The sequence below is a fragment of the Opisthocomus hoazin genome, chromosome 2, assembly GCF_030867145.1.
Source record: "Opisthocomus hoazin isolate bOpiHoa1 chromosome 2, bOpiHoa1.hap1, whole genome shotgun sequence".
NCBI lineage: Eukaryota > Metazoa > Chordata > Aves > Opisthocomiformes > Opisthocomidae > Opisthocomus > Opisthocomus hoazin.
Genome location: NC_134415.1, coordinates 94,642,043 through 94,786,221, shown reverse-complemented (window position 1 = coordinate 94,786,221; position 144,179 = coordinate 94,642,043). Strand labels below are relative to the sequence as shown.

General features: G+C 39.7%; 1 protein-coding gene across 1 annotated transcript; it reads left to right on the top strand.

Moving 5' to 3' along the window:
* Positions 1–28,020: 28,020 nt before the first annotated feature.
* On the top strand, positions 28,021–121,024 carry MEI4 (meiotic double-stranded break formation protein 4). The gene is made up of 5 exons (XM_075444997.1): positions 28,021–28,375; positions 40,605–40,853; positions 53,670–54,229; positions 74,077–74,208; positions 120,307–121,024. Exons 1-5 carry the CDS (start codon positions 28,021–28,023, stop codon positions 120,556–120,558), a joined length of 1,548 nt encoding a protein of 515 aa, XP_075301112.1. The 3' UTR covers positions 120,559–121,024.
* Positions 121,025–144,179: the final 23,155 nt, after the last annotated feature.

Here is a 144,179-nt window from a genome sequence, read left to right as displayed (position 1 = left end):
GTCCCTGCCCAAGGCAGGGGGGTTGGAACTAGGTGATCTTTAAGGTCCCTTCCAACCCAAACCGTTCTGTGATTCTGTCTTCTGAGAGGAACTTGGCTTCCACAGCCTAACAAAATGTTGTGTGTCTATAATATTGCGTGTTAATACACCAGAGAAAAGTTATTTGAACTAATAGCCACTGCTGGCACAAGAACAAATGGGTATAAACTGGTCATTAATAAACTGAACCTGAAAAGACAGGTTCTAAACATCAAAGCAACAACGTTTTGGAACAGCTTTTCTAATTGGAGCACAAAATTTAATGTGGTCAAACAGCATGATCACAACCTGGATTAAATGATGTGATTGACCAAAATAGCAGAAATCTGATGCTTTCCTATGGCCTGTATTACTAGCGGGAAACATTATACAAGGTTTTGGGCAATAGAGGTATAGATCCTAGACCTCTAAATAAGTTTCTGAATTCAGTGCATGCTGAAAAACACATCTGATGTTGCTGATTTTTTCTTGCCTCGCTTAATGCTTAGTTTCTCTGTCTGTGTTTGTTAACAAGAGTATGTGAACATGATTATATATGGTTTTGCTACTGTTTAGGCACTTAACTGCACCTCAGTCTTTAAATACACATTAATTCTTTTAATAATATAAATAAAACATTTTATTATTTCAGTAGATTAGATCTTTGCAGTATATTGATAATCTTTTAGTTATATTGTTGCATTTCACTTGGCATGCTGATGTGTAATGTCCATTCCTCTCTCCTTTTAGGGTTCTAGTGGTTGCTATAGTTACCAGCCATTGCTCCTCTCACGTCATTTATGCAGACTAAATTGTTAGTAACCCTAAATCTGTTATCATACACATCTTGTTGTTCCTATTTTGTGGGATGGCAAGGTACCCAACTTGTTACAAGGAAGACTTACAAAGGAGTGAGTATGACTTGTCTGCATGACAGTCTGGACACACAGGGCTGAATCCTTCCCTGCACTGGCATATTTTTCAAATCCACATTAACAATAACCCAGCAAGGTCTTGTACATGCTGTAACACAGTCTCTCTTGATATTTGTTATTTAACATATTAAAACATTTGGCTCTGTTCACACACAGTTGTGGGACCAATTAAAAGTCCAGAAAAACTATACGAAGTTTCTCATGTAATTAGATGTTTCAGGGCATGCTATTAAGGGCCATCTGTTCTCCTGGTTGAGTGAGTACGACTGAGAAATGAGATGTTTCCTTTTGTACTTGGGGTTCCGTCTGTCTTGATTCTATATTTGATTAACACTGTACGGGAGGGGGGTTGAATTTATTTAGAATGGTCTTAATCTGTATAGTCAGTTAAGTATGGTTTATCGGGTAGAATGTTGAACTGTTTAGCATTTGAGATGCCCTTTATTGTTTTGGTGCAAATAACTCTCTTGAACATCTTTCTAGGAGAATCTCCATTATTTTTTTTCCTGTTTACATTCCCTTATCACCTGTTTTTTTTCCCCTTTCTACTAGAGATCCAATTTGGCTATGGAGTAAATGGTTACAACTAGAGATAAATCACTGACATTTCATGTATTTTGAATTTGGCTAGTAAAGCCAAGCAGATCTGAGCAGTACAGCAAAACATATGCTGTAAAGTTGCGAGAACTTGTTTACTGATTCCTGTGTAACATCAGTGCAGTCCCACTGAAGGCAACTTAGAATATGTCAGACTGCCACACAACGTGGAGATACCCAAATTAACTTTTAATTTAGGTATTTCTGCTATTCTGCCAGCTGTGATATGTCGGTACTGCTAAGAGGAGAGTTCAGTCGCTTTGTATCAGTGCAGCTGGTTGTCTACACTTTTCCCAAGTGCCTCTAAATCCTAACAGAGCAATGACACGCAGCAATATTTTCATTTAACATTTCAAAAAACAACTGATTGCTTCAGCTAGATTTTTGCACTAGCATACACATGTTTAAAACCTAAACCTGTCTTTAAATAATACTTTCACTTCTTGCATAAATTTCTGCAAGTAAGATCAAAGGTCTCGTATACTCTCCATATAGCAAAGTATTCACAAATCTGTGCCATGCCAAAACATCTGGTCATTCTGCTTTGGTTACAGCACTGCGTTTCATCATGTCTACTGTGCTTTGATCATAGAATCATAGAATCATAGAATGGTTTGGGTTGGAAGGGACCTTAAAGATCACCTAGTTCCAGCTCCTCTGCCATCGGCAGGGACACCTTACACTAGACCAGGTTCCCCCAAGCCTCGTCCAACCTGGCCTTGAACACTGCCAGGGAGGCGGCAGCCATAGCTTCTCTGGGCAACCTACGCCAGTGTTTCACCACCCTCAGACTAAAGAATTTCTTCCTTCTATCTGATCTAAATCTACCCTTTTTTCAGTTTTAAACTGTTACCCCTTGTCCTATCACTACATGCCCTTTTAAAAAGTCCCTATCTTTCTTACAAGCCCCCTGTAAGTACTGGAAGGCTGCTACAAGGTCTCCCTGCAGCCTTCTCTTCTCCAGACTGAACAGCCCCTACTCTCTCAACCTTTCCTCACAGGAGATGTGTTCTAGCCCTCTGATCATCTGTTGATGTTTCATCCACTTTATGTACAACAGCACGTACAGTTATAGCAATATTCAAACAACACATTCATTCATTCTCTCAAATGCAATATTGTATGAACAATTAAACCTGAAACATGAGTTTATAATACCCTGTCGCTGCACACTCAGCACTGCTAATATCACTGCTATAGCATCACCCTTAGGCCTGTAATCCCTGGCACTTGCCCAGGCTGGATGGCTTCCTGTCGATTTTAGGAATGGTTATCAAAATCCATAAGCAGTTTAAAAATAGTATTTGAAGATAATTGTAGGTACTTAGGGTAGGATCATCTCACCAAAATTTAGATAAAGTTGGTTATCAAGGAGTGAGCTAGTTACCTTTTGCTCCCTTTAGTGTCAGCAGAGAATAACAGGCATTTCCATCTTGCAATTATTTTCCCTGACTTCAGGAAGATGTGTAATTAGGTACTTCATCTGGAGTGAGATGAATCACCCAGGAGCCCACATCCCTCATCACTATGAAGAGTTCAACCTTGACTTCTCTAACTTTTAGTCCCCTGAAGTTAACTTCATCTTCTCCTTAATGTGTGTTTCCCTGGCCCACAATGTGATGAACTCAGCATTTTTCAGCTATTAGTAGCTGACTGTAGAGATGTTCTTCCTCTCTCTTGAGGAGAAAGGGCATGCATTTTTCTACAAAGAAAATACGAATGCAGCCACTGTGACCATGAGGCTACAGCTGTTCATGATGCACACTATAGTGAACATGATTAATACAGTCATCTGGAATTTATTATCTACTGTGAAGGAGATGTGGATACTTTGGGTGTTACTAGAAAGAGAATTTAACTTTGTTTTTAAAGAATTCTCCCTGAAATTTAATTTCTTTAATTTAAAGTGAGTGAAGTCGCTTAAAGAGCACAACAAAAGCTATTAAAAGTCTGACAGATGTTCTGCTCTGGTGAAATGTGAAACTGTGTTAATTTAAACCCAAATAACATAGACATAGATTGAGCACGTCTGAACTTTTTTTACAATACTTTTGCAGACTGAAATATTTCTTTGTATTTTTTCCCTTCATGAATTACTTTATTTCAAAATGGTAATTACTATATAATCAGAAAACTGGAAAAATGAACTTTGATGGATTTTTTTTTCTAGAATGGTTCTTTCATAAAGTATCTGAAAGCATCACGATTTGGGGAGAAATGAAATCATCCAAGAATTGGAATTGTCATCCTCATAGAAGCTCTGCTTATAGGGTCATCTTGCAAAGGTGTTTTCATCTTGGGAACGGTCATGTCAGCTGTCTGCTCCACGGACAATAATAATGTATGTCGGTTCTCACAGTTTTCATAAAATGGAGGATGCTATAAGTCACTGCAGATTATATAATTGTAAGCTAGTAAAAATTACTGTGCTAACAGATGTTTTTATATCATTTTCTGTGTGTTTTAAGATGTATATCTTACAGGTGCTACAGCAGTGGCTGTGCTTTTTCAAAATGTAATAATCACCAGCAATCCTTAGCATGTTCCTTACCATTTTGCTGCATTTTCTTGTTTCATAAGAATACACATTGTGTTACAGAGGAACTGAAAAAAAGATATGCACGTGAAAGCCAATGTCTGAAAAATGGCTTTACTATGAGCAGGATGGAGAAAGATGAATTCTTCATCCCTCTTGGCTTTTTTAGGCCTTCGCAAAAATATCTGGGCTTCTCAGGCTCCTCCCCAGTCTCAGCATACTTGTTTATAAATACCTACAAGGGACATGTTTTCTTATAATTGAGACTGAGTGGCCAGAGATTCAGTAAAGTCTCTGCTATTCAGCGGTGAATGTAATTTTCCATTCCAATACTTTTCCTAGAGACACAATGGATCCTTTATCTCTCAGCATCTGAATTAAGATCAGGTTTTTATCTTCCACAAAAAATTCCTTAGTGGTATCTGCTGTTTTCCATGCTGACAGAAGAGGTTACGGGAAATCCCTAAAGCCTGATCTGCCTGCAAGAACACATGAAAAGTTTAGACCTGTTTTCAGTGACTGTCCTGCCCATGGGATTGCTCCTCCTGCCCCTTCCCAAGAAGAAGGAATCGCACATGAAGTCACTTGTCCCCCTGCAGCAGACTCCCGAAGCCCCGCGTCCCGCACGCCTCATTCTGCAAAGCCCTGAACAGCCTGGGTGACTGGTGCCTGCTGCGTTCCCCCACGGGGATGGGTCTGGGCTAGAGCAGCAGTAGGAGGCACAAATGGGGTCCTCCTGCTTTGGGGAGCAGCTGCCCAAAAACTTCTGCATCAGTGAGGTTAGTAGCTTTTTTTGTTTAAATCTTGTTTTAGTAGAGGAACAAATGAGAATGGATATGTGAAAGGTCCTCTGTTAGGCAGAATATTTTAGACACTGTTCGGAGCTGTATTTTAATCAAGGGTACAAAAAACACAGAAAGAGTTTGTCATACAGACTGAACGTTCAGGATATCTTAACAGGCAGAAAGAAGGATGAGTAAGCACTGAGCAAACTAATATAGGCCTGGAAAATAAAATTTGACGACCTTTTAATCACTGGCTTTCGCAGCACGTAGAGGAAGATCATTTATTTTCTCAGTGCTTCAGTTTCTTTCTGTACAGTGGGGATAACAACACTGCTTGAAATAAGCCTTGTAGGGAGAAAAGTTAAATACTGGCAGCTGCTTACAGGTTTTGGTCAAAGAATCACACTAGCTGTTTACTTTGGGCAACTAAATGCTAAGCGTAGATACAGAATTTCAGAGTAAAATAGGTCATGAAATCACGACATGGTAAAGCACTCCTCTCAGACTCTGAGCAGACCTGTGGTACTTTATGAGACATGCGTACCATGAGCTAAAAAAACAACTGGACATTAAAGAGCCTGTGACAATCCTTCGAGGAAAAGACGAGTTACCGCTTTTAAATCTGAAATTACAGATAATTACATTTTCCTCCCTTAATCCCCGAGTAGTCCCAGTTAGGGATGCTACTTCTCATTTGCTCTCCCAAAGTGTGGCGCAATGCCCCCATGCATTATTGAACAGCTGCCTTGACCCCAGAGGTGACTGCTTCTCGGCAGTGGGTGAAATGAGCCACGTAGACTCCTTGACTACATCACAAAGATATTGTGACTCGCTTAATTAGATAATGCTCAAGAAGTGTTGTGAGATACTTGGATTAAAAGCAGTATGTAAGGTCAAATTAATTATGAGTATTAATACAATCTTGATCTAAAGTGTAATTTGAATAAGGGAAAAAATAACAACGAGATCTTTGTGAGTCATGTACAGAGTGCTTTGCTTCTCCATATAAAATATCTCCCAAATCATTTAAAGTGTCTGTGTGGAGCAGCGCAGGGCAGAGCAGCTCAGAAGTGACAGGAATATGAGCTGCCAGCTGTGAGTCATCGCTGAACTCCAGCACTCTTCTCTTTGTTCACATTTCAAGCACAAGACACCCTGTTCCCTACGACAGAGTTGATGGAACGTGAAATGAGGAACCCGCCAGACAAAGTGGGGTTGTTTGGTTTTGTTTTGAAGTCTGGGGGATAATCTGCACTCCCTGTGCAGATCTGCGGTGACATGGCACAACTGCCCTTGTCCCTGGGTGAAATCCTGGCATTTCTGAAATCAAGGAAACATTCCCTTTGACTTCAGTGGAACCAGGATTTTCACCACATACATGTTTCAGTGCCGTGTTCTTTCAGGTAAGGAAACGTGGAAATACTGGAAGTGATGTGAATTTGTGTAGCCATGTAGTCCATTTCCCTACAAAAATAGAAAAATCAGACTGAAATGAACTGACTGATCTCCAAATCTGCCTTGACAGCTGGGTGGCCGGCATGGGTTTCCACTGCAGGTTTTTTGCTTGTTAAGTTTTCTACAGTTTGTGGATAGCTAGAAAGTTTGGTATGAGATGTATTTTAATGAAATCTGAACACATGGAGACTGGATTTCTAAGTCTAAACTTTTTCTATTGCTAGGGTAGATTCTTTTGATTAAATACACATATCTACAGCACATTTAAGACATCTGCTCTAGGATGAACTGAGTTGCTCTCTGGATCTGCACTGACTCTTAAGAGGAGTCTACAGTAACTAACTACACTTAGCCACATGAATTTTATAATTTTATACTTACTTTTTTGTAAGTACTTTAGGATTTTAATGAGATAGGACTGGGATATTAAATGATTTAATGTTACTGAGCTAGTTACCACAGAAATGTGAAAACAGAATTGTGTTTTAACTTCAGAAGCAGTGTATCTCTACAAACTTCTCACTTTGATTACTACCTAATGAAATATTTGAACTGAATAACCATTTTCAGATATTGGACAACTATCTCTAATGACTACTCTTCACACAAACTCCTCTTATAAGGCCAGATTTCCACATGCAGACTTCCTCGTTATGTAAAACTTCAGCTGACTGACTAAAGCCAAGTGTATAAATGACATTCTGAACATACAGTTCTAGTCCTTTTGTTTACTTCTGTGCTTCATTATAATGAGAGATACACGGTTTTGTGTTGGGGATTATAATTACTTGTGTCCACAGAGCAGCTCACCAGAGAGTAGAAGTATTGCTCACATGTTGGCTCAAGGCAAGAATTAGACTATAAAGTCTGGCACGGTGATGACTCTTACATTTTAATTTGTTCACCTCCTGGTAGCACCTAACAGATCACCTATGCCTGTCCTAAGAGATAAAAATCCTGCCTCCATATCCTTCTTTGTGAGGAAGATATTCATACCTGAGAATGAAGTTCACCTTACTCACAACACAGAGCTGTCTGAATTGTCACCTGGTGCAGGGATGGGGATGGCAGACAGGGCAGATGGCCATGTGTGTGGCACAGCCAACGTCACAGAAATGTCTGAGGCCACAGAGACACAACAAACAGTGCTGGCTGCACAGGGATGGAGGGCATTCTCTGCTTTGGGAGAATTCAAGCAAGATCTTGGGGCAAGCTACATATCTACCATATCTGGTAAGGTGGTGACATATCCATTGCTCATCAGTCGTGTGTAGATCAAGAATTGGTTTGATGTGGCCTCTGATGACTCCCTGAAGACAGGGGCTACAGGGGGGATGGCCAGAAAGCCTGCACCATGTGCTCTCTGTAGGTGCTGCGGATGCCCATCTGTTTCCAGGTGGAAAATGCTTTTAGCACAGGACGATGCTGGACTGACCCTTACTCGCCTGGAGAGTTGGCATGGAGGCAGGGAGGGTGCTGCCCATAAGCAGTACTTGCTCTTTTGCTATTACACTGGCCTGTGCACTGCTAACCTTCTGGTGTCTTCTGTTTTCTGTCTGGTGCACAGTTTAATTTCCTGAGAACTCTCATGCTTCCGCACAACAAAAGTTTCCAGGCTTTAACACATCATATCTGGTCAGACATTACGGTTTGTGCTATACGTTGGGCTAAGCCAAACAAGTTAAGCTTACCAGTGAAACCTGGGCCTCTAAATCACTGAAAAATGTCTGGTACTCGGACTTTGCCTGGGATGAATTACTGTGAGTTTGTGTGAAGATCTTCCTCCTCAGCAAGGAGTCCTGACCACCTCTGAGCTATATTGAACTTCACGTATGCACGAGCTTATTTTGGGAACTACATCCCTAGTCATAATGCTGGCCAAGATTTCTTCATGAGGCCTTGGTAAGGTATGTAAGCCCATGCAGAGATGGCCATTCTGCTCTCCACGCTACAACCAAGTAAACAGAGCAGCCACTTTTCCCTCTATACACTTGGTTGAGATCTTCTGTTTCACGGCTCCCTGCACTGACTCCAGGAAAACTGTCCATCTTGAAGACGGGGTAAGGAACAGCAGGATTTCTTACATGCCATTCTTTTTCCTGAACATGGTTTATGTTTTATCACAGCTGTTTTAGCGTTACAAGCCAGGTGCCACACATGACCATTAGGAGCTTTGCCAAATGTGATACCTCACATATTTGTTGAAGTGAAACAGGGATTATATTTTTTTAATTCAATCCAGGACCGGAACCCTCAGTAGAGTTATACACACTTGCAATTTTAACAAGTACCACTTTTCTCATGCCTGTATTTAGCCCAAAATGACTCATTACAAAAAAAGAATAATTTTTCAGAAATTTGTCTCCACTACAGAAATGCTGGAAGTGGTAAGAGCAGAGCAAGTGAGCTGTTTGTAAATATTACTCATTCTGTTTTAATGTCTCATAGTAGTAAATGTTCACAAACAAGCATAAATTAAGAAGTTCGTTCTGCATATTTTAAATTTGTTTTACCTGTTTTTTTATAAGACTTACATCTCACTCTGTGGTTTTAAGTGGTTTTTCAAAATTGCTTCAAAAGAGATGATTCTGTAGACTCTGCATACACTTAATATATATCTTTGGAATTATTTGTTGTTACGCATCCTTTTATTTACAGCATAAAGACTGCTTAAACTGTTATTGAGACAACTCAAGTAACTTCCTTATAACAAACTGAATGAAAACCACAGCATTTAAAGAAGATTTAAACAGAAGGAAAAAACCTTTTTATGAGAGCACAGCTCTTGAATAATAACTTCAGCTCTGACAGTGAGTTCTTAGTTATTTAATGAAATCCTAGTGAGCAGTACTTTATAGCATATGTGTCAGGATTTTTCAATGTGAGAAAATGAACTTTGGTCCTAATGTGCGCTCTGGAAGTGAGACGCACTGGGAAAATATTACAGAAGGGCATTTCAAACTTAATTTGCTGAGTTGTCTTTGCAGGTAGCTTGGGTGCTGATAACAGCAATTCCTGGTTCTCTGTCAGGCTGTGCATGTGTGCAGGAAAAAATGTGTCCTTTCCTTCCCCACCCACCGGCTATGTTCATTCATATCGATACATAATCCATCTCCCCAGCATCACTAACTGTGACCCAGCTGCAGCTCTTCACTCACTCGTCGTGTTCACCCCAAGCCCTTCATTGCCATCGCAGGAGCTCCATGCTCAGCCAACAAGCCAGTGTCGGGACACACACTGCCAGCGGTGCGCTCTGAAGGGCACATCCTCCCATGCTCTGACACCTTGGCACAGGGACTGCTGTCGGGACAGTTTGGGGCTCTCAGGGCTGCGGCGGTGCATGGCAGTGAGCCACCCACCGCCTGCCCCCTCCATCCAAATGCTCAGGTCAGCACCTCCGAAGCTGCTGCCCTGAGGTACCACCGCACTGTCGGCCACACCTATACCCCAGTGCAGCAAGGTCTGCAGTAACACGCTTGGCCACTGAGGCTGCAGTCCTCTCACTTCACCCCAGCTTTCTAAAGGTTAGAGATCTAGGTACTGGTCTGTTCCCTTTCCAGCTAATGGAAGGAGACAGGAACAGCTGTGCTCAGAGCCAAAGCTCTGGGCAGACCTCACCGCTCTCCAAAGGCGTCCATCCTTCACCTACAGGGACATCAGCTGGTGAACACTAACTGCATGTGGCATTGCCAGGTCCCAAGAGTTCGCAGACACAAGGCTTGACCTTAATGTGCACCAAAATGATTTTAGCATTAACAGAACTTTTCTCAGCAAGCAAGTTGCTCTACATAAGAAAAGATCTGCACATGGTCCTCCCAGCATCCAGCCCTAATATTTCAAATTTCTTTTGCAGATTATAAAATGCAAGAGCAATACAAGAAAAAGGTGCTCTCAATGATGAAGAAATATTATTGTTAAAAGTTAATGAAATATTTTTCTAAACCATTTTACACCAGTTTGCCCAAGCCCAGACTAAGCTAACTCAAAAGAACTATTAATACTGATTTTTTAAAATAAATAAAACTACAAAAACATTATCTAGCAGAAGTAAAGGTGGAACTAAGAAATGTAGAAGCAGATTATTTGCATTTCTCAAAGATTATTTCTGGAAGTGTATTTATGTCTATAAGTACAAAGGGAAAATCGAAACATGTTATTCATAAATCAGCACATTTAAAGTAATACTACATGAGCAATTTCAGTGAGTATTGATCCACTTAAAAACCATACAGCATAGAAGAACACTGCACTTATCACATGAAGTGCTTCATAATGAATAAGTGAATCACCAAATAAATCCGTCTCATTCATAACCTGCAGAGAAGAAGATAAAAGTAATCAGTGGGACAAAAACATCAGCTACATCTGTCAGTGTTCAATATGAAGCTCTCGTTCAGTGCCAAATTAAACTTTCTCAAGCTTTTTTTTTACATATCAGTACTCTTTTATTCTTTATGTTAAAGATCTATCTGAATAGAAAGCCTAAGTAATTTCTTTCATTTGCAAATAAGAAATTATTTGAAATTTGATTAAATATATTTCATCACATGGCACGTCTGCTACCAGGATGTGATTGTGTAGCTCTTCCAGTATAGTGAATGACTTTTAAGCTCTTTTTTTTTTTTTTTGAGAAAAAAGTTACTTGCTTGCTTCCTAGCACCATCATTTACTTTTTACAAACACACTTTCTGTACCTTATGTTTCTGTGATGGATCTGTTTTGACTGATCTCACAGCTTTAAAAGTCAGTGAAAAACCTCTGTTTCACTGAAGTGGAAGACTTGATCAGGCATTGATTTTTTTTCCTTCAAGCTGAAATACATATAGAAGCATGTCTCTTAGCGTGTTTAGATCGACCTTTGCTTCTGCTCATGAACAAACAACTCAGGAGTGGAAGGAGAAGATGAGGGCTTCCTCTGGGACAGAAGAGAAAGGCAGGGGAAAAAAAAGAGTAAGAAACCCTACAGTTTCTCCTTAAAATCCTTAGAAGACCAATTCTGCCTCCTTCTTTGTGTTTTGTGGATGGAGAATTTTGAGCTGATTGGAGACATAAGTGGGTTAGCATCAGGACCATTTAGTGATATGAGGAAAAATAGCTCTCCAGGTCAACTATTTCTTTATCCTGTGCCTTTTCTAGTGGTTAATCAATACTGTCTTCTGAGACAGCATGACTATGTTGATTCCTGTTGCAAGAAGATATTGCTGTAAAAATGTTCAACTGACAAAGCTTTCAGTGTATATATTATCAATTTGTACAGGAGTCAAATCTTTGTTGGCAAAATCTCACTGGGATTTGCTTGATCCTGCAAAATGCAGTTTCCAGCTCTAGCTCAGCAAACTCATACCAGACACACACAACTCTTAAGCAGATCATCAGTCCCATGTATCAAAGTAAAGGTTTTCAGCATGTTGCAAAACTCATCCCTAGTTGTTTCTGTTCCAGTAATGTTTCTGTATTTTTACTGCAGAAAGTTCTTGCTAGCTGATACAAAATTCCTTTCTCACACTGCATCCATCCCAGAAGATGCAAAACGAATTGTCTGAGTGTTAAAGTGTACGGACACACACATGTACATATCCACACATGTGTTCTAACACATACACAACATCAGTCAGGCTCCTAATATCTACACCTAAAATTAAAAAGAGTGACCGTTTGACACAAGAACATGTAAATGCCTATACTGAACTAAAAAGGTGAGGATATCTTTTTTTAAAACATTACTTTTACTGTGACCATGGACATAACTGATATAGCTCATAGTTATGTAGCACTTTAGTAAACAGCCAGCTTCATCAGTTCAGATTCATCTACTCATGAGGAAAATATTAAAGAATCTGAAGATTTTCTTTGATCTGCTTAAAAACATTTTGAGATCAGTGGCAAGAATCAAGGTACAGTAATATTACTACATGATACAAACAAATTAAGCATCAGTGAAGCAAGTCATTGAAATGTCCCAAACTCACAATATTCTTAGAAGACTGGATTTCTTCTAAAAGACTTATTTCTCAACTAATTTGGCAGTGCTCAACAAAACTGAAAAGCTACTAAGCTAAGTTAATAATAAACTAAAAAAACAATGCTAAGCTAAGTGAATAACATTAATGACTATCAGAAACTATTTGCTTTTTTGTTTGTCAGCTTCTTAACAACCAGTTGTAACCAACAGCTCTGGCATCTGATTCAGAAAACTCTTGGCTCTACAAAGATTTTTAGAGAAGAAATTTCAACATCAAAATAACAAACAGTTTCCATATAGCTTTAAATTTTCATTTTGTTTCCTTAAATTATATAAGGAGAATTTCATTCTCTCATATACCAATTAGGAGCTAGGAAAATTTAGCAACAGCAGCCTGCATAGTTGGTTACACATAACATATTGAGTATTGTAATAGGATGTGACATGCTGCATATTGCAAATGGCATCAATCATTTACCACTTTAATGTTAAAGGCCCTTAAGTAATTTATGCAGTTTACTGGCTAGTCCACAAGTCAGTGTTTCAAGATTAATGTTATACTGTTACAGGTTGTTGAACAATGTCAGTGGTCAGTTCCCTTCTTTTTCCACCACCTTGTTTTGTGGTTGTCATTAACGATATCACTTAACGCATTATTGAATCACCATTTGCCTTTTTTCTCACTGTGCAGATGTATTTCTGTTCCCTGTAGCCAAGTACCCGCAGAATAATATGAATACTATTCTCTTTAAAACGTAGAGTCATTATGAATACTTGCTTAAGCACACAAAAATTACTTGGATTCAGAAGCCAGTAAATATGGAGTCTAGCCAATCTCACATGTTATTGTCAAAGTCTTCTCATTTTTCTTCTTAGGTTTGACCACTCATTGGGTTATATGCTTGCATCACTCATAAAGAATACTGGGATCACATACTGACTTTGTCATTTCTGCTGGTTTTGTAACAGTATAGGCTCCACTTCATCATCTTTTAGAAAAATAGGAAGGGAAAAGAATTATTTTTTTCTATTCATCATTGTTCAGCATACAAAATGCTACTCTGAGCTATTTGAAGGTCTACCTGAAAATTTAGAACTAAATGGTTATTGAAATACACACAGAACACAAAGGAGAATTCTATTATCTCAATCAAAATGGAAAGACAGATGTCAAGCACAAAAAATCCCACAAATTATTAAATATTCCTTTAACATCACCTTGTTCTGTAAGGTAGCTGTGAAAGTAGATTACCTCTTTGTTGGAGGAAATACCAAGCCAAATGCTATTACTGCACCCTTTCATTTTAAAAGAAGTTGCACAATGTCAAAATGTTTTATTCCTATAATTTATCTGACATTTTATTTTTCAGTATGCCTCTTTCTATGTGTTTAGAGATTTGTTTTCATGGAACGAATGGAAAGAAAGAGGACAGTAGGAATAATAAATGGAAGTCAAGGCAAAAATAAGCTATCTACAGTCATGTATCTCCCTGTAAAAATGTCAGATATCCTTGACACTGGGATAATTGGCTGCTTTGTGTGACAAAGGGTATCGAGGAGGCATTAGCTTGCTCAGAAACTACCAGCTTTTACTGGTGATACCCAGGCTTATAGGGTCCTTGCAGCAGGAAGCCCACCTGGAGATGAGCTGCAATTCCATCCACATCTCTGTGTCCTCTAACCTGGTCACTCTTGTCACATGAAATCTCTGAGGACACGACCAGCATGGCGTGACCTTTTACGGAGGTAGGACTGGAACAGCATGTCCTACCTGGGGCTGATGCAAGCACTCTTTGTCTCTTATATCATGGTTCCCCTGCATCACCCATTGGTTCAAAGAATGTAATAAGACTCACCCTAAATGAGAAAACACTTTATATAACATCTGTGAGAAATATTACTGTAGTGTAAATTACAGTACTGAACAGAGGATGGATAAACGGCGACATTTTTCTGGTGTGCATTCCTCTTCTATTAATAGTAATAAGCATTTGTCTTAGGTAGGCTGCAGAATACAAGCAACAGCAACTGTTCATTAGCTCATTTACACAAGTACCTTTTGCTAAGTAGGCACATATTCTTGTATCCTCGCTGCACGAACAAGACAAGATTGCTGGAGCTCAAAACAAACAAAGACAAGCCCGGGGGGACTGCAGGTATTTATTTAATCCAGAATCATTTACCTGATATTCTTAAGCTATTTTCTCACTTGAACTCAAACCCATCCCTAACAAGGAATAAGCAATTCACCAAACTTTGAGATTTAGAAATCAAAACAAGCCTGTTTTATGTGATTAAGTAAATTGACAGGAAAATTTTGCAGTCTCCGGCACATTAAAAGATAAAAATCCTCCCCTCCCTTGCCCTCCCCCACACGCTTACACCTTGTCTCCACGAACAAGTCACGTGAGAAAGAAACTTGTCAATTATCAAAACTTTTATCGCTAAGATGGGGATTAGACAGAACAAAGAAACGTGTTTCAAAATTAATGCAGTAAAGAAATATGGCAGTAATAAAGGCAGCCTTTTGCTTCGTTTTAGTGTTTCCTCATTTTGGTTATTGGTTTGCAATATCGGCATCTCATTAGAGCCTAAGCTACAAAGAAGGCTTCAGGATAATAGATCTTGCTTTAGGCATCAGCATTTGAAGGGAAAGGGACAATTTAGTATTTTAAAGTCAGTGGAACTGTGTGTGGGCAGTAAGGATGAGGGGCTTATCTGCAGATTTACTGTAAAACAATTACACTCCTGCAAGCTCTAAATCCCTCTCCTCCTCACAATTAAAGGCATAGATAACTTCTTAATGTACAGCAGCTGACAGTTCAGATGATAGAAAGCCAATATCCATCAGTTTATGTTTACTTCTTATTCTGTATGGGGAAAATCAGCCATATGCAGAATCCATTTGGGACAAAAAGAGCTTGACTAGCAGCGTAGAGATCATTTCCAGCATGAAACAGTTTCATCATCCATCAACTCTGTCCAGCAAGACACGACTGGAGGTTTCATTTGCAGGGCAGAGGAGATACTAAAAAAGGAAGCAATCAGTTCAATGAAAAAGGGAAAACTCCTTTCAGGCGGAATTTCAGGCTCCTTAAATGACTTCCCGGAAGCCTCTGCACAGCTTGCTGATGGTTCTTCTGTTTGCTCGTTTGTCCTCAGAAAGGTAATTGCCAGGAAACTTGACTTGAACTTGCAAGTTTTCATTCACAGTGAGAGTAGAGCAAAAGGAAAGGGAGTGGGATATTCACAGGTACAATGAATCAAATCTTGAAGTCTTTCCTCAGTTTGTGTTTTAAAGTTTATACAGAACTCTAACTACACCTGGCAGAAGGTTTAGCACTTCAGGAACCCCAGAATTTGTCCTGCTGTGTTTAGCTGTGAAGCTCTTACATCCACCAGTTAAACAGAGGTGCAGTATCTGTACGTCTAAATCCAGTTTATTTCACTAGTAAAATTTATCCAATCCACCAACAAAGGTTGCTTTTAATGCATGTTACTGCTCTCTTCCAGCAGAGAAAGCTATGAAACAGATCGTCCTGGACCCAAAGCACCCTGCAGCTCTCCTGGAGCTCTTTGGAGGCAGAGAGGCTTGCCCACGTGTTGGAGGATAGCAGGAGCAGGGAATTACTGCCTGGGGACTCAACCTGCATGGCACTTGGATTGGCAGCCTAACCACTCTTGGAACTCTGTTCTGTGTCCTTGTGCTTCCCATTAATCCCTTATTTTACAGGATGTAAAGGGAATACTGAAAAAACTAAACTGTGTAAATAGGAATCCAAAGGAGAAGTTTGGATTGCCTCCAAAATGTCAGTAAAGACATCCCAATTTTTGTATTACTTTTCAGACTACTGTATCTTCCCTCCTGCCCTTAATTTCACAGGCTATTCCTGGCTGATCCTTGTCTTGAAGATTTTGCAAGGAATTTGTTTAAGGGGAGTTTAATGAAGATGGCCAGCAATATATTGCTCATGGTAACTATAGAGTCCCTGAGGAGACCTAAGACTTGTCCTCCATCTGCCAACTCTTATGGGTCCCAACCCAGACAGCAATGAAGTCAAAAGCAATCTCTGTGTCACTTGTGCTGCTTCAGGATTATGTTTCAGCCTCAGTGAGACTGGCAGCAGACTAGGGCAAACAAGTAAAGATGGCAGGTACTGATCAACAGTGAAATTACTTCCTTTTCATTCACTGACCCATGATTGAAGTGATTGAAGATCACCCCTCTAGAAAATGGCATTAAAAAATGCAGGTTCAGTTCACCTCACTGGTTATTTAGGTGTATATCTTTGCAGCAACATTTTTATTTTTGGAAAAAAAGGACCTTGCTTTGATCTTAAATGTACATCCATTTTTTTTTTTATCAGATCAATCATACCTAAGTAGCATATTTTTGTACTTAAACCTACTGTGTAGAGACTTGCATCAAGAATACTAATAAAAGGAATTGTAATAGTTCTTGGTTCTGGTTTCCAGTTCCTATGCAGAAAGTTCCTACAGTTCCTTACAGTTCCATCCAGTTTCAGAGTCTTGGTGTTAGTTTCAGTTGTTATTGTTATTAGTGACTATTTAAACAAGAAGACACTTCACTATGAGGCTTTGGGGTTTTTTTCGTGTTAGGCATCAGAAGAAGACGACCTGTTTGAAAAGATTTTAAACCACACTTTAAAATGAGATGCTACCACATATTTTTCAGAATCAAAGCTGTATTTACTTCTACAACTTTTATAACAATGTAGCTTTTGTAGTATTTACAACTAGGGTATTGGAGAGTTGGCTACCAGGCAGAATACAGCTTTCTTTTTTTTTTTCTCTCTTTGAAAATTTTAGGGGCTATTTCAATGTGCTTTCACCAAAAAGCAGGACCTAATCACCATAAAAGACAATTTAGCTTCTAAGAAGTGATCCTAGAAATTAAAAATCTACACTATATGTTAGCCTGTATCATAAGGGGAAACATAATGAAGAAGATGGAAAAAATCCAACACACAGTTTTTCCCCATCAGTTTTGTGGAGGCTCAAAATTATTTTAAGATTTTTTAATTTAATTGTTTTAAATTTAAAATACAAATCCACATTTTCATTATTTTTTCTTTTCAGCTTGAATTGTTCTAGTCACCTAACAATTTTTCACGATCTTCTGGCATTAATAACTCAGCATTTCCTTTCAAGGATCTGCTTTGAAAACCCACCATCTAAGCCACTGTAAAAGTCTGATGTGAGTTGCATTTATGATTTTGTAGTGAAGGACCTGTCAGTTTTTCAATTATAAAGTTTTATTTTCAAGGACATTTACACCATCTTTTAACTCCTTCAGGGACATCTGAATGATCCTTCTAGGGTTTCCTGTATTTGAGAGGATTTTACAAGGTTTCTGTGAACTACTTAGATATTGCACAGGGGCTTTCTTAGCTTCATGGTTGAAGCTTACTGCATGTAACTCATGAAACTGTAATTTAAGTGTAAAAAATCAGTATGAGATTACATTTGACGCTGTACTCAGTAGCAATTTTTTCAGTTACAAATGGTGTAGTATCTGCATTTTGGAGTTACCTTAAAAAAATGTCTTTGAGTTCTCTTACAAAAATACTCTGTCCTGCAAACGTGCAGCGAATCTGGGATTGTGGAACAGTGATTTGGACACATGTTAAAACCTACTCAATTTATAATCAATTTATCTAAGCACCCAGTTTTTGAAAACTGAATTAACATCTTCGTTGCATCAGTGTCTTTGGAAAATACGAATAGTGACGTTGTACATGGCCACAGCCTGACTTACAGCTGTCATTTCACCAAAGCGGAAAAAACACTGTGTAATTTCAACCCATTGAAATAAGTCTCCCCGGAAAACAGTGAAGTAAGGCCCTGTAAAATTTAGACTACAGCTAAGAAGCTTTGGGGTCAATATAAATGGAAAGCAGCCACTTTTGAGAGAGAAAGGCAAATCAGTGGCAACCAGCTTCCCCTTGATACCTTCACATTCTTTGTTGCTTCAAGTTCTCTGTCAGCTTTGCTAACCTCCTCCCTTACCACAGAATCACAGAATGGTTTCAGTTGAAGGGACATTTAAAGGTCATCTAGTCCAACCCCCCTGCAGTGAGCAGGGACATCTTCAATCAAATCAGGTTGCTCAGAGCCCTGAACAACCCAACCTTGAATGTTTCCAGGGACAGTGCATCTACCACCTCTCTGGGCAGCCTGTGCCAGTGTTTCACCACCTTCATTCTAAAGAATTTCTTCCTTATATACAGTCTAAATCTACCCTGTTTTATTTTAAAACCATTACCCCTTGTCCTATTGCAACAGGTCCTGCTAAAAATTTGTCTCCATCTTTCTTATAAGCCCCCTTTAAGTACTGAAAGGCCATAATAGGATGTCCCTGGACCCTTTCCTTCTCCAGGCTGAACAACCCCAATTCTCTCAGCCTTTCCTCACAGGAGAGGTGCTCCAGCCCTCTGATCATTTTTGTGGCCCTCCTCTGGACCCGCTCCAACAGGTCCACGTCCTTCTTGTGCTGAGGGCTCCAGAGCTGGATGCAGCACTCCAGGTGGGGTCTTATGCTTTACTGAAGACAGTTTCTTCACCTTACTGTCTAAATTTAAAGGGGTTTGCTATCCTCTCCTATTGACCTATTTCAGCTGCTGATGGAGTATATAATGGCTAACAGGTGACCTATTTCCTATGCAAGATTAGCTGAAGTCATCTTGAATATGATCACTAACTCTTGAAATGAGCTCTGGTTAAACACCATTACCTAGAAGAGTAAACACTATCTGTATAATTTGCATCATTTTTGCTTTGAAAATAACATAGGAAAACGGATGATCTTGGAAACAGACAAATATGCACTGAAGAAGGCTAAACAAATGAACATCTATGAAAGCAGCTAGTTTAAACAGAGTTGGCAAGACTTGTGTCCAAGTTAGTTGCTAATTAGTATCTATGTTAATCACATGGGTCACATGGGATAACTGACTTTATTAGATAAGGTGCTAGTAAAGAAGCTGGAGACAAAAGTTTAATTTCTCACTCTGTGGCTGATTCCTGGTGTTACTCTGTTCAATAAAGCTTAAGCAATGGCACTTTCTTGCAATGAAGACGTCAAGGAAAATAGAAGGATGTTCAGCTACAGCAGTCATGAAGGACTCAGCAGTGTCTAAGCACCAAAACAACACACAATGGAGAAAACAGATGTCAGCGAGCAACCTCTAAACAGCCTTTCCCACTGCTGCTGTAGAAGAGAGAAAACTGGGCTAGATGATCCCTTGGTCTTATCCACTGCGGCATTTCTTACGTTTTCATCTAATGCATGCTTCCATCCTCAGTGTTACTTGTTACTGGACTTACCAGATACGGAGACGCAGGTGAAATCGTATTGACTGACAGTCTAAGGAATGATCTGTGGGACACTGGGATGGTCCCTTTGGCTTGTTATTGACTTTTAGCTGAACTAAACTCCCTGAGCACTGAGATGCTCTATCTGATCTATTTTCCACAAATAAAATAAAAATAGTGAGGACAGGTTGCTCTTCATGAATATTGGCAGAACAATTTCTAGCCCTGAAAACAAGTGCAGAAGTAATTACTTCCAGGGAAGAGAGATTCTTAGCATATGAGGAAACACCAGTGGCAACATAGGAGTCTTCAAACTTTGACAGTACTGCAAAACTCTGAGCAGTCTGGAGCATTTAAAGCATTATTTCTTGAACACATTTAAAAGCAAGGAATAGTGTTCTGAGGGCTACCTAAACAAACATTTCAAATGAGGAGACAAAGAAGAAACTATATTTAAAAAAAAATTCTTATAGCATCTCTCCTGCAATGGCCATAATTATGATTGAGAAGGTATTTCTATTATGACATTTAGAGGTTTAAGAACATGATCTGTTTTTCTAATATTGTTCATATTTGTTTATTATCCAAATATGAATTATTATGAAAGTGTGGCAAAAATCCAGTCTGCCTACTTCTGAGTTATGGAATATGAGCAAACACACTTCTGCATAATTTGAAAAATGTTTATATTGCTCCTTTACACTCCAATTCATGTAACTTATAGTTTGACATATACCTGCCTTTGGCATGTTTGAAGAAATCTGGTTTTGAAATAATCAAGTTATGCATCTTAAACCTGCCTACCTCAATCGCAACTGTGCCACATTGCATATTTATTAAAGGCCACTTTTTCCCTTGAGAGAAATATGTGCATATGTGCATGACTCTCAATGAAGTCATGCACATATCTGTGTGTAGAATATGGCAATAAAGCACAAATAAAATAGTAGAGTTGAAGAAGAAATGAAACTTATAAAAGCTATTGGAAAATAACTCCGCTCCAAACACAAGGTGCATGGGAATAAAAGACGATTATGTCCATAAATACATTTCTTGGTCCCATTTCACCTTAGGATCTCACAAATCAGTGCAGAGCGAAACTTCTGATTAAACTTCAGTTTAACTTTCTTATAGATCTTATGGAAATTATATATATAGCACGTATATCAAGCACCATATGTACTCCACAGAATTCAGATTTCTTTATGCTCAGATATGAATTATCCAAGTAACCTACACAAGAATTTCACTCTGCTGACTTGCTGCTTTTTCTTTCGTTGCTCCTCAAATCCTTGAGACCTTGAGTTATACAATCAAGGTTATAGTAAAGAGCAACCAAATGTTACAGCTGAAATGAAAAACTGTGCATTGATTTTACACATCATAGCTCAAAAAATCAAATAGTGAATTATTTCAACAAAAGTCTAGAATTTAGTGAGAATTAAACTAAATAAAATGTAGAACTGAATTTAGTTAATTTTATGAACTACACTTATAGTTTCATGGACTTAAATGAAGTGCCCTCCCCTCTGATGGGAGTTTTAGTGATGTCATAAGTCATGACAACTCAGTCTAGCTCCAAAATCACACATATCATTAAATTTAGGTTCACCTTCATTGCAGCCAATCCCTCCTAATCATTTGTTTTCGTTATAATTACTTGAGAAACACAGTTGGCAATCTTGTTAAATTTTTTTTGTATTTCCTTCTGATGTTTTTTCCTCATTCAGCAGAAACATGATTAAAGACAGCATACACATTTTAGCAGCTGGGTGATTGCCTCTTAAATCCTTTTATGGAATGGATATTTGTGGAGACTTACAGGCACACGCAATTTCCTCCCCTTAATATATGCACAGTCCAGCCTTTGCGGTTCTAACCCGTCCACACGCAGACCTTCAGATTTCTGGAGAGGTGGTGCATCAGGACATAACTTGTATGGCTTTTATTTGAATTTGAAATTGTGTCACTTGAGTCATGCCATGCAAGTTTTAAACAGCATCTTCATCTGTATCTACTGATGCTCACATTCGTATACCACTGCCATTTTATTTCAGGCATGGGAACCATGCTAATGTGACCCTCTCACACTGGAAGCAGATGCTTTTCTTCTCTGCAGCAACAGCCCAGCTGCAAGAAGCAAGGATTTATGTCAGGTCCACTGCCCTTCCCTGCTGGGCTCCAGGAGCCCCAGGAAGCATAGAGTAAGAGTTTCAAAGCAGATACAGTATTGATTGCAGCTCCCTTGATCTGTTAAAATTATGTTCAACCCTGTAAAGCTCAGGAACCACTGAACTAGGACATGTGATGGGATTCTTCTGAGGGAAAGAAAGTTCCATGTGGAGGGGACAAAGTGTTTTATCTCTGGAAGCCGGTTGCTACAGTTGAAACATATTAGTCAGATAACAAAAATTATTTCTGTACCTCTTTACCACAACCTGTGTGACTTTGTCACTTGTACCTATCTATGTGTCTATCTATCTACATGTGTATATATATATATTTATGTGTGTATACCTCTAGATATGACCTATTCTATTTATATTACAAATTGCATTAGAAATTAGTTTTACTAGTCTAAAATGTTTAAGTTTTTCTGAGGACTGTTTCTTCTTTTTCCAATCTCCTATCCATATTTGCTAGATACAAGGAATTCTGGGCTCCAAGAATCTACATTTTTAATAATTTAACCTGAAGCTTTCATTTCACACCAGGAAAAACAAATTAATTACCGGTTTAAGCTTGTTAAACTCAGTGGGACACATTTACAATTAGAGCAAACTGACAAAACTCCTTCTAAGTGAACAAAACAGTGACAAGTTACATAGCTGGGCAGATGGCCCTCCCTCTCCTCACCTGCGGGAGCAGTACAGCACAGTCCTCCTGAGAGAAGTTACCCTGATTTTGAAGACTAAACCAGACTGCCGACTCTAGAAGAATAGGTCTGTTAATCAACAGTTATGTGGGTGCCTGTGTGTGAGTGAGTGTGCGTCAACAATACAACTGACGCAAAACGAGAAAACTTCTACATCGTCCTCTGTGGACTGAAGGAGGAAGACTGCTCTGGTGCCTGGTCAGTCGGTGAGGATTTCCTAAGGCGCAGCTCTGCCTCGGGCTTGACACCAGCTGTGTGGTAGAGTCAGACTGATATCGCACAGTGCATGACCTAGAGCTCCTCTAGGTCTCATGAAGTGCCACAGTATAGCACAGATATCCTGTTAGGTCCAGAAAACAACTTCCGTGTTGCTATGCAGTGCAAAGACTGCGGATATTTTTTAGTGGGAGACTTCTCAGTACTACTACCAAGGATCCTGACACAATTCATGGGAAGAATGAGGCTGACAAATGCAGGTGCTGAGTGAGGAGCTTCTTGAGGGAGACAAACTTCTTACCCATATGTAAGACCGCCAGACCGTATGCAATTTCCTCCAGCATAGATCAGAGTATGTATGTCCACATACAAGTCACAACCTTCAGAATCTTTCCTGATTTTAGGTATGGAATAGTCATATTTTTAAAAAATACAGATAGTAGCTACTTTAACCAGTTTCTGCCCAGTAACTCAGTGGCCAGAGGGCTCACCTGCAATGTGTCGCACACATATTCCACTCACTTCTGAGCCAGTGTTTAAGTCCACCTCTTTCACCTTGCTGCCCTATTCACCAGATTATAGGCTATTTTCAGGTGGTCAGGGAGGAGGTAGGGGCAGAGCACTCTGCTTGGTGTTTGGCTTGGTTTGGTTTGGTTTGAAGGGACTTCTGGAGGTTGCCTAGTCAGTCCTACGTCCCACTTCAAGTAGGACTATCACCAAGACCAACATTGCTATTATAGCTTTTCCATCAAAGGAATGAATCCTTGGCCGAGACAGCATATTACAGGATATCATATATGACCCCTCACACGTACGTAATCTGATTTCTTACCTGAAAGTAGGGCAAATTCCAGTTCTCACTGCAGAAAAATACATATTACCTGGAGTGGGGATCAAAACTGGAGCCATATTAAAGCTCCCTGTAGCCTAAAGAGTATTTAATTCTATTCAAAGCGGACCATTTTTGGCAAAAGAAATTAAGACAAACCTCTTCCAGAGCACCACTGTGATTACTAGGCATAATGTTTTGTGGGAAACAAATTGCAAATTCCCCCCCAGAAAAAGGAATTGACTCTGTATCCTTCAAGCTCTGAACAATAAGCTGCTGGTTAGACAGGTGAGATGCTAGCAGCACTAGCACAACTGCTGCGTTTTAAGCGGGCTAGCATCTGGCATTTTTGGTGTGTGAAGTGTGACTGAGTATGTTCCAAGAGGTGAAACTCATGTCATCAAAACATATGCCAGACCCATTTGAGCCAACAGAAAGAAAAGTGTATTGTAAGCCATGACTCAGCTGACACCCAACGTTTGCATAGAGGAATGCCAACCAAAATGCCTCAGGATTAAATCAGAATAGTGTGGTTATTCTAATGCAGTAAGTTTTCTATACTATGAGGCAGCTGGGGAGGGCTGCTCATATGCTTTTTGATTCCAACCTCATGTGTAGAAGTCTAATCTGAATTTTGTATACACTTCAATTTTTCTTCCCAGATGTCTGTTGTTCTATACAGGGCAAATGGGAAAAAAGCTCTCACAAAAGTGTTTCGTGAGTCTTAGATCAACAATGAAATGCAAATACAGAAAATTGTCTGCTACATTGTCACACATTCTTCTCGTTTTCATTTCATCTCTACACTAAAGTATGACCATCATTCTGATTACTTTCTAACATCCCTCTACTGTTTTTCTTACCTGGTGCATGGGAATATTTTAGTATTGATTTCCAGATGGTGAAATTCTTTGAGGGAAAGCTTTTCTCTTTCTGTAGTATATACTGTATAGAAGAGAATGGAATCCATTGTCATTATCTTGTATGTACATCTAATTTTACAGTGTTACATAAGTGATAGCACTTAAATAAAGCACTTCAAAGTATCTACTCATAACAGAGCACACCATCATAACTGATGGTATGTTGCCTCTTAATGGCAGCAACTTCTGTTTGATTCCCTGTTCTCCTCATACTATGTCTAACTTTTTATATTGCTTTGGTAGAACAAGATTTTCATTGCATCAGATGCTTCTTTATCCTTCTTTGCTGATGGTAATGCTTTATTTCTGAACAGTAACAAAGAAGTCATTGCATAACTCCCTGAACATCCTAAATCAGATGATTTGTTTAGAATTGCAGATTATGATCAAAGGGACTGCTTGAATCATATTTCTGTCATCAGAATTACAAACAAAATAGAGTCATCATAAACACATTATAATCTATTTTGAAAAGAGCATGATGCTGTGTAATGAAGAATCACGGTGCCAAAATTTTTATTTTTAATTAAATATAGCACTGTAACACAGAAGAATGACAGCTCAAATGAGAAGACGCTGATGTTCCTGTTCGTGATTTTCATGCACTCTTCTCAAGCTGCTCTATCTCTTCCACCACATCAGCTAAACAAAATTGTAAACGACAACAGCTGAGACAGCAGATTTCATACGTGTTTTCAGAGACTTCCAGCTCTCGGGTAAAATGAGATGCATTAAAACATAAAGCTGTCTGATGAATTCTGACAGATTGTAGTTCTCCACTACAAAAAAAAAGTTATTCTTTCCTGCTTGCTCAAATTACTGTTGATGCCGTAGGCATCCAGCAGGAGCAGGGCCTTCATGTTTGACAGCAATGTAATCCATTTACTTTTAACAACTGATTGAAGCTTATGTTTTTGGAATTTGTTCTGAGCTGACCACTGACTTCTCCATGCTTACTGGATTGCTGTGTGGATTGGCTAAATACTGAGAATTCATGACCTCTAATGTGATTAAACACCTGTACTGCTTTTATGTTTAATTATTAATAAAAGCAGCTAATTATTTTGTATGACCTTTTGCCATGAATATATCCTTTGACTGCTCTCAAGATCAAAAGGCATCTTCAGAGACAGAAATGAAACAAATTTATCTGCAACTAGTAGAATCAGCTTCCATCATGATCTACAAACCACTTATTTCAAATCAAAGCTTGATTTTACTGTTGGTTCACTTGAGATTACATACAGTGCTAATCATCCCATGTTTGGCTATAAAAATGGGAATTGTATCTTATTTTTTATTTATTAGCTATAACATTAATTTGCACACGTGCACGAATGCATGTGCACACACACACGATGTTAATTTACGAAAAAGAAAAGTTATATGAAATCACTGGGAATACTCAGTGCATAAAGTTAATACAAGTTCTATAAATTATTTTTGAAAAGTGTTCTTCAATAGAACAGGATCACACATCTCAATGAATCTGCAGCCGATTGTGCCCAAATTTTGCTGCTTTTGGATGACTAAAAAAGTCCTTAGAGATGCTCTGTTAATGGGGGGAGGGGGGAGAAGGAGGAAATCAGCTTTATTTCACCTTGAAAACATTGGGATGCTTCAATTTATTTTAAAGGAAAATCTAAAAACTGTAAAAAGGTGTACCTTGATTGGTATTCTGAAAGTTGCATACAGTAAGTTTATGACACATTTGTTTTAACTACTACTAGGTCCGAATCCCCCCAAAAAAGGTAGGGGGGTGGGGGTGGGCTCTGCACCTCAAACTAAATTTATGCACTTCTTGGATGTTTAACTACAAAACAATCAAGCAACAAACATCCCTCCAGGCAGCTGTTCAATGGTGGAAGGTCTCAGGATTGTCAGGTGCCTCTCAGTAAGCCCACAATTGCAGGTAGGACTGGTACTTCCACAAAAAGCAGTCAGAGCCACTTTCTTTTTCACAGCAGTAATAATGTTGCCTCTGCCTCATTCTGCTTTTTACGTTCAGCTCTCTGTACAGAAACCTCAGGTTTGCAGGTAACAGCACTGATGTCTCTGAATCTTTTATTTCAGTCATAGTTGAAAAGATTATGGGAAAACGTGGATGTTCCAATCTACATAATGACTGTCCACTTTGCAAAGCAGCTGCATCACTTACATGCACAAAAGATGCGCAGAAAATGATAAACGAAGTGTAGCTGCTGATATGTCACCGTAATAAAAGGCTGGAGATTGTTTTGTTACTTTTTCCTCTGGGTTTCACTGAGAAATAAGTAGAGCTGTCAGCATGAAAATAGTCTAAATTATTCAGTCTAATTTATGTTTATCATTTGAAGTCTAAAATGAAAGTTCCAATGTGTTAACAGTTTTCTGTAGTTGGGCTGGTAAATTTATTTTTCAAATTAAAAAACATAAGCACATGAGCTCAGAAGTCTACCGCTATGTATCTTGATTGAAAAAATTTTTTGAACAAATTAATGCTTTAAAAATAAAGCTGTTTAGATTGTCCTAGAAATAAAATAGGGAGGAGGAATTTAAAAGTAGATATTATTTGCCACATCTGAATACTTCTGCATTTGGAAAGGTCAATCTCCCTTGCTCATGCACTGTGATAAGCCTCACTGCACCTCATGCACCTGACTTCATCAGTAATCTCTTATTTCTCCTCACGTCCTCCCTTCTCACCTGCCTCCACTGAAGAGGCTCCATCACGGGCCAAGAAGGTCTTAACGCAGCCTTTTCGGCACAGTTTGTGTAAAGAATATAGACAAAACTAATTAATTAACTGGTGAGCTTTCATCACAGTGTTTTGGTTAGCAGGCAGCTCCCATTTCCAATCTACTGTTTGTTATAAATGACAATATGCCATTTGCGTTATCTTTGTCTTTATTAATATTTAAGGCAATAAAAAGCCAGCAAACAGCGCAGGGTGTGCGGGGAGTCACTGCTCCACCAACACGCACACCTTCTAATGGCACCAGCGGTCTTTATATTCTCTCCGGGCTGTTCGTTTCCGCGAAGTCTCCTCCTTCTTTTGATTCTCTGTGCTTATGTGGCATCATTTATTGACGCATGCGTCTTATGATGTTGGTGGTCTTTATAGTTCCTCTGGTGGTCTTCGGGATGAAGAGTCTCTTCTTCCTCAGTGTCCTCTAAATGTCCTTTTTTGGTGTGCTGCCACAGCCTCCCCGCCGCTGCCCGCTCATCTTGCACAAGCGATATAGTTAGCCCAGTCTCAAACCGCACTGGACTTCTATCTTAGCCTAATCTCAAACCCACAGATATCCTGTGTCTTGTTCCATGCCTTATGTAGTTTTGTTATTTCACATTATGCTAGTTTCCTCACTTACACAATACGTGCACTCAACACGAATCATCTTCTAGTCTATTACATGTTCAAGAAATACCGTTTTGAAGCGTTAGGATCTGATTTGCGCTTAGGATATCCGAATGTAAGAAATGTTCAAGCAGACCAAAATTAATCAACAAAAGGTCTCCAGAGACCTTCACGCAATTTAAATTCACAGCAGTAAAAACGACGCGGGCTCGAGAGCATGAGTACAGCGGCGTACGAAGGTGGGGGTCCCTCAGGCGCCGAGTGGATGGTGAGCTCTGAAGGGAAGCGACACCTTAGCCCACCGCCGCCTGAGCGCGGCCATACCGCAGGCCGCAGGCCCGGGCCCGCCGCAGGGCCCCGCTCGCCCGACGCCTGCCCGCGGCTGCGCTACGTTCCCGTTCAGCCTCAACGGTCCAGACATCTCCCCTGCTTCCCTTCCCCTTCCAGACCAAGGCGGTGTTCGCCTTGGGGGCAAGGTGGCCTTTGCCGTTCTCCCTCACCCCTCAGCTCACCCCAGCCCCGCCAGCAAGAGGAAGGCCCGCGGCATGGGCCAGCCGGCTCTGGCAACACCCGTAGGAGACACCCGCGTTGGGCCGAGATGAGCACAAGCGGGGCGAGGAGGGCGGGCACCAAAGGGCTCCCACCAAGCTCCCTCCGGGGGGCTGGCAGGACTCAGCAGCGGCGCTGAGCCCGCGTCCCGTCCCGCCCTCCCTCAGCCCCGGGCCGCGCCGCCTGTGAGGGCGGCTGCCGAGCTCGGCCCCTCGCCATGGAGCCGGGGAGCGGCCTCCGCGGCGGGGCCGCCACTGCAGGTGCGTCGGGGCCCGAGGCCGCCGGGGCTTACCGGGGACTCGGCCTGCCCGGCCGCTGCCCGCGGCCGGGGAAGGCGGTGAAGGGAGGCCAGGCGAGGGCTCCGGACGGGCGGCAGCGTTTGTGAGCGCTGGGGCCTGCCCGGGGCAGCGGAGGTGGAGCCGGCTGGGTCAGGCCGCCGCGGCTGGCTCGGCTGGCGGGGGCAGGCTCGGGTGGTCGGGAAGGGGCTCCCTAGAGAGAGGTTCGGCTGATTTGGGAGGAAATGGCAGCCCTCCCGTGAAGGTTGCACCGCTTTTTGTTATTATTAGTGAAGAAGATAAGCTATGAATGACCTCTGCCTTATATTTATTCGGATTCTTAGTCGTCTTGTCTGGTGTGTTACAAATCTGAAGTTGTTTTCCTGCTCGTTTCACCCAAGTCAGGAGTGAGAACGCGGTGTTGTAGCTAAGTTGTGTCGGATAGGCGCTGGAATTCAGTTAATGTTCCCAGCGCTCCAGTTGTTAAAATAAGGTCGCATCAAACACGCAGACACAAGGGAAAAGAGTTACCAATATTTTTACCTGAAACTGATTAATGTCAGTGAATTTAAATGATTGTTTCTGATCACCCTTTCCTTAGGAATTTAGATATCTTAGTGCTGTCTCCTACGTTTTTCTCAATGACTGATGGCAGAAAGTAATGATTAGTTCTCTCTGATTTCCCGTTTGTTTTCTTAGTTTGAATAAACTAGTAATTGAGCTGAATTGAAGTGTACAAAGTCCTTGTCTCTGGACTTGGCTGTGAATGCTTGGCAAGTCGCTTCCATGGTTTGCTGTCTTGTGCAACTTTCAGTGCTTCATAAACTAATATTCAGGCACCACTTATTCGTATGTGGTTATAGTTTTGGTTGTATCTATAGTATATGTAAGATTTTATTCTTTATTGCATACTGTATGCTTTTTAGAGTACGAGATTCCTAGTATTCCTACTATTCTCTTTTTCCTTGTCTTGTCTTACAAACATTTGTTTTCTTTTGAACAATCTCACCTTTTGTTCTGTCAATATAAAATTGAATATGCTGTCAATATAAAATAAGAAAGCAAAGCAAAAGGTTTCTAAAATGCTTTCTAGTAACTTACCTGAAGGAAGCTTCTTCACTGAAAGGTACTGATCTTGCAGATTTAAAAGCTTGTGGAAATGGAACTATTCAGGTAAAGGCTGAATGTGTGAAATTGAAAAGTATGGTGATATTTTAGTCAATACATTTTAATAAGGGAAGAGGAGACATGCAAAATAATCCCCGCATAATCCCTCAAACTGTTCATGATTGCCTTTTTTTTGAATTCTGCTTTGAAATTCTGCATTCAGGAACTAAAGTAGTTGTTGCAGTGGGTAAAACTTGGAAGATATGGCTGCTTTCGTATTGTGACTTGGCAGTATATAAAGACTGGGATTATTTTCCACAGTCCAAAATGTCAACTGTAAATTTATATATCGTGTAATTAAATATTATTAGCACATGTGAAATTTTGTGAATGACTAAGGGTCTGACTTTCATGGTCTGTCTCATAAAGCTGTAATGAAAAGTATATCCTCAATTTCCAAACCAAATGGATTTACACCCAGCTGATTAAGGGATTACAGTTTTGTTTTGGCAGGGGAACAAATCTGTGCCAACATAGGAATAGATAAACTAACAGCATAGAATTATAATTTAATTTCTGAACAGCAGGCTTTATAGAATAAATTCACATTTGTGCAAATGTATGCGTGTTTTAACAGTGAGAATAGTAAAGAAAAACATGGTAGCGGTAACAGTACTGTGTGCCAGATTAATTAGATATCATTGTAGGTGACAGCAAAAAAAAGCCTGCTGGAAGAGAAAAAAAGAGTGCAAAAGGAAGAACTCTCAGCTTGTAGGGAAAACATATACGTAATTTAAAACTATCAGAAATCTCAGATTTACGTTAGGGTTTTTTGCTTGGCCTGTTCTAATGGGAGAAGAGCAGAATTAGAATCCTTTTATCTCTTTAAGGCTCCTATGGTGCATAAGCTGTCCTTGCTGTCAATACTTTGTAATGTTTCTTTGAGAAGATTGACAGAGTTGAACTCTTGAGTGACTTGGGGTTCTTGTGTGTTATCTGATTTGATATTTCTCTTCTAGATGTGCCACTACAACAGCGTGTTAGAAAAAAGTTTAAAAAAAAACCCCAAACTGTCAAATTATTCTGTTCAGAAAGAAAAATGCCAGAACAGTCCAAACCTGGAAAGAGTTAATTTAAGCATATAGTTATAAGAGTATCAACATACTTGTGGTATCTTGAATTGGGAGTTTACACATTTTCAAATAGGAGGAAATAATTTCCTCACCTGTGATCTCACTGAAGAGTGATGCACAGTAACTTTATGAGGGGCGAAACTGGTTTATGCTGATTTAATTCTGGGCATACTTGATGCTTCCCATGTGATTTACTTTGCACCTGTGTGCTATTTGGTTTGTGCATGGACAATTAAATGTTCACAAGGTTATTCTCACAAAAAACTTCCATAATTTTGGGGTTTTCTTTTAGAAAGCTTAATTTTTTTTTCAGAGATATTCAAAATATCTAGGATTACAAACTACTTTTAAAGACAGATGCTGATTTTGGCCTGCAAAATTTCATGTGTTAGGTACTTGAATACTTTTTGAAGGTCTCAGCTTTAGCTGCCTGTGGTGCACCAATTCGTCTCACTGAAGTTAGCTGTCCATAATATATGTATGTACATCTGATCTAGTCATCTGAACTCTCTTTGTAGTCTGGGAAGGGAAACAAGCATTTCTGGGTCATGACTTCATCACAAGGTAGATGTACAAATCACTTGGCTTATTTTTAACATTAGAAATCTCTGTTTCTGCCCATTGATGAAAAAGGAAGCCTAGGCAACTCGCTCAGCTGTAGCCTTCGGAACTGTAGATTTCTGTAGTTAAGAAGAGATAAATCCTACCTGTAAAGTGTTACTGAAATTGCAAGGAATTATGCTTGCTTATGTTCTTAAGTGCTATGAAAAGGTTATAATTGGGAAATGTTAAAAAGCTCTAAAATATTTTTCAAATCGTTTGTGTTATTTGGTTTTGGAGACTTGATTTTAGAAGCTAAAACAATTTAAAACTTAAATTGTTTGAAGATATAAATCATGTTACATTTTAAGCAAGTTTCCTTGTGGTTTTGACATATTTTGAATATATATTATTTTCAGTACCATTTTAGCATCTTCAATCCATTAAAAAAAAAAAAAGGAAAAAAGAATATGCTGGAGGTATTTTTTAGGCTTGTGGTAGTAAACAGAGTTTTTCCCTCAGTATGTATGTCCACATTACGTGTCTTTGTGTATTAAGAGTATAGGTTGTTTTAAAATGACACTGTGGAGTAGCCTTTGTTTAATATACATTTTTACAATAGAAGCTGCTTAATTGGAACACAGGGCATACCTTATCTTGATTATGCAGCTCTCCCATTATCATTATTTATTGTACGCACAAAAGTGTATTATATGAGGCATACCAGTTAAATCAAGTTTATTTTATTGTTGCTTCATATTATGGCCGTATATGTCTGCAGCTTAGCCCAGTTCTGCTAGAGCACTTGGATCATTTTGTGATCCATTTTGTATTCTGTTATAATAGGCCAATATCTTGGTTGCTATTGTATAATGCAGGATGAGGTTACAAAGATGTGGGTAATTTTTTCACGTTTATCTGCAGTGCGTAATTGACAGACTAGTTAAAGTCATGGTAACAAAACAGGTTTTCCTATTATGTTTGCACCATTAAAGACAGACCATACACTTAAATTTAGAAGGGAGACCACTTTTTGAATATTTGTTGCATACGGTTATTTAGGACTGTCTGAAGATTTTTAGATGTGTAATAATGGTGGGTGGCAATTTGTTTCTGTCCTGCCTTTATATGTCTCATCTTGTTTCAAATGTGAAAAAAAACGAGCCCTTGAATGGGCTGGAAGTTATATGAGTTACAGTCTGTTTGGTGTATTACTCTATTAATGTTTAAAATGTTCAGTCTGAGATGATAATGATCTGAATAACAAATAAATGTCCTGTTGTAAGCAGTAAAGTTTTGTCTGTGATCTTTGAAGAAGTTTCTTCAATTATTAGCCATGAGTTTCATGGGCAAACTTAGAGATCATGCCTAAGGTGTGCAAACCTGGGATGTAGAGTAGTATTACTCAAATGCTGAATTATTTCAGACAGGGGTAGGTTTTGGGTTTTTTTTTAAATGCCTCGTAATGTTAAATCACAGTATAACTGTGTTGGTATAAAAACACTGATTTAATCCTCTCCCCCCACAGTCCCACCCTGTGACTTCCCTGTTTCCAAGGTCAGTCAGAAAAGTGTATGTAGCATTCAGGAAGGTGAACTACCTAAAATCATAGAATCATAGAAAGTTTTGGGTCGGAAGGGAGCCCTAGAGGTTATCTAGTCCAACCCCCCCCCAGCGAGCAGGGACACCACTAACTAGATCAGGTTGCTCAGAGCCCTGTCCAACCTGGTCTTGAATGTTTCCAGGGATGGGGCCTCCACTACCTCTCTGGGCAACCCGTTCCAGTGTTTCACCACCCTCATTGTAAAGAATTTCTTCCTTATGTCCAGCCTAAACCTACCCTGTTTTAGTTTAAAACCATTACCCCTCGTCCTGTCACTGTTGTCTCTACTAAAAAGATTGTTCCCATCTTTCCTATAGGCTCCCTTTAAGTACTGAAAGGCTGCAATCAGGTCTCCCTGCAGCCTTCTCTTCTCCAGGCTGAACAAGCCCAGCTCTCTCAGCCTGTCCTCATAGGAGAGGTGCTCCAGCCCTCGGATCGTTTTTGTAGCCCTCCTTTGGACCCGCTCCAACAGTTCCATGTCCTTCTTGTGCTGAGGGCTCCAGAGCTGAACGCAGTACTCCAGGTGAGGTCTCACCAGAGCCGAGTAGAGGGGCAGAATCATCTCTCTCGACCTGCTCCCTTGCCTGGAAACACCCCTGAAGTTCTTTTTAAAATCTCGAGAGCTGAGGATTCATGTGGATGAACCGAGTAGCTAATCTCTTGATGGCTGGGTGCTGCTGTTCCTCTGGGTGGAGGAACTCAGAGCTCGCTGAGAGAGAAGGGTGGATGTGAGCCCAGGAGCTTGAGAGGCTCATCCCAGGATCACTGGGTTTTTCCTCAGGGAGCAGTCCATTTTGAGCTTTCTGCAGCCTTAAGCTTAACCCTTGCTAGGTTGATCCTGCTTGGGAAGCAGATTCCTCTATTTCACGTGTACTAATGCAAAGAGTAATGAAGAGATCATCCCTGCGCTTCTGTTAAAGACAAAAAACTATTGTTATCCCTGTCAGCCTGTTGTTGACCCGAGTGCAATTCTGGCATGAGGTAGAGAAACCCAGGTGTTTTTGTCCTCTTGAGACTTAATTTGGTGGTGTGTGCAGCAGTGACTCCTACTCATTCAGGGGCTGCACTGTTCAGTTTTGTGTCGTTAATAGTGGAAAATGAAACAGGAAGAAGAAAGAGGCAGAAAAGCGTCTTCTGACAGCGAAGAGAGCATGGGGCGGAGGGGGGAAGGGATGCTTTTGTGCCAGCAGTAGACTTGGGGAATTGTCTTTGCTTCTTGAAGATACTGCATTTGTCCTCAACTTTCAGGTTTTGACAACATGTTATCAGTATGAAAATGGGGACTAATAACTAGCAAGGTGCATAAACCGCCCTTTTATGGGGTTGCAGGTTTTTTGGTGTTGCAGCCAGCTGATACGAGCTGGGATACTTGAATTTCTATCAAACTTTTACTCAGCTTCGAAGCTTCTGCCTCAGTTTTCAGTTCATGCAAATGTGTATTTCTTCCAAATATTAGTGTTCATGGTCAGATTTGATATTTTTAAATTAGCCTGTTTTATTTTTTTTTCACATGCAAAAGAAATCTAAAGTGAAAGAAATTGGAAAATTTCTAGCTTGTTAAAATTGCTTTAATGAATGGTTTAAGCTTAGATGCAAGTTTCATGGCTTTAATGGATGCTTTAGTTTTTTTAGTAACAATTAATTATTTGAATTGTTTGGGGGTTTTTACCAATAATGTGAAACCTTTGACCTTTGGAATGCTGTTAAATATTTGGTTTTTCTGACTGAGAAGAAAATGAACTAAAAAGGTGATGATCTGAATATAGTGGAGTTTCTTCCTAATTAGCAGGAATTATGTCCTCATCACATGTTGCAGACAGTGTTAAAACAAAGGTGAGACTTATCAGAAAGGTATCTTGCAATCGTTAATGGTGTAATATGAGCTGCTGGATCAAATGCAGTTGCAGAACAGCAGGACTGGCAAGTTGGTGGAGTAGGGTAGTGTTTGTGAATCAGATGTACCTTTATTCTTTCAGTTATCCCATTTCTTGCTTATATCTAAGGTCCCCAAAGCATCTTACACCGCCTCTTAGTTCCCCTTGGCTATCTAACAAGGAGCTGTACAGGACAGTTCATGGCTTCTTTTGTAATTATTTCAGCAGCTGAATTATTACTCAACAGTCTTTCACGTCTAGGGCCTCAGCAGGGCTGTGGGTCCTCGGTACCCTCTCCCTGCATGAGAGTTAGAAGGTTGGAGAGAGGGGGAGGTCTTTCGTGTGTCAGAAGTCTGGAGACCCAGTCTGGTTCGACAGCGAATTTAGCCAGTCCTGTCCTCTAAGTGTACTCCTAGTATCAGACTGTGGATTGAGAGGGTTGCACAGGAGACTTGTCACTGGGCGGTACCTGTTGTTAGGGTATTGCGCCCTGCTTCTAGCAGGGCTCACAAGGGGTTACTGGTTCCCTCCTTAACGCTGAGTAAACCCACAAATGGAGCTTTGTTAGTAAGTAGTTCTTCTCGCTGAGTAACTTGGGTACCAGCTGTGTTTTGGTGGATAATTCTTGATCCAGCCAGTTCCTGTCGGACATTATTCTGGCGTTAGCAGCTAGGGTTAGACTGGTGGCTTCTTTCTGCTCTTGGTCTGGTGCTGTTCCCAATCAAGAAAGATTTCTGGTTTGGTTCTAAACCTTTTTCTACCTAACCGTTGGTGTCATTTCTGCACTGATATGAGAAAAAATGTTATTGATAAAACTCTGTAGCTGCCAATATGCTTTTAGTGGAATGCATTCGCATTTGGTGGTCTTTGGTGCAGCACTTCCTGAGAGCAACAGACTGCTGTGCAATTTTTGCTAATGCAGTTGGCCAGCACACCCGTATTTCTAGCAGCATCATAAGGTGTCTTATTTTCTAGGAGATTTTTACAGTGGTTTCTGAGAGAGCAGTTGTACCTTTAGGGAACTTTGGAAAAACTTGAATCAACTCTTACAACTCCTGCTTTTCGTTCCACAAACTTCTCTTTTCATTATCATAAAAGATGAAAAGAAAAGAGAGATGGCGATAGTGACAGTAATAGAAAGGGGTGAAAGAGCTGTATATTCTCTATAAAATCTTTATGAAATCCACTGTTTCTGGAAATACGTGCGGGTGTGTCACGATTTGTCATTAATTACCTGGTTTTAAACAAGAGATTTTGAGATTCCAGCAGAATTACTTCTCCAAAAGCTGCTTTAATTGTGTCTTGTTCCTAAGGAGAACCAACTTTGTGAACTGTGCTGCCTTTTTTGTTTTTTTAACAGCATCTCTGCAAGTAATTATTCCAGAGAAGGCATGACACTGTTTCTCCAGAGTGAAAGTACCTCATTAAACTCATTCAGTGTAAGGCACTACTGCTGTAGAATTGAGACTGTATAAGATGTCAAAGAGAAAAAGGCCTCCTTCAAAACCCAAATTTCATCACTTAGCTGTATGTCCTAGGAGTTAACGTGGAATCCTGTTTCATGTTTTGATGATTATGATTTAAAGCAAAATTAGGTAAAATATCATGCTTTATGTGATTTATTAGGGATACATCTCCTTTAGGAAATAGCATTTTGGCACGATGAGGGTGAAAGAACCGTTTGCTTGTCTGTGTTGTATTATTAGCATGTGCACTAAGGTTTTTGCTCTGTTGAAAATAGAATAGTCCTCTTTAAAATGAATCAGAAAAGTGTCTCTCTCTAGTTTGGTAGTACGTGGTGAAAAATACTACTAAAGTAGCATTTCACACTTCTGAATTTCCTTGAGCTGTAGAAATTCAGTATCAACAATTCCCATTCCAGTTCGTTGTAATACTTGTCTACTTATTAGATGATTTTTATTGAGGATTTTTTTTTTTACTCTAAATCACCGGATTTAGAGTTGTGGGCTGAGATTTGTAAAGTGCGTAGCAGTAAAGTATCAGTGGTCAAACAGCTAACTTTGACTTTTCTGTGTAATAGTATGTCATGTGAATAGAAATAAACAGAGCGTGATAGAAAAGAAAGTATTAATGGTGATCCTCTAATAATAAAAGGTCCCTGAACATTCATAAAATGCTGAAATTAAATACCATCCCTTGACCCATACTGGAATGTTGGTGGTTCTGCAACTTCCCTGAATGTAATTTAAAGGAAAATGCTAGTACTTACAAAGTGTGTTATAAAGCACAAAGCAAATCTTTCTTTGTCCTTTTTTAAAAGGAAAGCGAATCAGAAAGCTCTTGCAAAGTAGTCTGCAGAGATATCAAAGTGATAAACCAGCAGCGAAAGCCATTTGTAAGACATCTTTCTGGCTGCCTTAATTTGTGGCTCTGCTCTGCAAAGGAACTTTGTAGGAAAGGAGCTTTGACAGACACTGAGTAACATCTGGTTGAAACTTCCATTAAGACGATGAGAGAAGCTGGGAAGCACATTTCAGGTTCAAAGCCAAAGATTTTGAGCACTTTAGTGTTACTACTTACTCTTCTTTCAGTGTGGTTCCATGTATTTCATTTTATTCACAGCTCTGAAGGCAATTCAATTACTTACATGGTTCTGTATTTGTAAAACATTTCCTTTGATGTGTAAGGCAAATGAGAGTTTTAGATCAGTTTGTTGTCCCACAGAGGTGCTGATCCTTTAAGGCTGATACAATTAACCTCTGCTTTTCACTGGAATTCCTAGATATGAATGGATAAGTTGTGTGAAATAGATTTTTTTTTTTTAATGAGTAAGAAATTTTGCAAAAAGTACCATTTATTTAATGCATAACTGCTTTAAACAGTAGGTATAGATACTATAGTTCAGTTTCTAAGGGCTTATACTTCCATTAGCTTTAAGAGTGCACAGGTGGCTTAGACTACATGTTTTTGCCCTGACACAAGGCAGGAACGTACTGTTTCAAGTGGAGAACAGTAACTTAAAACACAGCTGTAGGTAGATAGATCCCCAACATCACCCCCATTTTTAAAAAGCGATAAAAGAAGACCCGGGGAACTATAGGCCAGAAAGTCTCACCTCTGTGCCTGGCAAGATGATGGAGCAAATCCTCCTCAAAACCATGCTAAGGCACACGGATAACAAGGAGGTGACTGGGGACAGCCAACATGGCTTCACCAAAGGCAAATCGTGCCTGATCAACTTGGTATCCTTCTATGATGGGGTTACAGCGTTGGTAGACAAAGGGCGGGCAACTGACATCATCTACCTGGACTTGTGCAAGGCATTCGACGCTGTCCCGCATGACGTCCTTGTCTCTAAATTGGAAGGACATGGATTTGACAGATGGACTACTCATTGGATAAAGAAGTGGCTCGATGGATGCACACAAAGAGTTGCAGTCAATGGCTCGATGTCCAGGTGGAGACCAGTGACAAGTGGTGTACCTCAGAGGTCGGTACTGGGGCCAGTGCTGTTTAATGTCTTTCTTGGCAACATGGACAGTGGGACTGAGTGCACCCTCGGCCAGTTTGCCGACAACACCAACTGTGTTGACACGCTGGAGGGAAGGGATGCCATTCAGAGGGACCTTGACAGGCTGGAGAGGTGGGCCTGCGTGAACCGCATGAAGTTCAACAACGCCAAATGCGAGATCCTGCACGTGGGTCGGGGCAATCCCAAACACAAATACAAACTGGGCGGAGAGTGGCTTGAGAGCAGCCCTGAGGAGAAGGACTTGGGGGTACTGGTGGATGAGAAGCTCAACATGAGCCGGCAATGTGCGCTTGCAGCCCAGAAAGCCAACAGTATCCTGGGCTGTATAAAGAGAAGTGTGGCCAGCAGGGCAAGGGAGGGGATTCTGTCCCTTTACTCCGCTCTTGTGAGACCCCACCTGGAGTGCTGCATCCACCTCTGGAGCCCCCAACATAAGAAGGACATGGATGTGTTGGAGCAGGTCCAGAGGAGGGCCACAACGATGATCAGAGGGCTGGAGTACCTCTCCTACGAGGACAGGCTGAGGGAGTTGGGGCTGTTCAGCCTGGAGAAGAGAAGGCTCCGGGGTGACCTTCTAGCAGCCTTCCAGTACCTGAAGGGGCCTACAGGAAGGCTGGAGAGGGACTTTTCACAAGAGTGTGTAGTGATAGAACAAGGGGGAACGGCTCTAAACTAAAAAAGGGCAGATTTAGATTAGATAGGAGAAAGAAATTCTTCGCCATGAGGGTGGTGAAACACTGGCCCAGGTTGCCCAGAGAAGCTGTGGATGCCTCCTCCCTGGCAGTGTTCAAGGTCAGGTTGGATGGAGCTCTGAGCAACCTGGTCTAGTGGAAGATGTCCCTGCTGATGGCATGGGGGTTGGAACCGGATGATCTTTAAGGTCCCTTCCAACCCAAACCCTTCTATGATTCTATCCCTTGTGCTCTGTACATTTCAAAACATAACTGACTGGTGTGTCTGAATGGACAGTGTGCAAGGAATGTACACAAATTGTTTGTGCATTTCAGAAGTATTTGAAAGGTGAAAGAAATATTTAAAGGGCAACTGCTTCTGTAAGTGCCTCTGATGGATAAATAAATATGTAATGATTTATGACTTACGGTCTAAAGTTGAGGAGAACCAAAGGAAGAAATCAGCTTAGTGATAGCAGGTGATCTGGTGAAAGGATGACATAAAATACCTTACTCAAATTGGCTGTGACTATTTCAGAGATACTCAACACAACTTACTATAGTGCTTAGCCTGCACACTTCTTGGATAACAAAAGAATATAGTATCATTAACAATTTTTTACATGTCAAGGCCAGGATGAAAGCATAGGAAGTGATTTTTTTTCAGGTAATATTTTTTCAAGTAAAGAAAAAATACAATGAACTACTGAATGAAAATGGTGTGGAATTAGGAAAAAAATCACTTGCTAATTAGGTAGGCTGGATATTAATAGTTATTTTTAATTTCATGTTTTCCTTTTCTGTTTCTAGGTCCTGTGCTTTTGCCCATAACATAATAATCTAGATAAATATTTTATTTTTCTGACTCCTGTATTGCCTTTTGCCCTGTCCTCGCTGTTTGTAACAGAGCTGATCTTCTTCACTTATCTTACTAGCCACTTGTATCGCTTTGAAGCTGTCTACATAGACTTTTCTTGCAGGTTTGAGGGTTAATGTAAACTTAGAGCTGCAAGTGCAGTAATAGCAGGTGTCCAAAACCAGAAACTAAGAACAACCTCAGAAGTTTTATCTTTTGAGCACCAGGGCTTTTTGGTGCACTTTCAAGAAATTGCGTGTGTTGTTCTTAAGCTAAGTATAAATAACCCCATAGGCATTCTTTGGTCACGGATTTAGGATTTTTTTTGGGGGAGGAGGGGGTCAGGAGGTTTTTCTGAGATTAGTATTCGTGTGGTTTCATCTTTGTTTTTGTGGAGATAACATTTGCATTTAAAATTTCGCTAGGATAAGCCTATTTGAAGTGTTTGCTATTTCCACAATTATTCTCAAACACTGCCTGAATTTTATTGTTATGGGTGAAGTGCAGTTCATGTATGTTTTATTCTCACATTGTGCACAGATGTTTATATTTCTTATCTTTTCCTTGATGATTTAGGAATGCACTAGAAATAAAATTATTGGTCTCACAGTTTTCAAAGCCAAAAAATTACTGTGCATGATTTCCTTAATAGAGTCATAGTGAAGTTACTTTTTTGTTTTCTGTTTCTCTAATGTAATAGAAATTAAAGGCGGAAGAGGAAATCAAGTTTGGTATTTGAAAATATCAAAACTAGCATTGGCTTTTGCAATTATCCACTCAAAACCACCAGGAAGGAGTTGCAAAGAATACACTGAGCACCTTGCCAAAACTGTATCCGAACAAGATATCGGATGGAGGTCGAAAGTTGAAGCACTGGAAGCTGAAGTTCTTCGATTACGTCAGGAACTTCTTTTGAACAAGATCTGTCCGAGATTCTGCTTGGAAAATGGTAAGTTTCTGAAATAATTTCTGACTATGTTACAGTACCAAGGAAACAAACAGCTTCCATGTGGCCTACTATTTCTTGTACCAAGATACAAGGGTCTTCAGTGTACAGCTTTCTATTTTTTCCCAAAGCTCTGAAGTAGAACACTTAATTCATTTGTAATGGGACTGAGCTTGAGAATTTGATGCTTACTCAGAACTTACATTTTTAACCTTCAGAATCAATATGTACCATACAGAATAATTCCAGATGAAATTGTCAGTATAAAATGTTACTCTATAACCTCATAGATACTAGTTTGTAAGAATACTGATGTATCCTATTTACATTTGGAACATGTCTTAAAGACATACTGCATATTTTTTTACCACTTTAAAGATGCTTAAAATCAGAATTTAAGCCTAATGTGTTGAAAGCATGAATCCTTAATTTGTATAATGGGACGCTTGGGCAGGCAAAGGACTGTATGTCTGCTACTTCTGTTAATGTGTTTAGATTGTGGATGCTGTGACTGTTTATTATGACATATGATAAAATAGTGAGTTTGGTATTGTAGGATTCAGGAAAGCTGTTAAAGGATATGAAAAAGACAGAAAAATAGACTCAAACAGCACTGTTTCTCTGACTTGTGCATGTGGAATAAGTCGTTCTCACTCTGAGAGATCAATGGCACAGGATGAGCTTGGAAATCAGGCAGTGGAGGATGTCTACAGGCTCTGGGAAGATATTTCCCCCAGGAGAAGGAGATCAAAATGCTCTGGGCGGAAGGAGAGAGACAGTTCACTGTTGAGGGGATCTCTAAAATCAAAATATATAGCTAGTTGCTTTATGACTTCAGATTTTTAGAAGGTTCACGGGTGGAAAACTTGATGAGGCTTTACTGGAATGCTTTTGTACTGAAACAGTAGCTTTTTTATTGCCTTATGGAAAGGTTTCTGGATTCTAACTTTGACTGAGAAGAGGGATATAATAGACTTTAGCTAGAAGCTCGAATGTTTATTGGGTTTTTTTTATGATAGACCTTTCTCTCTAAAGTGATTTAATGAGTACTCGGTTATTGTTTGTGTCTCTGTTTTCTGCAACCTGTTCCAAACCTGAAGTTTATTTAAAAGTTAAAGTAACTTTCAAGCTGCCGTTTGCAACGTGTGTCTTAATGTTATGAAGAACTGATTGCATATGATGCATACGATCAGGAGAGATTTATTAACATCTAATGGCTGGAGAGGATATTCCAATTGTGGATTAAGCAGAACATATCAAACACTGGAAATGAAATCAATTCACGTGCAACTTCTGTGTTCCAACTCGAACTTTTTAAAGATTCTTTACTTCAAGCTGTTGAACTGAGCAATACTGATATCTCACTTGCCAAAGAAAGCTCTTTTAGTTGCAAGACAGGCAGAGAAAAGCAACCATCCCTGGCGAATAACACCTCTTCCAAAGGATGTTAATTTTCATTGCCCTAGTCACAGTGAAGTTTGTTCACATACCTTAAATGTAATAAATTTTCTCTAATTTTAGAGGTCTACAGCTGCACTAAATTTTCTGTACTTTCTTCATCATCTGTACAGGGAAACAGTGCGCTTACTCTACAGATTATGGTTCACTTGACCTGTTGCGATATTCACTAATATGAATGTGGTGAATTGTCCACAAAAGACGTCCATCTCCATTCTGCTAGCAATAGCTGACTGGCTTAGAAAAAGTCCCATGCTTCCCAGATGAATTCAGTAAGATGCTCTTCATAGATAGCTGCTTTTATTTTTGGTGGTCTGAGCAGCCTGTTCAAACATACGTTGGGTAGCTGACCAAGTCTCATTTTTCAGTGAAGCCAAACTTTAATTTCAGTCTGTGTTTAGCTAATGGAATCAAATAGCAGAAATGAGTATGTGGTGTCTATAATCCTTCTATATTACTTCCTTTTCTCCATGGTACAAAACCAACACCCTACTAATTTGAAGGATTAGTATGTAGCTGCTTTTCCCTTCACATGTTTGTTTATGTTTATGATTACACTGTTGATAAACCTGTTAGACAGAAAACCGTTTGACATTTGAAATATCTGTGAGAGTTGACATCAGTCCCACCTGCATCACAAGTTGTCCAAGAGGAGTAGGGCATAGCCTTCCCCTTCAGTTTCTCTTAACCACTTGAGTGTAACAGAGCAAAAATATGTGGAAAATCTGAACTGTATCATAATTTCTATTTCTTCATACAGGTTTGCCTTAACATTAAAAAGGACATTTTCGAGCTTTCTACCTTTGAAAAGGCCATTTTTGTGATATTTCTTTCTTTTCACTGTTTTTTCCTCTTTAAACCTTGGTATGATGTGAACTCTCCTGATAATGGCTTTGAACCGTATGTTATTTTGGAAAGAAGATGTTCTTCATCAGATGGATGTAACTGCTGAGTGATCATTCATGGTTACAGTTACATTGGAGACAAATGCTCAGTCTCTTGCTTTTGAATAAAGAAAGGTCGTTACTGATACCTGACGGGATATCTGTTGGTGAGATCTGTGCACTTTTCTGGTGATCAGTGACAATATATATTAATAGCAGAATACTTGTGGTTGACATTTAAAGGGAGATGGTCATGGAAGCAAATAGGGGCCACTCCACCACTGATGTATTCTGGCCTGGGAAGAAAAATTTCCTCTTGTTTGTCATGCCAGTTTTGAGATGTTTCAAGCCCATAGAGATTAGAGGCTAAGGGATGGCTACTGCTGAGATAGGCAGGCACCAGGAGCTTGAATCTAAGTTGAGAAGAGTAGTATAAGTGGTGTTCAGTCCTGTTCACCTGAAGGCTGCTATAGATCCATCAAGCCATTGTTATGGTTTGTTGTTGATAGTATATTGCCGAAGTTTACTACCTAATATCACACCAGAGAAGTTCTCTTTAGTGCCAAGGATAACTGAGCTTGCTCTTAGGGCCCGGTAATCTATAGATATCACAGACTCTTTTTCTCTTCCACTCATTTATCCAGCCTTGTTTTTGAAGTTGGTGTTCTGCTTAAAACAATGCAACCTCTTAAAAGAATTCAAACCCTCATCTTTGCTTTGGCTTGCTTGTGTTCTGGTTAACAGCTCTATAGATGCAAGAATACCAGGGTTTCACAAAACCCACCACCAGAAAATCTCATGCAGTAAGGATCAGATACCGCATTTGTGTCTGCTGCTGCCTGTTGAGAGCTGACGAGTTCAAGTCCTTCAGCCAAGGTTCACTTCACAGCTGTATCTTCCCTGCTCTGCATTCTGAGTGAGAGCTTTCCTATCCCATCTGCTGTTTGTAATAATAATAGTAGGTCTTTCAGAGGCTTCAGGAATGATTAGAGACTACCTGTGGAGTTTTATTTCCCTGATGTGAGAGATTTGAGAGCCCACTGAAGCTGTGATGGCTATTTTGCTTCTCCACAAACAGATGTATGCAGTAAGGATGCACAAACACATGAAGGAGAAAGAACAAAGTATCCATTTTTAAAGATACATTGTCTAAACTATTTTGGTCCCGCCTGAGTAGTTCTTTGTCCTGAGAGACCCTAAAAAACTTTGGGGTTCCTTGCTGAGGGGTAGGAGCGTGCTTTGCTACAGGTAAGCTGTTCGGTAGTATGGGTTGTTACAGTTTAATGTGTTGTTCATAAAATTGCTGTGGTATATATTCACTGTCTGTGCTGTGTCTGAAAGTTCCGTATTTGACTTGATGTCCAGCTGTCTTTCTGAATACAAGGACACTGGTATTGCTTTTACATGGTGGTGCTTTTGGCTGTACATCAACCATCCAAGGAGGAGGAGAAGCAAATCTTTTTATAATTATCTAGTCATTATTTTTCACCTTCCCAGTATTGTCCTGAACACTATGCCCATGGGTAGAAAAAAAAGAAATTTCATATTAATAAAAGTTTCTTGCCTTTCTTTGGTTCAGATTGAAATTTCACAGAAAGGAGGAGAGAAACTCATTCATGTTATTCCAAGAATAAGAATATAAAATATTTGAGCATCCTATTGTCACTTTGCTTTGGAGCTACATGAAAAGACAGTCTTACAAGGCATTGATGAATTGATAGATTCATGCATTGAAGCACCTGTCCTCTAAGACAAATTCCTTAGCTGTTATCAGCTCATCAAAGCAACAATCATGTTGTTTCTTGGCAGCCTCTGTTAGAGATCTGAAAAGCCTACAGCTGTTATCCCAACCTAAGAAGGCATAAATGCAATACTCTACCATTTTTTGCCAAGCGTATATTTTTAGGAATGACAATTTAGAGGATAGATGTTTATTGCCTTGGTTGCTTTAGGCTTGAAGGGTTCCAAAACAGTTATCCAGGGTATATTTTTTAGCAAAACTGGTACTGAGTATGTATTCTCTCTTCCTTAGCTTCACCTTCAATCTTGATTTGTAGTATTCTGTTCTTCTGCAGAGGATAGGAATTTACTGAACTGCTTGCTCCTCTAATTAAATAAAATATAAAATTAGTTTGCCCCACCCCCTATTTTTAGGATTAGTTTATTCTTCCTTTTATAGATCATTTACAGTAGAACTTCATCTGCCATGCCCTGCAGTCCCGTCCTGTGCTCTTAGTCTCCACAGCAGCATATGGCTGCCAGCCCACCCTACCGTAGCGTGTCCGTGTATTTAGGGAGATCCTGAACTCTGAGTCAGAATGTGATTAACAGGAATGTCTGATTTTTAGCTGTGTCCTGGGGCTATGTTTGACTTTTCAGGGTACCATCTCCTAAATTCTGCTTCCTGTGTCAAGACATTTGAAGCAACTTGTGTCTCTTTAGGGAGTAAGAGCCAGAGACAAAAAGAATTTTGTACCTCCTGCTTCGCTCGTTAACTTAGCGTGTTTCTAAAGGCATTTAGTTGTACATGTGAGAAAAGGGAGCAATTTCCTTTGTAGATTAGTATGAATGAAAACACTTCAGTCTCCTTTCTTCTTGCTGGAAGCTTAGACTTGCTGCAAAATTGGAAGCATATAGAATTGAGACTAACCAGCTCATAAGCTGAAGTAAAACTGGTTATAAACAATACACAGCTCCACTTTACCTGCAGCCTTGTTTTGGGCCACAGAATTCAGCCACCTCTTCCCTTTCCACTTCCCTGTAAGTTTTGGCTTCGGTGTTTCTTGGTCAGTAGGGAGAGGCCGAAACTCTACATGGTTGGCTTAAAGCCCCAGCATTTCCTCGGTAGGCAAACGAGGGGTCAGGTAAGTCCTGCTTTGATGGGAACAGGAAGAGTGATAGCCAGTCAGAATCTTTTCTGAATAATTTGTTTTCAAAACTCTGAAAGGGCAAAACTATCCAGCATGATTAAATAGCTTAACTTGTGATGTTTTTTCTGCCTGTTTACATTAAAAAGAGCAGTGGGATAACACAATTGATAATTGGTTTCTCTTAGAAAATAAGCTTAAAAAAAGAAATCTATCAGGTGAATTCAGAAAGGTGAGACCAAAACATATGCGTGTTCCTCAGTGAATATGTTATCTGCAGCCTCATGAAGGAATCTTCCTTGTTAATGCAGGGAGCAGCAGTCCAAATCAGACTGAATAAGAATGATAAAAACATATTAGTCTATTAGGAGAAATTACTTCTCTCCCCAGAAAGAAGAAGAAATGGTGTAAAATGTTTACCGCTGCCCTGAATAGCACTTGGCAAAGATTTTAGTTCCTATGGCATGGTGGTAAGGTAGAGTAATATAGACTAGAATTTGCAAGTTATCATGGTATATTTATGTAAAAGCTATTTCTTCAGGTTGGTATGTTTGAGTGAGCTGCTGTTATAGATTGCTGTGTCCTGTCACCACTTTTCCTCACCTGGTACTAGGCAGGAAGCAGGGAATGTGAAATAATGGCAGTTGCAGAGGAATTGTCAGCCTCTGAGGGATATCTTTGGCTTCGTTCTCTTTCTATCTTCCTTTTTCCAAGGTGAGAGGATTCCCCACCGGGCAGCAGTCAACGCTTAGTTTGATGTCACTGTGGAAAACAGATCTGATTATTTTTGTCTGGTGCTTAGGGATGTGATGTTTCTGCATAGATTCTTCTTCCCTCCCTCTGCTCTCCCCTGAAAAGGTGGTCTTCTCTCCATACAGATCCATAAGCGCAGCCCAGTCTAACTAGTGACATCTCAGCATTTTCTCTAAGGCATGGTGTTGTCAGAGAGACAGTACTTCAAAAATGAACTGTCGTTTGACATCTTAATTGTACTGATGTACTTCCATGCTTTTACCAGTGGTACTAATGTAAGTAGGCAGTAATGTCTCACAATATAAAAAGTATTTTGTTTTTTTTAGGAGGGGAGCAGGGAATTGAGAACAGATAGTCAAGATGACAAAAATGGAGTTAAAATGTGTTTAGCACAGATTTATGGGAATATGGCTCTTGGAATATGATGATGAGATAAATCTGTTCCCCATAATTGTAGTGACACAATGGGGAACTTTATGAAAGCTGAGGCCTTTTCAGGATAATTAAATAAGTTAATTTGCAATCTGGAAAAAGCACCAGCTGGAGTGTAATGGTTCATTGAGATCTCAGAGTACTGCTGCTTCCATGGATAACAGGTCTGTTTTGGTTGTGGAAACTTTCTCCCTTTGAAAGCAGATGCTGTCTGTCTTATCAGATGGCATTGCTACAGCTGTTCTAAGCACATACTTGGGGCAGAAGGGACACAAGAAGCATCCTTTTCTTTCTGAGTTTCTGTAGAAGGAACCCACTCAGAGGCAAAACCAATCCAAATGTCCCAACAAGAGAAAGGGTTTGTTATTATTTTATAAATTCCCTGTATAGATCAAGTTCCTGATAAGATGCATAGTGATTTTTAGGAAGAAGGTTCATGAAAGTAAGTGGGATTCATAACTTAATGTAGATTCACTTTCTTCCTTCTGGGTAACAAAATGATTCTTTTCGGGAAAACTGAGTGTATATGGTAAAAACTAGTTGACTGTGGCCATGGCAGTTAGGATCCTCTTACCTAGGTCTACTGTAGGGGGCTAAGGATCAGTCAAATTTTTCTCTGGAAATACAAAACCACAGAATGGTTGAGGTTGGAAGGGACCACTTGGAGGTCACCTTGTCCATCCCCCTTGTCAAGCAGGGCCACCTAGAGCCAGTTGTGCAGGACCATGTCCAGACAGCTTCAGAGTATCTCTAAGAATGGAGATTCCACAAACTCTTTGGCCAGCCTTAACCTAACTCAAACTTGGATTTGAGTTCCTCAAACAGATCTTTCTTTGTAGGCTTCTGGGTATATAAACACAAAAGCCAAACATTTGTACCATGTTGTAAGAACATGTAAAAGAGACGGTTTTAGGAATACACACTGTAGCAGATTTCTCAAGGAGTCCATCTCATTTCAGCCTTCAGTTCATACAGTTGCGCCCAGATCATTGCTGTCTGCATTGGCTGATACTTGTCACTTAGCGAAGCTCAGTTTGTTTGATAATGCAAAGCATTTTTAATAAGATGTAGTACTTCGAGTTCAGTACTACCAGCTGGGACAGGTAGCCTTCACAGGTAACATTAATTCACTTAATATCTTGAAATATGCCCTATCTAGTTTAGAGCTCAAATTTCAGTCATCTCATTCAGATGGCCAGTATTGTAAAGCATATGTTAGATCTTTTGTTCTGAAAACTGCTTGATGAGCATTAACTGACCCAAATCTGTATGTTTGTCACCTAATTATCGATCCTTCCGTATCTTTGCTGCAAGTATTCTTTATTTTACTTGAACTACAAAAGATTTGTGCTGTCTCCTGCAGAAATCCCCTGAAAATGAATGTTTATATCCTCAAAATCCTTCTCAGTTCTTACTGAATTCTAAACATTTAAATGCTTAATGTAAGCAAAATCCCTAACAAATCAAAGTATATGCTTCTGAGCCTTCCGAGAAACACTTAAATCCTGGCATCAAACAATTAACTTGAGAATTTTAGATACTTGTGCTGTATTCATTTCTGTGAAATTATTCCTAAATGAGACACAGCATGTCAGGATGAAATACCTTAGCTTTAAACGGAAGAGCTTTGTTTTTCAAGTTTATTATAAAAACCCCATGGAAATGCAGAAGCAAAGCATGGGATACATGGTTTCTAAAATGTCTTCATTTGGAGAATCCTGGAAGCTTTCCATTATTTTTTTGTTATTACTTCAGGAGGTTCAAATATGTGAGACCGTATTTCTTTGCTTTGATATATACAGAAGTTCATCTTGGTTCCAAATCAGGACAACAGTGGTGTGCTATGCACATAGAAACTCATGAGGGAGGAGAGAGAGATGTTTTTCTCAACCAGCCAGCTTGGTTAGCAATGAAAACAGCAGAACAGACAGGCTCACACATGTAGGAAAGGTAAACAAAACATTTAATATGTGTGAGGAGTTTTGGGTATTTTTTAGGAAGAGAATAAACTTGATTCATTGTTCATGGAAAGTGTACTTGTAACAAACCAATCAATGAAGATTAAATGAAGAATAACAAATAGTCTTGAAAAATGCAGAAGTGGAGAAGTGAACACAATAGGAAAAATAGGAATAATTTCATGTATGTGTTCATCTCCTTTTAGAAGTTATTGACTGAACACCTACTTGGAAAGCAGAATATAGTATCATCAAAGAGGTTTCTAAGATTGTCTCATTTTTAATTCTCTTTTTTTTTTAAGTGGAACTAAGCTTGTCAATTGTAAGTGAGTTTTAAGAGAGCTTCACATATCTAACATCATTGGTTTTGGTTTTCAAATGATAATCCATGCATGTGCTCACAAAGTGAGAGACTATAAACAATGCTTAATGCTTGAAACTGAAATAATTTTCTCTTTGCAGAATTCAAATAATCTCTTCACTTTGTTTCTTACATCTGCCACCTTCAAGCCCATTTTCTGTTCTAAAGTCCGCAGTGGTGGTGTAACTGCAGACATATTAAGTTTTTCAAAACACTTGAAGGCCGTTTTATGATTCCACGCCATTTTCATAAGTTGAGGACCCTTATTCTGTTCTTAAAGTTTGAACTACATGTGGCTTTCCTCATTCCAGCTGTCCGGTCTGTGGCAGCCAGTAGTGCAGGTGTCTGACAAAGCATCTTCCACCACCCCTGCTCCCGCCACAAGGATATTACAGCAGAGGGCTACAAAGATGATGAGGGGACTGGAGCATCTCTGCTATGAGGAAAGGCTGAGGGACCTGGGCTTGTTTAGCCTCAAGAAGAGAAGGCTGAGAGGGGACCTTAGAAATGCCTATAAATATCTTAAGGGTGGATGTCAAGAGAACAGGGCCAGACTCTTTTCAGTGGTGCCCAGCGACATGATAAGGGGCAATGGGCACAAAATGAAGCATAGGAAGTTCCGTCTGAACATGAGGAAGAACTTCTTCGTTCTGAGGGTGATAGAGCACTGGAACAGGCTACCCAGGGAGGTTGTAGAGTCTCCTTCTCTGGAGATATTCAAAACCTGCCTGAACGTGGTCCTGTGCAGCCTGCCTAGGTGACCCTGCTTTGACAGGAGGGTTGGACTAGCTGATCCCCAGAGCTCCCTTCCAACCCCTATGATTCTGTGATGATGCCTCTCTTACTCCGTGCTGGGTAGGACCAAGAGCTGGGTCATTCCCTTGTCTCCTCATAGCTCTGAGAATCCTTATGACCATACTGCTGGCAACAGGAACTTGGGAGACAAAAGGTGTTTTCCTGTCCTGATGAAGTAACTGGCTCTTCTTCCTCCCTTTTTTTTCCCTGAAACGAGTCTTGGTGTCTGTATTAAGGTGGCTATTCAGAAGTGACAAAATTAGTCTGGGAGATGGGGTGAACTTCGGTGTTTGCCAGAGCCCTGGTTCCTGAGGACTAGCTGAAGACTCTACGCTCTCTTATTATAAGACTGACTGGCATCTCACTCACCTGATAAAAACCTCTGGGTCCTGTGGTCCACAGCAGTATGTGCATTTGAGTTCTCATGTGTCACAGAAGTGCCTACAAACCTTGCTTACATGCTGTACCCAATATGCAAGTCACTCCCTTGTCCCTTGGATGACTGTTGGTTTTCAGGCCAGACGCTTTCTGTAGTGGTGGGTATCTGTAGGGAGATGTCAGTTCTTCAGCCTTTGCGTCACAAGGCTGTTCTTGTGACCGTATCTTGCTGTGTTTGAGGATCACACAATTCTGATTTTCAGCTCAGGATCTTAATGTAGTAAGGAGCTAAAGTCCTCAATAGGAATTAAGAGTTTAAGTATTTCTTGACTCTGATGTGACATATTTAAGGAGGCTGTAAAATTGCTCATGACCAGATATTTCGTTACCTGTATAAAGGCATTGTAAAGTTTTGTGGTTAGTTTATCATGCGCACTAAATTTTCATATTTCTTGCTCCAGTATATTTATAGTCAAATGTTCTTGAAATTACTGTTTAAAGATTATTGTTAGTGTGAGGCAGGCTTAATACTGTTCCTTTTTTGTTGTTGTACTTGATAACCACATGGTGTGAACATCAAGACTATTTTCTCATTTAAGTAGTCGTTAAGTACGAAGTGATTAGTTTACCTTCTTTAAAGAAATAAATGATGGCCTGTTTCTAGATGTTTTGAGGGAAGTAAGGAGTATTTCCTGGTGGGCGATTTATTTATTCTTTTTAAAGGATAACTTCCACCTCCTTCCCAAATAACTAGAACGTAGAAACGACTGAACGTTTTTAAAGCATTTTGTATTATTCGTTGAACTGGAAATATGCCGCTATTGGGACCTTACTACAACAGGGTTTTCCAGAAGCTCATCATGGGACAGGAGTTTGGTATCTCAGTGAGTAGCAACCTAAGCATAGATGCCACATTGTCTCCTACTGGTAGAGATGTTTCATTGAATATGCTACCTCTGTTGTTTGGGGAAGGTTTTAAGTTTTGTTCGTACGGATATTTCTGTATTATTGTTTTCTCCACTTTTTCTTCTCTTTCCTTCTTTCTTTTACCTCTGCTGTTCTTTTTTTCCTTCAACAAGAGAATGAGCAAACATACATATGTATGGTTTTTTTGCACGTCGTTCTTTCTTTGCTGCTTTTGACTGCTGGTGTTACAACCTCATGAGCAATTTTCATGTTGCCTGCCCCAGGTGATTAAGAACAGGAACAAAATAGCCACATAGTGAAACTCACAGTAGATGGATTCCCTAGAAGGGCTTATTTTCCTTAAACAGCACCAAAAACAACTTTCAGTTTTTTTCTTCTGGAATGTCTTTTGCTCAAAACCCTAGGGAGAGAAGACATGAAAGACTGATACCTGTTTTTGTTAGTCAGACCACGGGAAGTGTGCTTTACTTCCTTGTTTGCTTTCCAAGCTTGGATGTGCAGAGCATTTGGAAACAGTATTAATATATAAAATGCAAGGCTGGCCTTACAAGCCCTGATTTTCCTACCTCCTGGAAGTTTTGGTTGTTTTCCTGACAGTTAGCCTTTTCATTATGAGTCAGTTGGTACCAATCCTGTTCAGTTTTGAGTGTATCTGAATGCTAAAGGCATGAAACTCAACAATAAATAAAGAAACCACATTTCTAGTTTTGATCTCAGTAGTAGTACCCTCATTGGATGATCTGGTATTTTTCCAGAGACTGAAGTAATGGTCAGAATTCAATTTGAAATTGTGTGTTTAATGAAGTCTGTATAAACATTTTTGAGCAGTGTTTCATTAGTGTACAGAAGGTTATATATTGCTGCCTAGTGATGTTTTCTGAGTTAAAAATGCTTTTTTTATCTTGCCATGAAATGTAACATTTAATTCCTGTCAAGCCAAACCATCTATAAAATCTTTTTATTCATTTAAGAATACAAACACAGAGGAGTATGGTATTGCTTTGGATCCTGGTGGAAAATAGGAAAGGTGTATGCATATTTTTTAAGAGTGAGAGGAGAAGCAGTTTGTTTCTATACCCCAGTAAGCAGGGCACAGCCAGGAGCTGATCAGATGGGGTTCTAGCCTTGCCTCGTGGTAGTGGGATGTTTATGTGTGTTGGTTTTCCACTTCACTGCTCCAATGTCTCTTGTTCGTTCTGACTGTAATCTTTTGGCATAGGTAGCATGTAGCACAGAGGGAGTCTTGTCACCTAGTGCTGAGTTTGTGCCCAGAGACACTGACTTAAATGTATCTAATGTGTGAAAAAGAATGAACGAGATTCTACAATGGTGCACGAAAATAATTTAATAGTGTGGATGCAATGCGTACCTTCTGTAATGTAGTTTGTGTGTCTTTGAAGAAGATGGTGTGAGGTAGGTGGTGACTGGAGAAATTTTTGATTCCGAACGCTTTTATTTCTTAAATAATAAAAAACTCGAGTAATGTTCTGCTCAACTCTGACTCTGCTAGAATTCCTTACTGGACCTGGGGAGAAAGAGTACATGGAGAAAATCTTATTTGATGCAGTTATAGTAGCAGACCTTCACTGTCTTTTAAAAGCAGTCTGAGTTCTTGAGAATAAAAGTAGTGAAAAAGTTGGGAGGGCTAGAAATTTACATGCATTTCCTTCACTGGGAATTAGTGGGAGTATAGATGTCCACTTAAATTGTATGTGTGATAACTTAAAACCATCAGGAATTTTAAACTCAAAATTAGTGTTCATATTACTATGAGCATAAAAATCTCATTCACAAATAGACACTAGCTTCTGAAAATTTTGACTTTAATTTAAAAACGTCACCTTCTTCCCATGACTAGAATTTAGCTGTGGAAGTTCTTGGGGAGCAGATGTACACATGTATTATGTGATTTTTGCATGGAAGCAAAGGGAGAAAAGATATACCACACTTTCCATACACGTGTATTTAAGTGTTACACAAATGTATCTTTCATGTTTGTGTTTCAGGAAAACCAGGTGCCTCTGCTGAAACCCTTCTGGATCAGGAGTGTATAAACCCTATGAGTTACTCAAGCCAGCTGGAAGACTCTGGATGTGATGTCTCTAACGACTACGCATTTGATTCTTTAGGCATACTGTCTGGTTTTCACCAATCTGAGCATAATGTCAGCACTTCTAAACATTGGTTGGAAAGAGTTCCCCCACTGAATCTTTGCTGTACGAACAAGGAGGAATCTCTGACTGCTCCAGTGCAGTTTTTGCAACATCTCCTTGAAATAAGAAAACTGTCAGAAGGAGGAATTCTTCAAGCAGACTTCACAAAACTTGAGAATGATTCTTTCACCATGTGCAATTCAGTGTCTCAGTTGCTTGATGGACTGACTGTTTTTTACAACAGTCCTAAATTTCCAGTTTCGAATTTGCTTACTGAAGCGGTTTGTGTTTTGATCAGTTTAATAACTGATACTAAACTATCTAATCATGTTTTAAAGAAGTGTTTCAAGAAGCTGGAAGAATTTAAGAAAAATCTAATTCAGATTATTTTAAGAAACAGTGGTGTCAATAGGGTAAGTTTAAAACATCTTTAATCTTTCCCACACCATTTCAGTATACCGTAATAGTCTCTTGGTTTTATGCACTTTTTAATATTAGTTTGTCTTACTATATTTTGAAGAGTACTGCTCAGAGATTTTTGTGATTGTTCTTTTTTGTGATATGGACAATAAATGCTCTAAAGCATTTGAAAAAGTTCCTGCTCATGTATGCAATTTCTTCTAGTCTATTCCTGAGCATAGAACTTCTGAAGACTGTTAAAAAGTCAGATTAAAAAACTTTATAGAAAATATGAGAGAAAAACACATTGTTTCTCTTGCTGTACGAAGATATATTGTAGATACTCACAAAGTAATGGCTATACAATTTTTTTTGTTTTTTTGTGCACCTCAATTACATAGGGTGGTTTGCTTCAGAAGATCTCTGTCACTCTCTAGACATTTGCAAATTTGTATTTTAAAAATAAATCAGCAAATGAGTGAAGAATTCAGAAATACCACGTCCCTAGCACAAACAGCAAATAGGACTGAATTGCATTTTGTCTGTATTCATCATTCTGCATTGTTCCATGCATCATCTTGTTTCCTCATTCAACTGAAATATCCTTAGTCTATCTTCACAAGACTTCCCGTAAGTAATGAATTCCATTGTCTGTCTTGGGATTTTGATTTTCATTCTGTCTTTTAGAGTAACTTGGAACAGACATGATGGTGGAATTGTTTGAAACTGAGACATCCCAATTTAGTTTCCACTATGTATGTAACTACACTACAATTATAGTAAATGAAGATCGTATCCCTATAATCCATGGAGCCTAAAGAGTGATGACCAGGTACTAGGTCCCTATTTTAGAATTAGCTCTAAAGTTGCCTTTAGCAAAATGAGAGTCTAGATGTCTGCTACACCTGTGGACAGATGTGCCCATTTGTCTTAATTTAAAATGAATCCCACTCACTGTGTATTAGGTATTTATTTACCCCAGAATGTAAATACCAAACAAATATTATTACCAAACTAAGGGGGGGGGGAGGGGGGTGTGGCTGTATTTTTGTTAGAAGGCATTCAGAAGGAAATGTTTGTATACTGAACCTTTCCCAAGACTAGAGCCTTGTGTGTCTAATACTAGGGTGCTTTCTATTTCAGTGTTACCATGGTGTGATACTTAATTTTTAATTAGAGGTGTCCGTGGCCAGTGTTTTGAAAGGACGTGAGCATACATACTATTTGTGTGGTATCAGGAATAGAGTGTGGCTCCTTTTATTTTTCTGTGTGATTACAGGATATAGAACAAAAAAAAAAAAGAGCAGGCATTCATTAAGGACTTCTTCATAATTGCTGTCCAGTGTTTCCACCTGTTCCCTTCCTCTACCTGAACTGGAAATTAATAAATAGTTAAAATAATGTTAAATGTAGAAAAGCAACAAAGAGGCTATGCAGAGAGGGATTACTTGTTGATTGGAGTAACTTAAAGCTTAAGTGTCAAAGCTTAAGTGAGAAGTGTCACATCTTAAATTAAGAGAAAATATCCTGATAGATCAGGGATATTTCAAGTCTGCAAAGTGCTTTTATAAATCATTCAGGAAGGGTGGAATATGTCAATGTAATTTGCAAGTGGCATCTTTTCTCTGAATAGCTTCACTGAAAGAGGTGGCTTTCTATGAGATATTCTGTGTCTTGTGTCCACCAAAGTATTGACTTAACAGTCATTCCTAAAGGCAGCCATTACTTCAAACAAACATATTCAGAGTTTTAAAATTGTATAAACCAATTATTAAGGGATAATCATGGTAGTTTCCAGATCTCTGGGGAAAAAGGGAAAATGTTGTGTGTAGTAATTACAATGTTTATAAAGATTTATTGAAAAATCCATTTTAGAGGTTCGGTTTTCTTTAAACTGAATTGAATATAGAAATAAATATGTAGAATTCAGAATTAGTAGTGGAAATTGTATAACTAATTCTGTGCTATGTACCAGATATCTCCCAGGGACACTTTATGCTTCAGTTTTAATCATCCCTGTTTACTCAAGTGGTGACTGAAATATCAAGATTATAGGTTTAAAATAAAATTACCATTAATTACAAGGCTGTCATCTGGAAAGAGTGGCAAACTCTATGAATTTTGGTTCCAGGAGGATGCTTAAATCCCTCCAGTATAAAAACATTAGGAATTTTGTTGTATCTAACCTTACTAACTGTCAAAAAGCATTTGTACAGACCGCCACCAATGCAGCTATAGTACTTGACACAACTCTGCCTTTGCCATCCTCACCTATAAAACTGTCAGGAGCTGTCAAGGAGGACAAAGGGCTGTGAGAAACACCTTCAAAATGTGAACAAAGAGAGAAATGGCTGTGGATTACACTTAACGCCTCATCTTCAAAAGCAATCCCAGCGTTTTTCAGAGCAAATTAAATAGCTTAAAAAAGCTTTGAGAGTTGGAAAAGAGATAATTATTTCTACATTAGATGTAAAGGAAGAAAAACAGCAGCAGAATTAAGTGCTGTAACTGTTGAGTCCTATTGTTTGAGATGTTTCTAATTATAAAGCACTGGAAGCTGTAGGAACCAGCAAAGGCATGTACTCAAAGCTTTTCTGCCTGGATTCAGTTGCCTAAAGCTGTGCACTTTGGATAGAATTTTTGACCTGGAACTCCAAATTGACATGCGTATCCAAAAGAAAAAATAATCTTACCATTTAAGATATGAGAGGTAAAATAAAAGGAAATATTACTTAAAATATAAAACCATTTAAATCAAAGATCTACAAATAAAAGTAGCCTCTTAAATTTCCCTTTTTTATTTTTTCTCCTCTCCCTCCATTTTTGGGGAGCAGCTCGGAAGTCTGCATACAGCCGTCAGACACACTGTCTTTTGGAAGAAGCCTTCTGGAAATATGTAGAAGGAGCCTCAAGTCACGGCTGCTAAGGGTGACGCATAAATGCCCTGAGATCAGGCCTGCCTCTGCCCCTTCTGCTGGCAGGGTCTTGCATCTCTGTATGGCTGCCGCAGAAAAGCTTGTGAGGAGCCTGTGACTAGTTCTGGTACAGCTGGGCTGTTGCTCTCGTTTTGCAAAATCTGTGATAGTTGCTGGTGATCTAGGGAGCAAGCACTTTGCTTGTCACCAATTTTTGAGTCCTCAGCACTGAGACTGTTGGAGGTTTGTATGGGTGTGTTGCTGCTGGTTCATTGCCTTTCCATGTGACATTGTTCATTCATGTTGAGTCACTCCACTATCAACGGAACCACTGTCCTGTTTATGCAGGTTCTTTGCAAGTCCTGCTTTCAAGCAGACAGAAGTGTATTAAAAGAAAAGTCAGTGAGACTGTATTCAGTCTGCAGAGCCGCTAGCTCTAATTTTCAAGGGGATTGTTGTCTACTACCTGAGTAAACACAGGAATACATTTCCCCTGGAAAACTTCCATAAGAGCTATGGTGTGTATTTACAGCTCCAGTGGAGTAGAAAATTTGTCTCTTCTCCTTCAGAAAGGAAGCACAGGGATGCTTTTTTCCTTAAGCTACCCATTTGGGATCTGACAACAGCTATCTCCATCCACTTCCACAGGGACATAGCAAATGTGCATCACTACTGCTCCTAGATGCATCACTCACTTCGTGTTGCTGACATGTGCCTGTTCTGTTGAGGTTTGTCTCTGTTGTCCAGGGTGCATTGCAACAAGGGATCATTTCTCCTGTACCAGAAGAATACAACAGTCGGAGGCACTGGGAATTCCCAAATCCCAGTGCTGTTCAGAATAGCATGTGTGTTTTATGTTTCTGGTGAACACTTTGCACAGCTCATTGCGGTGGAGTACTTCAGAATCATAGAATACATTGGGTTGAAAAAGACCTTTAAAGGTCATCTAGTCCAACACCCCTGCAACAGAGCAGGGTCATCTTTAACTTGATCTGGTTGCTGAGGATGCACTCCATTCCGCTGTCTGTGTTATTGATGAAGATATTAAACAGCACTGGTCCCAATACAGACCCGAGAAGGACACCACAGAATCACAGAATGGTAGGGGTTGGAAGGGACCTCCGGAGATCATCTAGTTCAACCCCCCTGCTGAAGCAGGGTCACCTAGAGCAGGCTGCACAGGACCGCGTCCAAGCGGGTCTTGAATATCTCCAGAGAAGAAGAATCCACAGCCCCTCTGGGCAGCCTGTTCAAGTGCTCCGTCACCCTCAAAGTAAAGCAGTTCTTCCTTGCATTCAGATGGAACTTCCTATGCTTCGGTTTGTGCCCGTTGCCCCTTGTCCTGTCACTGGGCACCACTGGAAAGAGTCTGGCCCCATCCTCTTGACACCCACCCTTCAGATATTTATAAACATTTATTGGGTCCTCTCTCAGCCTTCTCTTCTTCAGGCTAAACAAGCCCAGCTCCCTCAGTCTTTCCTCGTAGGAGAGATGCTCCAGTCTCCAGTCCTCCAGTTTCCTCGTAGGGGACTGGAGCATCTCTCCTAATCATCTTCGTAGCCCTCTGCTGTGCTCCCCAGTAGCTCCTCATCTTTCTTGGACTGGGGAGCCCGGAACTGGACACAGTGCTCCAGATGAGGCCTCACTAGGGCAGTGTAGAGGGGAAGGAGAACCTCCCTCGACCTGCTGGCCACACTCTTCTCAATGCACCCCAGGATGCCATTGGACTTCTTGGCAACCAGGGCATACTACTGGCTCATGGTTAACCTGTCATCCACCAGGACACTCGGGTCCCTCTCCACACAGCTGCTCTCCAGCAGGTCAGCCCCAAGCCTGTACTGGTGCATGGGGTTACTCCTCCCCAGGTGCAGGACCCTGTACTTGCCCTTGTTGAACTTCATGAGGTTCCTCTCTGCCTAACTCTCCAGCCTGCCCAGGTCACGCTGAATGGCAGCACAGCCTTCTGGTGTATCAGCCATACCTCCCAGTTCTGTGTCATCAGCAAACTTGCTGAGGGTGCACTCTATCTCTTCCATCCAGGTCATTGATGAAGAAGTTGAACAAGACTGGGCCGAGTACCGAACCCTGGGCAACACCATCAGCTACAGGCCTCCAACTAGACTCAGCGCTGCTGATGACAAACTTTTGAGCTCTGCCATTCAGCCAGTTCTCCATCCACCTCACTGTCCACTCATCCAGTCCACGCTTCCTGAGCTTCCCTAGGAGGATGTTATGGGAGACAGTGTCGAAAGCCTTGCTGAAGTCTAGGTAGACAACATTCACTGCTCTCCCCTCATCTACCCAGTCAATCATGCCATGGTAGAAAGCTATGAGATTGGTCAAGCATGATTTCCCCTTGGTGAATCCATATTGACTACTCCTGATAACCTTCTTTTGCTCCACTTGCTTGATGGTGACCTCCAGGATAAGCTGCTCCATCACCTTTCCCGGGATGGAGGTGAGGCTGACCGGCCTGTAGTTCCCTGGGCCCTCCTACTTGCCCTTTTTGAAGATTGGAGTGATACGGGCCTTTCTCAGTCCTCGGGCACCTCTCCTTCCTCCAGGACCTTTCAAAGATGATGGAGAGTGGCTCAGCAATGACATCTGCCAGCTCCCTCAGCACTTGTGGGTGCATTCCATTGGTGCCCATGGATTTGTGGGTGTCCAGCTTGCTTAAATGATCTCTCACACAGTCCTCCTTGAACAAGGGAAGGTCATCCTTTCTGCAGGCTTCTTCTCTTACCTCCAGGGCCTGGGATTCCTGAGGACCGGCCTTAGCACTGAAGACTGAAGCAAAGAAGGCATTCAGTAACTCTGCCTTCTCTGCATCCTCCATCACCAGGGCACCCACCTCATTCAGCAGCAGCCCCACATTTTCTGTAGTCTTCCATTTGCTGCTGATGTACTTGAAGAAGCCCTTCTTGTTGTCTCTGACACCCCTTGCCAGATTCAATTCCAGGTGGACTTTAGCCTTCCTCATTGCATCTCTGCATGCTTCAGCAACATTCCTGTATTCCTCCCAAGTGGCCTGTCCCTCTTTCCACATTCCGTGGACCTTTCTCTTCCACCTGAGCTCCGCTAGAAGCTCCTTGCTCATTCATGCAGGTCTCCTGCCTCCTTTGCTAGATTTTTTGCTCAGGGGGATACACCGATCCTGAGTATGGAGGAAGTGATGCTTAAACAGCAACCAGCACTCTTGGACCCCCATATCTTCTAGAGCCCTGACCCACGGGACTTCTCCAAGTAGCTCCTTGAAGAGGCCAAAGTTAGCTCTCCTGAAGTCCAAGGTTTTGATCCTACTTATTGCCCTGCTTTCTCCACGCAGGATCCTGAACTCGACCATTTCATGGTCACTGCAGCCGAGTCTACCTCCAGCCTTCACATCCTCAGCCAGTCCTTCTTTGTTCGTCAGCAAAAGTTCCAGCAGCACGCCTCTCCTCGTTGGCTCCTCGACCACTTGCATCAGAAAGTTATCTTCGACGCTCTGCAGGAACCTCCTGCACTGCATGTGCCTGGCTGTGTGATCTTCCCAGCAGATGTCAGGGTGGTTGAAATCCCCCATGAGAACCACTTGTCTCCGATCTCCATCTGGACATTGAGCCATTGACTGCTGCCCTCTGGATGCGACCATCCAACCAAGTCCTCATCCACCGAACAGTCCACCCATCAAATCCATATCTATCCAGTTTAGAGAGAAGGAAGTTGTGGGGGACCGTGTCAAAGGCCTTACAGAAGTCCAGGTAGATGACATCCATAGCTCTTCCCTTGCCTGCTGATGTAGTCATTTAATCGTAGAAGGCTACTAGGTTGGTCAGGCAGGACTTGCTCTTGGTGAAGCCATGCTGGCTGTCTCAAATCACCTCCCTGTCCCCCACATGCCTTAGCTTATCACTTAGGAGGATCTCCTTCATGATTTTCCCAGGCACAGAAGTGAGGCTGATAGGTCTTTAGTTCCCAGGGTCCTCCTTTCTACCCTTTTTAAAAAATGGGTGCATTGTTTCCCTTTTTCCAGTCACCAGGGACTTCACCTGACTGCATGACTTTTCAAATACAATGGAGAGTGGCTTGGCTACTACATCAGCCAATTCCCTCGGGACTCTGGGATGCATCTTGTCAGGCCCCATAGACTTATGTATGTTCAAGTTCCTCAGGTGGTCACAAACCTGATATTCTCTTGTAGCAGGAGAGACTTTGCTCCTCCAGTTCGCGTCTTGCGGTCCATCCACTCAAGAGGTGTGGGAAGAGAGGTTGCCAGTGAAGACTGAGGCAAAAATGTCATTGAGTACCTCAGTCTTCTCCTCATCTGTTGTTACCAGTTGAGCCAGTCTTGCTCATCAGGTGGGGTATGCTTTCTTTGGCCTTCCTTTTCTGGCTGACAGACTTGTAGAAGCTCTGCTTATTCTTTGCATCCCTTGCCAAGTTCAGCTGCAGCTGTGCTGTGCCCTTCCTGACCCCATCCCTATACAACCGAGCAGTGTTCCTGCACGCTTCCTAGGATACCTGTCCCTGCTTTCACTGCCTGTGCATTTTTTGACCATGCTGGTCTCTTGCCTGCCTTGCCTGATTCCTTACACTTGGGGACTGAGAGCCCTTGTGCTCTGCTTAAAGCGTCCTTGAAGATCTGCCAGCTCTGTTCCGCTCCCTTGTCTCTGAGGGAAGTTTCCCAGGGAGTCCTACGGACTAACTCCTTGAAGAGCTGCAGTTTTGCTTTCCTAAAATTCAGGGTTCTGACTTTACTCTTTGCCTGACCCGTATCTCTCAGGACTGCGAACTCCACCAGTGCATGATCTCTGCAGCCCTGGCTGCCTCCAATCCTGACATCACCGATTAGCTCACCTGCGTTGGTGGTCAGCAGGTCCAGTATTGCATCCCTTTGGGTAGGGCTGTCTATTACCTGGCTTAAGAAGTTGTCCTCAGTGCACTCCAGCAGTTTCGTGGATTGCCTACAGCTCACCCTGCTACTTTTCCAGCAGATGATGGGGTGGTTGAAGTCCCTCAGCAGGATGAGAGCTTGCGAGTGTGATGCCTCCTGTAGCTGTAGTAAGAAGGCTTCATCAGTAGGTTCCCCTTGGTTGGGTGGCCTGTAGTAGACACCAACCACAAGTCTCCCTTTGTTGCCTTGGTCTGTGATTCTTACCCATAAGCTTTCAACCTGCTCATGGCTATTCTTCAGAGACAGCTCTTCACACTCTATCCATTTCTTGATGTAGAGGGCAACGTCTGTGCCCGTCCTTCCTCACCTGTCCCTTCTGAACAGCCTGTAGCCATCAATAGCCGCACTCCAGTCATGGGATTCATCCCACCATGTTTTAGGTCGTAGCTTTCTAGCAGCATGGTGGCTTCCAGCTGTTACTGTTTGTTGCCCATGCTACCTGCATTGGTGTAGAGGCACTTCAGCTGGGCTGTCGGCTGTGTCACCTACTTACAGGAACACCCCTTAATTCCTTTGAGGTATTTCACTGGTGTTTCCCTGTTGGCCTCTACTACCCCAGGAGCCCCTGGCTCATATCTGTAAGACTTCAAGTGTGCTACAGTGTAGCCAGCATGTCTCAGGACAATGGGCTGAGGGCCCTCGCTAGCATCCTGTCCCTCTGACCTTGGCATGTCATCCCACCACTGGTCACAGTCAAGCCTGATATTATCACCCTCCCTCTTCAAGTCTAGGTGAAAGCTCTGTCAATGAGCCCTGCTAGCTTGTGAACAGACCCTCTTACCCCTTTGAGAAAGATGAATCCCTTCTGATTACAGCAAGGCTGGTGCCGTGTAGGTCATCCCATTATCAAAAAAACACAAATTGTGGTGGTAATGCCAGCCACAGAGCCACTTATCAATAGACTGTGCCTGTATGTTTCTTCCAGTGTCGCTGCCCACAACTGGAAGGAGAGAGGAAAAAATAACCTGTGCTCCAGGTTCCCTTGCCAGCTGTCCCAAAGCCCTGAAGTCTCTTTTGATCACGCTTGGACTACAGGTTGCAGCTTCATCACCACCCACATAGAAGAGCAGTAATGGGTAATAGTCCAAGGGCCATACCAGGCTAGGAAGTTTCTTAGTGATGTCCTGAAGCCAGGGAGGCAGAAGACTTCCCTAAGAGGAGGGTCTGTCTGGCATATTGGACCCTCTATCCCCCTTAGAAGGGAGTCACCTAAAACTATAATGCATATTTACTTTCTTGTGGAGGTGGTTGTGATACATGGGGTAGGCCTTTCTGACCTTAGCAACGCCTCTGGTGGAGGTGGACCATCATCCACATAATCCATTGATTGGCCTTCCATGTCCAGAGCCTCATACCTGTAGTACAGAGGCACTTGGGAAGGCGAGGTGGGCAAGGAGGGGGTTCACCTGCCACCCCCAGCATGGACTTGCCTCCATTCACTCTTTTGCTCTAAGCTACTGCCTTCAGCCTGGTGGGGCAAGGATATAGGATCACCTTGGTTTTTTTCTGGTGCCTGTTCCTGTTTCTGCCTCGGGGAGGGCAGAGCATGGTTCCACCAGTCTATCTCTTTCTCAGACTCCCTGCCTTAACCTTTCTAATTCCTCTCAGCTCTGCCACCAGGCTGAGCAGATCGTCCACCTGGACACAACTCACACAGCTCTTCTCACAGCTGCCATCCGTTAACAGTGAAAGGCTCTGGCACTCTGCAGCCAGAGACCTGAATGCCTGCATGGTTTTGTAGCATCTCTTTCTCAGACTCCCAGGGAGGACACTAAGTTGCTTTTACATAGGCAGCGTCCTGGAGCCTGTCTGGAAGCCTTCTGTGGTGAACTTGGGCTAGCTATAGTTTCGTAGTGTATGAAATTATCTTTAGAAGTCAAATCCCTATAGCAGAAATTAAGATACTTCATACATGCCTTATTTACATCTCTTGTATATACAGCTGTGTAGAACTTCAAAACAATTACTGTTAAAGAATTCAGAATCTCATTTGTTACTTCGGAGATAGAGGAAAAATATAAAAAATAGAAGAAAAGTATTTGTATACCTGGCTTTTTTCAGTGTGGTTCAGCTGTATTCAAAGCTGTCATGGTCAGATATGGACACAGGGTGCTGCATTGTGTAAGATTTATGGGATGTGATCCCTAGTGGTGTCACTAGTTTATCAGCATTGTTGACAGAAGTTCAGACCACTGATTTTACTTCTTTTAGGTGCAGCTGATACTGTAATTTGGAGCATGGCAAATGCATCAGTTATGTGCCAGAAGATCCTGGCCTTCACCCTGGGTTCTGTACAGAGATCTGTATCTGTTTCTTGGATCTTTTGTTTTAAGGAGTTAAGCAAAAGACTGAAAAAAAGACAATGGTACATTTCCTTTAGGATTCTACGGTAAAGTCAAGCGTGTAGGGGTCTCAGAAGAGACTGCTTTCTGGTGCCTTGTTCCTGTTCAACAAATACTTCATCCGTCTGCCCCACCTCACTAATAATCACCTTCAAACAAGACCCAGAAGGAAAAGAGATGTGTTTCAGTGAACTGTGGTTGTTTGCTGCTTCTCATGCTATGTTTAAAACATCAATACTGGCTTTGAAGATGCTGTCAGGAGTCATGAATTGTGAGCTCTGTTCAAACAAAGCAAGAAAAAAACGTTATGGGCTATTTCCTTCCTTTTTTTAAATGCTTGTCCCATTTGGAAATTGGCTACCCTATCTTTGTGGTAGTTGTTTTGAAGTTCTTTTGTGTTAGCAGTATCTGAATGGATACTGAGAAATGAACGTAGTCTGTAGGAACTTTTCTTATCCTGCTTGGGACTCTAATGCCCGTTTTCATTTTTCTCTCTCTTGTGTTCCATCTAAAAGTCTTTATGTAGAGTGTTGCAAATGCTTAAATATTGCTGTTGATATATTTAGCAGAAAAGGAAACACAAGAATTCTGAGTAGTAGTTTAATGCCTTTACTGGGTGTTTGTGTGAGAAAGGATTCACAATTCTTCATGAAAATAACAAGTTGAAATGCAGTACAGTGAAAAGCAGAAATAGAGAAATGTTTGAATCTCACTGGCAATTATATAATGAAGTGTATGGAAGTGTGCTTGTGCAATTGAAAAAGTACACATTAATCAAAAACAGGGTTTTGAATCTTTTCTTATCTAGGATACAATTTGTATGATTCATTAATGACTGAAATTGCCTGGAAAAGAGTAATCATAAATTCACTCTGATGGTTTTAATACATGCAACAGATACATGCTCCAGCTAGTTGTGAGTGACAATAAATTCCCCCAGCCATGTGTAGTTTGCAGTGACTTATGTCAACAACTGCCAGGACAGTACTTTACTCATCAGTTTACAAGAGTCTTGCCTGCTCAGGGACAAATAAGTTTTAAAAATAGTTATTCATGTCACTAGTGGTTCCCAAGTATAAAACTAGCGGGCTTCAGTTTTCCTAAATTAATTGAGTCCTTAGGGGAATATCGTGGCTCTTGAAACATGGTGCATTTTCATCAGCCAAAGAATTTTGCTTATGTAGTGGAAGAGCAGTTCATTCGTATGAATGTTAAAATGTGTTGCCAGGGTTTTACGGCCTAGTAAGAGTCAATGTTTGAATCTCTTGATTGTTGAATTAAATTTTCTCAGCAATCTGTTGTCCTATGTAGAGAGCTATTTAAGTCAAATGGTAATCAAAATCCATTGTGTTGTAAATCACTACAATCTAAAGCAATCACCAAGCTGACTGACTCTCATTTACTTCAGTAAAGTGGATCGCAGGAGGAACTAGACAGGAATGAATGAAAGAAAAATTTTGTCTGCATCTGAAACTTTTGTCCGCTTACCCTCCTCATCCAGTCTCAGCTGATACACATCATAAACAGCAGCTACAGTTATTGAAGAGTTACAGGATGAAGTTAGCAGGATTTTTTTTTAATCATTAGGGCAAAAAAGTTTTATTCATGGTTTTCAACCTGCCTGTAATGCTGTTTTGTCAGGACTGTGTCTTTTCCCAATAACAAATACTGTCATTGCCTGCTTATCCCAATAATTAACTAGTGTTCAGGGTATTACAGGCTATTTCCACTAGGAGGAGGAGAAGGGGATGGAACAGGTCTTTGCTCTTCTATTAATTTACAAATTAAATATATGGAGGCCCCTAACACAAGAATACAGGAAGTTCTTGGTTTTGTTGAATATGGTGGGAACTATATATCAAAAGCTGTTTGTTTCTTTCCTCAGCCCCCCACCTCTCCAGTGAATGCTTTCTCTCAAAGCTCTCTTAACTTTCTGTAGCATCGCATTAGCGGTGTCATTCTGCTGCTTTGGCATCTCTGTGGTACTTGCAGCTGAGACCGTGTGGAACAGCAACATCAAAGCCCATCCCTCAGTCCTTCACTAACCGTGCCTGTGCAATAGCATTTGAATTATATCTAGGCCTTGATATCTGTTATTCTAGCTGTGTTATTGACCAAAAAGGACCTAAAATTGTGCTTTTTTTTTTTTTTTTTGGTCTCAGGGGTACCATAGTCGGTGATGATTCAAAGGGGTGATACGACTGCCTGAGCTCCACTACATCATTACTTACCCCAACTCTAGTTCCATTCTAGTCACTTCCAGTTGGAAGTCTAGGGCTGTTTCTACTGTAGGGACTGTTTTTCTCTTCATGATAAAAATCAGTTTGTTGCTTTTAACAGGGATGGTGCTTTTTTTCTTTTTTTTTTTTTGTCTTAGGGGAAAATTGCCTCTTACATTCTCTAGTTTTTGAAGGTGGCTGTGTATCCCAAGGGGTTTTTGGTAGTAGTTCTCAACCATTGCTTAAAACATGCATATGTACTTTAATAATGAAAATCTTAGGGCTTCTCTATTCTTTTGCCTGTTTACTAACAAAACTTTTCTCATAGCTTAAATTTGTCATGCTTCTTGAAGAAATGTTTTTGTGTGCCCAATAGGGTGTGTGTTTGTGTTATGGTGGTAGGATAGAAATGAAAAGTAAGCTCTGTAGAGCCCGTTATATACAGCCAGTTGCAAAGACAGTTGAATATTCCTTGCCTAACTTTTTAGTGCTCCTGCAGTGAAGTCTACAACCCTAAATAAGGCACCTCTGTTCTTCCTAGGTATGCATGCCGGATACTAGGCGTCTTTAAGTGGTATTCAGAGTAGCTCAAACATTATGGGGAGGAAGATAAAGGATTGGGAAATAAACATCTTAAATCCATTTTCATTTGCAGAGACTGTCTGTAAATCTTAGACACTTAAATCAGACATTGATTTACATCCCTGAATTTCTTTGAGGATGACCAGCTCACTCTTTAGTTTAAAAACCTAAAAGCTAAAGAACACCTATTTTCTGTAATTTATCCAGTGACTTTTTCTAAGCAGTCCTCAGATTAAAAATTTGAATCCATAACTCTTCTGCTGTCAGTGAGCTCACACTTGTTGCTTAGTGTCTTCTACATCCATTAACATGGCTTAGCAGCTCCGCATCAGCAGACAGATAGGCAGTTCTTCACTCCTCTAGGCTTCTGACAAGGACTAGTTAAGAAGGCGGAATCCAGAGTAATATAAATTTTAATCTCTGGGGCAGCAAATACTTTGTATCTAGAGCTGCTTCTTCATAATCGATAGAATATTTACAGTAGGTGTTGAAAAAAATGGGCAGCAATAACATCAGAGTTGTTTGAGTGGCAGCTGATGGGAATGCTATTTGTTTAACTGGGATTGATACTAGCTTCCTATTGACAATGTTTACTGGATCCAGCCTCATGGATGAGTTAGATATTCAGATGCCTAAATCATGAATCACAAGAAGATGCAGACATTCTTGATCTCCAAGATAGCATTGCATACAGTAAATTTTTTGATGAAAACTCCAATGCCAGCAGGATCCCAAATGCCTTCAATAGTTAGCTGAATTTCTTTATACATCATTTTCTTGTACTTAGTCTTCAGATGAACTGATGGTTTGTGTGTTTGCATGCCCATGAGGACAGTGTTGCCTTTTCTGTAAAGGTGATTGGAGTGAGGTAATACAAGCAAGGTACTTGGTTTTAGTGTATGGAAATAGATATTACCATTTTGAGGTAGACACTAAATTAAACATGACAGTGATTTACAGCCCTGAATTCCTCTAAGGACATCCAGGTTGTGCTTTAGCTTTGGATTAGGGGGTGTTGTTTGGTTTTTTTGTTGTTTTTTTAAAAGAAACACAGAAACTCACAGCAGGGTCTGTTATACATATTTTATCCCACCAGCTAGGTCTATTGTTTTATATATACTATCCAACTCAAGAGAATGTAAGGTGTTCAAAATGGGAAAGACAAGATAAGTCTTCATCCTATGAAACTGAAAGAAAAAAAGTGAAATAAGTTTAGAATCAAAGACTTAGAGATTGTATTATTGTAACTGTAGAATTTCTAATATAGCATGCTCTGTGTTTGAAAGTAAGGGTTAAGAGAAATTTACCTGGGTAGCAGTTTATCTCAGTAACATACAAAGCTTTATAACAAAGTTAAAAGAAAAGAATAATTAAAGATTTAGAGATAAATTATATGAATTCCAGCATGAGTTTACCAGAGGTGAATTGTGGCAGAGCAGCGTAAGAGCATTCTTTGTAAAATAAACTGTGTTTACAGATAGGAGGTGTGGTAGCTTTTATCTGTCTGGTGTTGTAATAAAGCATTTGTTATGGAACTCATACTAGAAAAATATTAAAGAAACTGAAAAAGATGTTCTTTAATGCTTTAATGTTTTGTAATTGGATAAGAAATCAGCTACAGAAGTAGCAGCAAGTTGTGCTGTGTACTGAGTGTTTATACTGGAGAGGAAGAGGAGGGGAAAGATTTGGCAAGTCAGTCAATCGGAGGACATACTGCTGAAGGGTAGTCCAGTCTCTGCAGATGCTGGATCTGGTTTGAGTCTGTCCTCCTTACTTCAGCAGTAACAGCCTTCCCTTGTGCAGGGGAGGAGAGGGTAAACACCTAAGAAGTAGTCTGGGAAATTTGCTTCTACCACAGGTCTTGGTGATGTGAAGAAGCAGTAAAGGGGGCGGAATAGGAAGGTGGCTGCAAGTGCATCTCTCCTTCACAGCAGTTTCTGTGGTCTCATCTCTCCTTCTCCGTGCTGATGTGGCAGCAGCAGCCAACTTGGCTTAGTTCAGCCTGTGGACAGGAGCAAGCAGATACACTAATTACTGCCTGTTTTACTAGGGAACTGATACTGGGTTGGATAAAAGCATATATGGAGCCAGAGGGCCTCTGTTGATCAGTGAATCAAAGAGTGACTTTTAGGCAGCCATGAAGAAATAAACCTAAGAAAGATTTTTTCAATCTGTGAGCAGAAGTTGCACCTTCACGCTCCCGGTCTGACATACAGGCTTCATGGTCAGCAAAGGTGGCTGGGAGGAGTTCATGTAGTATGCTTCCTTGGAGATCTTCCCTCCTCACTCCACAAATTCAGCAAAGCTGTACTTAAGGCAGTAGGTTGCACATTTCTTTCAGTGAGTACCATGATATCTACTGCTGGCATTTCTGGCTTTTCTAGCATCATTCACCAAAGTGTTCTGGTTTTCAGAATATTTAGTAGGCTGACTGCAGATTATTTGTTTCTTCATTTCCATCCTCTGCATGGCATGCAGGTGCTGTATTACAATTATTCTTTCCCAGGTATTTCAATATCTTGGTTTAATTTTCATGATGTTTTTCACTTTTCTGAATCTTTTCTTAAAAAAAAAAATTGTTCATCCCTTCTGCATTTTAGCTTGGGTTTTGTAAACATTTTTGGTGTATGCAGTCAAAGATGTTACAAATAGGCCTGCCTCTATTGTGCATCACACTGTCTCTCAGAATCTTTTTCAGCTAAAGCTCTTGAAAAAAGTATAAAAATACTGTAATATAAAAGGCAGCTTGCAGCAGTGAAGCTAACTGATGGTCCTAGCAGAGAACATTAGGTTTAGAAGAGTGGAGAGAAACATGAACAGGATTATGAAGGGGTAAGGGCAGAGCAACAGCTTGAGATGAGGTTTACAGAGCAAAGAATCGGAATAATACATATCAAATCCCAAGACCTGACAATAGGAGAAATAGTGCAGCGTAAACAGGAGGAGCGATAAACGACAACCATCAAATTAACAAGGGAAGCAACATGACACTAAGATAAGAAAAGGGGTACTATGCTCTCTGTATAAGAGTGAAACTTTTCAATTGACGTTGATGAGTTCGGAGTGGAAGTCAGGTTGGACCAAATGGGAGAAGAGTAAGGGTGATGTGAATTCAAAGGCAAAAATACTGGTTTGTTGTTAACACCTCACAGTCTGAGGTGTGATAATTATTTACCTTAGTCCTATATTGCCAAATATACCAGTCTCTTGAGGAAGAGAGTTGTTAATTTGTGTGAAAGCTGTAAACTAGTGAAACAGAAACTAAGATGAAGTTTTCATAGTTACAGGGTGTAGTGAGTTGTGCAACTCATGAAGGAATTAAACTCACAAGTTTTGGATAACCATTATTAAAGTCTAACGCGTTCTGATAAATGAATTCTAAACAAATAATTCATAAGTAAAGATTTTTATCCTGGTTTCCTGGGTAAACAAGGCTCATAGGAGTGTGTTTGTTTGTTTTGCTTGTCAGTCTTTTCCTCTATTAGTAACTTTTGAAACTGGTAGCCAGTTTGAAACCACTTGGAAAGAAGACTAAAATTGGTGGCTGGGTGGAGGAGAGACGAAATTTGTATGCTGGAGGCAAGCAGAACATTGACGTTATATATTCATTTTGGCAACAGGCAGGTTGACAGTCCAACACATCCTTCCCGGCTACTGGCACAGCGTTGCGCTCTCTTGCTCCGCATTGTGAGGAACATGGGCAGAGAGCAGAGGCTGGGGTGTGAGAGGAGGGTTAGGGACAGATGTTGCAGCTCCTGAACAGTGAACCATGCTCCATTATTTTCTTGTTTCTGATCCTATGTTTTTCACAATCTAATTTTCTGACTTCTTTTACCTGAGAATCCCTGCAGAGCGTAGGTTTTATTTCATCTATACCATTAAGCAAGCCCAAGGGATTAAAAGATTTCTGTTCCTTTTCTAACATTTAGTAGATTTGAGAACTGAAGATATGCTTTCATCTTTAATGAAACTGCATACTATTTGAACTATTATCAGTTTGAATGTTTCCAGAATTTAATTAGCAATACATGAGCATTGCTCTGAAACACAGTCTTACTTCTGTTTGCTATTTACAGATTTACTGCTTATATGCTATAAATTTGTTCTGTAGGGATTTAATACGTTCAGTTTGTGAGCATTATTTTAACCTTAATTCTTTGTTGTCTCAGTATTTTCTTAACATATACTAAGAGATGCACCAAAATACAATGTTGAATCCATACTCTATAATAAATCAGTTGACAGGTGGGATTTTTCAGTGGCATTGATACTCATATCTCAAGTACCCTAAGTGCCATCATTACAAAATCCCTATTTACTTTCATTAGTAGAGGCTCAGGCTTTAAATTTGAAGATCCTCTGTTATCTAGTCCTACCAAATTCCAACCAGAAAATGGTAACTCTTGCCACTCTAAAGGATATGGAAATTTTGTGAAAGATCCTATTTTAATTTAATCTCAGCTGCTAGCATTAATAACTGCAAAAAAATATTTTAAGTGTTTCACTATCTGTCTAAAAATATTGTAAGCAAATAGAAGAGATCTTGGAAAATGAACAATTATAATCATGTTTGTGTGTAAATATATACACTTAGTGTGTTCATTGCGAGAGGTAGCATTGAAAAACTCATCTGTATTGCAGAGTTTTACTTGCTTGCCAAAGGCAAATTAGCAAGTATACTCAATCTAATGCTCTGAACTATATAAAATATGTATCCATCCTTAATTTGTAAAAAGGACATGAAAATGATTGGGGACTTTAATGAAAAATGTGCTATTTTTTAGCATCATTTATACCTTGAGTAATGGTTTGAAGCAGTTGTACCCTTTTGGAACATGTGCTGTCAAGGCAGAACTATTCAGGTGTTGCAAACTTTTTTTCTGTCATACAGTTTTAGTAGATACTATGGAACATCTTTCAAAACTGTAAAAGTCTAGATTATTTTTAGGAAGAGGAGTCATTGTTTTGTTTGGAAGGGTGTACATTTCCAGTATATGGAAGTCTGATTTTAATTAATTTGTCCTCAAGGCACATGTAGGTGCATGCATTACATTATGCTTTCATATCATTTTAGTTGTTCAGAAACCTCATTTTATCTCACCTGCATTCACATTTCATCTTTATAGAATCTTTGGTGTATACATTTATGAATGATTTTAATCTCACAGATTTTCAAAGCTATATCTGTACAGTTTTTGAATTCTTTTTAATATGAGTTTACCTTGTATCTCTGACTGCAGATTTGATTCTGAACAGAAGACCTGTCTTTATAGTTTTCTTTTTATATTTGTTTTGGGATTATGTGCTAAAGTGAAATGAGTAATAGCAAAGATTTAATAAAGTTTGGTTGTTACGACTGTGTGCAGGAGATTGTCTCGTATTGGGCAGATGATAGCCAAGCTGATCAAACTGCTCAGCTGTAAGAGGCTGGTAAATAGGCGTTGCATCAACTGGCAGGCCAGTTTGACCGTCTGATCAGACAGACAAGCAGTAACTGTAAAAGGGAAGCTGCCTGAATAACGTGTTTTACAATAAAAGTTTTTCAGTCCACCTTGCTATCTGCTTACCTAGGCCAAAAATTTGTCAGTAACGATTTTATGGGAGACAGTGTTGAAAACCACGGTAAAGTCTGGGTGAATGATACTCGCTGCATTCCGCTCATCATTCAGATGCTGTTCTCTCTGTAGAAGGTGATCAGCTTGGTTAAGTACAGTTTCCCCTTAGTAAATCCATGCTGGCTACTACTGAATCGCCTTCCTGCTTTTCATGTGTTTGGAAATGATTTCCAGGACGATTCATCCTATGAAAACTTGTAAATGGTGGGCAAGTATTTTTATTCATATATACGTGTGTGTGTGTACACACATGAGCTGGCTAGAGGAATAAATTAGATGATTGTTAAAAGGATGTGGGGGTCTGCTTTTGAGTGATTAAGATGTGGTAGTTATTCTTAGACATACGAGTTTGAGTTGGAGTATCCTTTTGTCAGTCAAAAATACTCATTTACAGAGAGATACTGAATATCAATGGTGTAGGGGTATACATTTATATAAAAGTATAAATTATAGTCATTATATTTAATGTGTATTACTTTTTTCTTTGAAAGAACTCCAATACATTTATATATAGAAATGATAATTTAATCTAGTAGAGTTTTACGAGATAATGTTATGTTTACTTTGTAGATCAGTATGTTTCGTTACATAATAGCTATACATTTATATTTCAAGGGAACAAAGAAAACAGATTTTATTTTTTTTAGTAGAAAAGAGTGGCAAAAAAACCCACCTACTATAATTCTCATGTAAGTTCACATCACTCCCCCTGTGTTTCAGAAGTCTCTTGGTTACAGCTTGTTAAACAACAGTGTGAAAGTGAATTGTTTGCATTTGAAAATATAGTGTATCTTCTATCAGTTAGCATTTAACCAGGTTTATTCATGATAACTCTGTTGACAGAAAACTCCCGTATAGCTCTTAGCTTGCTTGCTCGTGTGTTTGAATTTCAGAGAATTTGTTTGTTCATTTGTCTACCTGTGACAAACAGAATTACCGTATGTGCAGGGTAGTCAGCCACTTTCTATGACAGCAGATGGGCATGATGACAGCTCATGATGAAAAGCTGCCTCCTGGGGAGTTCACACTTTGGAGGAGTGAGTTCATATGACAATTTCCTGTAGTGTAATCTTTTGAGAAAGGAATGTTTCTAGGTAATGGATGCGAATTCCTCATGGATCTGTCATGCATGAAATTAATAGACTTTTTTTCTTTAAAATTTTAATAAGTAAATCCCATTTCGGTTTAAGATAATTGGGGTAAAAAAAACGGAGATGTATTTTGAAAGATTAAATCTACTATTATTTCTCTTTAGTTTCAGGCACTGCATGCTGTATCACAAATGCTGGTTTTGCTAGGAAGGAACAATATACTGAGAAATTCTTTAATATCTCTTCTACTGTCAGAAATACGTCAGTTTGCTGAGCAGCTCTTGCAAGCTTACCAGGTACTGTCTTTTCTTCTGGAGAAGGGCTAAAGAGTGGTATGGGGGAGTGTTTTGTGTGTACCTATTTGTTTCATAAAATGTAATAAATGGATCATTCTATAGAATATGCAGATTTAAGAACCCAGAAAATGCTAGCACCTAACTTTTAACAGCAGATTCAAAAAGAGATATATAAAATAAAAGATAATGTCCCTATGGACAGCAGTAAAATTATCAGACTGTTAAATAAATAGGCTGTATAGTTTTTAAGATCATGCTGTATAATTTGGAAAATATTAGAAATAATTAGTTAAAACAGTTATTGCGAAACGTACATTGTGGGCCATGCAGGCAATACAATTTAGATATCCAGCTGGACCCACAAAGAATTATGTCTATTTCTATCTCGTGAAGCTGGAAAGAAAGTTGCGTTATTTTATTTCAGAATTAGATTTCATGTTTCACGTTATAATATTAATTTGCATAATGGAAAAGTTATCCAACACTTAAAATTGTTTTTAGTTTGTTGCAATGACTAGCAAATGAAAAGCAGAATAGAATGGAGATATTTTTGGTGAAATTTATTTTTAGGTTGATTTTTTTTCCAGTAAACTACAGCATTTTTAAAAAAAGAGAGAGACAGTAAGTGGATGTTCCTTTAATGTTTGGAGAAGAGATCACAGAATCACAGAATCACAGAATAGTAGGGGTTGGAAGGGACCTCTGTGGGTCATCTAGTCCAACCCTGCTGCTGAAGCAGGGTCACCTAAAGCAGGCTGCACAGGACCTTGTCCAGGTGGGTCTTGAATATCTCCAGAGAAGGAGACTCCACAACCTCCCTGGGCAGCCTGTTCCAGTGCTCCGTCACCCTCAGAGGGAAGAAGTTCTTCCTCATGTTCAGACGGAACTTCCTGTGCCTCAGTTTGTGCCCATTGCCCCTTGTCCTGTCACTGGGCACCACTGAAAAGAGCTTGGCCCCATCCTCCTGACACCCACCCTTCAGATATTTGTAAGCATTTATAAGGTCCCCTTGCAGCCTTCTCTTCTTCAGACTGAACAAGCCCAGCTCCCTCAGCCTCTCCTCATAGGGGACATGCTCCAGTCCCCTCATCATCCTCGTAGCCCTCCGCTGGACTCTCTCCAGTAGCTCCTCATCTTTCTTGAACTGGGGAGCCCAGAACTGGACAGAGTACTCCAGATGAGGCCTCACCAGGGCAGTGTAGAAGGGAAGGAGAACCTCCCTCCTCCTGCTGGCCACACTCTTCTTGATGCACCCCAGGATTCCATTGGCTTTCTTGGCAGCCAGGGCACACTGCTGGCTCATGGTTAACCTGTCGTCCATCAGCCAGTTCTCAATCCACTTCACCGACCACTCATCCAGCCCACACTTCCTCAGCTTCCCTAGGAGGATATCATGGGAGACTGTGTTGAAAGCCTTGCTGAAGTCCGGGTAGACAACATCCACGGCTCTCCCTTCGTCTACCCAGCCAGTCATGTCATCATAGAAAGCTATTAGATTGGTCAGGCATGATTTCCCCTTGGTGAATCCATGCTGACTACTCCTGATAACCTTCTTTTCTTCCACTTGCTTGATGATGGCCTCCAGGATAAGCTGCTCCATCACCTTTCCCAGGATGGAGGTGAGGCTGACCGGCCTGTAGTTTCCTGGGTCCTCCTTCTTGCCCTTTTTGAAGATTGGAGTGACATTGGCCTTTCTCCAGTCCTCGGGCACCTTGGAGTTTCATAGATTTCTCATGTATTTGTATGTGGTGGTATGTGTTTAATGCAAGGTGTTCAGTCTCACTTGGGATTATAACTTTATTGTACACTACCCTAGAAAGCGCAATTGAAAGAAAGCATGCAGCTTTTAGTTTGGTGGAAAACAAAGTTATTGATATCTATAGGAAATATTAATTATAGGTATATCTAGTGGTGGTCCAGTTTAACAGATATTTTAAGTGTTGCTCAAGCAATCTTTATTCTTTTTCTCTCTAGGATGTGATATAGGAGTAGTTCTGACTGCTGGAGAGGGAACATGTAATTTCCAACCCAAATTTATAGTATGTTCGAATTACATTCTGAAAAGGCTTGAGAAAGATCGGTTTGGAAAGCACTAGACAATGAGCTGTGTCAGGTTTTAAGTCACTAGTAGCATACCAGTTATTGACGGCAGCCAAAAGCCAATAGACTTTAAACAAGTGCAAGGATAGGGAAGTGTGTAATTTAAAAAAAAGTTTTTTCAGTTTAAACAAGTTGCTCATTTTTAACATCATTAAATCTCACCCATTTAACAGAATTAGTCATTCCTCCTTTCGAGCAGAATTTTTGCCACTGGCAACACAGAACTCTCCAGTGCTCCACACTGATGAAAATCTTGAGTTTAGCATTACACTGTGCTGAGTTAGTCACTACAGTACTACTTAACCTTGCCAGACTGAAATTATTTTAAGTATTGCTTTTGTATTTGGTACATAAAATTTGTTTCTGAAAGAAGTTTGACTCCTTTTTGACTTCGCTTTATGTTGGGAAGAATCATCTATTTGATTTTTAAGGTCATAGTAAGAGAAATTACAAAACTGTGTAACTTGTGTTTCAGAAAATGGGAGTAAATTAGTATGCTGTGATTTTAACCATAAAAGATTCTCATTAACTATGCAAGTGATTATGTTTTTTTCTGATAGATTATTTTATTACTGGCAGTGTAATTTGTTTATTTATGGGAAGATAGTAGAAGACGATTCATATATAAATACAGAGAAGTAATTTAATCTCTGAACAATTCTTATATCGCAGCTGGTATAATAAATTGCTTAAATGCTAGTCTCACTAGGGTGGCTTGATACCCTTAGTTGATGGTACGGACCCCTGGCAAAGCTGTCCACTCTGCTTGATTCCACCCCCCTACTCCCCCTGCTGTGAAGAAACAGAAACCTTCAATTGTACTTCCTGGAGCATCTGAAGAAGGTGCGGAAAGCACCAGAAGGCGCCTGTGGAGTGGGAGACAGTTTCCAGGAGGACAGAGACTTGTACTCATTTACTGAAAAGAAAAAATACAGAATGTTTTGATCTTGTAAATTTATTCTGTTTATTATACTTCGTATACGCGGACTGAAAATGGGGACAGTAGAATGCATTTGTTACTTGACCTTTTCAGTATCAGGACCAAATCCTGTTTCAGGTTACGTCTTTGCTACCTGCAGCCCTCCACTGATCTCATTTTAATTACCTTACATTTGTGCTTGCTGCCAATCTTAGCCTTTATCAGTGCAAAGCACCGATTTTCAGACTCTCTACTACCAAGAGCCTCGAAACACCTTCCACCTTTACAAGTGAGGAAATTTATGTTTATTATTGCGCAGTGGGAAACATAGAAAGATTTTCTGACAGAACACATAGTAAGGTTCCCTTTCACTTTTTTTTTTTTTAAACAGCCATTTCTGCTCACCCAGAGAAAAAATTTAATTCTCTCATATTCAAGAATTTAGAGCCTTGTTTGCATAAGGAGAGTTCCCTGCTCTGTTTCTGCTTCCTCCCACGAAGTTGTCAGTCTGCCTTTTGCTACTGAAATGCAGTATACCCTCTCTTGTCTTTTTTTTTTTCCCTAACTGATACAGTAATTTATTTTTTTATATTTTCCTCATCCAGCATTATACGTGTTTCTTGGAAGGTTAATGCATCTTGATCAACCAACCACAAATCATGGCCCGGAATAGGTCTTTCATATGATTTTACCAAAGCTTGTGGGGCTTTCTTTTGAGTCCTTTTAAAACATTTCATGTTTAAGTGACCATCAGAAGAATAGGTGAGCTTCAGACACTTAAGTAGAGACTCCAGTGACTAATTTTACAATGACAAAGTAGTCTTCAAATGTCCACTCCCCAACACAGTGTTGGCCTTTTTCTGGGAACAGCAGAAGGTTCAAGGTGGCTGAATTTGAAGCGGCAGGAGCTCTGCGTGTATGTGTAGCTGACACTTTGTAGGACTATAAGGTTTTGCAAAGCTGCAGTTTGTGTAGCAAAAGTTCTGGTTTGCTTAGTTTGCTGTGAAGTCAAAGTTTTTAAAGTTTGTGCATTCTTGCATTTAGTCCAAATAGATGTATTGTGTTCATTTACAAAACTGTAAACATATGTTCTGTATGTGATGATTATTTCTGGAAATACTGCTTAACATAAACCTTTCTACTTATCACAGTAGGACACTAAAATCTAGTATTTCTGACAGGCTGATTTACAGACCTGCTTCTGAATGTTTCTGACTTTGTGTAGCGTTACTTTTAGTAGGCATGATTCTAAAAAGGATTAAAACAATTTTCCTTGTTTTATAATCAAAACTAACTATATGATATCAGTTAGAAATATACCAAATGACAGCTTTAAAAAAATTTTCTTCATATATTAGAATTTGCTGAAGGATAATACTTTGTATAATCAAACTTCATTAGCTGACAAATATGCTAATCCTGTGTTGTTACTTAGGCAAAACTGCTGTTAATTGCAAAGGCGTTTCATGTCTTCCACTTAAGACAATCAAATTAAAGACTGTGAACTTTAGTTATGATTAGAAGTGTGCAAATACCTGTTTTTTGCTTGGGTTTGTTGTTTGTTTCTTTTTTTGTTATTGTTGGCAAATAGGAGAAATAAAGAAATCATCTGAGGCATGTATTCAGGTTAGCTTGCAAATAACTTTTAAACATTTGGTGAAAAACAAAAAATGAAAAAATAGCTTATTCATCCAAGCAAATGAGTGTGTTTTTTTTTTTTTGTGTGTGTTTTTTTTTTTTTTAAGTTGAAGATGTTTTCCAACACTGACTTGGATTGAAAACAAATTACTTTTAATTTTTTTAAATGAATCATCTATGTATCTCAGCACTTTTATTTTAACTTGCTCATTAAGACTTGAGCTAAGCTACAAATAGCTTGTAAAACATTGCATTCCAGGATAAGCAACTTCATATTCAATCATTTTTTCAATAGGAAGTGTGCTCAGCTCAGGTTGTATAGGTTTGTGGGTATGTCTTTTGATAAATATTGAAAATTTTTTACTTTATAATTCTGACTGATTTTAGTGCGTTTGTATCTGTGTGCTCTTGGAACAAGCTTATCTGCCTGTGACCCACAGATTTAAAGAGTTATCTATGCCCCTAGCTTTACAAGTTAAAAAATTAGGTTGACTGTAGGAGAGTGTGGCTAATGAACTACACCAGAAAAGTATAGAGACTACTCTGAACATTTTTATATTGTTAACCTAGTTGGCTAAATCTGTGAATCTTAGAATACGACAAATTAATATGAAATATCTGAATAACAGAATTTTGTTTGGTATTTTGGACCAATAGTCCTACATGTTAATATAGAAAATAAAAGTAACTAAGGAGCTTGTAAAACAATATAGTTATCCTGATTTTTCACCCAGTTGAGATTAATTTTATGGTAGTAAACTCTCAAGCAAGTTAGTGGTTTGCTTTAATTCATTTAAGTACTTCATCATGTGCTTAAGGTGAAGCTCATACTTCAGCACTTCGCTGACACCAGGACAATGACTTCTGGGCAAAAGCATATTAATATAAATTCAGTTGGATCCCTTAATTTTTACTGAGGTTGGATATATACTTTTCATTTTTATCTGTAATGGGAACATTTTATGCTTCATAAATATGGTTTATAAGAATAGAGTAGTAACTGAACATTATCTTCCTATGGAATAGGAAACTTCTGATCCCCAACTGGATTCCTGCTGCAGAGCAGATACAATTTTAAGATAGTGACATTTCAGAATGATACTGTAGAAGGTGGATTATTTTTTAAATGTTGAACTCCTCTCCATGGTAGCAGATCTTCCTTTATGATAGCTGTGTCAAAGACAGAGGACCAGAAGTGGAGAGCACATATTGTTTCAGTGCCTGTTTCTAACCCCCCAGGTGTTAATTACAAGAACTCAGAAAGAAAATTAAAAAACAGAAAACAGATTTGAAAATAGAAATAGGAAGACATACTGTGAGGTTTTGGAAAGTCCTGTTATTCAACAGTTGCTGATACACAGCTTGGCTAGCATTGCATTTTTATATCACATTACTTTCTGTACACTATTTTTCCATTTTTAAATCTTTAAAATATTTCTGTCTCAAAAACTGTACACTGAACAGAGTTTTAAATCAAAACACCAAGTTATATGTAATTCTTAATGTTTTATGTCATCATAAAGTCCAAATCCAAATGTGCGTGCTAACTTTTCTCCTGAAATGAATGGTGCAGTTGGACTGTGACACAGGATACAGGGTGGGAGTCATCCTATTTAGTTTAGATGTATTCAGTAGATACTGCTGTCTGCTTCTCACTGAAGTCAGCCAAGTGGCTAACTAAAAAATTTACCAAAGTGAAGAGCGATAGTCATGCAAGGCTTTGTTGAATGTTACATGAATTCTTGAGAATCAGGCTCATTGTGACAGAATAGCTTTGACTCGAGCCAAAGGAGTTGGACATATGGTGGGATTTGTCTCACTTCAGATTTTAATGATGTTTCCATCTGATTTGCTTACTTCATTTTTTCTTTATAGCCAGGGGAGGGAAAGAGGCATTTCTTGTCCAACCTATTCTGGATGTACATAATTATAATTGGCCCTAGAGTTGTCTGCCTCTCTCTGCTGGCTATGAGGAAGGAAACTGAAGTTGCTCAGCTGAAATGTAGATATTTTTGTTGTAGACATCTAAAATTAAGGGAGGAAAATCCCATCATATCTCTCTAGGGATCTGTTTTGGATGATCTGGGCCATAGCTGTTAGCCAGGAAAGGCCTGATCCTACAGAACAGTTGTAACAGGTAGTCATACAAAATGTACTTCTATCTGAAAAAAATTATGTAAGTAGCTTTATTAGATATTTGTTACAAGTTGTATTTCAGTTAGGATAATTAAAAAGTTATCATAGTTCCCAGACATTCAAATTCTTTAAGTGTATGCATTGTTGGAAGAGATTGATGATGAACCATGTTGCAGGACACATGTATTCGAGTTTCTTGTAATCTACATTCAGCAAAGGTGTGTCTGATGCATCTGCTTCTAAATAGGAAGTTCTTTTGAACTAATAGGCAATGTATTTATGAAGAAAAGGAACAAGGAGGAGCATGGATGCACTGGGACATTGAGCATTTTCTGAGATTTTTGTTACTATTCAGCACTGCGTAGCAACAGTTGTGTCACTGAAATGCCAAACTACACAGCAACAGCTCTATGTGCAAGAAAATGAGGGGCTGAAATGTTCCGGTGGCTGGAGAGCCTTTATTTTCTACAGGCCTGCAAATTAGAGACATTGTGAATGTCAAGATGGACTAGCTCAGTTGACAGTGAATCCATCAGGCAAAGCCTGGAGCTGTGTTCAGCTAGATAACAGAAAGGTTTAAAGCGCTAAGAACTGAGCTGTTAATGTCAGATCTGATCCTCATAAGCCTTTCTCCATGCAACCATTCTGTATCCAGTGGATGCTCTGGGCAGGTGTGGTACCCACTACATGCTTTATTCCAAATGCAAGTGTGTCTGATGTGATGTAGAGAATTCTTCAGATAAGCTTCTCTTTCCAATAAGTCTGCTTTGCTTATGCAATACATCTAATCTCTTCAACTGTAGTTTTATGTATGTTGTAATAGAGCTTTTATATGGTTTAGGAAAAAAGCTATACTACTTCTCCCATATATGGTAGAAGATGGCTAAAATCATTAATTAGAAAAAAATAGCTGAGAATATTATGCAACTAGAAAAGCTAAATGCATTTTGCAATCCACTGTTGTTCAAGGTACTAAGATGTCTATCCAGCATATTTGGCTTTTTGTGATTTCTGCTGTTGACATCATCCTTTTTAAGATGTCATTTCTTTCCTTATTATACTGGTAAGCACAGATTGTAACATTTTTCAAATTGTGAATGGTTAATGATGCTGCAAAACAGTGCTCTGAGTAAATCTAGGGTGATTTTTTATTCCATGTGACTGCTGATGCTACTGGTAACAGAGGAAGTAATAGCTGGATAGAATAATCAGTGGATCTGCGTTTTGTCTCATAGATATGTACCTAGCGTGGAGATATGGACTTGTGAAAACATAAATCTTTCCCTTGAAAGGCAGGAGTGAAAGATTCGGTCGAGACTCAGTGTATATCAGAAAAGCATCATACACCTTTGAATTGTATACTTGCTTTTGCTGCACGTGTCATCCCCTATTACAGATTAGATTTTAAGATGTGTACGTGTCAGACAGAACTAGAAAATGACGAATGGCTCATGTGGTTTCTCTCTTCCTCTCATACTATCATAAAATGATAGCGCTAAGGAGCAGAGAGTTTAGAAATATTCTTACAGAGCCAAAAAGTAGCAGGGCTTTGACTGCACCTAGGTGCTTGGCAAAATTGGGGATGACATGTAATCAGAAAACCATATGTGTGTTTGGGAGTAGAAGCAGGAAATACCGATTACATGAGGTGGACTCTGTATTACTGTTGACTAGAGAATTGTTACTCTTCATGTTGGTGAATCATCTGGTGCATGGAAACATAATACTGGAAAAGCAAAAATGTTTAATTACAGAAATCAGAATGTATCATACCTCAACATGTAAATAAGTAATATTCCTGGAAAGCTTCTTTGTTCAAATTGTGCACAAAGTTCAGGCTTTAAAAAAAACCCAAGAACGACATGGCTATAAATTAAAATGTTCTATTTGAATTCTTGGTACAGTAAAAAAAAAAACGTAACGAAAGCTTATCTGGGTTGATGCTGCTTTAACTTCCTTATTCTCAGTGTTAGTTCTGTCCTTTTACTATTGCTTTTTTTACAGCTCAGTTAGTCCTTTTGCATGCTTGAAAGCAGAATGTGAATAAGGATGAAGCGTCTGATTTTCGTGGCATATGTTGTATACTTGCTAGTCTGGAGACCATTTCATTATTACTTAATCTGTGTCTCCAAATAGGTAGTTTTAATGCTCCTGATAACCTCCTTCCTTCATGGAGCATTCTTGCTTACTGACAGTGATTTGCAAAATGGAATGATGTTACAGAAAATTAAGCACAGCTTCCTTAATGTTTTTGGATGTTGGAGTTGTCTATGTGAATTAGCATGTATACTGTATGTGCTTTTGAAAGTTCAATTTACAGGCAAGATAACAACATATTGTTACAGATTTACCTCCTGATTTTCTTTTTTCGTTTGGAGAGTTATTGCAAGTCTTCATTACTTTTAACACAGCTTCACTAAATGCTTTTCAGGATACAGTATAAATGCACAGTTCTTGTGTCAATGGCTTTGCAGTTTAGTTGCTGCTTTAGTATTTCATATATGCATAAAATTGAAAAGGGAAGAGTTGTAGCCCTAGAATTTCTAGCTGGAAATTTTTCATATGATTGATTTTTGTTTGGAAGAGTAATTACAGTTGATAATTAAAACTGTCTTTAAATAAGAGCCTAGTTAAATATAGTAAAATGTAAATGGAAACTATGGAATGATAGCAGATACTAGTGAAATCATCACTTCTTTCTTTCAAAACTTCTTTTTGTTTTACAGGACACATCAATATAGTTGGATTTTTTAGCTTCACACTCAATTGCCTCTCTCTATACATATGGGATGGTCCTGTACATAATGACTTAGAACACTAGCTTGCCCCACTGAGACCTCATTTATTAGTTTGGGTTTTTTTGCTAAAAATACCTTTGAAGCTGTGTTTATATACCTGTAGAGCTTATGCATAATCATCACTACTTTAAATCACAATACCAGGAAGATTAGCTGATGTTTGTTCAGCGCTTTCTAAAATGTTAAAGTGCTTTTAAAAACTCATTATGTAGCTCACTGTGAGATGTTATAACCACTAAGCACGTGCACAGTGGCGTATCTTCTCCAGTATGCTGCGGTATGCCATCAAGCATAGAAAAACTGCTTATGTTCTTTGCACATTCTTTTTTTATAAGCAGTGGGTTTGCTGTACGTTCTGCTCGTCTCCATGCTTGGACTGAACTCTGGATTTTCAAGGGACCATATGACTTAGCTTAGGTTGTTAATTGGGAAGGATGGCTGTCGTGTGTTCAGGGTTAGGTTAAGGGTTGGAATGGCATTTAGATTTAGGATGGCAAAATAAGATCGTCGCCACAGAGGGAAATGCTTGAAAGGCTGTGATCAGTAGTGTTTGGCACGACCAACCAGACTACGCTTGTTCTGCTAGCTTGCTGTTGGTCAGGATAGAGCTGGTGTTAGAACAAACCCCCTGGTTAAGTCCTCAGATGAAACTATCACAGGCTACAGTTGTGGTGGTGTGGAGTTCGGTGTATGAGCTGCAGTGAATGCCACCACATCCAGAAGAAGCTGCTGTCCCAGGTTTGGCTCCGAAACAAGCAAAGTTTGTTTTCCTCAGGTTTAACTGATGTACGAGTCATTAATAGAGTAGGTTTATGTCTGGGATGAAAAGGATTTGCTCCCTGGAGTTTGTTTTGTAGGTAAGGTTGGGATTATGGTTTGCATGGCTGAGATGTATGGGAGGTTAAAATCTGGTTCCGTGGCTTATCTCAAACTTAGTCTGGATTTTGGGTGACAGCGCTCTGCCTGGCTGGTTAAGGCTCGATCTGGCAGGACAGCAAACTACTGTTAATGCTGTTCCCAGCGGGGGAATTGGGTTTCAGGGCTGGTGTCAGCAGCAACTCCTATTCATTGTTAGATTGACAGGGTGTCCAGTATAGATTTAATTTAGGGAGATGGATGTGATGAGCTAAAGCTGAACATGTTTACAGAAGGTATCACAGAGCTAGATGTGGCGTTGTCATGCTGAGGGCTTAGGAGTTTGGGGTTTCGGTTTCGGGTGGGCACTGATGATGTAGCCTTCTCAATCCACTACTGATTTGGTGGAGGTAATGCAATGGTGGGCTTGGGTAAGTGTAAAAATGCGAAGTGAGTTTATTAATGCCTTTGGGACTCACAGGGGCTTTGGAGATACAGGAATGGGATGCTGGGCTAGGTTTGTGGCGAGGGAGAAAGGGAGCAGCAGCTGAGCGTGTTTAGATCTGAGTGTTAAGTGACATGAGTTGCTGGATTGGTGTTAAGGTAGAGACCAAGGCTGGAGTGTCCAGGATTTGTGCAGAAGAAAGTGCTTTGCTAAAGTTGGAAGTATTCCGCAAAGAGAAGCTGAAGTATGTTTGGGAAGGGTATGATTTATGTGGATTGATTGGATTAAGACATTGTTGGTTGTAGTCTTGGACTTGGATGAAATGCAGGCAACCAGATATCTTTACTGGGCTGAACCACAGTTGTTAGCGTATGCACGCACACACACAGAGGCACAGAACAATTTATGGCAGCACAATCTGTAGTGCGTATCTGTACATTTGAAATGCAAGTAGCACTAACATTACACAGTGAAAACTAGTTTTAGGAAGTAATGTTCTCGAATCCACTCCAGTTTAACTTTCTATTATATAAGAATGGATTATTTTCACTAGATTCTAATAACAGTTCACAAAGAGAAAAATAAATTGAGTCAAATGCACAGAGCAAGCAAATGGGGAAAACAGAAGAAAAAATGTGTGTCTTTGTGTTTCTCCTTTTTTGTAAATGATGGCATCCCAGGTTGCATGATTACAGTGCAGCCTTTTGAAGATTTAGCTTGCATATTTTGAATTTCCTGGCATCTGTCAATCCTTGAATTGAGTTGGCAAAGCACAATTAAACCTCTAGGTGTATTGTCTTCAAACAAGATAGTTTTGGCTCTCTTTCATCCTTATAATTAATTCTTTCATTAGAAGTTACTTCTAGTCTCTCTGAGTTTTCAGAGTATTAAACTTCTAGCTGAAGTTGCTGTTTTAAAGAACTTGTTTCGTGTAGCCTTACCATTTAATCAAAGCTCTCTTACTAAGCCTAGTTACTACATTTAATACAGAATACTACAGGGAATTGTGTAGGATAAATATGAGAGAGAGAATGTGGTAATAGATAAAAATATGAGTAGTAGTTCTGTCTGTAGGAATCAACTATAAACAGAGCTTTGTTTAGGTGAACTTATTCAGTTACTCATTTTGAGTTCTTCCTACACAATTTGATTATGTGAACAATGATTCAGTCCTGTTGCCCAACTTAAACAGAGTGAGTTCATCGAATGATCATAGAATTGCAGAATGGACAAGGTTGGAAGTGACCTCTGGAGATGGTCTAGTACAACACCCCCTGCTCAAAGCAGGCTCAACTGGAGCAGGTTGTTCAGGGCTGTGTCTAAGTTTTGCAAGGATGGAGACTACACAACCTCTCTGGCCAGCCTGTTCCAGTGTTGATCACCTTTATCATAGGAAAAAAAATTATTTCTTTTAAATGGAATTTGCCGTATTTCAGTTTTTGCCCATTGACTTCTGTCTAGTCACTCGACACCACTGAGGTGAGTCTGGCTCTGTCTTCCTTACCCCTCCACCCCACCAGATATTTGTACACATTGATGAGATCCACTCTGAGCCTTCATTTCTCCAGGTGGAACAGTTCAAGCTCTCTAGCCTGTCCTTGTATATTCTTGTCCCTTCATCATTTTTGTGCCTTTTCACTGGTCCCACTCCAGTATATCCAGGTCTCCTTTGTGCTGAGGAGCCCAGAACTGGACCCAGCACTCCAGTTGTGTTTCACCAGTGCTGAGCAGATGGGAGTGATCACTCCCCTCAGTTTGCTGGCAACACTTCCCCTCATACAGCCCAGGACACAGTTGGCCACCTTTGCCACAAGGGCTCAGCATTGGCTCATGTTCAACTTCTTGTCTGCCACAACCCCCAGATTCTTCTCTTTTGCAGCTGTCAGCCACCAGCCTGTACTGTGCATGGGGTTGTTCTTCCTCAGGGATAGGATTTTGCACTTCCCTTTGTGGCAGCTCAGGATTCCTCTTGGTGAGTTTCTCCAGCCTGTCAAGGTCCCTCTGAAAGGCAGCACAACCCTCTGATGTGCCCATCACTCCTGCTTTTATATCATCTCCAAACTCAAAAGAGTTTGGAGATGATACAAAAGTCCAATTGTCCAAGTCATTCATGAAGATGGTAAACAGTACTGGTGCTAGTGTTACCTCCTGGGTACGCCACTAGTGAGTGGCCTCCAGCTGGATTTTATGCCGCTGATCACAACCTACTGAGAATGGCAGTTCAGGCAGATCTCAATCTACCTCGCTGTCAACTTACCGAGCCTGTAAATCTGTGCTGACTACTCCCAATCGCCATTTTGTCCATATGCGTGAAATTGTTTCAATGATTATTTGCTCCATCACCTGCACAGGAATCAAGGTGAGGTTGTCTGGCCTGTATTTCCCTTTATGCTCTTTCTTGAAGACAGAAGTGACATTTGCTTGCTTCCAGTCCTCAGGAACCTCCCCTAATTGCCATGACTGTCTAAAGATAATAGAGTGGCCCTGCTGTCATTGGCCAGCTCCCTCAGCAATCACAGGTGCATGCTGCCAAGTCCCATGAACTTATGTACATCCAGTTTCTTTAAATGTTCCCTGACCTGATTCTTCTCCACTGCAGGTAAGTGTTCCTTGCTCCAGACTTTCCCACTGGCCTCAGGGAGATGGGATTCCTCAAGGCTAGTTTTACTAGTAGACATCAGGGCAGAGACCGTTGTGTCCTTTGTCACCAGTTTCCTTGTCACATTTTTCCTCATCTTCATTTTGCTGCTGATGTACCTGTAGAAATCTTTCTTGATGCACTTCACCTTCCTTGCCGGATTCAACTTCAGATGGCCTTCAGCTTTCCTACACATCTCCCTGCACACTCAGTGTCTTTGTATTCCTCCCAATTCACCTAACCCTGTTGTATCATTCCTTTTTGTTTTTGTCAGGAGGTCCTTGTTCCACAAAGTATATTCAAATATTTTCCGTATATTTGCTGTTGTTATTTTTTTATTATTTTAATGAAGGAAACAGAGAAGCTAATGTGTTGCTTTCCTAAAAACTATTTCTTATAATTTAGAACTCCTCTGACTTTAAGAAGGGTGTTGAATAACGTGAGCAAGTAAGAAAGCAATATTATTTCTCTAGAAACCTTAGTACTTGGGTCTTTTAGGAGCTGTTTTGTTTTTCATCAGGATGTGTTAGATTAGTTGGGAAGACTGCAGCTTAAATTGGAAGTTTGGCAAACCTTCTTTGTGTCCACTCATGTCAGAAAGCATACATTCTTTCTGCTTCTGGGGGAGGTATAGTACTGCTGTTTTAGCAATGCCCAGGGAGTAGGAAAAGTACAAAGGATAACTCGGAACTCATATTACGTCTAGAGCAGTGCTTGCCACTAGCAAGAGTGTCATCAACATGGTGGCTCCTTCGCTATGGTTAACCTCACTTCTGTGTCCATCCAGGTATCTTGAATTCTCATTGCCCGGTCATTTCTGTCTGGTACCATTGTATTACTGCTAGATCATTGACGTTATCACACCTTCCTTCCAGTCACATAAATCCCATCACAATTATCTTCCTTTTACATCTGTCTGCTCTGGTTACATATCAGTCCTTGTCTGTCTTTCACAGACTCTTAACTCCAGAGTAGCCAGGAGAAGGTAGCACCAGAAGTCTGGGGCTAAAGAGGGCAAGGAGCTTTTAAGCTTGGAAACTCTTTCTCGTTAGAAGTAAGAAGTAATTCTACATAGTCACATTTTTTCTCAAAAGTAAATGGCATATGATTCCATTGGTATTTCCAAAACGGATAGCAACATTAGAGTAGTTAGTTGCGCTTCTGTCAGATAAATGCTGTATGGCTGAAAGATGTTGTTGTACGATCTGCTGAAAATAGAATAATTTTTCAGATATAACATGAAAAGAATACTTTTCTCAGTATCAGGCTGAAAGAAGCAATTCTCACACAACAACGTTTACGCACGCTGTAGATCAGGTAAATGACAGTGTTTTCTATCATAAGAGCTTGTTTTCATTTTGTAAATTTTGGCAAATGTTAACCATTCAGACTGAAACTTTTTTCTATAGATGTTTTCCTCAGGCCATTTCTGTATGTACTTTTTACTTTATTTTTGTTTCTGTGAGTGCATGTGTACAAGTTCAAAGAGGAAGCCATACATGTCCACGGCTTTCACAGAAGCCAGTAGGAACATTGCTGTGAGTTCATGCAGTTCTGTGTAATGGCAGGCATTATAAAATTGTATCCTAGTCAGCCAGGATTGGCATTAGTGGCTCCTTTGAGTATTTAAAAGATTCTTCCATAAAAGGATTAAAGCATTACCTCTCTCTCTAAAAGCAGTTGTGAAGTTAAAGTAATATTTGTGGTATGAGTGGAATGATATCAAGGATTGTCATTAAAAAAAAGAAGTATTAGTTCTGTATTCAGAGCAGAGACTGAATGATACACATTTTATGCCCATGCATATAATAAGGACAGAAAAGGTATTGAGCAGTATTTCTTCTAATTCAGCATCATCCATCCTCTCTAGCAACAGAAGCAAGTACCGTTGCAAAAAAAGAAAAAAAAAACCAACCGTAACCAAGCAGTAAGTGATCACATAGTTAAAACTGTAGGCATAGAGTGTCAAATTAGGCTTGCAGTGTCATTATATTGATTTAAAATTGCCATTCCTTATAAAAAACAGGTAGCTAGTAATACATTAAGAAGCTATAGAAAATAAATGAGATTAATTTTCAGTATTAAAGAACATAGTCTGAATCAGAGACCTTAATTTCCTCAATGTTTCATGATTGTCCTAATGAATCCTTTGACCAACCTTGGCAATATGTCCTGCTAGTTCATTCTACATGGTGACCACTCCAGAATCATTTAGCATTACTTAACTTAGAGGAGTGTATGCTTTGATTAGTGTCTGAGTTTAGTGTATCAGCATCTGTCTGTAACATAGGAGCTGATTCCAGTTGGTGGTTCCAGAACCTTTTAAGCTACAGTTTTCTGTGGTCACAGATTCTTAAAATTAATTAATTATCATGTGAAAGACAGCTCCTTCTAAACTGTGCCTGTCTTTTTCTGAGTGTAGATACCACTGTAGAAAAAGTTGAGGAAGTTAACTTTCAGGGAAAGTATAAAGCTGCTGAGACTCTCCTGATGCATGATTGAAGACTAATGAAAAGGAAGAGGGTTTCTGCTCCTGTAATGATTTTAGAAGAGGTACATGGAGTTTAAACTTTTTATAGAAGTCTCTTTTATGCATAATGCTATTGTGTTTTTTGCTATAAAGCATTACTAGTCACCTTTGAAGTGTAACTTTTGAAACTATGGAGGACTTACTAATATTTTTTTCAAAATTCATCTATTTTCCATATATAGTGTTGCCAAATTGTAAAAGGTGCTTTATGATGGGGAGTGTGAAATGTTGCCCAACATTCATTGCATTTGTGCTGGTATATAACTAGGCAAGTGGTGACATTAAGAATCAGTTGATCAAAATGTCAAGACTATATTGTGTTTACTAAAAATAATGATTATTGGTAATTTGTGTTTTGTTTTTAAAGTTGTTACCGATTTAAAAATGCAATAAATCATAGAGCAGGGCATTTTCGTGTTTGGTAGTGAATTTGCATGGGAATCTGTGTGTGCATGTTTAATGTATTTTAAGATATTGTTGACAAAATGTGGGTTTCCATAAAGTAATCTAGAAAAGAAAGGAGTGAGGCGAAAGGGCAGTTGTAATAGTCTTCCAGGACATGAAAAATTGCTATACAAGGAGTAGTCCTTTTGGCTTCTGGAGTGAACAAGAAGAAACGTACTTGGTGATTAAGGTTCTTTTACTGAAGGTCTTCAGGTATGTTCATGATGAGCATTTTTTGAGGGTGACCTAAAGTCTCAGGGTGAGGGTTGGGACTAGAACACTTGAGGACCTTTTTGGCCATATATCTGAACACTGTACTCCTATTTATATATTATATTGGCATTGATAATGAAGGTAAAAATTTGAATCAGTTGCAAGGGAGGGGAAAGGAAGCAAAACTCCACTGCAGATTTGCTCTGCTCCTGAGTTTTGGAAGAAGTTGAGGTACTATTCTAATTAAATGTGTGGATGCTAGTTTTGGGGGGACTGGTATAATGAGGATTTAGTAATTAATGCTAGTAGGTCAGGAAAGAGATTTTACAGAAAATTTACAAAATTTGACTCATTTCAGAAAATTACTAACACATCTCACAATTAGGATTTCAGAGTGCGTGAGGTTAAAACCCTTTTCTTCAGGCAGTAATAAAAATTCAGGATGTAGATTAGATGTGTCCTGGCAAGGATTTTAAACAGGTGATTTTTGTGCAGAAGTGACTGGTTTTGCGTCAGAGGAAGCCTCTTGGGGTTTTCATATTTGGAGTCCTGTGAATTCTGTATTTCTCAGGCAGATTACTTTTGATGTCCCCGCTTATATTCAGTAGTCACTGTAACACCTGTGTATAATATATTTGATCTACAAAGATGGCAAAAACAGCAATTTTAAGAGAGGTCTTGGAAACTGGAAGAAAAATGCAGCTGAAAACTGGACTGCACCATTAGTCGAGACCTTACAGAGTTGTGCTCAGTTACAGTGATGCTATATGTACGTATAAGGATCTGAATAATGAGTAGCTTACAGCTGTGTTCATTTGAATAGCATTTCAGATAATATGTACTGTTCTGGGTTGTTTTATGCTAATGACAAAATTAATAATGTTAAAGAGCCTTTTTTCTCATTTTTAAGTATTTCTATTTATCATAAGAGCTGTTCTTCAAAATGTATTTTAGCATACTTTTCAATTTCAGAACATACATCTTAATTTCCTTGCAAACAATTTTAAATGCATTTGCAAGTTAAATTATATTATTGATTCATAGATTCTGAGGTCAGAGGGAGTCATTAGTCCAAACTCCTTTCTATACAGGCAATATTTTTTTCCAGAAGCTCTGTAATCTGTTATTGATTCTGTTTATTTTTTACAATTTTTATTCTCCTCCTTCCCTAATAATAGCTTATGATTTTTGGCTTTCTCTATCTGCATTTTATTGCCTAGAATTAAGTAATATTTTAAGGGGGAAAAAAAAAGCCCTGATCAAGATGGCTAGAATGTGCTGAAATAGTAGTACAGTTGCATAAAGCTATATAGTGCTATATGTGAAGTTATGTAGTAAGCTAGATAAATTATGAATGAAGCATAAGGAATTGTCGAAGCATTTAGTTTTATGTTAAGTCAACTTGAATCAATAGTATTAACTAAACATTGATTTATTTTGTTATTTATTGTGTATTTGTTAAAATATTTATTTGAGGAAGAAATCCAGCTGGCGGAAACAAAATTTTTACTAGATCTTATTTGAAAGAAGTGTTACAAATGCTTAGAATATTCCAAAATTTTCAGTATCAGTTAAGAGAGTCAGGAATTATGCAGTCCTGGCTGTGTTGTGGTATAATAGCATTCTGTATGCTGCTAGTCCTGTTTCAACTCGAAAACCAGATCCAGAGCCTGTTGGAATTGCTAGAGAACTCCATTTTTCAGCCGAATTGCATTAAACCTTTGAATTTATAATATGATAGTATGATACAGTTGCTGAGTCTGGGTACTTTGAATATAATAGAATAAGTATTCAAAACAAGAATTGAGAATTTGTTTACACAAGTGTAATTGAGTTTCCTTTTATCTAGGCATTTATTTTTTTTTTCTACTTCATATAATCCTTACATTAATCATTAATTTTATTATGTATCATTAATTTTATTATGACCCTATGTAAGACGTGTTTTCATCATTTGTTGTTGTTTATGAAACATAAACTTTTAGATAATGCTACTTGCACTTATCACTGATGTCTGCCTTGGTTGTCTTTCCTACCTGATGCTCTGAAATGGGGTTCTCCGTATCTGTCTCCTGATTCACAGAATGACACATTCAGCAAACCTGAAGTACCCTATCTGCATTTTCAAACTTCTCCTGAATGCCTGTATCTGTTATGATACTTGTAAGAAAATGACAGTTGCAGTAATACATATTCGGTAACAAATGCAAATGTATGGTTTAAAGAGAGAACAAAACTTAATAGTGTAAGTTGTCTGTACTGTTTTGTGATCGTTTTCATGTCATCTGTATTTTCTTTCTCATATTCCTCTTGTTTGAACAGTTCTAAATTGCAGTAGAAGATATTCAAGTAAGAAACTGAGTGGAGATTTTGAGGGGTTATCAGGATACACAAAATAAGATTTGAGATCCCTCCAGCAATTCAGTCTGGTTCCTTCTTAACAGTGTTGGAATGTGGAAGAAATATTATGGTTTTAATGCAACCCCCCAAAAGATATAGCCAAAATAAACTGTACTAAACATAGCAAAGATGAAAAACACGTAGCATAGTTGCCATGGCAAAGCTTTTGTTCTTTCTGGTGACAGGCAAAGCAACTGGGAGGGCTCTTGCTTTCCCATATGACAGAGTCACAGAATGGTGGGGGTTGGAAGGGACCTCTGTGGGTCATCTAGTCCAAGCGCCCTGCCGAAGCAGGGTCACTTACAGCAGGCTGCACAGGACCTTGTCCAGGCGATGACCTTGGCACCACTTCGGTCTCGGGTCCTGTGGGGCAGCACCCCAGACAGCTTGCTGCCGAGCCTGCAAGCAGAAGTTCTGCCTTTAGAGCCAAAGGGCCGCTGGCTGGCTCGGCACCTTGGCTCATCTTTTGTCATCCTGGGGTGCTGCCTGATTGATTCTCCTGCCTGAAAAGTGAGGGCAGAGGAACCAAAGCAGGGCATTTTAAATATCCTTACTGGAAGTCTTAGAGAGACTTCACTGTCGCTTTTGCAAGTATGAGAAATTCTGTTAGCATAGCGGATAGCATACAACGTTACTTTAAACTCTACATACAACAACCGCTCCGCCCAGAATTTTCATTTGTTGCATTGTCTTTAAAGATCCATTTCTCTTGCCCACCTCTTTCTTCTAATAAGCAGTGCAATATTAGGAAAGAAGATGACTACTTTTCTCCTCAATCAGTATCAATATACAGTCCTGAAATCACTGTGAGTGACTGAGGGTGGTTTATGTGTGCGGAAGTGATGGCTCCCAGTGAATCTCTGCACAAGCAGGAAAAGGTATAACGTAAACATGGCAAATTTCTATTGTAATCTGTGCACAGGGCACTGATTTTTATTGATTCATTTGACTCAGCAGGAAACAGATTTCTAGAACTGTGCTCACAAAGATGAGATGCCTGTATCCATTTGAACAGTAATAGCTTATTTGAAAATAGCAGCCTGTGCCAATTTCCAAATTCCAAAGAAGACTTAAATAAAAGTCATAATCTAAAGCTAAGAGTCTAAAAGGCCGACTTATTTCTGAAGAACCTGTTTGCTTCAGCTGAAAGTTTAGAGTCAGGATTTGCAGTCAAATGCATGATGTGCAATAGCAAGATTTTCGGGATTTTTTGGCTATCAATGTAGTTCTAAAACTGGGTTGACAATGCAGTCTGTGGACTTTTTTTATAATCATGTTGAAAATGAGGCACATTAATTTAATTGACCTTGTGGTATATGAAGGGTCTGCAGGAGCAGCAATGAACGATTCTCGTATCAGATTATAACTGTTTCTATTGTTGGCAAGTGAAAAACTTTTTTTTTTTGGTGAAGCCTGAAGAGTTAAGTGTAAAAGCATTGCATCTGAAAAACAGTCTCGGATATAAGCATCAGTTGCAGTTGACGTATTTCTAACAAGACCTTCAGGGCTTCATTGCTGTAGGGAAATACTAGCAATTAATGTGAAATCTAGTAAGTGCATATCTGTCTGCTAAGTTAATAAATAAAACATAGGCGGGTTTTATTAGCTGCCAATTGTATCTGGGAACACAGACAGTGAACTGTGATACTTAAAATAAATTGGCACCTTGCAATACTATTTGAGAAATAATTATAGTCCCTGAAATGGTTAGCCATAATAATAAATTTTACTTTTCTACTTCTTCGTGCTATTTTAAAATTAATTAACTATATAAAAGTAAAGTATAATTTTGTGAATTAATCAAATATATGCTAGTGCCAAGATCTTTCTGGGGCAGAAGAAAGGTCTGCTTCCTTTGATAATCCTTATTTGCAGTCCAAATCATGAAATATTACATTTGTATTGAACATAGCACTTTTTGCACAGGAAACTTTGTATTTTTATAATATTCAGTGTGAGCATAAGGGACAGAACTGTGCTCCAGGTAATTCATAACTCTATGAGCATAAAGAAAATTCATAGGCAGACAGGCCCCACTGCCTTTTTGGCAAATGCAGTATCCTGTTGAAGTAAATCTTCCAAGTAGGAAGGGCTTAGTATACACATTTGATGTTTTAACGTGGGTCTTGACATATATTCATTGTGAGAATTACTACAAAGCTACTCTGGAAGGAACTTGAGAGCATCTCTTAATAAAGTATTAGGCTGTTGCAGATGATGTTTCATATCCCCACTTTTTCAGTTCTGTCCACAATATCATATGGAATAGAAATGTCCTTTTCTTCTTCCGCTTCAGAAATGGAGGAGACTCTTGACTATTTCTGGTTTTTTGCTTATAATTAACATACTTAAATTTAGTGGGCTAACTTTGTTTTATCTATGGTTTTACTTTTATTCCTAACACTCTTTAAAGTTCTTACTTTGGGGTTTTGGGGGTTTTTTAAACTCTGCTACGTATTGATATTCTGTGATCCCTTTAGCTTTTCTCATCAGTTACTTGCACTATAAATTTTTACCTTACCTTCAGTGCCATTAATTGCCACCTCTTCAGTTCCCTACATACAGATTATTTAATATTTTATCAGTCCTTTCACATTTTCTTTTAATGGGTTCATTTTTACATCAGTATACTTTGTGATGTTGATACTTGGAAAATTCAGCTGACATACTGGCAGTTTACAGGGAAAAATAGCAACTTCCATAGTTTATTATCTTTAAGATAAAGCTATATATCTTTCTGAAAGATTATTGAATTCATTTTCTGGGAAAGAAAGATGTGATTTTTTTCTTTGAATTTTCAGATCAAGCAGTGTGGTCTTTGGGGTTCCTTCTAGATTTAAAATTGAAGGCTGTGTAAAAATATCATACTACATTATTTAATACTTTCAGATACATGATCACCAAGAACTTGGAATGATTTTTAAAAAGAGGCAGAATGACTACTCTGCTTTTATCTATGTTTCTTTACTGTAAAAAGTCAGAATATTTGTTCTGAAAAATATGAGCTTGTTTATTTAGTTTATTTTTACATGCTCTTCTCTTCCCTTCAAGAGCAGTCGTGCGGTAGAAATGCCACTGGATGGATGTGAATTTGGAATTAGGAAGTGTAAAGTAACTGTGTCATAAGACGCAAGAACAGCAACAGCAAAAAGAAAAACCTGTGAGAATTGATTTCTAAGTAAGCAAAGAAGCAGCAAAGGAGGACTTTTTTGTTTTGTTTTTATGGACTGTAGAATTTCAGACTTCTACAGTCTGATAGGCACAGAACAGAAATAATAATGCATGTCACAAACTTAAGGAAATGCTGCACATAATGTACAAAAAAGGACTGTCTAGTTGTAAATTCTAAAATAACAGATTTCTTATCATCTTGCTGTTCTTTCTGGTTCTTAATTTGCATACATGCTTGTAGTTAGTATTTGAGACTGAGCAATAGATCTGATTTTTCTAGTTAGGGTGTATTCTCAGAGTGGACTAGTAAGTCACCATCACTGTCCATTTGGCTTTTTGCTGTCAGCCAGGTTTTGCTGCCTTTCTTACAGGTTTTTGCAACTCTGGCAACTTTGCATTTTTAATAATTGTTCCCTGTCATTTCGCTGCATGATTTCCTCTAAGACTGTTGATTTTCCTAGTTTCAGAACTTCTCAGTTTTGTTTGACTATGTTTAGAGCTAAACTGCTATTAATCTTATTTTTATTAAATATTTATGTTTTTATCTTGTGTATTTCTTGATTTTAGTAAAGAACAGAAATTCTTTTTGCTATGAGACTAGGTGCTATATCAGAGGGACATAAAGATGGTTAAAGAAAGTGTACCCCCCACCACACCACATAGCTTGGTGTCGTTGGCAAACTTGCTGAGGCTGTACTTGGTCCCACTGTCCATGTTGCTGACAAAGACATTGAACAGCACCTGCCCCATTACCGACCCCTGAGGCAAACAACTCATCATATCAGTCAGGCAAAGTCCTTGATGACTGGAAGAAGGGAAGAATTGCACCCATGTTTAAAAAGGGTAGAAAGGAGGACCCTGGGAACTAAAGACCTGTCAGCCTCACCTCTGTGCCTGGGAACATCGTGAAACAGATCCTCCTAGATGATAAGCTAAGGCATGGTGGAGGACAGCGAGGTGATATAAGACAGCCAGCATGGCTTCGCCAAAGACAAGTCCTGCCTGACCAGCCTAGTGGCTTTCTATGATGGCATGACTAGATCAGTGGACAAGGGAAGAGCTATGCATCTGGACTTTTGTAAAGCCTTTGACACAGTCCCTCACAACATCAAAAAAAACTCCAGTCTTCAAAAAGGGCAAGAAGGAGGACCTAGGGAACTACAGGCCGGTCAGCCTCACCTCCATACCGGGAAAGGTGATGGAGCAGCTTATCCTGGAGGTCATTATCAAGCAAGTGGAGGAAAAGAAGGTTATCAGGAGTAGTCAGCGTGGATTCACCAAGGGGAAATCAAGCTTGACCACTCTGATAGCTTTCTACGATGGCATGACTGGCTGGGTAGATGAAGGGGGAGCCGTGGATGTTGTCTACCTAGACATCAGCAAGGCTTTCGAGACTGTCTCCCGTAACATCCTCCTAGGGAAGCTGAGGAAGTGTGGGCTGGATGAGTGGTCGGTGACGTGGATTGAGAACTAGCTGAATGCCAGAACTCAGAGGGTTGTCATCAGCGGTGCTGAGTCTAGTTGGAGGCTGGTAACTAGTGGTGTTCCCCAGGGGTCAGTACTGGGCCCAGTCTTGTTTAACTTCTTCATCAGTGACCTGGATGAAGAGTTAGAATGTACCCTCAGCAAGTTTGCTGATGACACCAAACTGGTAGGTGTGGTAGATACACCAGAAGGCTGTGCTGCCATTCAGTGTGACCTGAACAGGCTGGAAAGTTGGGCAGAGAGGAACCTGATGAGGTTCAACAAGGGCAAATGCAGGGTCCTGCACCTGGGGAGGAACAACCCCATGCATCAGTACAGGCTCGGGGCGGACCTGCTGGAGAGCAGCTCTGTGGAGAGGGACCTGGGTGTCCTGGTGCACGACAGGTTAACCATGAGCCAGCAGTGTGCCCGGGTTGCCAAGAAGGCCAATGGCATCCTGGAGTGCACTAGGAGGAGTGTGGCCAATAGGTCGAGGGAGGTTCTCCTTCCCCTCTACACTGCCCTAGTGAGGACTTATCTGGAGTACTGTGTTTAGTTCTGGGCTCCCCAGTTCAAGAAATATGAGGAACTACTGGAGAGAGTCCAGCGGAGGGCTACGAGGATGGTGAGGGGACTGGAGCATCTCTCCTACGAGGAGAGGCTGAGGGAGCTGGGCTTGTTTAGCCTGAAGAAGAGAAGGCTGCGAGGGGACCTAATATATGCTTACAAATATCTGAAGGGCAGGTGTCAGGAGGATGGGGCCAAACTCTTTTCAGTAGTACCCAGCGACAGGACAAGGGGCAGTGGGCACAAACTGAAGCACAGGAAGTTCCGTCTGAACATGAGGAAGAAATTCTTCCCTCTGAGGGTGACAGAGCACTGGAACAGGCTGCCCAGGGAGGTTGTGGAGTCTCCTTCTCTGGAGATATTCAATACCCGCCTGGACGTGGTCCTGTGCAGCCTGCTGTAGGCGACCCTGCTTCGGCAGGGGGGTTGGACTAGATGACCCACAGAGGTCCCTTCCAACCCCTACCATTCTGTGATTCTGTGATTCTGTAACATCCTGCTCTCTAAATTGGAGAAATATGGATTTGATGGGTGGAATATTTAGTGGCTAAGGAATTGGTTGGAAGGTCACAGCCAGAGGGTAGCAGTCAACGTCTCGATGTCCAAATGGATGCCGGCGACAAGTGGTGTCCCTCAGGGGTTCGTACTGGGACCAGTGCTGTTTAACATTTTCATCGATGACTTAGAGAGATTGAGTGCACCCTCAGCAAGTTTGCATGTGACACGAAGCTGAGTGGTGCAGCTGACAAACCAGAAGGATGGGATACCATCCAGAGGGACCTGGGCAAGCTCAAGAAGTGGGCCTGTGTGAACCTCAAGAGGTTTAACAAGGCCAAGTGCAAGGTCCTGCACCTGGGTCGGGGCAACCTACTCTATCAACACAGGCTGGGGGATGAAGGGCTTGAGAGCAGCCCTGCCGAGAAGGACTTGGGGGTACTGGTGGACAAAAAGCTTGACATGAGCCAGTGATGTGCTCTTGCAGCTCAGAAGGCCAACTGTGTCTTGGGCTGCATCAAGAGAAGCATGGCCAGTAGGTCAAGGGAGGCATTCTTCCTCTCAGCTCTGCTCTGGTGTGACCCCACCTGGAGTCCTGCATCTGGCTCTGGAGCCCCCAGCACAAGAAGGACATGGATGTGTTGGGGCGGGTCCAGAGGAGGGCCACAAAGATGATCCAAGGGTTGGAGCACCTCTCCTGTGAGGACAGGCTGAGAGAGTTGGGGCTGTTCATCCTCCATAAGAGAAGGCTGCAGGGAGACCTTGTAGCAGCCTTTCAGTTCCTGAAGGAGGCCTATAGGAAAGATGGAGAAAATCTTTTCAGCAGGGCTTGTTGCAATAGGACAAGGAGTAATGGCTTTAAACTAAGGGAGGGTAGATTTAGACAAGATATAAGGCAGAAATTTTTTACCATGAGGGTGATGAAACATTGGAACAGGTTGCCCAGAGAGGTAGTGGAGGCCCCATCCCTGGAAATATTCAAGATCAGGTTGGACGGGGCTCCAAGCAAGCTGGTCTAGTTGAAGATGTCCCTTCTCACTGCAGAGGGGTTGGGCTAGATGACCTCTAAAGGTCCCTTCCAACCCAAACCATTCTATGATTCTATAACAGAAGAAATACCACAGTTCTTCCAGTTGTATTAGTTCCCAATGTGTAGTCTTTTAGTAAACTCCTGGTACAGTGCTGGGAAAGAGGTGACTATTTCAGAATAGGCTTAGCAGCAGTACATGCAAGGAGTGGGAGACAGCTTTTCTAAGAAGTAGGAAAAGTTGGAGAAATTGATGTTTTTTAAAGTTTGCTTTTCTGTGCAACTCACCTGTAGGGTTGCAGTTTATAAACACAAAGTGGTTTCCTTAGTTGAAGCACCTGAATCTTTTATTTCAAGTTGGAAATAGGAAGGAGGAGATTTGCATATGTCCTTTTAAATTAAGTCAGTAGGTACCAGTGCTTCTGATGTCCCATTTTCTTACAGAGAATTACTTTCTTAGGAAATGATAGAAATGTACAGCCTGATCAGTGATTTAGACTGACAGATAGCACTGTTCTTCGCAGCTTTACTAAATTCTCTACCATACTACTTGAAATACCGTTTACATAATATTCACATTTGATTAACAAGCACAGCAAAACCAGTCTGGGACTAAACAGGGAGTGTGATTCATAGAAAGCACTTGTTTCTTCTATCACTTTCCACAATGCTTGGGCAACATACAAGTGTTAGCAACACGGGACGATGCTTCTCTGGCACATTAAGCTTTTCCAGTCTTGCTAACTCATAGTTTCACATCAAAACTACCCTTAAATATTTCCCTCATGCCAATATTCTTATAGGTGGTTCATATTTGTGTTGCATTTACTCCTGTTTCCTTTTATTTACTTACACACACCGTTAACATCCAGAGTTCCTTCTGAAAACACACTATCAAATTTGCATTAGTCTTTTAAGCATCTGCGTCGGTATGTTCTAATGGTGTTGCTATCATGCTGCATCTTCCTGAAGCAATTCAGAACCCAATTCTCTGTAGTGAATACTGCAGCTACTGGCATAATCAGTGTACTTGAATTGGTTAACTTTTTCAAAAACAAAGGCAAAAGAAATACTTTCAGACTTGCACAAATGAACAGAAAAAATGTACCTATGTTCCTGCAAAATTGTTCCCACCAGTCAGTGTCTGTCTTCTCAAAGGCTTGTGTATAAATGCAAGGGGAACTTTCCAAAAGAACAAGTAACTGACTGCTATTCAAAACTGCTTACAAACATGAATGTTATAAAAGCCAGTAGAATGGCAATTACAGTCTGTGTAGGATATTAATGTGCTACTTTGCATGAAGCAGGCCTTTGTATGAGTTCATTTTATAGGTGAGCCAGTGTAGATTGTTTTCAATATGAAAAATGGCATGCAGCGGTATTAATAAAACCTTGTTGCACATATTGCCATCTCTTAATATGCAATTAAGCACAGTTTTAAATCCAAAGATAAATCATACTCCATGCAAAAGCAGCAAATTAAAAACCACTCCAAGTATTTTGTCATTATTCTTTCGTGGGTTAGTGTAGCAAGGTGGTGCTAGCTTTAGGTCTAAATTTTGGAGATTGCAGTTAGTGTAATTTTTCGTCATAACTGTAATGAATGATTGTTTTGTTTAACCCTTAAGAGTGAGTTCTTCAAATGTAATTTCATGTCATTTTACCAAGCATAGAAAATAGGTTCTTAGCTATTATTTCCATGCACAGTAACTGTTCTAAAACATTGTTAGGATTATGAGATAATCTGGTAAAGATACAGAAGATGAGTTGTAGCAGACTTGGTCATGTGATAATGTCTTCTTAGAAAACAGGTAACAGAATAGAAAGGGTTTAGATAAAACCAACGGAATTAGAGACTTGTCATCTGTTCTGAGAGAAAGAAGGATTGTGATTTAAAGAGGAAGCAAATGAGGATTACAAAAGAACTATATAAACCAGTGTATGATGTAAAGACAAACTGAGTATTTTTCTGCCCTTTATCGCTATGGAAAAGCTAGATGACATTGAAATCTGAAGACAGAAAAAACCTGTATCTGAGAAAGAGACACCTTTGTTCAAAGGTAATACCTAGTGTATTTTCTTTCCCAATCTTCTGATCCTGTGCGAGAACTTCCTAGCTGCTTTCTGTGTGGGGGTATTCCATGAAAATTCTTGTCATATGAGCTAATTCTCTGTAGTCTTTTTTTCTTCTCTGCTTTACCTTTGGACTATTAATATCACTGCAGATGTGTTCCTCTCTAAGGCACTAATTTTCAGCCAAAACGTTGTGCTTCTCTGAGGATCCACATCTAATGAATCCTAAAGGATGAGTAAGAGTAGATTCAGGAAGTACTGACTTCTAACCTTTATCTTGTTCTCGGAAAATGTCATTACAACATGCTGCAATTTATACAAGAAGTCCTAAATGTACTAAAGAACTCAAAAATTGAAATTGCTCCTTGAAAACCCTCACTTAATGTTTCCACGTGTTTCCAAAGCTGTTTCAGTTTTTCAGAAGGAAAATAGGGTGACTGGTGGCAAGGATGGGAAGGACTAGATATGAGTGGAATAACTATTTTCTTGTCACAGTAGTCTCCTATCTTCAAATGGTGGTTGCTTTTAGGAACAATACATGTGTATTACTTCCATAAAACTGGAATTGCTAGCCACCTGATCTGTTAAGCTTTTTTCTTCTGGTACAAATGTGGTGAGAAGGAGCATTGGTTCAGGAAGAATGTTCTATTGACTATGTGACTCTCTTTATTATTACAGTCCTGGTAATAGTTGAATATATTTCTCCTTTTTTTGCTGTTGTGCACTTTTGCTTGACAGTAAGGCTGCGTCTTATGTCAGGCAGTGTGAACCTAGTGTTCAAATAGGGCTACGAAGTGAAAGATGGTTGTGCCAAACAATGAAAATTTCCAGCTGCTGAGTGAAGAAGACAGAAAGCTGATGTTTCAGGTTCTACTACCTTTATTCATCATCGAGAAGAAATTCACAAAGCTTTGTACAATTGCTGCTGTTAGTAACTTTGTTATTAACTCTAATAAAGCCAAAGAAAAGCAGCAAAAGCCATTGACTTAATCCAGAAGGAAGTCTTTGGTCTCATGTTTCAACACCAGCAGAAGATGCATATATTGTTGGCATGACTTTCATTCTTGCTATTCAGAGATCACAGTATATTGGGAGAATTACACTTGGAATTGGTTGGGTTCTTTCAGTCCACCTTGTTTTAGGCCAGCTGGCTGGGGATTTGGCAATATTTAGAAGCTTCTTTGTCTTGAGACTTGTGATGCTCCATGTGATGTCACAACTGACTTGCTTTTGTTAGTTCTGCCTTCCCACAAGCAGGGGGATTCTACCTCTTACTCTCCAAAACATCCTCCCTCTTTTCAATTGTTTGCTAACTGCGTGCACAGGAGAATCAATACACTTCAAACACACTTTAGAGACTCAACAAAGTCTGCTACAAGTCTTAGAAAGTTAGTTGTCATCTTCTTGAAGGTCATAACAGGGAGTATTTCACAGTTGGGCCTGTGTATACTCTGAATGCTTCTGGGAGGAGCCTACATTTTTTTCACAAGTTGATCCCTGAGGTCTTTCAGCCAGTCATTCAGTCTCCTTGGTTTGATTGTAAAATCCCTGTACATCCATTTGGAGAATGCATCCTTTGTCATAAGACATGGGCCAGAATATCTCTCTGTTAACAATGTCATTTGGAATCTATCAAAGTCATTATAAAGGTCTCCAGTTTCAAGATGTCTAATGAATAGATTAAAAAAAAGATACCCATGGAAGTTGGTTGACTTTTCATTTGGTTTGGGTGAGGGGGGGTTGCTGTTACTTCTGTGGCCGCATGGGAACTAGTTGATGGGTAAGCATATGAAACAGTTAAGATGTAGAGAGAAGATCCAGAAGCATGACAATGGAATTGGGAAGAAATTACACTTCTTTGCATCATCAGCTTTGCAGCTAATTATCAAGCTGTCTATACAAATTCCAAGTTCTGCATAAACTGCCTTCCCTCACCAATGTTTTCGTACTGACTTCAAGAAGAATTTTCCTTCCAAGGGTTATTCATTCATCATGAGGTTGTTACAGGCAGCAATGGTTGTGCTGATATTCCCTCCGGTTTTCATGAGGAACACTTCCTAGTTTAAGTCTGTATGCTTACCTAGAAAAATACCTTTCTCTATGGTCATCAACCTGTTGGTAACTTCATTCTTTCTAATGACAGAGTGGTCTTTGTTTTCATTGAAGGTTTTAGAACCATATTAAGATCTCTTAGCTTAATGGCAATCACTTTTCAGAGGAATCCAGTTCTGTGGAGCATACTTAAGTCACACTTCATGGCTTTTCTGCGACTACAGCCAGAGTTGGTCCACTGAAATAGTGACTTTAGCGTTGCCCAGATGAGGGCACAGTTTGGCCCTCACATTGTAGACATACCCAAGAGGCTTGATAGATTCCTCTTCTTATTTATTACTTTTTCCAGTTTTGGCTATAATCCCTTCTTTAAGAAGTGCATTTACTCTTTATCTATGTGCATACATTTGTATTACCACAGGAAGAAGCTGTTCCATTTAGTTTTCCTTACTGCCATTTTGAACCATCGTTAACTCTGCCCCTTTTCAAGGATGGTTCTCATGAAGATCTTTCACAACAGGTTAAATTCTCTTCTGATCCTGAAAATATGGGCAGTTTCCTGTAAAAGAAGAGAAGGCTCTGCAGCTCAAGTTCTTATTTGGTTTCTTTTTTTCAAAACAGAGTGGAATTAAAATCAGTCTAGAACCCAGACACTAAGTTCCTTCATCTGCACATGAGTGTTTGAGTAGATAATGCTGATATAATCTCAGATATTGAAGAGCTGGAGGGAACAAATACATATAAACTGATTTCCTGCTTGTTGATATATCCCTGTGTCACCCAAGGACAAAGGGGTTTGGAACAAATTGTGAGACATATTTTATTATGGAAAGAGATTATAGTTACCGAGAAAGTTTCATGGGAAGGTGAAGCAGCATACAGAGTGGTAATGGCCCAAGGCTGACCTTGTACAGTTCTGAACAGTAGACTGAGATCCCACTGAGGGAACAGTAGGTGGAAGAAATCTAATTAACCCCTTAGGATTAAGGAAGTCAGTCTTTCAATTCTTATTGGCCAGAGGATTGAGGACTGAAAAGAACACTGAATGAACCATAGTTCTACATGGTGATAATCCCATCTCCTCTGTCACCAGTAGGGAATATAAAAGATACAGTATTAAGGAAGAGAGATGGACCTGTGACAAAATCAAACAGACATTTTTACGAGTTCGCGGTCTGAGAAGCTCAAAAAAGTTCTAATCAATGGCTGTGTGCCCATATGGTGCAGGAGAACCTGAATTTGATTTAAATGGGTCAAGTCTGGTAGCAGAAACAGGCACAGCATGAGTTCCTTATAGGCTAATTTGCTGTCATCAGGGAAATGTGGAGGAATGTATTGTATGGCTACCTTACAGCCATTAAAAGGTAGCAGTAGTGTCTTAGCTGTTCACAGTCTGCAAATGGCTGTATTACTCCAGAAGTTTTCCCTGTACTACAGCATACTCTACAAGAGCACTGATAGCAATGTAATGTACAAAAACTCAAATTCAAGACAGTGACTTTCTTCTAATAAAGTACGTTTGAGCATTAAAATAGAAGGCCTTCATTGTATTGCAGCTGACGTCTTTCACTCCTTAGTAATGTTATGATTACTGTGGCAGGTAGGCAAGACCTTGGAATAACTAGGAATTTACTAGAAACCAGTTACAGCATAACAAAGATGATCTGTGCACCTTAATTTTGAAATGATTTGATTTTGTTTCTTCCGCTCTCTTTCCCTGACTTCTTAGTCAGTCCGTATTGATTTCCTGTCTATTTTTGTTTTGTGAATTTATTTCCTGCAGTCATCTGAAATAATTATGAAGAGCTAGGTGGTCTGTGTATTTAGTATGATTTCATAATATGATCTTTTAATCTTTCACAGTGGTTTTAATCCTGCCTAATAAATTAAGTAATTATGTTAAATTGCATTAAATGCACAGCATTATATCTGTTTAAAATAGCAAAATTCAATACCTGCAAAAAGAGAATGCTATTGAGTTACTAGACACTTAAAGAAGCATTGTTATGGTCTTGTATGTATTGCCTCTTGGTAATTATTAAACAGATTTAACTGATTGCAAATAGCTTTGTGTGTCAAATGAAGTAGCAGGTATTTGGAATTATTATATCTGGTCCACAGTTAGTGAGATACTTTATTTCTTGTTCCAGACCATTTAATTTTTTAAAAAAATCTATCTCAAACTGAAGCTTAGCTATCCTTTTGGAAGGCTAGTCGTACCCTGAAATGCTGAAATTTTTCTAATCTTTTCAGGACAAATTTTTGATAAATATCGTGCTATATCTAACATAGCGTTCTGATTACACGGTAAATCTGACATTAACATTGCATTTCACCTACTGTGTGCTCATCTATTAATTGGCAAGTACTGTGGCATCTGCAGAAAGAACAGAATCATCACTGAGAATCTGCTCTGAATGTCAGTTGCCTTGATCCTTCTAGTACAGTGCTACTTGTTTTACACAAAAGGTCATGTGCTGTCTTGATGGTGGTGCAGATTAGGGACTGTTTTCTGTAACCTTCTTGAAACTGTATTAAGATCGGAAATTGTTTAGGTGAGTACGGTATTCTAATTGCATTTTAAAACTATTTTCTGTAGAAGCAACATGCAGTGTTTTAAATAATGCCAATTATTCTGCTATTCCAGTCCCCTTCAAAGCATCCATGGTTTTGAAGTGAATGTGAAGAGATTTGTATCTTTCTTCAGTTTGTAGATTTGATTATTCTCTACTCTTTGACTATTATTTATTAATTTATTTCTGTTTTTCCCATACCATATTCTTGTGGGAAGTCCAAACCAAATTAAAAAGTTCTGTTTTGTTCAGATTCATAATTCAGAGACATTAAGAGCAAAAGAATTTGTAGTGATTGATGAAACAGAACCTCCTGTATATTTCAGATTCTTGTGGTTCCACTCATGGCCCAGAACATGGCCATGCCACTGGGACATTCTATCTTACCTTCTGTTTTCCTGAGATGAAGGAGGGAAAAAATGGAAAGAGCCAAAATGGAGAAGAGCCAGAAAGATGGAGATGGGGGTACAGCAGGGAAAGGGATGGCAGGGCAGGTTGTAACTGCTCAGGAAGACTGAGGAGAGATTTTCAGATGTAATTCACCTAATATTATGGTTGGTTCAGGCCATTAGAGGACATCACAACCTTAGCTGAAAGGTGGATTTGAACTCTTTTTCTACAAAATTCAGTTCCACCAAGTGCAAGTATGTTCTTGACTTGCAGTGGTGTCACAGACTGACACACTGCTCTGTTGCTGCAGCTTGTTCTCTGGCTGTTCTTCCTTTTTGATACTGTGACATTTCTTTTATGCAGCTAGCATACCATGTTCGCATGAATGACAATCTGTTTCTGGAAACTTTACTTTGTAACAGTCATCAGGGTCCCACATGGGCCCCTGCAGGTACATTTATATCAGCGTTCTGTAACAGGTCCACCAGACACCTCAGTCATTTGCCAAACACACTGTCTGTTAGGTTTCTCAGTGCAGATGCTGTTTCAATGGGCTATGTTCAGATCTTTTTTGACTTTGAACATAATTTGATCTCCGATTGGGCTGCTGTTTGTAATTATTTTGTAAGTTGATGCTTCTGCTTCAAACTTCATTGCTTTAAACTTCTATGATATCTCTGTAGTTTGGGTGCAATAGTTTCCTTTTGGAGGACTCAGGCAATAAAGTGCACTTCTGGTCAGTTTTAGCTTTACTGTTCTTAGGTCTTTGGCATAGCACAGCCATTTGATAAAATCACCTGTACTTCTTCTAGGGTACTTAACTCTTAGATATCCAACTCAACTGTAGAATATAAATAAGCCTATACCTCTCCCCTGCTTGTCAATTCTAGATAGTCTTACTGAGCCGTGTTACATAAGAAATGATGCCGAAGAGTGAAAAATCACGTGCTTCTCTTGCCCTGTGTAAATCTTCCTGTATTTTCTTCAGCTTTCTTCTAGGTCATTTCAAATCCTGGCATTCCCAGATTCACCATTTCTCGATGGCATCCTGGTAGCACAAGGAATGAGGCCGGCTGTAAATGTCTGTGTGCTTGCCAAAAATGGTCATGCTATAGATACAGATTTTAGCTTCACTTTGCATTCTCAAGTATCTTTTCCTTTAGTTAAGGTCAGTTGTGCCATTGCCAACTGACACATTTGACATTTTCAGAACAATCTGGATGACAGGTTCAGCCATGCACAAACTGTGACTTGCATAGCAGAGAACTTTCCTCAAACCACCTTGAATGGGAGTCAAGCTATTCCAGATTTAGGTATAGGAGGCCCTTGGACTTGGGTTAGCTTGGTATGACCTAGTATGTTTCACTAAATAATAATAATAAGAAGAAGAATAAGAATAAGAATAAGAATAAGAAGAAGAAGAAGAAGAAGAAGAAGAAGAAGAAGAAGAAGGCTCAGACCACAGATCTTTCTTCAATAATTTGTTTCAGATGATATCATAACTTTTATAACAATTTTCCTGTACATAATCCTTCTTGTATATTTTTTACATTCTTTTCTGCTTCCAGAATTAAAAGAAAAACTACTTGGCTTCTGATGGTCAATGTATAGTTGAGTCCCTTTCAGGTTTACTTTGCTTTTTCGTGTTCTGTCATGATGCTGCAATTTTCACACAAGCTGCAGAAGATTTTTGGTTTCAGAAGGATCTTTCTAAATGTAATTGTCTTTAGAGTTACTCCTGGCATGCTGAATTTTAGAGGGCCAATCTTGAACTGCGTATCACTGCTTCCCAGCACCAGTTTCACTGTGACACTCACAAGTTCTAAACTGCCTCTCTGAAGCTCTTAAAATCCTGTCTTTTTATACAACTGTGCTGCTGTAGCACTTGAAAAAAAAAAAAAAAAACAAATTTAAAAAGTGAAAATGTCTATAAAACTAGTGATTTGGGGTTTTCCAGAAGCGTATAATGGAAAATTAATGGAAAAGTAAAATTTGAAAGAGAAACTATATTTGTTCACAGTCATACCCATTTAGTTTCTGTAAAGCCTAATAAGATTGTAGGAAGCAAGCTGTTCCATTTTCTGTTTTGTCATGTTTGAGTCAAAGGACTAATTGCTTCTAAAATTAAGCTTTACAGCATGTATATAAACTTTTAGATACCCTGTGGTATACTCATCATTTCATGATATTTTATATTTTGTATGATTTTCAATAAAATACTTTGCTTCTGTAATTTCTCACATATTCAAGCTGAATAGCCAACTTTGTTTTCATATTGTTAAATTCCATTAATCCGTTCAAGATTTATTCTACATATGTATTCCACATAGTTTTAAATACATTAAATAAGAACATAGCACTGCTTGTCTATCCTGTGTAATTTTCATGAAGTGATGATATCCTACCATGCCTCTGGAGTCTTCCAGTTAAAATTTATAAGACTCTGATGTCTTAAAAATGACATCAGAATACCTCTGAAAGTTGGGAGGAGATTATGGGATTTGGTGACGTAATTGTAGTGGAAAGCTGGTGTTTTATGAAGATGCTAGAATCATTGAAACACCATATTTTGTTGTCTTGTTTCGTAGTCATATCTAAGGGAAATATTCATCCATTTTACGCAACTAGTTTGTGAAAACATTATATTTATGTGACATATAAATATTCTCCTAAAGATTTTTTCTGTACAATAAAATGTAAGATTTTTTTCCAAAATAATAATAAGTAGACAGATAAAACACTTCTTCCTAAACAAAACGCAAAGGTTGGTTTAGTTGAACATTTCCTTGAACAGTTAAACAATATTCAGCCTCCAACTATGAAAGAGGAAAAATAACTGCATAGTTAGAAGGAAACCTGTCTTCTTTACCATTATCGGTTTTTATTTATGAAAAGTATACAGAGACTTTCATTCGCTGGATGAAACTGCTTCAGCAAGCAGATGTCACTTTTATTTCTTATGCATTTTAGGCTGGCGTTCCAGCCAGCTTTGTCCTTTTCCTCACATAGGGCAGTGCCTAGAATCACTCCTTTTGCTCTGTAAGGTTTTTGATTTGTCTTGTTTTTCATGGCTTTTCTATTTTCTTTTCAGCAGACAAATACAGGCTTTGAGCACGTGTTGCGTTTTCAGTTAGTCTGAAACCCCCTAGGTTTACTTCTATTGAGTCTTTTTTTCTGTGTGACTCTGAACCTGGAGCAGTGGATTCTGTCTCTGGCTTTGGAGGAAGGACTGAACTCACTGAAACTGAAGACGTTTGTGGTGCACATAGAGCCATTGGTTGCAGGCTTCCTGAGCTGAAAAGAAGCTTTACTTTGCCTGGAAAAGGGAAGGGGGTTTTCTTCTCTGAAGTAATTAAATGTTGGTAGTGAGTAGGGCAGTGAAGTAGACTGGGAGGTAGGAGAACACAAGAATGGCAATGCTATCAGACCAGAGGTCTGCTTCTGACAGTGGTTACAGCAGACATTCAGGGAAGAGATTGGAGATGTTTCCAGGAACATTCCCCCAGTATCCACCAATTTGGGCTATCTAAGTTGGTAGATGACTATTTTTACGTGTGTATCAGTGGATTTTGCTATCATATGGGTTTTTATTTTCCGTTCACCCCATACAAGCTTTTAGCTTTCACAGTACCCTGTGGCAAGCAGTTTAAATGCACAGTGTGTGATAACCTACTACTTCAATTTGTTTTTGGACCACCCATCTGCCACTTGGCAGTTGCATTTGATACTTTCCATCCCTAGTGCTGGAAGAAATGATTTTAGTAAGTCAAGCTGAATGTGAGACAAGGTTATCATGCTTTTAGAAAGCAAAAAAAGCTGTGTGAGATGAAAAGCATGTTCAAAAGCTTCTTTTCAAAAATGAATGAATTATGATTAGTACTAATAAGCATGTATCTTGCATTACTGTCAGGATTGTGTTTGGTAGAGCCACTAAAGCAAAGTGATTGCTGTTTATTTTCAGTACTTCGGTGCATTTTCTAAAGATATGTACATTTCTGTCAATAAATCTTTTGAAACTCATATAGCTCTATTTTTCAGCAACCCAATGTTTTCTGATGTGATTTTAATTAATAGAGAACTTTTTATTGTTGTTGCTATTCAAAACTTAATTTTATTACCTTGTATTGTCATTATTTACCTGTAAAAATTTTATATATATGATGTTTACTTTCAAAACTTGCTTAGATTACTAGCATTGCTGTATACTTTATGACATTTCCTGTAGGATGGGAATATTATTTTTTATGTCAACAGACAACGTCTGTTATTTTGATGATACAGTTATTGCGTATGGTACTCCTACACTTGCTTGTGGTAAATGAAGGAAATGCACATCAGACAATGAAGTGATGTTATGAATGTGTTACCTCTCGCCTTTTTGCTAAAAACAGAAGCTTGATATGTATAAGAATGATCCGGGGAACTGAACTGAAATCTTGAAAGACAGACAAGTCTGCCTGTGAACAGAACACAGTTCTGTCTGGAAAGGCTCATTCAAAGATCAGCTGCAATCCAAGCAGGGTTTCTGGTCAGGAGGAGCTTCCTTACCACTTTTAAGAACACTTGAAAAGAAGAAAGAATATGAGAGCTCTTTTCTGTCCTACTCTTTGCTTTTATTTTGGGCAGTAGCTACTAAATGGGGAAACTGATGGGTTGACAGCTTATAGTCTTCCTGCTTTTTTAGGTTGTTTTTCTGATGTGTTAGAATAACTTTGATATGGTACTTGGTGTTCTGGTTATAAAATCTGGATGCTTATGTGCTAAGACCTCCACCTTTGTCATTGTCTCAGTTTCTACTAGTAATTAGTGGATGCGGTCCTGTGCAGCCTGCTGTAGGTGAACCTGCTTTGGCAGGGGGGTTGGACTAGATGATCACCAGAGGTCTCTTCCAACCCCTAACATTCTGTGATTCTATGATTAGCAGCTCATTCATAACCACATTTAAATTATCATGTGTCTTCCATCTTTTGACTCCCTGAAAGCTAAACAGAACATGGATAGAGAAATAGAAGTCTTGAAGATGGGGTGGAAGGTGAGGCAGAACAAAGTATGTGGTACAGTCTGTTGTCATTTTTTTGTGATTGATTGGAGTTAAAAGTCAATGTAAATTGTGTTAAGCTTCCTTTTTGGAGGGAAGCATACGTCTGAAGGAGCTAAAACCTGGGGTTTTTTGCTTTGTAATTGAATTGACAAGCCTCTTTCCTCCTCTTTCCCATAGTTCTGTTTTCCTATGAGTTTACAGGAGTGGAGGCAATTCCTCCTTCTCAACCAGGAAAAAGAAACCCAAAACTTTCTCTAATACTGAACTATTCATAAATGAGAAATGTCATTAAATTATTTTTGTTGTTAATTATCTTTATTATTTATTATTTTATTTACATGCTACTGTCTGGTCCAGAACTTTACTTTTTTAAAAATTAGAAGTATGCTTAAGTAGCACATTTGATTTGGAAGGACCCACATTATGACACATATTTTCACAATCTTTGTTTCAGATTCTTTTCTGAAAAAAAAAATAAAACCCCAACATATTTTATGCTTCAGCTTGTGAAAAATTGATTTTTTTTTCAATTCTAGAATAGATTTTTAAAATAACGTATATGACAGAAGCAACAGCTGAAGTTTATACCTTCTAGATTGGAGTAAAATAGGTTTATAAATTCCCATTATCCCAAGAAGGTTCATACATTCATTTTTTGGCCGTTCTCTCTAAATTAGATTTCTCAGTGGCTCGTATTTTAGCTTTCTTTAACAGGATAACAGGCATTAGAATTTACTTTTTAAAGCTTTCTGTGTCTTTGCTATGTTACTTGCAAGGCAATTGTTATGATTCTTACTTCAAAATGGAAGCTTGAATGCTTTACTGATGGTATATTTAATTTGTCACAGTATATTGTGGAAATCATATTACTGGCTAAGAATACTATTGCTTAAGATGGCTTGGGAATTTCATGTAATTGAGTGTGTCGTATTAACGACTAGTAACAGATGACCCTGCTAAATGATATGTGGGAGAGGCACGACGCATTGATGTCTTGGGGATAAGCATCTTCCCCCGGGGTGGTAGAATTTAAAGTGCTTGTTCTCTCTGCTATTGAAAGTATTTTCCAGGGTATGCCAAATTATTGTGTCTGGGCAGAGATCATTTTTGCAAAATTCTTACTGTTGCTGCTGAAATCTCTCTAGCATGAGGCTGGCTGGAACATCTAAAGTGTTGTCGACAATATGTTGCTCAAGACTGAGTCACTGCACACGCTGTAGATTCATTTGTTCCAAGAGTTTAGCTGATGGTTCCTTCTCTGGAATTTGGCTTACACAAATGTTAGTAATTCCTTGACCCTTTCCACAGGCACGTTTGGTCTCGATCTGTAGGCAGAGTTGTTGAATCTTAGGGAGCTACTTGAGAAGAAAGTGATAGTCAGCACGAATAAAGATGACACAACTAGAATTTCATATCCCATTGAATAAAAGTTCAAAATACTTTGAAAGTTTGGGCAGGGAGGGTGATATAAATTTAAATAAGAAATTGTAGGTGCTGTGAATTTTGCTTCAGATACTGAAAGAGGGTATGAGTCACTTTCCACTTTCCTGGCAGGTGAATATTGACATGGTTAATGAGGATTATGATTACTGGGAGGGATGTTAGGGAAATACGCATTTCAAAATCACAAAACAAAAAGCAATTAAAGAGAAATGCTAATCAGCTAAAAACTGAATCCTGAGTCAGGGCAGTTTGTAAGGTATTACCTTTTAACCAAATACAATAGTATTAAAAACAGAACAAAAAGATTCCTGATAAAGTCTTTCCTACATGCCTGCCTTAAATATTTTAGAGATGCTTATCAGCATGATATTTAAACACTACACAGCAATTTGAGATCACCTCTTTTTTCCTACTGTGTGCTTTCTTATAAGATGGGTATTGTTAGTTTTGTAAATTTTAATGCTCCACGTAGAGGTTATATACATGCTTGTGGAACATCAAGTTAAAAGACTTTCCATGTTGTTTTGAAATAAAATCACGATTATACAAAAGTACAGGCTGCACTCTGAAAAATGTTTGTCTTGCGTTTAGGACTTAGACGCAGCAATGAGTAGCCTGGATAGGGATTTCTCAGAGCAAAATCAAAGGGTTAAAAACAGAATTCCCTGTGAGAATTAATCTTCTTTGTTCATAAAATGTGAATGTATTGCCACTTGAGGAAACAATTCAGTCATTCTTGAAATATGTTTCCATTAATCTCTGACTCAGACTGGACGGGTAGAGTAAAACAGTGTTGATTTCTTGAAAACTTAGGTTTGCCAGCATTACCTTAGCAAGCACAAAATTTACTAAGTGCTGTCACTTAATAGCATTTCCAGCCAGTCACTTCTTTTTTATTTTTCATTATGATGATTTAGAAACTTTTTTCCTAAAACATGATGCTGACAAGTATCTCTCCATTTAGGGACTTGTTTTTATAATTATGTACCTGTTAGGACAACTGTAGTGTTAAAATACTGAAAACAGTTTCAGAGAAGCATCCCTCCTATATGCAGGCATAGTGAGCACAGAAATAATTCTTTCATCTCTGTGGACATCAGTGGTTGTGTTTAGTTTGTCACTGCTTTGTTGTTTAGTCCCAGATCCACCTACCTCTTTGTTCCAGGTGGAGCAATCCCTCCTGCTTCCAGAAAGTCAAGGCACCAAGTGCAATAAATTTAAAAAAAATGTAAAAAAAAATAGTTGGGCTAATTGACCATAAAACAGCACATCCAGGATTATGTATTTCTAGAAACATGTAAATCAAGCTTAGACATTTTCTAACAGACATGCTCCACTTGAAACAGTTTGAAGTAGTTTGGGTAAGTCCCATGTTCCGTGTTACATGGAACATGAGCTTACGCTCACACTGTGGCCTCCTAGCCCATGAATCTTCATTTCCTTGCCCAGATTTCAGTCTGCACATGTACCTGCCTGTACCAGCAGCCTTCTGCAAGGAAGCAAGGGGTACTGGGACTATGTGCTGAGATGATGCGTTAGTGTGTGATAGGCCGTTTCAAGGTACATATATGCTCTTTGCCTGCTTCCACCTGCTCTGAAGAATCTCTAGTAGGCTTGGCTCCATTTGCTCCCTGAGGAGTGCATGGGCCATTTTTGTTGGAAATGGCTAGATGGCAGATTTGGTTCTGTTCTGTCCTCCATCCTCCTGAACAACCTAAGTGATCACAGCCCAGCAGCTGGTGGTGCTGCAGTTCCCACTGCCTCTGCTTCCATTGAAAACCAGTGCTAGCCAGGCTTTAGAAGTTCCTGTTGCTTATTTTGGTCTTCCCTTGATGCTTCTCTGAAAAATATGCATGTAAAAGAAGAGAAATACCAACTTTTAATGCTTGGCCTTTCAGTGAAATTTGAAATAGAATTTCTTGGGATATAGAAAAGACACCTAGCTAGCGTAATGCTGTATCCTTGCGGAATAGTAAAAATTTGCCAAGAAATGGAAGTTGCAAGGAAAAATTTATAAGAAGCAAATGTGTTAGGATATGATGTATTGAGGAGATTTGGGCAGGACACTTTTCTGCTGAAGTAGCCATCTTCTAGAATTGTCAATTTTATCATTTTCTGAACAACAGAGGTGTATAAACACTCATCTTACCAGCTTGATTCAAATTTGTGTCAGTGTATCAGTATTTTATATAACATTATGTTATGTATAATTATTTGTTGCTATATACATTTAAGCTTGATATCCTCATAGGACTAAAAAAGCCTAAACAGGTGTTAACTAAATTATAGGGATAGAAAAGGATGGAAGCTTTTTGTCATTATTCAAACGTAGTGATGCTTCTAGATTAATTTTAATTAATTTTGCCAGAATTTTCAGCATTTCAACATTCCATTCTAAACCAAAAAGAAGTTTTGCCAAGTTAGAGCTGTTTCTGGCTTATTCCAGAAAGCGTACAGGTGTTGCTGATGCTTTGTCCATAGCCTACAGAAGTATCTGAGTTGCATGAAAGCAAATACTGGTTGCCATGATCAATGGCTCTTTCTTTTAATCTAGTTTGTATTTGCACTGTTAAAGTATTTTCTCCATTCTGTAGGTCCTTTGAGACATAAAAGGAATAAAAGCTACTTGCCTGTACTCAGAAAGTAACATCAGTCTTCTGCATGTAAAAATTCCACCCTAACAGACTGCATCACTAGAAATATGAGTTGCAGCTGGTAAATGGGTTAAGATTTGTAGAGAATTTCTTTAAAGCAGGTATTTATTCTCCTGTTCTTGTTTTATATTGCTGTTGTTGAGGGCATTGCACTTAGTATATCACTTGGGATTCTTTCTGAATCTGCTTGAATAACCTTCAGAAATTGCATCCACCAGTCTGTGAAGGCTACTTCAATTCATCGTGTTTTCAGATCCCTACTTTTTTGCCCAAAGATTTTCTGAAGACCACGGCTGCAAATCTGTTCAATAAGAGAGCAGTGGCTTGGAATTTGATCCAGGGCCATCCGTTCTGTTGCTTTGCAAAGAGGAAGTCTAATAAAGGTCCAGGGACCTGGAACACAGATGGCTTTTTAGCATTCTGACTGTCATTGCTGCCTACATTTTTGAGCAGTTTCCTGTAACATATTAGTACTGGGTTTTATGATACCATTGTGAAGAGGACAGGTTAGAGAACGTCTTCCCTGCTCTCAGATTGTGTAGTAGGCACGTGTGCTGTTCCAGGTGGTCACCCTGTAACGTAGGAGAAGCTTGGAGAATTAATTTCAGCCAAAAGCTTTGACACTTCCTGCATTCTGATCCTTGCTGATGTAAGTATATGAATTCTGATTAGCAGACCATCAAATCCAGCCAGGAGATCCTTGTACTCCTTGTTTCCATCTTACATAAATCTCAATCTTATATAATTAAGCACTTCAGAAAGATTACTTAACTTTGAAAGATTTGTTTGGATTGAGAAATCATAATAACAAAATAACTTCAAAAGTTAAATTCTAAAATGAGATGTGCAAAATACATCTTACTGCTAAGAAACGCATTTCCAAATACTTGGTGAGGAAAAATCAGCAAGGAGTGATCTCACAAAAAAATAGTATCCAAAACCCATATTGCACACCCATCTCATCTGTGAAAAGAGTGATTATCTTAAAATTCTTTCTGGAAAACAGTGTTAAATTTATTTAAAGTTGTTATTAATATATTCTGGAATTGTAGTCTGTATATAAGGTTTGCTTTACAGACATGCCTTCTGAACTTTCTGGGTAGACTGGCTCAGTGTGCATGCACGTGTGTGTGTACACGTATGTACACCGCTCCTCGCTTACACACATTGGTGAGCAAGATGAATAGGTCTGTTGCCTGACTGCGCACCATTAGGTAACAGTAAAGGTATTTCTCTACAGATTCTGTGGCATAAATTTGCATTGGTAGTAATTGCATTAATTAGTGCTACAAAAGACGTGTAACAAAAGGAATGGAGACGCATTTTGTCCAGATTATTAAATGCATTTGAAAGGTGAATAAGCCTTGAGCCAGAAAATGTTCTGGACTGATTTTTTTTTTTTTTCTGGTTTTACAAAACAGTATTTCGAAGTGCATTTGTCCCCTGAAAAGCAATTACTTCAAAAATTATTTCCTCCTTGCCATCAGACTTACCCTTTCTGTTCAAAGTTACTTCTTTATGGCTTAAATAATTTTCCTTTGGTGCGGTAATATTTGCAGAGGAAAGATAGTTAGTTAGCTTGTGGTTTCTATTATCTGTAATCAATTAGATAGTTTACTGAGTTGCAATTAGTTGCACTTTTCAAGACCCACTGAAAGTAACACAATTGCTGAACTGCTTGGAAGAGCCTGAGGTTACAGGGCTAAGTGAAATGACATAATTTGCCTTTCTAAAACATTTTCTATTGATTCCTCATACAAAAGGAAGATCTGAGTGAATTTACAAGGCCAACACTTAAGAATCAAACAAAGTTTGTACTTCTAATATCCAAATTACAGGAACTAAAAGCATAGAACTTTCTACATGGTATTTTTTCTGAGCACAATCATACTTTATCACGGTAAAGAATTTCAGACAGATCCTCTGCTTCTGAGGATCTAGTTTAGAATGGGATGAATCACATTCTGAAAGACCCCAGGACCTACTCAGCTGCCGAAACTTCGACATCTAATACCACACTGGATGCCCTAAGGTTCTCGTCCTGGCTTACAGCTGCTGCCTCCTGTGTAAAGCTCTTCTCATGCACATGCCTTGGATGTGCTTGGACATCCAAAATGGCAATAGATATCTCCATTCAAGCAACTGAGTCCCACCCGCTGCTTCCCTCTGTTGATTAAAACAGGAACCAATGATAACTATGTCAGCTTGTTGATGCCTGCGTTTGGTCAGATAACTCCTACGCTGAAAGTCTTAAGATCAAACTTTATAGGCCTTTAGAATCATCTATTCCCTAGAAATTCAGGAAATCATTAAGACCAGTTATTTTCTCAACTTAGAAAGCTGTGATTTGTCTAATAAGCAAAATAAATACATTCATCTCACCAGTGTTAGTTAACAGTCAAAACAATCGGTGTATAGGCATGGTTGTCCTAGAGTCAGATGCTTGGTATTTGAAGAAATAGGCACTGTCTTGTTACCTCTGATTTAGAAGGAGGTTTTCCTTAATTATACAATTTGATTTAATTGGACTTCAAAAGTAAGAAAATACTTAATATTGTCCTTTTTTATTTTTTGCTGTCTGTTGTGATAAGAATGCTAGTATTGAATTCTTGGCAGCAACAGCTTTTGGACTGCAAGTTTTTCTTACCAGGTTTCAGAGAGGCAGAACTGGTGCATGCGAGGCTAGGGATAATATTTTTCAGCAATTTACCTAATTTTCAAGATGTCTAGGAAACTCAGCAAAATTACTTTGCTACATTGAGGCTTTGCAATAGCGTGGCTGCAGTGTTGTCCCTGAGGTGGGAGGTTGCCTGAAAGACATCACCCTAAGGATATTCAACACAGATTTTAGATTTAAGAACTACCAGCTCAGAAAGACGAAGTGAGCAATCCCTGAGCCACCATCTACTGCAGAGGTGGATGGTAGCAGCCTTACCTGGGGAAGGTAGAAGTGCTGTCTTTTTGTTAGATTCTAGCAGAATCAAAAATGCTTTGCATTATTTGTCGAAACAACTGTTATGTAATAAATTTCGCACTTTGGAAAGTCCAGCAGTATGCAGTTTAGGATGGGTAAAATGATTTGATACTAATTCGTAGACTCGTGTCGAAGCCTAGACCCATCTGGCTTTGTACCACAGGCCTAAACAGTTGTTCAGGCTCACTAGAGCTATCACTCAATTTTCTAAAATATGTAATTAATTTCCTAGCAGGTGTGATTCTACCTTTCAGTTCTGATCTTGTAGCTACTGTAATTGCAGCCTTTTTCAGACCAAGGGCATCTCATATTATTGGTAGATTTTGAGGGCACAGAATTTCATTCCAGAAAGACAACGTCCAAAGTTTTTATTTTATTTTATCAGTTGTTGCCTGTGTACGGCAGAGATTCTGAAAGCTTCATCTCGAAATTGCAGTTTCCAAACACAGGACAGGTAAATTTATATTAGACAAAGCTGTAAGGCTTTTATTGAATTTGTAGCTTGGTCAGGGAGCTTATTTGACAAATCGACTGTTTCACTTTGTAAACGACTGAGATATGTAGTACTGGCTTGTGTATTTTCTACTGAGATAGAGAATTTGGACTTTTTATTTGCTTACTAGAGGTGTCACTTGTATAGATGATTGTCTGTATTTGAGAGTAAAAAGAATTCTTTTTTTACATGTTGTTTTATTTCTCAGAAAACAGGAATCCACCAGTTTTAATTATATGCCTACCCCAAAGCTTTTGTTGTTGTTTATCTATAGATCATGATTGTATATCACAGTCTCTGGATAAATATCCAGGTACAGAAGACCTCTTTCACTCATGAGCAGGAGGTTATGTTCGCTTTTCATTTGGTAGTATGATGGAGAGTTAGTTTTTTATCAAAAAAAGGAAAATGTTTCTTAGAAGTCATCATACTGAGCGTATAGCTGTTCCAATTATATAAATACTACCACAAATTTCAACGTTATTCCTTAAACTGTTGCCTGAGGTGGTGGGCTGCAGAGGCTTTTTCACACTGTGCTTATGTATCGATTTTTCTTTATTCCCAGATCCAGGCCATGTATGACATTACCCAATATGAGAATATTTTTCCTTTGTGCATGATTCTGGAACAACTTCTTCAAAATGAGACAGAAGAATGTAACGGTTCAAGCTCAGACCATGATAGAGAAGAAAAAGTCGAATTTCTGAAGAACCTTGATCAAATTATTCTTCACCTCTCAGATGAATTCCCTTTGTTTACTTTATATTTATGGAGAGTGAGTGTTCTTTTGAACGCAGCTCAAATACAAATTGATTAAAACAAGCAGCCTACTTATGAATAGTGCCTTTGTTGTGAGATTGCATTCCAAAATTTTTGAGCCAGATGGGAAAATCGTCATTATTGGAAAACACTTACTTTAAACTACTATGCTATACTGCAGTTTCAGAGATAATACACATTACTTCCAATGTAAAGACAGAAAAAATGTAATAATCCAGGTGCTGTTTTGGATAAATGCTGTTACTCTTGATGGAAAACAATATATTGGTGTTTGCATACACAAACAACAAATGGCAACAAAGAAAGTTGTTTCAGGTGACGTTTAAAATAAGTGCTGGGAATTTTAAGTCAAGACATAACATGTGTGTAGAGCTTTCAAGTCGGGAAACTAATGCCTGTTTTTTAAGAGTCACATAGCTTCTTTGTGCTTTAGAGACAATGGCTGGTTGGCAGAAATAAAAATATTTATTTTTAAACCTGGTAATTTATCACTACAAATTCTTATAGGACAGACTTAGTTTCTGGTTTAATCGAAAGAGTCATTACCAGAGCAAAATAAAATCTGGTGCTTAGTTTTACAACTTTCATACATTCGTTGTATACTGCTTGGCTTTACTTCTGTATGCACAAGTGTAGGCACAGGAGGCCTAATTCACTCCAAGCTGAGTAATGATTTCAGAGATTTAATCTGGATAAATTTAATTCCTTTAATGATTACTTTAAACCTTTCTGTTCAACATTAATGAATATTGATAAAATCCCCTTTTTATATTTATGTATCATTTGATTTTAAAATTTTTATTTCTGTGTGATGGAATTATAGTAATAATTAAAGTAACATATTTTAACAGAAATCATCTTAAACATGAAAGGCCTTCAAAATATGAGTTCAACGATATTTTAGCTGATCCAGAGTCTTTGATAAATTTATAGGGTAACTATTATGATGAACAGTGTTTTTTTCTAATAGATAAACAACATTTCAGTTTTGTTATGTCTCCAAGTAGTACATAGTCACCGTAAATACAAAACATTTTTAGCATTAGTCCGCATCCTTCCCCTTGCACTTGTTTCATCAGATGTATTTTTATGACAGAAAAAATCTCTGAAACACCACTTTTTTAATACTATAAATAATTTATCTTGTTAGTTTTAATGCATTTATTTCAGATAATAAACCTTTGTTTTCTGTATGTGTAAAATACATTAATATTTACAAAACAAGTTACTTTGATGTTGAATTGGCTCCCCAAAGAGCGATTCCTATACTTGTTTAGACACTGGCCACTGCTCTTTCTTAAACTTCTTATTTGGTGTCTTCTATGGTAACGTTAGTTTAATGCTTTCTTTTAGCAAACTTTATTTCAACACAAACATATTTGATCTGCAAAACAAGCGTTCCTGAATATTCACATTAGAAAATCAGAGAAGTTTAGCCAAATTAAAGAAAATAAAGTTAAGTGAGTATGTAAGTCTCGTAGCCACTCAGGAACTGCTGTGCCCTTTTTCTTACTGCTTTACATTTTTGCTTGTTTCATTAAGGTAGAGGATTAGTTCTTCCACCTCCCTCCACAGCGCTGAAAGCATGATTATGAAAAGAGCAGGGAAAGGAATAAACAAAAGGAACTGGTATCTAACTGATATAAAAATTTTCATTTTAACTTTTTAAAAAAGCTTCATTCAAAAGTATTTTGTAAAGAAAAGACACAAAACAGAGGAGGATACTGGAATCTGTATAATAACAAAAAATATATTGTTTCAAGACTCCTGTTCTAAAGAAGAGTTTCAACACTAGATTGCACACCACTGCATATTTTCTGATCTATTGGCAAAAAATATTATTGTTAATAGTAAAGCAACTCAGGCACAAAGGGACACGTATTTTCCTTCTTGCAGATTGTAGCATTTTCATACCAGCAAGCTCTCTAGGCCACTGGAAGAGCAATGGATATTTTGGGATATATATGCATCCTTGATAAGTTTGGAAGTAACTGCTGATTTGAGAAGTGATTTTTGAAATCTTTTTCACAACATAGAGAGAGGGGGGTTTGTGTGCAGAGGTGGAATAACTACATGACACTTACGCTCTGACAGGGGCTTGAAACAGTTTGTTATGCAGCTTTGAAAGTGTTGGAGCAGAGTGAGAGTTCCCTTTGTAATGCCATTGCAGCAATTTAGACACATGCTAGCCTCTCTGCAGAAGTGCTGTTAACTGGTCACCCGGGCTTTCCTTATCTGTTTCAGTGCAAAATTAAATAGTGCAGCTGAACCACATTAATGAGCATGCCTCAGCTTTGGTGGGAGCAATAACCTCTGCAACCAGAATAGTTATTAGATAGGTTGTTGTCTCATGTTTCTTGAAGAGGTTTTTCACCAAGATGGGGCTCACCTCAAGATGAAAATGCACAAAGGCAGGCATGTGCATTTAGATGTCTGCAAGTGGTTGGGGTGTCTAAGCTATGAGACACTTACAAAATCCCCTAATGTTTTGGGATAGGTCTCCCACTGCTACCCCAAAGGACTGCAGGTCTTCTGTAAGTCCTGTGTCACATTTTCTCTCTTTGTGTAGATGCCTTTGATACCCTGGGGCATCTGTAGTGGCACTGTCACTAAACGTGTCTGTTTAAGCAACTGAATTGAGCAGTGATGATGTCAGGAGCTTAGATATGTAGCTCACTGACAGGAACATGTGTTTAGATGTCTTAAAGTGAGAACTAAATCCCACCCGTGTGATACCTTACCTGCTTTCAGGAGTAGGAAATCCTAGGTTGAAGTCCATGCTCTTCAGACAATTTCTGCTCTTGTCCAGTGACAGTTAGATGTAACTTGAGTAGACATTGCTGTCTTTAGTTTTGAAATAAAACAGGGTGACTGAGCCAGTCCCTGGAGTTAGCTGTTACAGGTGAGGATTTGCGACCTGATTGGAAGAAACCTTCCTGCAGCTTGGACTTTAATTAAGTCTTGAAGTAGTTACTTAATAGGTATGTTGACATCCAACTTTTACATATCTGGCCTCCAGAGAGGAATCCCAAATCCAGAGAAAGTACCTATGGTCTTTGCTGAGTGGAGACCATTCGACATCTCAAAAGAACTATCTCAGAGTCCCATGTGCTGAGCATAGCATGTCGTAGATTTAAAGAATAGGAAATGTTAAAAAAAGAACCTGGTCTGACCTCTCATCTCTCCCTGGAGTGTTTCGTCTGAGTTAGCCTCACAGTTTTAGAATTAACAGTTCAAGGACATTTCTTTTGTCTTGCTGATTTCTTGCTGATGTCCTTTTTGTCAACGTATGTACTTTAGAATTTGGCAAAATGCTAATGTTCTGCAAATGCAGATTGTTCAGGCTATTATATATATATTCACACATGCATGGTTGAATTATATATTTATATGGTTGAATTAGCAGTACTTATTAATTAGTAGCCTAATAGTGGTTTATGATTTTGTGATTTGTTACTGTGCCACATTCTTAGCTTCCCAGATAACTATGTTTTGTACCTGTCTCCATCTGTTTTAAAAATTTTGTGGTAGAGTGTCTCTTTTTATGAAAGTAGAAAAATTATGAGGCAAGGAAAATAAATTTTTATTCTAGTGCTGCTCCAATGACTGTTCTATTCACTAAAGAATTTTACATGCCTACTAATGACAGCAGTGGGTGGGATTTTGAAATGAACTGTCTCAGGATATTTTTGTAAACTTAATTTGGAATCTTTTTATAATCTGTTTGTGATTTACTGGGTTTTTTTGAGGTAGTTATTGCTTGTATATGTTGATAATAGTGGAAATGAAATTGTACCTTATTTTAATCCTGTGATTTTTTTTTTTTTTTCAGTTATATGTGTGTTACTAGCTGATACAGGGTAACGCTTTACTGTGGTGCAACATTCAGCTGACATTCACATGATCATAGGAGAATTCAGGTCGGAGGGGACCTCAAGAGGTCTCCAGTCCAACCTCCTGCTCGAAGCGAGGTTAGCTTTGGGGTCAAACTGAGTTCTCTGTTGCTAGTTCAATGTTCAGTCAGGTACTGAAAACCTTGAAGGACAGAGACTGCAGAACTTCTCTGGATAACCTGCTCTTCTGCTTGGCCATCTTCAGGGTGAATTTGTTTTCCTTATATACAGTCTGAACTTCTGTTTTTTCATTGCACAATCAGTGTCTTTAGTCTTCCCACCACCCAGAGCCTGGATCTGTCCCCTTGATACCTTCTGTTATGGGTTTGCGTGGCAAGGTTTTGGTAGCGCAGGACCCATGGGGGTGGCTTCTGTGAGAAGCTGCCAGAAGCTTCCCCAGTGTCTGATAAAGCCAGTGCCAGCCGGCTCTAAGATGGACCCACCGCTGGCCAAGGCCAAGCCAATCAGCGATGGTGGTAGCGCCTCTGGGATAACATATTTAAGAAGGGGAGGAAAAACAACTGCTGTGAGATAGCAATTAGAGGGAGGAGTGAGATGAAGTGAGAGAAACAACTCTGCAAACACCAAGGTCAGTGAAGAAGGAGTAGGGAGGAGGTGCTCAAGATGCCAGAGCAGAGAGTCTTCCCTTGCAGCTCATGATGAAGACCATGGTGAGGCAGGTTGTCCCCCTGCAGTCCATGGAGGTCCATGGTGGAGCAGATCTCCACCTGCAGCCCGTGGAAGGGACCCCACGGTGGAGCAGGTGGATGTCTGAAGGAGGCTGTGACCCCATGGGGAGCCCATCCTGGAGCAGGCTCCTGCCAGGACCTGCGGCCCCATGGAGAGAGGAGCCCACACTGGAGCAGGTTTGCTGGCAGGGCTTGTGACCTGTGGGGGACCCACGCTGGAGCAGCCTGTTCCTGAAGGACTGCACCCCATGGGAAAGACTCACACTGGGGCAGTGAAGAGCTGCAGCCCGTGGGAAGGACCCACATTGGAGAAGTTTGTGGAGAGCTGTCTCCCGTGAGAGGGACCTCACACTGGAGCAGAGGAAGTGGGTGTGGAGTCTAGCTCCCTTAACCCACCTCACAATGCAGATGCTTCAACCCCAGTCATTGCGGTGGCCCTCCACTGAACATACTTCAGTTTATCAACATCTTTTCACTGGGGACCCAAAATGGGCAGTAGTAGTCTAGGTGCAGAACAACAGCTGCTGAGCAGAGCGGGGGTGAGCCCTTCCCTTGATCTGTGCTCCTGATGACACAGCCCTGGATGCTGCCAGGGCCACTGCAGGCTCTACGCTCAGCTCGCTGCCCACCACGGCCCCCAGGGCTTTGCCTGCCAAGCTGTTCCCTAGTCTGGCACTCCCAGCCTATATCACTGCAGGGGGCTTTTCCTTCCCGGGCTGGACACTTAGCACTTGTCCTTCCTGAATTTCGTAGTCTCCATCAGCCCATTCTTCCAGCCAGTGTCAGTCCCTCTAATGACAGCTCTGCCCTCAAGCATATCGACTAGGACTCCCAGTTTGGTGTCATCTGCAAATCCAATACGGGTGTACTCCATGACCTCTTGTGGGTCACTGATAAAGGTGTTATCAGGACACATCCCAGGGTAGCTCCCTGTGATGCTCCACTTGTATGGCATCCAAGTACAGTACAACCCATTCAGCACTACATTGTGAGCTTCATCGTCAATTAATTTTTTTACCCCCCTGTTTTATAGCCTATCCAGACACATCCTGTCTTTGCCTTGTGAGGACATTGACCACTTCTGTGAGCACCAGTGAATGTAAACCATCTGATCCCATGGACATAAATGGTGTGAAATCTCACAAAGAAAAACCCTAACTTGACCTTCAGCTACTCCTGATAGTTCTTCTCCTTGAACACTTTCACTAAGCAGAAAGGCCTGGGAGACCTTGCTGAAGACTGAGGCAAAGAAGACAGTCAAGTTCCTCAGCCTTCTCTGTGTCTGTTGTCACTACAAGTTTCATCCTTTATAAATCCTTAATTTGATTGAAACCCATTTGTTAAATACTGTGATGTAAATCACTTTAAAAGTCATCAGTGAGGTAATTAAGTTTATCTTTGCATTTCCAAGAGATCTCGCTTTGAAATTTCAGAATTAACATCAGATTTGTGTAAAATTATTTACTCTGAAATTCAGTTTAGCATAGCCTGTTTTAAAAACCTGTTGGTTTGAGAGTGCTTAATATACATTCATATTTTATTGATCTAGGCAAGGGAATTTAGTCTTTAGGTCACTTGCTGGTACGGGAACAGAGGGCTCAGAATGCCTGTTCCATCAAACCAAAAAGGTCTTACAGCTTCTGCGTTTTTATTAGTTCCACAGCTCATGAACATGTGTGGCCTGCAGGGACAACCAACTGGACCAAAACAAAGTTTACTTCTCAGAGTTGGAAAGCCCTGCTCATAACTTGTTTTACACTGCTGAAGTGCAGGGTGTTCTCCAAAACTCCTGACTACAAGGGAATGCTGCAGTGCTGCTTGTCTGCGAGGTAAAATAGCAGTGACTTCCAAGTAAGGTTATTAAAATCACAGTCTTTACGTGCAGAATCTGTTGTAGATCTTGCACAGTAGTAATTCTTTAGCTATCTTCAGCATCCTGTGACAAGGGGAGAAGCAGCTCAACCTGAAAAATAGACTGGGGAGAAGAGAGGAGGGAGGTACGGATGAGCAGGAACCTTTGACACTGCTGGGAATGCTAGATGAGAGTATGGGAATACCGGGTGGCTCGACGACAAAATGAGACACAATTTGCAGAGAGATCAGTACAGTAAAAAAACATTTCACCTTTTCACAGAGGAGAGGGAAAACACAAGGGCAAAATTAGATTGTTTGTGAGCTAAGGCATTGTCACCTCACTCCCTCACAGACACAAACGTAACTTCAATTTCAGCTTCTTCAGTTCTTACCCCTTAAAAACTCTCTTCTGTACTTTAGTGTCCCTGTGCAGACTTTGGTGATAAGCTGGAGTGAGAAGTACTTGAGAACTAAAGTCAGGCAATAGTCAAAGGACTGCATTAACGTTAGCATCTTAGTCTGCTTCAGTTTAATAGTGAAAAAAGGGTAATTTTAAAAATATTTTTAACTATTTGTAAAGCTAAGCACAAAACCAAGAAACACAAAGGGTGGAGTTTAAGAAGTTTTCCTTCAGTGTTTGTTCTCATGCTCTGAGCAGCTGTCCATATATGTACCTTCTCCTTAAGAGCTCAAAGAAGTTTTGCCCAGCTACATACTTGTGGCTTTCCTGGTTTGTGCTGTTTCTTCTGTCACGTACCAGAAAGTGTCTTTTTCTGTTCTGCAGTTCTTAATTGCCTTGATTTGAGTTTCTGCAACTTTATCCAGATGGTGTGCCTCGCGTAAACCTGCTTTAAATCACCTCCCCCTTATATAAAATGTTTCACCCTCCATAACTGTGTTTCCTTTTAGTTTTCCTTTTTTTCTTGTAAGTAAATTTACTTAGTCTGCTTCCTTAATTGAACAAGCAAAGTCAGTTTTCATCTTTATTTTAATTAAGCCATTGCTTGAACATGGGTTCTTCTACACTTGCTGGTTTCAAATTCATCCCATATTCTTTGGACTTATGCCCACCACTACAATAGTTACACTAAAGAGAGGCCCATCCTTGAGAAGATCACTGTATGCATATCACTCGCTTACCAGGCTGGAGTTCATGTTTGAGACAACTCTTTCAAATTATACTTGAGGAAACAGTCTCTGCCAGCCAGGAAGATCCTCCAGTGAACAGAAATAGTTCCAAGACAAGATCATTCTTTGGGGTTGTTCAAAATGACAGTCTTGTTTCTTTTTCTATTCCTGTAGTTGCCAAAGATTCACGTGACTCGATGAAGGCCAGTGCTGGCACCTTACAGAATACAGCTGGTCAGCGTGTGAGGCTTGAAAAGCAGCACGTGTGCATTCATCAGCATTTTCTCCATCACAACAGCAAGAGAAACTGTGCACTGCAGATTTTAGCACTGATGTTGGTTACTCCTCCAAGAAGTTTCACTGATTTCTTGCCTCCTCAGCTACTGTTTCTGGTGCTTCTTGAGTCAAACCATAGCTTTTTGCAGTTATTATTAAATTTAGTTATTTGAAGATCTTTCCAGCCTATGAAGATCGCAATTTGACTCTGTTCTCCAGAGTAACTGTCCTCCCCTGACCCTGACATGATGACAGCTACAAATTTCATAAGTATACTCTGATACATTCAACCGAGTTTGTACAGCCAGAGGAATATTATGAAGTAAAAACTCTGGAGAAAACAACAGAAATTGAAACTCCTGTACATGACTATTATGTACTGAAAGAAGATAAAACATTGAAAGCAAAGGTATTATTACAAGGGAAATATGGAGCCTAATCTGTTTTCATTTAACAGAAATGTAGTCCATTGATTCATTTACTTCATGTTTCTGCTGAATGCAAGTAAAAACTGTGTGAGCCTAATTGCCTGTTATCTTTTCAACATACAGAATTAACAGGAAGGGTTTATATCCACAAAAGCCTTTGAAAGCACTTACATACTACTCCGTTTGTTACCTGAGAAAGATACTGGGGTAACTCTGACCTTCACAGCCCTTCACTGTGTCTTCCTCTGGAAAGTTTAAATTTTGGCCATTCTGGGCTTTGTCTTTCATACCAGAGATGAGGAAATATGTCTTGAGCTAGAAAAAGAAAGAATGAAAGACCAATCTTGTAGCTTACTTCCTTTCTTAGTGACTGACTGCTTTAAACCCCTTTTTTTGGGGGGGGGCGGAGGGTGTTGAAGGAAAAGGGTTAACTCTTTCCACAGTGGGACTCTCAGTAGCTGTTTTCAGGCTCTGAGTTTTACAGGACATCAGGGTGCCTCACGGGTACCTCACTGGTACTGGTTACTCATCATTACCGGTACTGGTTACTCATCATTACCAGTACTGGTACTGGTTACTCCATCATCTTCAAAATGTCATGGAGAACAGGAGAGGTGCCTGAGGACTGGAGGAAAGCCAGTGTCACCCCAGTCTTCAAAAAGGGCAAGGAGGACCCAGGGAAATATAAGCCAGTCATTCTGACCTCCATCCCTGGAAAGGTGATGGAACAGCTCGTGCCGGATGTCATCTCTAAGCCAGGGGAAGAAAAGAAGGTTATCAAGAGTACTCAACATGGATTCACCAAGGGGAAATCATACTTGACCAGTCTGATAGCCTTCTGTGATGGCATGACCAACTGAGTAGATGAGGGGAGAGCAGTGGATGTTGTCTACCTCGACTTCAGCAAGGCTTATGACACTGTCTCCCATAACATCCTCCTAGGGAAGCTCAGGAAGCATGGGCTAGATGAGTGGACAGTGAAGTGGATTGAGAACTGGCTGAATGGCAGAACTCAGAGTCATCATCAGCAGCGCTAAGTCTAGTTGGAGGCCTGTAGCTGACGGTGTTGCCCAGGGTTCAGTACTGGGCCCAGTCTTGTTCAACTTATTCATCAATGATCTGGATGAAGGGACAGAGTATACCCTCAGCAAGTTTGCTGATGACACAAAACTGGGAGGTGTAGTAGATACACCAGAAGGCTGTGCTGCCATTCAGCATGACCTGGACAGACTGGAGAGTTACGCAAAGACGAACCTGATGAAGTTCAGCAAGGGCAAGTACAGGGTCCTGCACCTGGGGAGGAACAACCCCATGCACCAATACAGGCTCAGGGCAGACCTGCTGGAATGCAGCTCTGCGGAGAGGGACCTGGGTGTGGGTGACAGGTTAACCATGAGCCAGCAGTGTGACCTGGCTGCCAAGGAGGCCAATGGTATCCTGGGGTGCATTAAGAAAAGCGTAGCCAGTAGGTCGAGGGAGGTTCTCCTTCCCCTCTACTCTGCCCTGTTGAGGCCCCATCTGGAGTACTCCGTCCAGTTCTGGGCTCCCCACTTCAAGAAAGATGAGGAGCTACTGGAGAGAGTCCAGTGGAGGGCTGTGAAGATGATTAGGGGATTAGAGCATCTCTCCTATAAGGAAAGGCTGAGGGAGCTGGTCTTGTTTAGCCTGAAGAAGGCTGAGAGGGGACCTTAGAAATGCTTATAAATATCTGAAGGGTGGGTGTCAAGAGCCAAATTCTTTTCAGTGGTACCCAGCGACAAGACAAGGGGCAATGGGCACAAACTGAAGCATAGGAAGTTCTGCCTGAACATGAGGAAGGAAGAACTTTACTTTGAGGGTGATGGAGCACTGGAACAGGCTGCCCAGAGGGGTTGTGGAGTCTCTTTCTCTGGAGATATTCAAAACCCACCTGGACGTGGTCCTTTGCAGCCTGCTGTAGGTGACCCTGCTTTGGCAGAGGGGTTGGACTAGATGACCCACAGAGGTCCCTTCCAACCCCAAACATTCTGTGATTCTGTGATCTGGTAATGTGTCCTATCACGATCAAGTTTCTTCAGGCCTTACAGATAACAGATACTCTTTCAGCTAAGCTTTCGATTTATTTTAGCTGTTCATAAAAATAGTTCCAATTCCACACTGACCTTACTCTGAGGCTGTCTTGTCCTGAGAATACAAGAATAAAAAGGCAGATGAGAAAAACAAAGAGGCAAGAAGGCAAACCCTGATGAGACCTCCCATAAAGTGTAGTCCAGCAAAATTTTCTAAAAGCCTTCAGCAGTGTGTCATCCTTTTAAGGGTCCAAACAGCATGAACACGTCATGCCTTGCAGGGTCATTGCCGTTAGGCTGGAGCTAGCACGGGCAGTGGGAAGAATGTTTCCACTACCTAGTGCAGTGTCCTCAGCACTGTGCACCTCTGGGAGCTGCAGGACTAACTGGTTTGGATCGCCAGGGCAGTCACCCGGATGCTTAGCTGGGCAGTTCACTACAGGTCGTCTTAAACAAACTAAGAACAATCTGGTTCTTAAATACAGAGCCAGTTGCAATTTTTGATATGTTTTTGTAAAAAAAAGTTAAAGGAAAACTTCATAACTGAGCAATGAAGATTGCTAAAATCCCATTTGGTGTTAATTTTCATGTTAATTGTCACTTACTTTTGAAGGCAAACAAACAAATCCTTTATTTCAAAGGAGACCTTGTTTTTCTCTCTGTGTGTTTGTGTAAAGGCTCTTTTCAGTGGAGAGAATTCAGAAGAAATTATGCAACACTTTAAATGTTAGTCTGCCGCCATTAGAATATAATGGAGTAGATTCTTTTGCAGGTTTTTTGGTGCAGCAATTTGTTCTGCTATTCAGAAAACAGTTTCTACTACTATTTGATACTTTAAAAGTCTACTCATATTAGAATCTAATAGAAGCACCAAGGAAGGCTGTTCCACATGGATACCACTTGAATCTAAGTTCCTTGTTGCACTCAGGTATTGTTGCAAGCATTTCTGAGTAATATTAATGTGTGCTCTTGAGCAGCATGCTCTACTTCTCCTTTTTCCTCCTAATGATTATATAAACCAAAATTGACATCCAAAACTGTAAGAAGTAAACTGACTGTGAACTTTAGGATTCTGTTTGGCATGTCTAGTGTTTTGCTCCAAATGAGAAAGCAAATCTGCTTAAATAATTTATGCTGTAGCATGAAAATCACTTAAGGCAATAATTGAAACAAATAAGTTAAAGAAATACATGACAGTGATGTATATCACTGGAATTATTTTTGTCACTTTCTGTTTTTTCACTCATCAGTTGCTAGTAAAGTTGCAAAGAGTATTAGGGGCACGTTACACTCAAGTCGTTTAACTACTGAGTTAATGATCCCGTTCCACACGAAGTGCCTTTAAGGTTGTTTTGAAATAAACTAAGGGTTTTCATTTTTAGCAGGGGAATATGTTGATGGTTGAAAGGCTTTGTTGCATTCTGTGACCAGACTGCACATAGATTTTGCATCTAGACTTACTGTTAACGCCTTCCCTTGTGTTTTCGGCTTTGGTTTCAGTGAGAGTTTATCTGCACATGTCTGGCAATTAGCAAAAAGGGTGAAGTACTGAAATGGTGTCATCGCCTTTAAAATGAAACATTCCAGAGATTTTCTATTTTATTTTTGCAAGATGTTTCACCTTTATTTTTGTTGCTGCAAGCACACAGACTTAACTAAGGGTTAGATTTTACATTACTTACTCAGAGTAACTGACGGTGGGGATTTTTGTTCCTGTTTCCGGTTTATTAATTTATTTTAACTTCAGGATGCAGGCATGATGCAGGAATTAACAGAAAAGCAGAGGTATGAATCCTAAGCTCCCATAGCACTCCTGCCCAATAGAGCAGAAAAGGCAAAAATCTTACAGATGACACTGATGAAGAAGCCTGTGTAGTCTTCCTTTTTTGCTCTGTATTTCTTTGTGATGGATTATTTTCGAAGACATTTTGAAGAAGAGTGCTTATTATAACCAAACCATCAAATCCACTTTTAGGCTCAGTGACAGAATTCGTACCAGCAACTTTTTAAATGAATATTAGAAATTATAAGTAAGTAAACAAATATCTTACTAATTTCCAGACTGATGAACAGCAGATCATTTTACATGTTGTCTTGGTAATGTGCTACCAAGTGTTTTATCAACGGGAATATATCCATTTAATATTCCATGTCCCTGGTCGGGTCTTATACTCTTCATTTGCTTTCATTTACCTCTCTTGACTGTCCCCGATGATTCAGTCTTTCCAGGCAGCATTATTTGTGTTGATATCCTGCGAGCTGATTTGATAATAACTTTCTGATAACATTATTATGCTTGGAGAGTGTAATTCTAGCTGTGACTGTACCCATTCTGCTTTGTGTGATTGCAGCCTTCCTCATGCATGTTGCAGCTGCTTGTACAGAAACACCATACAATGTGCTGGACACAATAGGCACTTCAGTCCAGTAATGCTACTGGGGTTTTTTGTGCATTAGGATTTAGATGTACATCCTTTTTTTTTTTTTTTAGTGAAAGAAGTGGCTAAACTCTACTCTCCAGTCTCTGATCACACTAAAACAGATGTTTCAGCTCAAATGGGTCAGTCTAGCACAAATGTGCGCTTTATGGTAACTCATTTCAACTGAGATGGGTTCTGGGTGTGAACAAGAGCAGTTCGGTAGGCTGTCGTGATCCCAGGAAATGCCAGTCATGAGTGGCTAGAAGTAACTTTGAGAAGCAACCTGTTCAGTCAGTTCAGCTACAATCAGGAAAATATAAGTGTGTCTGCAGCCCTACTGATGCCCAAGTTCTCCTTTCCTCTTTGTGCAATAAAATTCCTTTCTCTTCCCCACTTCCCCTTCTTCATCGTCCCATGGTAGATACCTGTATCATTTGCTCTACTTAACATATAGCTGCAAAGACTTATCCTAAGCTAAGAAGATCTGTAGGGCTTCTCGCAAAATGCATTTGCAGGTACCTTGTTTCCAAAGGTGGCCCTAGAAGGCACTAGTAAGGATGTTTGTTGCTTCTTCTTACACAGTATCCAGGTGGGTCACTCACCCAAGGGTGGAAAATCAGTGATCTCCACTCAGTCTTTCAAAGAAAGACTTCTGGACAACTATTTTCAGAAAAGATATAAAAACTGTGGCTTCTAAGTACTAAGTACTTGCCTATCTCTTTGTGTAAAGTGTTACATTTAAGACAGATCTTTCTCATTACTCTCCCGGTGACTGACACTAAGCAGGACCTCGCGAAGCATGTTGGCTTTAGATGGCTCCCTGCCTGCTGCGCTGCCTGCCGCAATTCCTGTTCTGAGGCGTGCAAGATTCAAAGACTGCATCTATACTTGCCATGTCACCAGGGACAGGAGCTGCCTCCAGCCATCAAGCCAACTTAAACTCTGACAGTCTTCTAATCAGGTGTCCAGAGCAGCTGTTAAGGGATGGTCCTTGGCCTGTGCCGACACCTGGGCTGAATTGTAGGGAATCACATGGGGAAGTGTTAGATGACCAGTGCCAAAAAGGCATCAGGGACCCTTCTGGCATTTCAGCGATAGGTGATACAACTTCTCTGCCTGCACACTCTCTAATTCACCCATGAAGGCAAAGTCCTCAGGTTTCTAAGGTCATGCAGAGACTGAAATAGGTTTTTGCACAGACATGCCTGTTGCCAGAAATTTGTGTATATTTGTTATGCTTTGCCTAACATCTAGTTAAGTGTGTGGTTACAAATTCCATCTCAAGGCTTGTGCCCTTTGCTCTAAATGTCATCCTACCCCAAAGGAAATGTCAGCAGGGGTTCTCGGACGATCTGGAGAGGGTGTGAGGGAAAGTCCTAGAGGAAGCAGGGGAGCAGAGCTTTAGATGGGTGGCAGGCCACAGGGCCTGAACTCCCAGGAAGGAGAGTAAAGGCAACTCGGAGTAAAAGGATTCCTGAGAAGTAGAGCTAGTGCTAGAAGCCTGTGCTTTGATAGTATGTGGCATGTGAGAGCTAGATCACAATTCAGCAGCTGGAGGCAGGAGATCATTCTGGGCTGAAACCTCAAGTATATTGGAGATTAATTTCTTCCTGAAGGCATTAATTTAATTTTTTCTGTTAAGTGAAAATTTCTGTGTTTTATTTATTCCTCTGATTAATCTTGCCTGTTGATTTCTTTGCCTTGTTTGTGACTTGTAAGTTCTTTCCTTATGCCTTGCTTATGTTTGAGAGTGTCACTAAGACAATCTTTACTCCTTCTTGCGGATCACTTATCACGGTATCAAACACTGTCAGTCTTAACACCATCTTCTGCAATACAAGCCAGGATCTGCAGTCATTTTACCAACTTTTAACATTACTTTTTGCTAATACTGCTCTTATCAGTTTTTAATTTACTGAAGTTGGAGCAGATATAAGCCCAGCCAAAACTTCCAAGGAGAAATTTAAATGACAGTCAGCACAAGGTCCCCAAGGCAGAGGAGAATGAGCCAGGCTTGGAGAGGGGATCATTAAAGCTAGAGGTCCTGTTATATATTCAGATTCCATCTGCAGCACCTGTTTAAATCTTTGATAGCACCACTGATCTTATCCTTGCATCAACCCTGATGTTCATCATCTTGAAGGAAATAGTAACTGTAAGTGGGTGCAGCTGACAGTAAAGGAATTAAGACTTGGGAGGGGAAATCACTCAGAAAAAGAAGAGAATCTTGTTTTGACCTTCAAAAGGACAGCTTTAGTGGAAATAGGGCCTCAAAGTATGATATGGAAAAAAGAAACTTCTATAAAGATCTGTGATAATTTAAAAAGTTGCAGTAGGAATACTTGTTTTTCAATAAAAACACTGTCTCCTGAAATAGCTACAGCTGAAATACTAAAGAATGGAGAAGCTGAAAGTGAAGATGGACTCAGTCAGTAGTATGCAAGAAATCCCAAAGGCAAGTAGCCATAATACAAGAACAAGTAAGTAGTACAAATAAAATTGACTTATTCAGCTTTAATAAGCTGATTAGTAATTATGTTAAAATTGTGATTATTGTGGTTTTTATGTTATTGGAGATTTCTGTTCACAGCACTTTAGAGATTAACCTTTATAGTAATGACATTTTAGCATGAAAGCAGGAGAGGGAAATTTTCATTTACAGATGTTGGAGAGTAGGGTTGATACATTAGAGTTAGTAGCCTATATTTCTTGTTATGAAGCTACTGTATTCTGTACTTTTATTAGAACTTCGTTATCAGTCATTCAACTTCTATTTTTGTCTGTTTTTCATAGGATTTTTTTTCATCAAAACCACTAACTTCGCCAGATTCTTAATACCTAGATGCAAGCAGATTTTGAAAGTCACATTTTAATTTCTAAAAATCGAGGCCAGCTATACACAGTAGCAACTTTTTCTCACTGAAGGCTTCAGGTTGCCCAGAAGTTTAGGGACAATCATCTTCTAAAATAGAAACTCTATAAAGACAAAAAGTATGAACACGCTAACTTAACTTGTGAATAATTTCGAAGAAAACATGTAAAGCAGAAGATAAATATGGAGTGAATTAGAAATGCTGACATATCAAAATTTGCTTTAATTCAAAGTTGTAATGAAATTTTGATAATACTTGCATGAAATTTAATTTCTGTGACTTTGCAATTTCTCCTTTTTTTGCATTGGAATCTTACCTCAGAATTTCACTTTTATTTTACATATTTTTAATTTCTGTTTATAAATATATATGCATATATATTTATACATATACTTTTTGTTTGTATATTTTCTTTTAGACTTATTTCTTTTACATACCATAATTTGGTACATAAATTATGCAAACATAGTCTTCTATTGGTATGCCATAGCAACTGAAACGGCTGTTATTTGAATTGTTACTTTATCTTTGTTTTAAATCTTATAAGCAGCTGTTGTTCAGTTCTGTTTGAAATGTGTTGTCATTTTGTCTTTGGTGCCTCCAGCTTGAAACTTGAGGGGTTTCTAAAGTCACTGTCTCCTAAGTGAGGTCTGTGGCACAGAACAGCAAAAAAGCACCTGTCTCTAAGTTTGATTTTTGAGTAGTACTTACTACTGACTTGATGTCCGTAAATCTTTATTCTCACATATAGTTTATGCTCACAAAGCTTGCGTAGCTTACTTGAATTACTAGACTTCCTGTTACCTATTCTCTCTCAGGTCTGTTTTATTTTAGCATTTGTATATATTTCCAGCTTAAACTCTGTAGGTGTTTTTTACATCCCAGTCAACTTGTCTCATTCAGAAAATAATTATATACAACTTAAATTTGGTGCAAGATTGTTTCAGTACTTTGTATTCAAAAAAGCTTTACACTAGAAGTGGCTCAATAAAGTACTAATAATTAAGGATTTCATTCAGCAGATCAGATTCCATTAAGTACAGTTCAAAGATGTTTAGACATGTCAGTGATTATTTCTATAGAAACAAATGTTGTTCATTAGTGAATTGGAACCCAGTAATATACAACTCTTTGAATAAATAAGCTGTAATGCTATCAGAATATAATCCTCTGATGGAAAAGCTACAAAGTTTGCCTCTTTCTGAAAGTTTTTCCTAAAGCCTCCCTGGCTTCTATTTCCTACTTGAAGAGTTATGGACTAATTAGTGTAGAGCTTTGTTGTAGAGAAACAGCTTTCACTTTCTAAAATGTTAATCTTTTCATATTCCTACTTTCAGCAGTAGTCTGTCTAAAAATGATGCTGCTCTGCATCAAAGTTATCACTTCATTTACTGTTATAAAATGCTGAGGTGATGAGAGGTGTGGAAATTACTGTAATTATGCAAGTATATGTGTTCACTTATTGTCTCACAGCTGCCTAAATATTATTTGAAGATGGGGCTCATCAACAAACAAAAACTTCATTTACTGATTTTTTTGAAGTCTTTTACATTAAATTCCTTCCAGTACAGCAGAAAAGATAAAGCTTCAACCAGGACAGATTTCTTGCCTAGACCCAAGTTCAAGCTTTTTGCTCTTCTGAAATCCGGATAAGGCAGGATCTTGAACCTGTTTCTGTCACCTTGTCTGCCTTAGTCTCTCTGTCTCTCGCAACTCTGGTATTCTTGCTGTGATTCAGATCTACTTAACCTGGTATTTTAAATCCAAGTAAAACTTCTAGCCAAATTTAAGAAACCTTTCTCAGCAAAATTTTTTTTTTTTTTCTTTAGTTAGAACTTCCCTGAAAAAGGCTGGTCTTTCAGGTAGATATTTTGCTACAAAAAAAATGTTTTCTTGAAAGTTCCCAGTCAGCTCTGTTTAGCTGCTGGAGAGGGGAACAGTTTGCTACTATAAATCACACACAGCACTTAGAGATAATTTGTGGAGCAATTAAAATAGCTACTAAGATTTTTATGGTGTGCAATTATGTTTCTTCCATCAGAACATCATTAGGAGGAAACTTGTTTACCCTTGCAAGTAGAGCTTGTTAAATGTAAAGGAAAATGCAACTGGCAAGCAATAAAGGGCAGATTAAGGGACAAATAAGATGCCCAGGGAGATCTTTATGAGTGGGGTTTTTTGTGCGCTCGGCTTTTGCTTTTCTGGAATAGGAGCTCAGAAAACCTGTTGAAGCCCATGGAGTTGTCTGGCAGTTTGAAATGCAACTTTTTGTGTAAGTAGTAAATATACTAGGTTATAGTTAAATAAAAAATTGGTACGTGCTGAACTTGCGTATTCAATACTGTGTTGTTACAGTCACCTGTTTTTTCAGCATTTTAGTCACTTTCCAAAGGGTGTTGGTATGGTTTTTAGAAGTGTAGAAAACTTTAGATTGGAAGGGACCTCAAAAGATCTAGTCCAACCTCCTGCTCAAAGCAGCATCAAGTAGAAGGACAAACCAAGTTACTCAATGATTTATCTAGTTCAAGTTTTGAAAACTTCCAGGGATGGAGACTACATGACCTCCCCGGGCAGCATGCTCTGTTGTTTGCTTGGCCTCATGGTGAAAATATTTCTCCTTACCCAGTCGTAATCTCTTTCGTTTCCACTGATGCCTGTTGTCTCTCGTCTTTACGTGCATCACTGTGGAGAGCCTGGCTCTGGCCCTTTGATAATCTCCCTGTAAGCACTGGGCGATGCTGTTAGGTCCCACCTAAGCCTTTTCTTTTCCAGGCTGAACAGCTTCCCATTCACAGGGCAGGTGCACCAGCCCTGACCATCCTGCTGACCTCCACAACTCACTCCAGTTTATCAATGTTTTTCCTGTACTGGGGGGCCCGTTATGGGCTGCAGGAGCTTTGTTGCAATCAGTGCCTTGGGTGACCAATAAGCACTGGATAGTTTGTGCCTGTACTTTCTGGGGTTCTTTTTGTTGGACTCTGAGCCCTACATGTCAGGGACGAGTTTTGACTCCTCCACAGTGTGTGTGTGCCTATAGGCAATGACTCAAAGGTATAATAAAAAGGTTATTCAGCGCATTCATGCTCACGTGCATTTCTGTGCTCTTCCTAACATGTAAAATTAAAAACCAAATTGCTTTTAGGTGAGTATTAATGTACTCGCAGTGGGGTCACAGGCACATGCATCTCTATGGACTGTTCCACTAGTCTCTTGTATCTTGAGTCTGATTTAAGGGAGCAACAATTTTGGTAGGCTGATAGAACGCAGTCTGAATGAGGTTATATTTGCAATGACAATCCCTGATCAATAATCACAGTAAACTTATCAGGAAATTTACTACCCACATCTACGAAGCTGTCTGATGCTATTTTAGACAGTGGATCTCTAGGTACTGTTCCAGCAGTCATGTCTGTCTTTGGCTTAGCCTTTCTCCTGGTAGCATGTAGACTGGTAGAAAGTTGGCCATTCTTCATCTAAGCCTCTGCATCCTCTCTTCTCTTGGTCCTTAGGCAGATGCCTTCTTATTTTCTTGGCCTTGGATTGTGCTTGATCATGCAACTCCTGTCTTCTCTGTGTCTTGTGGCTCCGCTCCTGTCTTGGCCTCAAAGCCTTCCTCCCATTTGTGCCTAACAACCCCCATCAAGAACAGCATTGCTCAAGTAGGGTCTCAGACCCCAAACATCTACTTGTCCTGAACACTCCCCCCAGCCACCCCCCCTTATTTTTTAAAAATTTAGACTATTATCTAAATGAGTTAAGATGAAAGAAATGTTGCTGGATATGTTAATTTTTCAATAGTTACCTCTTTTTAAGTCATCTGTTAATTTCTCTGGGAGAAGCATGAGGAAAACTCATTTTAGCCACAGTGAGTTTTTAGGATTTGAGTGAAGGCAAACTACTTTAATATCATTACTTTAATTTCCTTATTTGTTTGCAATTAACAAAACTTATCTCATTGCCCTTTTTTGGTGAACTCCCTGAGTCAATGAGTTATGTTAAAAATGGACATTCAGAATTTTCAGCTGTAAAGTCAAGACCATAGTGGCAGACAGGGCATTAGTTACTGGGTAAGGAGGAGTTGGATGGACATGTTTTGGGCTTTTGTGTTCTCTGAAGTAATGGATGTAATACATCTTCCAGCAGTATCTCTGTGCATGAGGGTTTGTTGGTTTTGTTTTTTTTTTAAAAAAAAGCCTTTTTTTTTCTTATGTCAATCTCATGATTTATCTCTGTGTTAATTCAGTGACTTGATAATTTCAAAATTCAGGGGCAAATTGTTGTTGATTCATTGGTTGATTCACTCAGTCTTCGATTTTATATATTCATTGTTTATTTTTAATTAGCTGAACAGTTTACAGTAATTTAGCCCTAGTCATTTTTATTGCTATTCACTTCTTTTAATCATAATCCCTACACAGAGAATTGATCTTTCAAATTACATCGTTAACTCCAAGACTGTCAATAACTTAGGAAATAACTTCAGTTCTTTAAGCCATTTTTCTGAATTACTACTTTTTTCCCCAAAAAATGAACTATAAAGTCGGTAATGAAAAGCAAATAAGGAAGCGTAGTGTGTTTTGAGGGGAAGATATACCATGGTTAAATACAAAGCAGAGAGAGCATGGCTCGGTGTCAGTCAGGGTCTTCCAGTGCCCTCTGGGTGGCATGGGTTAAGTGGGGTCTCTTGAAGAAGCTGTGAAAGTCAGATACTCAACATTTGGACTGACCTCCAAATTAGGCAATAAAGCCGTCACCTGTGAATGTCCTGGGCTCAACCTGCGAAAATATCATCCTGAGCCTCTGAGAAACCCCATGACTATGTGATGTGGATGCTTACAAGTCTATGGGGCTGGATGGGATCCACCCAAGAGTGCTGAGGAAACTGGCGGAGGAGCTGGTCAAGCCACTCTCCATCATCTGACAGCTCTCATGGCTAACAGGGGAGGTCCCAGATGACTGGAGGATAGCCAGTGTAACACCCATCTACAAGAAGGGCCGGAAGGAGGATCCTGGGAACTACAGGCCTCTCAGCCTAACCTCGGTGCTGGGCAAGATTATGGAGCGATTCATCCTGAGTGCGCTCACTGGACCTGTGAAGGACAACCAAGGGATCAGTCCCAGCCAGCATGGGTTCATAAAATGCAGGTCCTGCTTGACCAACCTGATCTCCTTCTGTGACCAGGTGACCCAACTAGTGGACGAAGGAAAGGCTGTGCATGTCATCTACCTGGACTTCAGTAAGGCCTTTGACACTGTTCCCCACAGCATGCTCCTGGAGAAACTGGCTGCCCATGCTTTGGATGGGTGTAAGCTTTGCTGGATAAAGAACTGGCTGAATGGCCAAGCCCACAGTGTGGTGGTAAGTGGAGATAAATCCAACTGGTGGCCGGTCACGAGTGGTGTTCCCCAGGGCTCAGTTTTGGGTCCGGTCTTTTTTAACATCTTTATCAATGATCTGGATGAGGGGATTGAGTGCTCCCTCAGTAAATTTGCAGATGACACCAAGCTGGGTGGGAGTGTTGATCTGCTTGAGGGTAGGAAGGCTCTGCAGAGGGATCTGGAGAGACTAGATTGATGGGCCAAGGCCAACTGTATGGGTTTCAACAAGGGCAAGTGCCGGGTCCTGCATTTCAGTCACAGCAACCCCATGCAATGCTACAGGCTTGGGGAGGAGTGGCTGGAAAGCCACCCAGCTGAAAAGGACCTTGGGGTGCTGGTCGACAGGGGGCTGAACATGAGCCAGCAGTGTGGCCAGGTGGCCAAGGCGGCCAACAGTATCCTGGCTTGTGTCAGGAATAGTGTGGCCAGCAGGAGTAGGGAGGTAATTGTGCCCACTGGTGAGGTTGCACCTTGAGTACAGTGTTTAGTTTTGGGCCCCTAACTACAGGAAAGACATTGAGTTGCTGGAGCGTGTCCAGAGAAGGGCAATGAGGCTGGTGAGGGGTCTAGAGAACAAGTCTTATGAGGAGCGGCTGAGGGAGCTGGAGTTGTTTAGTCTGGAGAAGAGGAGGCTGAGGGGGGACCTTATCACTGTCTACAACTACCTGAAAGGAGGTTGTAGTGAGGCAGATGTTGGTCTCTTCTCCCAGGTAACTAGCAATAAAACGAGAGACAATGGCCTCAAGTTGCGGCAGGGGAGGTTTAGATTGGATATTGGGAACAATTTCTTTACTGAAAGAGTGGTCAGACATTGAAACAGGCTGCCTAGGGAAGTGACTGAGTCCCCATCCCTGGAGGTGTTCAAAAAACATGTAGATGTGGCACTGGCACGTGGTTTAGTAAGAATGGTGGTGTTGTGTGGATGGTTGGACTTGATGATCTTGGAGGTCTATTCCAACCTGTGATTCTGTGACTTAGCTTGGGCAGCGGGGAGCGCTCTGTGAACCAGAAACAGGGCTTTCCCAGAGGCTAAGTCAAGATCAGTTCACTCAGCAGAGATAGTGACCATTGGAAAACATCATTTCCCTTTGAGCCAAGTGCAAAATCTGCCCTTTTTTTTTTTTGGCGGGGGGATATACTTTAAGATAAGCCTGTAATAATAGAGACATTGACCTCTAGCAGGAAAGAAGGAAATGGTCCCTCCTGTCACCCTGCCAGCCTTTATTCTTTATTTTCACTTATGTAGCTGGAGCTCATCTTTCTTGAACATACGTGGTGTGATATGTACACAGGACTCCAAATGTGGTTTCACCAGGTTCTTTATACTGCTCTTTTCTGCTAGCAATACTTTCTCCAATACAAGTTGGCTTTTCCAAGTAAGTGTCCCATTGGTGGTTCACTTTTCCTATAATGGATTCAATCTCTCTTAATGTACCCCTCCTCTGCAATTGTCAGCAGATTAGCTTCCTTTTTAACTTATTATTCCCAAGTGTACAGCCTTCTCTGTTCTACTCATTTTGGTACGTTCTTCTGTTTTGACAATGCTTCCCAACTTTGTGTCTGTTTTCCACTGATTTCGTTAACATCTTCCATTACCTGTGGAAAATACTTTCATTCTTAAATAAAACTGGTCCAGAAAGCAAGCTTCCGTGGAAATCCTCCTCTGTCCTTTTATTCCAACCTGCTATAATTTTCTTCTGCCCAGCTGTTGATGGCTTATTTGGATTGCACATAACTATGCTGCTTTTACTATATGTGATTAAAAAAAGATAATGCTGTTCCTAATTACCATTTTGCAACAGTGTTAATTTGCAAAGGGCAACTGTCAATAGATGTGGTTTTACTTTAAAGAAATGTCATGGGAGCCCAAACTGATGAATACACTAACTACATTTTTCTATTATTATGCAAGCACACTTGCTTGTTTATGCTTTTTGAGAAACCCTGAACAATATACATTTTTCCCTCCAAGAGAACAAATAAATCTGGAGACTTGGCCTGACACAATATCAAGCTTTGAAACAATTCTGTGACGTTCTCCAGCTGTATTATTCCTGACTTTATATGACAAGTTTATTGGAAACATTCAGGTAAAATGTTCTGATTTATTGCTTTTCCGTGGTAGATTTACCAAATGCATAAAAATGCAGTGAAATTAAATAGGAGTTTCACGAAATTATGCATGCAGTAGCATTTTGATATGAGTGAGAGATCACAATTTTAATTTTATTTTGATGTGTGCTTTGATCCTTTGCTCTTGTATCAATTGTATAGTCTTTTTCAGCCCTGGTATTTTCTAGTTAATATTTCAATCATTCTCCAAGGCATTTATGAAAAAATATGGGAATTTAAAGTACTGGAACTGTTTGTAGGAGTTTCATCTGGTGGGTTGTAAACCTGTTATAGGAGGGTATGCAATTAAAAATGTGTTAATAACATATTTCGTGTTCTGTGTGAAATAAGAAATGAGAGATACATCTTGTCTCCTATTAACTTAATCTGGTGATGACGTATTTTAAGCAGAGCTCTGATAATTAATGTTAAGAAGGGGCAATTCTCACTACCAGTCAGCGGGGTGTGTACACAGAGGAAATGCAACACTGCAGCTCCTCAAGGGCCTCAGAAAATAAAAAGGGTATTCATGGTAAAGACCATAAATGCCCATCGAAT

Excerpts from the sequence above, each read along its gene's own strand:
- MEI4 (XM_075444997.1), top strand. The coding sequence starts at position 28,021 with ATGAGTACAGCGGCGTACGAAGGTGGGGGTCCCTCAGGCGCCGAGTGG. Across the intron at positions 40,854-53,669 it reads GAGATTCTGCTTGGAAAATG|GAAAACCAGGTGCCTCTGCT; the intron begins GTAAGTTTCTGA and ends TTTGTGTTTCAG. Across the intron at positions 74,209-120,306 it reads AGCTCTTGCAAGCTTACCAG|ATCCAGGCCATGTATGACAT; the intron begins GTACTGTCTTTT and ends CTTTATTCCCAG.